Below are 144179 nucleotides of genomic sequence, written 5' to 3' on the forward strand. Positions count from 1 at the left end.
TGACTTGACCGCGCAAAACACAGTTCGAAAGAGGTTATGGTAGCACACAGACCGCCATCTGTTGCTACGACGTTCAAGTTATACTGTACATGTTCTCAAGTTCAGATTGAACGCCTTGATTAATAGGCAACTTCACTGACAAAAGCTGAAACTCGCTTCAAATCGCTGACTCATCAACAATGACGTCATGACACACTTTGAAATGAACACCCAGTATATCATAGAAGTCTACTTCATTAGTGACTTTTCTTTATGTTCTCTGAAAATAGTGCACAGTTGATTCTCATCTCCTTTATATGAGGGGCTCACAACCAGAGTGGATCAAGTCCACCAGTGATCAGTTTGTGGATTAATACAATCTCGGATGAAGAAGACTTATTCATTGACATAACAATCAAAGTCCAGAACTCATTTGTTACTCCATAGAGGACAGCATTTCCCATGGAAGGTGAAGGTTGCTAAGCATAAGCCAGAAACTTTAAGACTCAATATCTCAGAACTATTGCAGATGGACTTGGTCCACTCTGGTTGTGAACCGCTCATATAACGAACATCATTGTGAATATTCTTTCATAGTTACGTAACTGATGCAGCTTGAGTCCCATAACTCTTTAATTGTTCACCCCAGAATCATAAAAAAAAAAAAGATATTTTAATACTTGCATTTTTGTGTATGGTTAAACATTTATTAATACTGTAATTGATCTTAATGCCATATGTAACTAATTTATATTCTTTGTTTTACTTCCTCATACAAATTTTATGAGAAGCATTGTGGTTTATAAAAGTAATTTTATTGCTTTTGTGAATTAATTTCTCTTAATAATTGGTGTATAAGAACATAGATGATCGTTGACGTTATTTGTACAGTTCTATTAAGTCTTTTATTTAAATGCTATGGCTACTTTCGTCATCAGTGTTGCATGTGTAATGATACTATAGATGACACTCCACATTTAAACGAGTGACGTCTGTGATTGATTTTCAGTGGATACTCTCTTAAAATAATTTTATTTTGGAAATTTGTCAACTGTTCTGTTATTTACGTTTGTATTTTTGATCCAGTTACGAAAATAAATGAAACAAAAATTTTTAAGGATTTGATTTCTTTTTTGTGTGCATAGCAAAAACATATCTTCATAATGCAGAACGAATGATGATATGAATGCTGTAATTGTGTTCTATACAGTATTAATACCAGTACACAAATATTTTAATATATTATAGTGTGATCACAATGTGTAAAAATCCCACTTCATATTAATTACAGTTACGTTACGAGTTGAATATATATCGGATTTATAAAATAAAACCATCTGCCCTTCAATAAGGGTGACCACAAGGATGCAGAAAACAAATACATATATAAAAGTTTACAATGAAAATACACAGTGGTGGCTGATTGACTGAGGCAAGTGAGGCCGGGCCTCAGTCACTTGGCTTAACTGAAATCAAATTTTGTGTTTTTATATAATGTATTAGTTATTTGAATGACGCATATATCGCTGTAGAAGCATTTGAAAACTTTGTGATGTATACAGACCTGTTTTGTAGTAAAATTTGTTTCTGAGGCCAGGATCGTTCGTGCCGGCCTAGCTTGTGATGTATATAGACCTGTTTTGCAGTAAAATTTGTTCTTGAGGCCAGAATCGCTCGTGCTGGGTCTGGCTTATTCATTTCATGTCCTTTCGCGGGCTTTGAGTTTGAGCTTAAAACGTTGTAGCTGAGGCACAATTCGTCTGGCCTGGTCAGGTTTCACTTCTCCCATCCATGGGCCAGCCTCAAGGGTAGAGTGGAGTGGGAATAGCAGTGGTGACTTGTCTTCCTAAATAGGCCATAAATAACAAAATTCCAGCTCTTTGGCTGGCAGAGACCCATTCTACTCTCTCCCCTTATTTCTTAGTTTATGACATAAGCGAGGGTGTTCTACTATTGTACTTCGTAGTACAGTAGTGAATCTGGGCCAATGTTATATATTTCCGGAAAATATAAACAAACAAATGAGAGAAATAATGCTGGTGCAGTTAATTCATTGTTAAAGGAAGTTTTAAATAAAGAGAGAGACTACTGAGATACCTACGACATTGCTGACAATTTTTCTGACAGATAATCTTAAAACGCGAGTTTCTATTGCATCCTGGTATGGGCCACATAAATGGTTAAGTGGTAATGTGATGCAAAATAAACTTCTCTCGGCCTTGTTTGTTGCTGTCAAAGGAAAAAAATAAAAAGAAAAGAAAGAAAGGGGAATTTCAACACATATGGGTTGCTTCATCACACTGAAACAATCACTGAAACTCAGAGCATAACAGCTTATTTGGTGAGTGAAATTATTATTTTTCATTAATAGTAATAATAATACAGTAATAATGATATTAATAATATAATAATAATAATAAATATCATAAACAAAGATTTCCTATCGGAGGCACTTAAACTAGTTGCATCTGGCCTCACCGAGGATTTCGATCACCGGCCGCTGCTGAAAATACATACAATAAATTTCAAAAGAAAATTAAAATGAAACATATTACTTGAAATAAAGATTAAATTTGCAAAATTTGAATAGTCATTTAGAATTTCTCTAAGGATTTTCTATATATCTGCTCTTACATAATAATTTTATTATATTAATATCGGATTTCAATCACAGAAAGTAACTAATTACATGAAATATGCTTTGTGTGTATTTTCTAATGTATAAATAATAGCTGGAGAGAATATATTTTATAATTAGCAAGGTTCTGAATACATCAGATAGGCCTAATTTGCTGGGTTACCGAACTCGTTAAAAGCTGAAAGTTGCTCTCTTGAAATTCAAAAATTATTTGGGAGTCTCATGCTGGGATACAGAACCTCAAAATTAGTATTAGGCCTACAATAAAACAAAGGGAAATATTTTTATTATTTTTTTTTTACACAAAATACAAAAATGGTGCACACGATGCCAAAGATACCAACGCAACAAAAATATGAAAATCGCCAAAATGGCAGTTATACGGTAGGCCTAGTGTTTCTTCAACGACGATAAATTATATCGGGAAGCACAATATGGCCCTTAAAACGTAACATATTTCTTATTTCTCCTTATTTATTCAGAACTAATAACCATAGCGGAATTTTGGAAACTCTTAGCGGATTTCGTATTTCTGGAGTTGGGCACTCTGCTTTGCGGGAAATACAAAACATTTGCCACGGCGAAAGAAAGACAGAAGAGATGGGATGGACAAAATTCCAATATATTATTGTAATTACGTTCGTCGCCACAGGATCTATAAATATTTTAGATGCAAAGTGAGTTTGTTATGTAGGTCTAATGTTAGTTTAGATTAACATCTCGGAAGCTTGTCTGGACTGTAACTTGAGCTCATTTAGTATGGAAGAGAGAGGCTACGTGGTGGTTTGTATTTATATTTCTTATTACCCATTTCATAAATTAATTCTGATTGAATCGATATTTTATACCATAATTTGAATATTACTTCTGATTGAGGTTCTGGATGATATGTAGGCCTACATCTATTACCAGGCAGTACATCTCACTCACTTGACGATATGTGTCAGAGGAAGAACAATTATTGTTTGTATGCATCTGAAGTCTGATTAGTGGAATATGTAGCTAATCGGCGATGTATGCATTGGAGGGGAAAGGAACTGGCCACCCTTTCCTAGATGATGTATATAAGTCAAAATCAGAATACCCTCCTAATACGCAGTCCCTGTAAATACGCGGTTTACATGCGGTTCTTTGAAGGGTGTCTTGTCATAATAATAATAATAATAATAATAATAATAATAATAATAATAATAATAATAATAATAATAATATATTCAACTTTTCGCAGAGTGCGCTGGTACTATTTTATTTACTACTACACCCCTGTGAATAAGCATTCATATCTCGGCAAATATCCATTTTAAGACCTATAGGTAGACTTTTTTTTGGAACAGATGCATTATAGGGGCCACCCATCACACATTATATGCAAAAAAAGGTCAGCGGAAGTAATGGTTCGATTAGCGTTTTTAGCATTCGATATTCGATAAGCATTAAATGCTACCAAATTAAAAAATTAAATTAAAAAAATTAAACAGTTTGTTACTACTGATGTGATTTTAGTCAGTTTGTATTATATTTTTGGTCCAGGGAAAATATATTTTACTATTACTGCCGTTATTTCCATTTTGAAGTAGGCTACAAGACAGAAGTCAACAATATAAAACTGATTGTTAGTTTAGAAGTTGGCAACATATTTTATAATAGGTTTGGAATGAATGGGGCCGTCTATTGCTTATCTTACACTGTATTATTAATATTTTACATTTTATTGATGAACGTTTTCGGCATATTTGTGCCATCTTCGCATGTATAAAGACAACTTTTAAGATCTGAAGATGGCATAAATATGCCGAAAACGTTCATCAATAAAATGTAACATATTAATAATACAGTGTAAGATAAACAATAGACAGCCCCATTCATTCCAAACCTATTGTATTTCTGCTTATTGGTTAAAACTACCAACAAAATGAAGAAAACATATTTTATGTCGATTATAACAACAATATTTATCGATAGTAGCATTCATACCATTCAACCAATAAGGAGATTGGCCCTTATTTTGTTGTTCTGTGGATTGGTCCCTATAATGCATCTGAGCCCTTTTTTTTCCCCTTGTTTTGATGAATACTACCACCTCTCAAAATTTTGAATACTTTTTTTTTAACACCCTGCATAAGTGAATTATCTGAAGGCATACCTAGTAAATAGTTGTAAAATATTAAAAATATGTTTCAAAATTACTGAAACACCTACTACGACAACATGCGTAACTCTGTTCTTTAAATTTTATTTGCAGATGGAGTAATCATATGGAAGCAAAGGATGCAGATGGAAAGATACGAAAATTTAATCATCCATTCCTTCAGGCTCTTTGCATGTTTATTGGAGAATTTATGTGTTTGGGTGTAGTTAAATGTGTTAAGTATTATTACAAGAGAAAAGGTGTAAGTTCGTGTAATGTGCTTTTTATCACTGAAAACTTGCTTGGAAAATATGTATTAAAAATTGATCACTTAGTAACTTTCGACATTGAATTTCGGACTCATTTCGCCAAAATTAATTCACATGTCAGTATCATCATTATCATAGCCCAGGCTAAGTTCACAGTGCAGTTTTCTGTATATTTACAAGAGCATGACCATTCGACGACAAATATTCACAGAATAGGAGCAGTAAAGCACAATAAGCCTCAAGCTATGGTGCTAGCCTTCGTGCCTCTCTTGTGTATAAAGTTTAAAAAAATCAGAACACTCGTAATTTTAATATGACACAAATCAGTTCTCCATCTACCCTTTGTTAGTCCCACTGTTATAAAAATGGTTCATTATTCATGTATTACAGTCTTCAATGCACTACCCTAATTTTCTTAAAGATTTGAAAGGCCAAGAGGAAAAATTGAGAACAGAATTAACAAAATTTTCCCATACTCATACCTTCTACTCAACTGATGAATTTTTTATACCTGTAAATTGAATTTTATTCATCTGCTTACTATGTTTTGTAGGTATATATTTTACATAACTTCTGACTTGTTTCACGTTTCATAGCTACAATGCTAATGTAAGAGCTATGGCCAGAGGGGGAAGCGGGAATCGAACCTATGCCCGAGCGCAACTCTGGAACACTAGGCAAACACACTACTCCCTGAGTTACACTAGGAGCTTATATTCCAGTTGTATCTTCTACGATATTTTTGTTTTTTGTTTCTACTTCAAGGTGTAAATGTTCATGTTTAGGATTTTGAGAATTAGAAATACTATGCACATTTTCTCTTTCTTCACTATCCTTTATTGTTAAAGTTGAGGCTGAAAAGTAATAATAATAATAATAATAATAATAATAATAATAATAATAATAATAATAATGGCGTTATTTAACCTGGCAGAGTTAAGGTCATAAGGCCTTCTCTTACACTCAACCAGGATTGAAACTTGCTTACCTAGTTGAACATAAAACTGGATCGTATTAAGTAATTACATACTGATACAATTTAGGTACATAATGAGATCAAAAGAAATAGTTAAATAAAAATTTACCTCATAAAATAAAAAGAAACATAGTGGAATACATATTAATGTTGTTAGAATCAAATACGAATCACATAAAAACAGAAGCCGATAATTCAATTAAAAAATTTACACAGTAAAAATAAAAATAAACACATTAGTATATATATATATATATATATATATATATATATATATATTAAATTACAATTAACTAGGATTTACATAATTAAACCAGAAACCGACTTACTTACTTACTTACTTACAAATGGCTTTTAAGGAACCCAAAGGTTCATTGCCGCCCTCACATAAGCCCGCCAGCAGTCCCTATCCTGTGCAAGATTAATCCAGTCTCTATCATCATACCCCACCTCCCTCAAATCCATTTTAATATTATCCTCCCACCTACGTCTCGGCCTCCCTAAAGGTCTTTTTCCCTCCGGTCTTCCAACTAACACTCTATATGCATTTCTGGATTCGCCCATATGTGCTACATGCCCTGCCCATCTCAAACGTCTGGATTTAATGTTCCTAATTATGTCAGGTGAAGAATACAATACGTGCAGTTCTGTGTTATGTAACTTTCTCCATTCTCCTGTAACTTCATCCCTCTTAGCCCCAAATATTTTCCTCAGCACCTTATTCTCAAACATCCTGAACCTATGTTCCTCTCTCAGAGTGAGAGTCCAAGTTTCACAACCATACAGAAGAACCGGTAATATAACTGTTTTATAAATTCTAACTTTCAGAATTTTGGACAGCAGACTGGATGATAAGAGCTTCTCAACCGAATAATAACACGCATTTCCCATATTTATTCTGCGTTTAATTCCCTCCCGAGTGTCATTTATATTTGTTACTGTTGCTCCAAGATATTTGAATTTTTCCACCTCTTCGAAGGATAAATCTCCAATTTTTATATTTCCATTTCGTACAATATTCTGGTCACGAGACATAATCATATACTTTGTCTTTTTGGGATTTACTTCCAAACCGATCGCTCTACTTGTTTTTCCATAACCAGAAACCGACAATTGAATAAAATGTACACAAAAAAATAGATTGAGAAAAAAAACAACAGTGGGATACATATTGGTGTTAAGTGATAAATAAACACGATTTAGATAATAAATAAGAAACAAAAAAAAATAAAAATAAATACAGTGGAACACATTCCAATAAATATTTGCCACGTGTTAGGTCTGGCATCTCATCATAAGATATTTTTCTAATTTACATTTAAAGGAAATTAAAGTTCAGCAGCCCTTGACTTCAGGTGGCAGAGAATTCCAGTGACGAGAAGTAGCAACAGTGAAAGATGAAGAATAAAGAGATGATGTGTGGAGTGGTATTTCTAGCGTGTTATCATATTGTGACCGATTATTTAAGTTATGATACCGAGAAAGACTGTGGAATCGGACAGATAAGTAAGAGGGAGTAGAGGTGTGCAAAATTCGGTATAAGAGAGAAAGGGAATATAACTTTCTCCTCTCATTTAACCTGAGCCACAATAATTTATCGAAAGAAGGCAAAATGTGATCGTAGTAGCTTTTAAGTTTCTTTTCATTGCACAATACTTAGGGTGTACAACTGAAAGTGTGTGCTTTTAACACAACTGACTATCTACTGGTACCTGTAGTTTTTGTGTCTGGAGAGCTTTAAGAAGCTGTCTGGGAGATTTAAATTCGATGTCTGCATTACTGGAAGGTGAAAGTGGTTGTCAAAATTATTTCTCATGAATCAGCTAACATGCAGTTTTTGCATATGGATAATTTAATAGAAATTTAAGACTTGTTAAACACATATCTCTGTTTGGGCCTTGTGGGGGTATTTATCAAACATTTAGGGAGGTGTGGATTATAATTTGGAGGATAACACTATCTCAGTAGGGAATGTAGCAGAATCTCTGTTTCCAATGGGATCCATAAATCTTAAGAATCTGCTAACTGACAGGTGCCACCATTTTAGTTTTTTGTCTTTCATAACAGTGCTTTATATGACATCTTAAAAGTTTTACATTTTGAATACTATAAAAAGAAAAAGCTCGCATCGAATAGTAAAAAAAAGATATGTAAACCTATACTTTTTTCATCGATACAGAGATTATTAAACATTCCAAACATAAAAGAAAGATAATAACTTTTAGTTTTTCCTTGTGAATATTGTTATAAATCCCCTGGATGACTGGGAACCACTGTTCTGATGTTTTTAAACATATCTATAGAGTTAATATTTGTTTTCAGTCTTGTTACATATCTGCATGGTACTATATCAAGGAATTACGGGAAAATGTAGAGAGATATTGTCTGACCAAGTGGTTATGTCGCAGGATCGACGAAACAAGGGAAGTCACGTGACAGTTACTTACTTTACAGGTTCGTTTCTTTAAATTATTTTAAACAGTTGTATAATATTACGTACCGGTAGATTTCCAATTCCGAACAACAAATGTTTTCAGGAAAGAGGGAAAGACCCAATACCCCAGCCACTATCTTTACAGAGAGGTCAGCAGAAACGGATAGGGGAAATCAAGATGCGACATAACCACAGAAGGTTGTTGTAGTCACCTATGTATGTTTATTTTGGTAATGACCGTAATACATTGGAAATCACTCAGAGAAATGAAACGGGACAAAATAGGCCTAAAATGCCAGAAATGTTTTTAGTATAACTGTAACATTTACGTTTTAGTATCACTTCTGGAAGATGTTTTAACACAAAGAGGTGTGTGTGTGTGTGTGTGTGTGTGTGTGTGTGTGTGTGTGTGTGTGTGTGTGTGTGTGTGTGTGCGTGCGTGCGTGCGTGCGTGCATACTCTTTGGTAAGCAAAGAGGCGGAGCCACGCCAGAAATAACAGCGACGTGACTATAGCAATTCAGTGTCAAGACTGGAGGAGGATGTACATGGTATGAAATAACTTTCTTGATATTTTGGAATACGAAATACCCTGCTCCTGATGTCCCATTATTAGGATTTAGAGTTGCATGCTAAATATGAATTCTCGAAATGTCTGGGTATGAATACCTATATCGTTTGTTGTAAACCATTTTAGGATGATACTGCTGCAGAACAAAATATGTTACTCAAAGGAAACAAAAGATACAATCGCTTTCTGTTGTTACCGCCTGCTGCATGTGACATGGTGGCTGCTTCTATTATGTACGTTGGGCTCAATCTTACTCATACCTCATCGTACCAGATGTTTAAAGGTACGTGATGAAATAAATTTAACATGTCGAATGGCATGCATATTCAGAAAATGATAATTTTAATACATCTTGATTACACAACTTTTAACACTGTATCACTTCGTAATATGTATGATAAGAACTTTCTTGTGTTAAATATTGACGTACCTTGTTAACATGTTTCGATCTATTTTCGGTCATCTTCGGAACTGGTCGTTGTTGGTCTTGGCGCTTCTTGTTTCCTGTGTGGGTGCGTTCGTAGTGTAGAGTCAAAGAGTGTATGTTTTTTGAAATTGAGTTGTGTGTTGAGAATATCGTTGGGGTGTGTTTTCGTGTGTCTGTATATTTCATATTGTTCTAGTGTGTTAAGTTTCTGGCTTTTTGATTGGATGTGCAGTATTTCCATGTCTGTGTTGATGTCTCTGTAGGTGTGGTTGGCATTTGTGATGTGTTCTGCATATTTGGAGGTGTTTTGTAATTTTGTTATGGCTGTGATGTGTTCTTTGTAAGGTGTTTGAAATGATCTGCCTGTCTGTCCTATGTAGAAGTTGTTGTACAGGGTAGGTGTTACATTTGAGTTTGTCTACGTCTGTGTGGTTGTATTTGTTTGTTTGTGTGTTGAGATGTTTTTGTAGAGTGTTATTTGTTCTGTATGCGAATACAGACAAATACAACCACACAGGCGTATACAAACTCAAATGTAACACCTGCAACAACTTCTACATAGGACAGACAGGCAGATCATTTCAAACACGTTACAAAGAACACATCACAGCAATAACAAAATTACAAAACACTTCCACATATGCAGAACACTACACAAATTCCAACCACACCTACAGAGACATCAACACAGACATGGAAATACTGCACATCCAACCAAAAAGCCAGAAACTCAACACATTAGAACAATATGAAATATACAGACACACGAAAACACACCCCAACGATAGTCTCAACACACAACTCAATTTCAAAACATATACACTCTTTGACTCTACACTACGAATGCACCCTCACAGGAAACAAGAGGCGCCAAGACCAACAACGACCAGTTCCGAAAATGACCGAAAATAGGTCGAAACATGTTAACAAGGTACGTTAATATTTAACTCAAGAAAGTTATTATCATACATATTCCGAAGATAATTTTAAGTGCTGCTCTTTTATATTCGATATTTTGGGCAAGTAACGAACAGTCAAATACCTGAGCCACTAGTAAAAAAGAATATTATTTTATAGTAAGGAACAGTTACTATATGCTACTCTGAACTCTTGCTGTCTACATCACAAATTCTTGTAAAAATATTTATTTTAATAAATTTTGAATGGAAAATGCGAGTATACATAGATGTTCCTTTTTTACAGGAGCAGTAATCATATTTGTAGTTATATTGTCTCTGATATTCTTACAACGCAAACTAACACTTGTAGAATGTGTGGGCATACTTGCATTAATTGCCGGACTTGTTCTAATTGGTATGTCTGAACATTTATTGACTTCATCGAATAATAGTACAGAGAATGAGGCTGAACATTCATCCCGTGCTGTCCGAGATGTCATTATAGGTATGTATTTTATTAAGTATAGTTGCACTCTAAAGTATTACGTATAACATAAAATTACATGAATCTTTAAAAATACAAACTGTTCTCGGCTACTATAACCTTGTGGGTACCATACTCGGTTTTGGGAACCACTGGATTAATGATCCAAAACCCTAATTCCAAACAATTGCGTTAAGGGGACAGGATGGTATTTTTTTAAACTTTTTTCCTATTTGGTGTAAAATATTAATTTTTTGTTTATAGAGAGCTCATAGCTGTAGCAACTCAACCAAAAATAAATATTTTGGAAAAAAAAATTATTTGGGGGCCCAAATTTGAAAAAAAAAATATATATACCCAATGCAGGATTTTACTAAAAGCGATATATCTAAACCATTTTTAAAGGTAGTTTCATCCAATTTTTGCAAGGTGCTTGCAAAAGCATGCTCTACAAACTGTTTGTAACAGAATTTTTATATTAGTCTCTACGTTTGTAAAATAAAGAATTAAAATTTAATAACACTTTTCTGATTTCCTTTCTTGCAAACGAACGGACATAGTTTTAAAATGAAATCAACTAACAAAATTCTGTTATGGAGAAAAGTTTCCTAATAGTCTAAAGAATGTGTGTTCTAAATTTCATGCATGTATCTTTAATAGTTCAGAAGTTATATCCATTTTTGTCTGGCAATGTAGCAAAAATATGAAGTTACCGTAAACCGATAAAAGGGGGTGAGTGATTTAAAAATTCATAGCACAGGAAGTTTAAAAATGGCGTCTCAACATCCGATAAGGGCACAAATACCCACGAAATGTTATGCAATGCATTCCACACATATCAAAGAGTATTTTAAAGAAAAAAATTTTTTCTTTTTTGGAAAATTCAATTTACCGGAAACAACAATAAAAGGGAGCGAGTGATTTAATAATCCATAACGCAGGAACTTTAAAAATGGCGTCTCAGCATCTCATAAGGTCACAAATACCCACAAAATATTATGCTATGCATTCCACACGTATCACAGGGTATTTTAAAGATTTTTTTTTTTATTTAGTCATTTTTCACCAAAAAATACCATCCTCTCCCCTTAACGGTATTTAAAGGAAACATTTGTTGGTAAAACATGATTAATACTGATACGTTGGTTTCTAGTGTCTAGCAATAGGCAACTAAGGCATTGATCTTTCTTTGATCTCTGCTTATTAGTACCAATTTTCCATTTCTACTTCTTGTAGAATTAACAGTAAATTGGAGGCTTCAGTAAGCCTATTCATGTCATGGACAGGCGAGATTATCAATCAATGTTTTCCCCTCCATTAGAGGTCTCTACAACAAATATCAGGATGACATTGCTACTTACTTACTGGTTTTAAGGAACCCGGAGGTTCATTGCCGCCCTCACATAAGCCCGCCATTGGTCCCTATCCTGAGCAAGATTAATCCATTCTCTATCATATCCCACCTCCCTCAAATCCATTTTAATATTATCTTCCCATCTACGTCTCGGCCTCCCTAAAGGTCTTTTTCCCTCTGGTCTCCTAACTAACACTTTATATGCATTTCTGGATTCGCCCATACGTGCTACATGCCCTGCCCATCTCAAACGTCTGGATTTAATGTTCCTAATTATATCAGGTGAAGAATACAATGCATGCAGTTCTGTGTTATGTAACTTTCTCCATTCTCCTGTAACTTCATCCCTCTTAGCCCCAAATATTTTCCTAAGCACCTTATTTTCAAACACCCTTAGCCTATGTTCCTCTCTCAAAGTGAGAGTCCAAGTTTCACAACCATAAAGAACAACCGGTAATATAACTGTTTTATAAATTCTAACTTTCAGATTTTTTGACAGCAGACTGGATGATAAAAGCTTCTCAACCGAATAATAACAGGCATTTCCCATATTTGTTCTGTGTTTAATTTCCTCCCGAATATCATTTATATTTGTTACTGTTGCTCCAAGATGTTTGAACTTCTCCACCTCTTCAAAAGATAAATTTCCAATTTTTATATTTCCATTTCGTACAATATTCTGGTCACGAGACATAATCATATACTTTGTCTTTTCGAGATTTACTTCCAAACCTATCTCTACTTGCTTCCAGTAAAATTCCCGCGTTTTCCCTAATTGTTTGTGGATTTTCACCTAACATATTGACGTCATCTGCATAGACAAGCAGCTGACATTGCTACTAAGAGTTGAAATTGGAATAATGATAGGCACGGACATTTGCTTTTATTCATCTTTATTTGTGAATAAATAGTTAGGTATTTTACTGTGCTCCAATCAGAACATGTCTGAACATCACTAAAGGCGAGGTGTGACATCACACTATGCTCTACTTACTAAGAAAGCAACTATTGGGTACTAAATCGTAATGCAGTGTACTATTAAACAAGACAAGGGCTATGTTTTGAAGTCTAATGTGGTTGAGAGGCTCGTCTTATCGCCAGCCAGTTACAAATCTAGAATCCACCTGCAAGCGATAGATCCCCCTGTACACCTCTCCTCTGTCGCACGCATTCTCCTGATTGGAGCCCTGTACCTGCAGTAAATCTACTACATGAGAACAAGAGCTATCTTCATTTAAGCTATCTTCATGTGCATCCTTGTCAGCAATAATTTTTTGAAGCTTTGAAGTGGTACCAGTAGTCAGATTTTTTTTTGTTTTTGTGTCATGGCTATGTATTAAGTTATTAGTTAATTTATGAGGCTTGTTATGAGATTTGAAAGCAAGTAAAAATAAAATATGCCCAGTGAATTGCTAGCCCAGACAAGTAGAGATGCGGGATTCCAACTAATGTGGAATTTCCTCTACATCATAAAGTAATGGTTATATACCAGTACTATCAAATACAACAGTAACAAATATAAATGACACTCGGGAGGAAATTAAACGCAGAATAAATATGGAAATGCGTGTTATTATTCGGTTGAGAAGTTCTTATCATCCAGTCTGCTGTCCAAAAATCTGAAAGTTAGAATTTATAAAACAGTTATATTACCAGTTCTTCTGTATGGTTGTGAAACTTGGACTCTCACTCTGAGAGAGGAACATAGGTTAAGGGTGTTTGAGAATAAGGTGCTTAGGAAAATATTTGGGGCTAAGTGGGATGAAGTTACAGGAGAATGGAGAAAGTTACATAACACAGAACTGCACGCATTGTATTCTTCACCTGACATAATTAGGAACATTAAATCCAGACGTTTGAGATGGGCAGGGCAAGTAGCACATATGGGCGAATCCAGAAATGCATATAGAGTGTTAGTTGGGAGACCGGAGGGAAAAAGACCTTTAGGGAGGCCGAGACGTAGATGGGAGGATAATATTAAAATGGATTTCAGGGAGGTGGGGTATGATGATAGAGACTGGATTAATCTTGCACAGGATAGGGACCGCTGGCGGGCTTATGTGAGGGCGGCAATGAACCTTCGGGTTCCTTAAAAGCCATTTGTAAGTAAGTAAGTACCAAATACATAACATGGAAATAAATATAGAGAAAACAAGAGTTATGGCCTTCTGAGGAAAATACCCTGTTCCTATTAAAATACGTTTAGAAGATAACATTTTAAAGAGTAAATGAATATGCCATTAGGAGAGTTCAGGATAACAGAGAGGGTTTGGAATTGAACGGGTTACATCAGCTTCTTGTCTATGCGGATGACGTGAATATGTTAGGAGATAATCCACAAACGATTAGGGAAAATACGGGAATTTTACTTGAAGCAAGTAAAGAGATAGGTTTGGAACTAAATCCCGAAAAGACAAAGTATATGGTTATGTCTCATGACCAGAATATTCTACGAAATGGAAACATAAAAATTGGAGATTTATCTTTCGAAGAGGTGGAAAAATTCAAATATCTTGGAGCAACAGTAACAAATATGAATGACACTCGGGAGGAAATTAAACACAGAATAAATATGGGAAATGCGTGTTATTATTCGGTTGAGAAGCTTTTGTCATCTAGTCTGCTGTCAAAAAATCTGAAAGTTAGAATTTATAAAACAGTTACAGTATATTACCAGTTGTTCTGTATGGTTATGAAACTTGGACTCTCACTTTGAGAGAGGAACAGAGATTAAGGGTGTTTGAGAATAAGGTTCTTAGGAAAATATTTGGGGCTAAGAGAGATGAAGTTACAGGAGAATGGAGAAAGTTACACAACCCAGACCTGCACGCATTGTATTCTTCACCTGACATAATTAGGAACATTAAATCCAGACGTTTGTGATGGGCAGGGCATGTAGCACGTATGGGCGAACCCAGGAATGCATAAAGAGTATTAGTTGGGAGACCAGCGGGAAAAAGACCTTTGGGGAGGCCGAGACGTAGATGGGAGGATAATATTAAAATGGATTTGAGGGAGGTGGGATGTGATGATAGAGACTGGATTAATCTTGCACAGGATAGGAACCGATGGCGGACTTATGTGAGGGCGGCAATGAACCTTGCGGGTTCCTTAAAAGGCATTTGTAAGTAAGTAAATGATTTTACATATCTTGGCTACAAATTAACATTTGATGATGATTTGGATATAATGAGCAAAATTCTAAAATATTCCAAAACTATGGGAATAATCAATAGGGTAATGAAAATCTTTCTTGGTACAGAAAAGCACTAGAATACCACTCTACCAAACATTGACAAGACTTTTACTCTGTTATGGTAGTGAGGCATGGGCCTAAGGTGGATGGATGAAAGCAGAATAACAACTAATGAAATGAGATTGATCCGAAGAACAGTGGGATATACAAAATGGGACCATAAACGCAACAAAGAAGTACCAGTAATGGAAGAACTCGGTCTGGAACCAGTACTCCATTTCATACAGAAATATCAGAACAACTGGATGAGCCATTTGTGATGTATGAGATTCCATAGAATCCCAAAAACTATGCTTCACTAACAACCCTATAGAAAAAGATCCAGATCTTGATTATGAGATCGTAATAGGCCATATGGCCTAAAACTTGTATGGTTGATGTTGATTAATTTATGTTTGTCCGTATTATATCTAATGGATGTAATAACAAAAGAGTATGCTTAGTGTGTATTTGATCATAAATCAAAAGAAAATTCATTACAGTTGAGTTTGCATGTTACATTTACAGATTTCCTTCAGTTTTGAGTAAATGATACGACTTCAAATTTCGGTTTGCAGGTGATTGTCTGATTTTTGCTGCACAAACTGTTGCTGCAGCTCAGTTCGTGCTCGAAGATAAATATGTTGGAGGATTAGACATTCCTGCTCTTGAAGCTGTAGGTTATGAAGGTGAATTAGTCTCTTTCTATTCCCATTACTTATTACTTCTTGTCTTCTTACTAGCAGGAATTGATTTGAAAGAATTTGTCATTTACTGGTAGATAACTTTTCTTGTGTTGATTGGGACACTAAAGAAAAGCAATTGAAACCTTGACCTTTCTGCTTTAACTTCTCGTACTTACTGGATATTAGGAAAGTGTTTAGCTTATGAAGTAATAAATAGAAAGGTGTCTTTATTATGAGTGTTTCAGAATGGGATACTTACTAAAGGGGGGAGGTACACCTTCAGCCTGCAAAAATTTAATGAAATTAATTTTTTTATAGTTAGGCTACGGTACTATAAAAGCTAAATGAACAAAACTTTTCATAAGATGAAAGAGTAGTGGAACAGAGAAAAATCCTCTCCAGCACCGGAATTTGAACCTGGGTTTTCAGCTCTACATGCTAATGGTTTATCCACTAAGCCACACCGGATTCCCATTCTGGTGTCGGATCGAATCGTCCCAGTTTAAGTTCCACCTCTTGGATTCCCTCTAGTGGCCTGCCCTCTGCACTACGTCATAGATGTCTATGAACGTAGGACAATGTCCACATATCTGCGGAGGTATGCTCATATGAGTGACTGATTGGCCGGGATCCGATCCACTACTCTTTCATCATACGATGACGCAGAATACCTGCATGGAAACTTCATATGTACTTCGGTACATTAAAATAATAAAACTTGTCATGCTTAATATACATTACACTTTGTAAAACACTATTCAGAATATTAAAATAGCTAATAATTACCTGTAAAAATAATATCAAATTTGCATATTTTTTTACAAGTGTAAAGCATTTGCAAAGTAAAATCTACAGTTAATTAGATATCAGAATGATTCTTTTACTGAAACGTTTTAAAGACCTCAATCAACAACATAGTCTAGGATCTTTTACTTATTCCTTCAGGAAATATATTTTTCTTAATTTTTACCTTCAATATTAAATTTTTTAAAAATTCTTCATACCTAATTATTTTTCAAAAACTGAATTACTTGTAACAAAGATAATAGAGTATGTTGTTCATATGGATAAAATACACTAGCATAAAAAAATTCATGGAAATATCTGTAATAGTTTCTGAGTTAGGATGAAAACCATATGAAAAAATTGTTGTTGTTGTTTTCTAATGCCAGGCGCTTGACAATAAAGTCATTTGACCTCTTGCACTCCAATATTTTTCAAAGATATTATCATGGTCAGCCACTGAAGCACAGATTTTGAGGTGTTCCAAATCCATTTCTTGGTTTGAGTTGCACAATGGGCAGTTAGGGGACTGATAATATCTGAAAAAATTTAAAGTTACGGAAAACAAGCGATAAAGATGAGAGACTTGGACTTACATCGAAATTAACGCATGGACATTTAAAGATGTATCTTTTGAAGTAATGGGGATAATTAAAAAATTCTTTCACCACATTGAAGAGAAATTACATTCTATAAAAAGAAAAAATAAACTGAAAAATGAAATTTTTTAATCCAAAAAGGTATACCAGCCCCTTAAAACAATAAGAATCGAGTTATTATATCAGCTACCTATTTTAAAATGTTAAGTCTATTTTGGCACTGAAGTGTTCTGTGAGATACTGGTACAGAAATTGATCCAATTTACTTCTCAAAGCAGCATACAGTTTCAAAATAACACATGTATTGTAAGTGATGGTGATAAATACTGTGCAGTTTATTTTCAAGTTCAGTCTTATTTAAGATTGTGAATGGTGATTAACAGTTACACAGAGTGAATGTACGAAGAGCAGTTCCTTAAAATATTTCTGCTTTAGATTTGTGTTCATATTATAAGATAATCAGTTAATATTATACTTTGATATTATTACATAATTTTTTAGGATTTATGTGTACATTTTATTTTCAGGTATGTTTGGAGTCATTATGTTGGGCTTGCTTTTGATACCATTCAATTTCATCAAAGTACCAAAACCGTTTAGTGACAACTCTCGAGGCACTATGGAGGATGTTGTTGGTGCATGTGTGCAAATCAAGAATAATCTTTTGCTCATCGTTCCTCTTATAGGTATTTTGAGAGAAATTTAATAGGAAATATTCTTCATATAAATGAAGCCAGTTTTGTGGAGGGTACCTAATATTAATTATCTCTAAAGACAATTGTTTCAGTATTTCAGTGTTTACTTCTGATTTCAGTATTTCTTCTGTTAAATTTAGATTATATTCTATATTTAATAGAGTTAAAAGGTTTGGTTTAATTTGTAAGTTTTCTTTTAAATTCGGGATAATGATTTTCTGTTTTAATTCTTGAACAATGGATATGAAACTTTTTTGAGTTTTCAATCTACAGAGAGGACTGTATGAATGCCAATTGTTTCCTGGTAATCTGATAAGTTTTTCATATTGAATCAGTGCTTTTTCTTCTATTGTCATTTTGATGCTGTTAATATTAGTGAGGAATCTCATAGAATCTATTGGAGCTGTTTTGATTCCACCAGTAATGAGTTATATTGTCAGACTCCAAAGCAGCTATTCTATCAATCGTCTCTAAATACACACCTTCATCTCAAACAGCAGAAATAACTAAAATGCTCTCTCAATTAATATCACTCAATAAAAGAATTGTATTCTAATGGATACCATCCCATTGTGGAATCCTGGGAAACGAGAATGCGGATGCTTTAGCAAAGAAGGGCAGCACTGCTACTTACAGACCTGTTACTAAATCTACGTATTACTCTGTGAAGAGATTTATTAAATCTACATACTTAGACTTCAACAAACAAAATTTGATAACTCAATCCCAAGGGAAAAAATGGAACTCCCTGCATCAAAATCCACAGTTAATTCCCGATTTACCACGAAAATCGTCTGTAGCTACATTTAGATTGGCAACAGACCATGATTGTTTGGCCAAACACCTGCATCGAATTGGAATATATCAGTCCCCTAACTGCCCATTGTGCAACTCAAACCAAGAAATGGATTCGGAACACCTCAAAATCTGTGCTTCAGTGGCTGGTCATGATAATATCTTTGAAAAATATTGGAGTGCAAGAGGTCAAATGACTTTATTGTCAAACGCCTGGCATTAGAAAACAACAACAACATATTCTTCATATTTTCCCCAGTCTCATCTTATACATTAAATAAATCAATATAATGAAAACATTTAATAAAAATGACACTCGAGAGGAAATTAAACTCAGAAGAAATATGGGAAATGTCTGTTATTATTCGGTTGAGACGTTTTTATCATCCAGTCTGCTATCGAAAAAGCTGAAAGTTGGAATTTATAAAACAGTTATATTATCGGTTGTTCTGTATGGTTGTGAAGCTTGGACTCTCACTTTGAGAGGGGAACATAGGTTAAGGGTGTTCGAAAATAAGGTACTTAGGAAAATATTTGGGGCTAAGAGGGATGAAGTTACAGGAGAATGGAGAAAGTTACACAACGCAGAACTGCACGCATTGTATTCTTCACCTGACATAATTAGGAACATTTAATCCAGACGTTTGAGATGGGCAGGGCATGTAGCATGTATGGGTGAATTCAGAAATGTGTATTGAGTGTTATACCTGAGGGAAAAAGACCTTTGGGGAGGCCGAGACGTAGATGGGAGGATAATATTAAAATGGATTTGAGGGAGGTGGGATATGATGGTAGGGACTGGATTAATCTTGCTCAGGATAGGGACCGATGGCAGGCTTATGTGAGGGTGGCAATGAACCTCCTCCAGTTTCCTTAGAAGACATTTGTAAGTAAGTAAGGGAAAACGTTTTCCTGTTGTGCAGTAAAATCTCGTTAATTCAGACCATTTGATTAAAAAACTGTACATTTTCTTTTGTTGTTTGTCACACTTCTCCTTCACTGTATCTTCATGCAAATACCATGTAGGCCTACCCTTTTGATATGAGAATATTGAGAAGAATTCGTGACTCCCACCAGTGACAATGGCAAATGGAGGATAAGATATAATTCAGAATTAAATAAGTTATATAAAGAAAGTTACAGTACCATTATTCACTTTAAAAGACTACAGTGCATTAATTGTTGCAATGCAGGATCAGAAGGAAGAGACCTGTGGAAGAACCAAAGAAATGCTGAATTGATAAGATGAAAGAGAATGCTACAACTTTACTCTGTCTATTGTACTATATTTCTCAGAGACTAAATCATTCAAAGAACTAGTTTTTTTTTTTAATTTATTTGACAATTTTTGTACATTGGTACTATCAATTGTGCTCAAATAATTAACATTTTAACAATATGAGACTTGTGGAGAGGGTGACGTCCATTAACGTTCCTCAAAGCATCAACAAATCAGTGTGTCTTTTTCTCTTGAGGCGATGATCAATCCGTGCAGGGGGCAGGTTCCGAGGAATCTGATTGATTAAGCTGTTAGAATGTGTTGACAATGTTGCATATAATCGTGTATAGGAAGAATGAAGTACAGTCTCTATTTTGGCTAGGTCTAGATCTGAATGAAGTGTTTCATTTCTGATGTACCATGGTGCTCCAGTGATTATCCTTAGTGCCCGATTTTGGAATGTTTGAATACGCTTAATTTGACTTAGAGAAGCCAATCCCCATAATGAACATCCATAGAGCCAAATATGTTTGAGAAGCATTCAAAGAACTAGTATTTTTTTAAATCTGTCAGCTAAATATCTTGTAAATTTCTGCCTTGTTTTGCTACATAATTTCTTATTTTTTACGTATTGTATACAGAGTCTTTAAAAAATACGGGGCATAATTTCAGGTATGTATTTCCCACATGTAGACAATCAAAATAGTTCATTACAACATGTGTCTGGAAATGCTTTATTTCCGAGTTATGGCCTTCACAGCATTGAAATTCACCAGAACGTTTTTCTTTCCGCAGGTCATTGCCGTCAAAGGAGACATTAAGAGGGCACTCTGACAGTTCATTCCGAGGCGAAGGTTACGTTCAGTGTTGTGTAGGCGTTAGACTATGCGACATGTATTCAAATCAAGAGCTGGCAGAGATACACTTCATGTACGGTAAGGCGGACGGCAATGCTGTGCTGGCTCGTCGTTTGTACCAGGAGAGGTACCCACAGCGACAATGTCCAGATCGGAAGACATTTGTACGTCTCCATTACCGTCTGTGCGAGTATGGAAAATTTAACTCTCCTGTTTTGGGAAGGGGACGACCAAGATCTACAATTCCAGAAGTACAGGAGGAGATTCTGGAGGCTGTGAACATGACTCCTATTAGCACATGAAGGGTAGTGTTGCAAGTCAATGTTCCTCATACAACTGTCTGGAGACTGTTGAAAGAGTATCAATTGTATCCTTATCATTTGCAACGTGTACAGGCCCTGTCACCAGCAGATTACCCTGCACGATTTAGGTTCTGTCAGTGGTTCTTGCAGCAGTGTGGTGTAAATCCGAACTTTCCTGCCTTAGTATTATTTACAGATGAAGCACAGTTCACACGAGATGGCATAACAAATTTCCACAATCAGCATGTATGGGTATATGAAAACCCACGTGCAACTGTTCCATCTCATCACCAGGTGCGGTTCTCCCTCAACATGTGGGCCGGTATCATTGGTGATCGATTAGTTGGACCCCATGTACTTGTAAACAGACTTACGGGGCAGGCATACACAAACTTCGTGGAAAACACCATACCTCATATTTTAGAAGACACTCCACTGATCAATCGTCAACACATTCACTTCTTGCATGATGGCGCTCCTGCACACTTCAGTCATACGGCTCGCCGCTACTTGGATCGAAGGTTTCCTGATCGATGGATAGGTAGAGGTGGCCCAATTGCTTGGCCTCCACGCTCACCTGATCTGAATCCTCTCGATTTCTACTTGTGGGGCCATTTAAAATCATTGGTTTATTCGTCTCCAGTGCCTGATTTGGAATCCCTTCAGAATCGAATTGTGGCATGTTCTAAGGACATACGCAATACTCCTGGAGTTTGGGATCGTGTTCGCAGGTCAATGATACATCGATGTGAGGTCTGTATTCAAGCAGGAGGTGAACATTTTGAACATCTTGTGTAATGACAACGACCTGCGGAAAGAAAAACGTTCCGGTGAATTTCAATGTTGAGAAGGCCATAACTCGGAAATGAAGCATTTCCGGACATACGTTGTAATGAACTATTTTGATTGTCTACATGTGGGAAATGCATATCTGAAATTATGCCCCGTATTTTTTAAACACCCTGTATAATAAAATTATATTTCCTGAATGAATATTTGTTGACTACTGCCACATAAGAAATGAGAGAAATAAACTATATTCAATTAACTACAATCAAACTAGAACTGAGGTGTGTACTATAGCTACTCTGTTCAAGCGGTGCTCATTGAAGGGGTGAGTTGAAGAAATGACTTGCTAGCGCAGAGTAGGTGTGGTATCGTTGTGGTGGAGGAGAAGGAATGAGATGCTCTAGTTAACTGTTCAGAATCCTTCAATGTGGGCGTTCTTTTCATATGTCATGGGAAAGCTGTTATTGTTTTGTAGCAGCTGGAGAACATTCTCAGTGTCTTATATGTCAAAAATTATAAAAGGAAGACGAAAATATAATATAATGCGCCACTACGACACTATACATAAAGCTGTGTATGATGATTTTGTTGGCGAAGATTGCAAGAGAAACGTTGATGAGTTGAAACTATCTCTATTCCCTGGGGTAGGTTGTAAATGTTTGTATAGTCACATGTTCAGCAGGCATCGAGTATGTTTCGTTGAGATCAGTACTTTTTCCTTTCAGCTGCAAATAACATAAAACTGCGTATTGATATGCTGGTAAATAACCATCTATATATATATATATATATATATATATATATATATATATATAATTTGAATTGGTGATGGAAATTACGGGAAAACGGCTGGACGGATTTTAATAAATGACCCCCCCATTTTGAAGCTTGGAACCCAACGTTTTTTCAGAAAAATAGTAGTTTTCAGTAAAATATCAATTTTCCTACATTATTTTCCTATTTTCAAAAATCCATCTTTCTTCAGTTTTGAGAACTAATTGCATTGCTGCTCGGCCGTGATTTCAGAATAAAACAAAACACACACTACAATAAACAATAGGTATTACACGAAGGCCATGACCTGCAGGATTGCTGACATATTTAGAGTTAAAATTCAATTGGTTATTAAAAACTTGAAGACTCGCTAATTTACAGGTCTGATTCTGTAATTTTCTGAGTACAGCTGTATATTGGATATTGAAATCTACAAAACTTCAAGTGGTTTGATTACATTATTACCATTAGCAATGAAATTTCATTATAGTTAATGCCATGATGTGATTATTTTTCGTTAATTATACATATTAATGCTATACTGATGATATGAAAGTGAAACGTTTTGGGGTTACGTAAGTAGATATAGAGTATGTGTTAAATTAGATCTTCATTTTTATAATTTACTGAGTGGCGGATATTATATATATAAAACTTACGTAAGATAATAATATTGTTATTAAAAATCAAATATTTTTATAGTTATTAATCAAGTGGGGTTGGGTTTTTTTCATATACTTAATGGCGGTGTGGTGTAGATATTTATATGCGTCATTCTCTTCAGTATTGGCTCGAGAGAGCGCAAAAATTACAGTTCCTAAGGAAAGACGGTATTACTTACTGATAAAATAAGAGATCTACAAAATTTTGTAGCCTCCCGATCATTTCAGCAAGATCTCTCAGCAGGATAAAATGATTTTATCCTCTACATTTCAATCTCTACATGCAGCAGCTATACCAAAATGCTGTGTCTATTGTTCGAAAGCATAGCAAACCTGACTTTTACAATCCACCATGACCTGAAATAGCTATTGCTTTATTCCCACATGAAAAACCCACTGATCGCCCTTTCATTGTTACCGGCACCAAAATGCTGTGTCTATTGTTCGAAAGCATAGCAAACCTGACTTTTACAATCCACCATGACCTGAAATAGCTATTGCTTTATTCCCACATGAAAAACCCACTGATCGCCCTTTCATTGTTACTTGCATTTTCGCGTTGAAACTCAAGAGACATAGGATACGTAGGTTCAAGAAAAAGTATTGGACATGAAAACCATTCAGAGGGAGTATGTTTCATTATTATGGAAGCAAATAACTTTCAAAATGTCTGGTATTTTTCATTGAAAATAAATCTGAAAAATTTTTATTTGAACGACTAATGAACTTAGTTTGCAGCATTTACTGCACATGCCACTGGTTTATATTATTACTGAAGTTTCGATTATAGTATGATAAAATTGGTCTTGGACCAATACTTCATACTTATTTTTTTTAATACAGGCTATGTTTCGTAACTTTTCAACAAACATATTTTCATGTTCATAAGTCCCATTTTCAAAGGAAAGACACGAACCATAGTGTAAGATTCTCTTGGTTTTTACAGTGTTTGCTCATGTTCATTTGCTACAAATAACTTTTCTCTAATGAGTGTAGTAAATTTTTCTTTAATTTCATGTATTAAAAAAAAGAATGTAGGGATTAATGTACTCTCAAAATAGATATAAAGAAAATCAATCAATCTAACTCCATATGAAAAAGATATTTTCTTTCTGGGTATGTATATACATTATCAGTCTCCTGTAAACTCCTAATCCCTTTTACCTCTCTCTCCTTTTCCATACAGCAGCCGAGCGTTCTAAGCAATCTGTTCCATTCGCGAGTCTGCTCAGTGAGTACAAATCGTGTACAGTCCTGTACTACGGGTATTGTTGTGTATTTACCAAAATGCAACTGAACACTCGTTCTCACCTGCTGAAAGATTATGACAGCGCTGATTGGGAAACTAAAGGGAGAAGCAGTCAACGCAACTACTTGAGAAATATGTGCAATATAATATATGTTATATGTGGTAACTTCATTCTGTCTCTTGCCTTTCTTGTATAATTATGTAGTGGAAAAACAGCAAGACTTTATACTGGTAATGTATGGCTTAATGTTTCAGTTTGTTGTTGTTTTCTAATGCCAGACATTTGACAATAAAGTCATTTGACCTCTTGCACTCCAATATTTTTCAAAGATATTATCATGGCCAGCCACTGAAGCACAGATTTTGAGGTGTTCCGAATCCATTTCTTGCACAATGGGCAGTTAGGGGACTGATATATTCCAATTCTATGCAGGTGTTTGGCCAAACAGTCATGGCCTGTTGCCAATCTAAATGCAGCTACAGACGATTTTCGTGGTAAATCGGGAATTAACTGTGGATTTTGATGCAGAGAGTTCCATTTTTTCCCTTGAGATTGTGTTATCAAATTTTGTTTGTTGAAGTCTAAGTATGTAGATTTAATAAATCTTTTCACAGAGTAATACAAATAAATAGCATAAAACCACATATTGATATGCTGGTAAATAACAGAAATTACACTATATTTATCATTGAAGTTTCAGTTACAATACGATAAAATTGATCTTGGACCAATATTTCATACTTATTTTTTTTAATACAGGCTAAGTTTCGTAAGTTTTCAACATCAGTACTTTTCCTTTCAGCTGCAAATAACATAAAACCACGTATTAATATGCAGGTAATTAACCATAATTGACATTATAGTTTATCACTAAAGTTTCAATTACTCTACAGTATGGTAAAATTGATCTTGGACCAATACTTCATAGGTACTTATTTTTTTAAATACGTGCAAAGTTTCGTAACTTTTCAACAAACATATTTTCATGTTCATATGTAACTCCCATTTTCAAAGGAAAGTTCTGTTGGTTTTAACAGTATTTTCTCATGTTCATTTGCTACAAATAACTTTTCTCTATAAATTGTAGTAAATTTCATGTATTTAAAAAATAATGTAGGGATTAATATACTCTCAAAATAAATATAAAAAAAATCAATTAATTCTAACTCCATATGAAAAAGCTATTTTTTCTGTGTATGTGTATACATTTTCATGGGAGGCTGGGAAAAAGACCTTTAGGTAGGCCGAGACGTAGATGAGAAGATAATATTAGAATGGATTTGAGGGAGGTGGGATATGATGATAGAGAATGGATCAATCTTGCTTGGGATAGGAACCGATGGCGGGCTTATGTGAGGGCGGCAATGAACCTCCGGGTTTCTTAAAAGCCACTAAGTAAGTAAGTAAGTATGTATATACATTTTCAGTCGCCTCTAAACTCCCAACCCCTCTTTTATCTCTTAATCTCTCTCTCTCTCCTTTTCTGTACAGCAGCCGAGCGTTCTAAGCAATCTGTTCCATTCGCGAGTCTGCTCAGTGAGTACAAATCGTGTACAGTCCTGTACTACGGGTATTGTTGTGTATTTACCAAAATTCAACTGAACATTCGTTCCCACCTGCCGAAAGATTATGACAGCACTGATTGGGAAACTAAAGGGAGAAGCAATCAACGCAACTACTTGAGAAATATGTGCAGTATAATATATGTTATATGTGGTAACTTCATTCTGTCTCTTGCCTTTCTTGTATAATTATGTAGTGGAAAAACAGCAAGACTTTATACTGGTAATGTATGGCTTAACGTTTCAGTTTGTTGTTATTTTCTAATGCCAGACATTTGACAATGAAGTCATTTGACCTCTTGCACTCCAATATTTTTCAAAGATATTATCATGGCCAGCCACTGAAGCACAGATTTTGAGGTGTTCCGAATCCATTTCTTGGTTTGAGTTGCACAATGGGCAGTTAGGGGACTGATATATTCCAACTCTATGCAGGTGTTTGGCCAAACAATTACGGCTTGTTGCCAATCTAAATGCAGCTACAGACGATTTTAATGGTAAATCGGGAATTAACTGTTTAATGTTTCAGTTTGATGGTTAGTTTACAGCTTATCCTGGAAAGCAATGGTTTTAATTCAAGTTTATTATTCTGTGTTTGCAGGTCTTATAATAAGCGTGGCATTTTTCAACTTTACAGGCATCACTGTTACTAAAGAGTTTTCAGCAACAACGAGAATGGTCCTTGACAGTCTGAGAACGTTGATTATTTATCTCTTTTCTCTAGCAGTGACATGGCAAAAATTCTATTGGCTACAGGTAATATTATTGAAATGTATTGAAATTCCACGAATGTTTAATACTGTCATTGCAAGTTATCTTGAACTTTCTGAGCAGGGACAGAGGGGCAGAGGGAAGGAAGCGCGTAACATGGGTGGAGCCAACTGAGTTGTTTGCGCATGCTCTGCATCATAATCTCTTGTCAAGAAACATAGAGTTATTTACTTCACTGCGTACCAGTATGGAGCAGCAACCACAGGGTAGTAATTATGGTGAAATCACACCAACACGGAGAAAAGTAACGCTGTTATCCACAGCGGAGAAAGAGAAATTATCGCAAATATAATTAAGTGTTGCGAGGAGGAAAAATTAAACAAAATAAATGTTTGCTCGAACCTCTTGATAAGGAATATGAGAGAGGGGCTAAATACTCTGGCAAAAGTATTAGTTTCGTGAAGAGAATTAATAATAATGCTGAATTACAACCGAATGAACCTCACATTACTCCGGGAAAGAATAGGTATGTAATGTTTAGAAATTATTGCTATAAAAGTTATGTATAATAGTGTGTGTTTACTGTGAGCGACATAATGAATTACTGTTGTAAGTTATTATTTTGTTATAGTCTGCAAAACATATTATTTCATTTCAGAATTAGGACTTGTGTAAAGTTTAAGTGGACGACTTGATCAACATGTCATTCGGGATACAATCTAAGAATTCTATCTTGTTCAGAAAGTAGTACCTACGACTAAGAAGATAATTCCGAATGGATGATGCCATTGACGAAATAATAATTAATTTTGGACCAAGCAATGATGGCAGTATTGATAGGAATATGAATTGTGTATAATTGTAAATTCAAATAATAAGCCTGTAAAATATTGTTATAAGAATATGTACATATCAGCTGTAGGTGTAGTCATGTAGGCCTATATAATGTATAAAAATAGCTGTAGTAACTCTGCCATTGCCGCTCCCCAGCCCGGATGATAGAGGAGGAGTGTACAAACGATTATATTTAAATACTTACTCATTAACAGGTTAACTTAACAGGTTAATTAAAACCTGCTACGAAACCATGTTCTCCTCTCAAAACCGGAGTGTCGTGAGATGATGTCTGTATTGAACCAAGTTCTTTTACAGTAGAGAGCCGTGAAGTGAAAGAACCAACGTTTTCTGAAAAGATCACATTACCCGAGGGAGGGGCATCCTTGCCGTGCCGTTACGTTGATGAGTATACGCCGTACCGAGCAGTACGAAAGACAGACTTCAAGATAATTTGCAATAACAGTTCACAATATGTTTTGTAGAGCTTTTCATCACTAGCTAAAGTATTATTTATCAACTTTAGATTCTGATGATCGGTACAATGATAATGTTGTACAGATCGTTTATTAAATCCCTGCCTATGTGCACTATCAAAGTTTGCAGTAAGGGGGAAGAGAGATAGCAAAAGTTGTAATGCTTTCTAATACTCTGACAAGCCACTTGAAATTTAACAGTCATTTACTGGCAGAGATATAATGAAAGATTTTGTAGGTTTCCTCGGTATATTTCTGTTTTTTTTTTCTGCTGTCATTTCTGAATTTTTCCTTCATCAATTTATTTCATGCTTGAAGAGGAAATGCTAAACAAAGAAAGTGCATGTTCTCTGGAACATAATGGGAGTTAGAGCATTTTGAATGTTACAAAATGTTGAAAATTGGAAAACAGAGAAAATGAATATCAAAGTACAGCATGTATATGATATTATATACTATCGATATCCTTCCTTCTTATACAGGTCTACCACACATATTTTTCTCATACATAACAGCGCGAAATGTGAACTGAATGAAGAACAAAGTATCAGAATGAAGAGTTAAAATCAAAATTTCCATTTTTTTTATGTTTTTTTTTTTTTTTTTCGTTATTTTAACCGATTCATAGCCTTAAGTGCAGATTCAGTAATTTGTCACTTTCGCTAGTTTTCTAGAGGAGGACGATATATAGGCCTATTATGCAAATCAAGCTTTCAGGAATAACTCCCTGTAAAGTTAATTTGAATAATTTCGAGGGAAAAATTGTTCCGCGGCTGGGTATCGAACCCGGGACCTTTGGTTAAACAAACCAACGCTCTCCCAACTGAGCTAGCCGGGAACTCTACCCGACACCGATCCAATTTTTCCTTCTATACCCACAGACCTCAAAGTGGGCTGACAACCGTCAAGCAACCAACATTGAGTGCACACTAACTCTGTGTGACTTAAATTGTGGTTTTCTGTTGCGTACAGTGACGTGTATTATGCAAATCAAGCTTTCAGGTATAACTCCCTGTAAAGTTAATTTGAATAATTTCGAGGGAAAAATTGTTCCGGGGCCGTGTATCGAACCCAGGACCTTTGGTTAAACATACCAATGCTCTCCCAACTGAGCTACCCGGGAACTCTACCCGACACCGATCCAATTTTTCCTTCTATACCCACAGACCTCAAAGTGGGCTGACAACCGTCAAGCAACCAACATTGAGTGCACACTAACTCTGTGTGACTTAAATTGTGGTTTTCTGTTGCGTACAGTGACGTGTATTATGCAAATCAAGCTTTCAGGTATAACTCCCTGTAAAGTTAATTTGAATAATTTCGAGGGAAAAATTGTTCCGGGGCCGGGTATCGAACCCAGGACCTTTGGTTAAACATACCAATGCTCTCCCAACTGAGCTACCCGGGAACTCTACCCGACACCGATCCAATTTTTCCTTCTATACCCACAGACCTCAAAGTGGGCTGACAACCGTCAAGCAACCAACATTGAGTGCACACTAACTCTGTGTGACTTAAATTGTGGTTTTCTGTTGCGTACAGTGACGTGTATTATGCAAATCAAGCTTTCAGGTATAACTCCCTGTAAAGTTAATTTGAATAATTTCGAGGGAAAAATTGCTCCGGGGCCGGGTATCGAACCCGGGACCTTTGATTAAACGTACCAATGCTCTCCCAACTGAGCTACCCGGGAACTCTACCCGACACCGATCCAGTTTTTCCTTCGGTGTCGGGTAGAGTTCCCGGGTAGCTCAGTTGGGAGAGCGTTGGTATGTTTAACCAAAGGTCCCGGGTTCGATACCCGGCCCCAGAACAATTTTTCCCTCGAAATTATTCGATATATATTATGATTAAATATCGCGAAAATTTCGAACCTACGTACCGGTTTCACTCCATAAGGGCTTATTGCTCAAGACATGAAAGAATAGTTTACTCTGTTGAGTCTCTTTTGCTTGGATGGCCTATAAGCTGTATTATTTATTTGTAAGTTAATGCAAAACCGTTTGTGTGGCGTTAGTACTATTTACTAGTCTTTCACATGCATGTTTCAGATTCCTGGATTTATACTTTTGGTCTTTGGTACATTAATGTACAATAATGCATTTTTGCCATTGTTCAATTGTTGCAAAGCAAAAAGAGCTGCCAGAAGAGAATCTGCCGCAAAGCCACAGGAAAATGCCTCTTCCACTGAAGAATGAGAATAAAATAATATGTCTGAAATAAATGTAGTCTATGATTTACTAACAATAAAGGCTCTTTCTTAAATTTGGTAACTCTTTCAGTCATAACATCGTAAAGTAGAGAAACATTTATAGTAATTAAATCAAACTCTAGTATTTAGAAATTTGAATACAAATTACTTTCACTAAAATATTGTTGTTTGTTGTTGTTTTCTAATGCCAGGCGTTTGACAACAAAGTCATTTGACCTCTTGCACTCCAATATTTTTCAAAGATATTATCATGGTCGGCCACTGAAGCACAGATTTTGAGGTGTTCCGAATCCATTTCTTGGTTTGAGTTGCACAATGGGCAGTTAGGGGACTGATATATTCCAATTCTATGCAGGTGTTTGGCCAAACAGTCATGGCCTGTTGCCAATCTAAATGCAGCTACAGACGATTTTCGTGGTAAATCGGGAATTAACTGTGGATTATGATGCAGAGAGTACCATTTTTTCCCTTGAGATTGTGTTATCAAATTTTGTTTTTCATTAAAATGTGAGATATACACTTTACAATCTTTCATTAAAAAATACGTTCTTAGTCACTTCTACATTACGGATTTTATGTTAAAATAGATACATACCCCGCCCTCCGCACCCTCCCCTGTCCTTAACTTCACTGCTAGAAAAAAACCGTTTGCTGTAAGATATTTGGATGGTTCCTCGGAAAGTATTCCTAAGGTCTGAGATGTGCAGTGGCTACAACAAACGACAGAAAGTGGAAGTTTTAAGAAAATTATTATGTCGGGACACATTTAAAATCAAAATCTGTAATTAAAATGTTTTCTGTCTTCAGAGGCACGAAATTAAACTATAGGATCATCCTCATATCCTTGATGGTGGAATCACCACCGATGAGAAGAGATTGCTTTTTGCTCTGACTCATGTTGGTAAAGAACGACATTGGTTTGCAATGATGTCATATTTTCCAATGAATCAAAATGTGGTTCAGAGGACAGAGAAATTATTTGAGATATGCAAGAACACAGAACTGTATAGTAAAAAGGAAGGATTAAAAAAGGGCGTGATTAATTAGTGAAATAATTGCCATAAATAGAAAATTATAATTTCATGACTTAAGAAATAATTATTGTGAAAGTATGTGAATTTGCAATCACAAAACAACATAAAAAATTTTGTTCATTTTACACAAGGGTAAATGGAAATACTTTTTATTTTGCAGTATTTTATGTTTATTTATGATGTAGTTTTCCAAACGTCTATTGTCACCGAGATATTAGAGCTCCAAGTTAACTTTCTTTGTGAGATTATAAGAATTGTCGACATATTGTGATTAGGTTTAGTTTCTCGTCAATTCAATTTTTTTTAATTAGAAATACGTCATTGCCTGAATGTCGGTGAGGGAATACATAATGAAGATTTGAAAGTCCCAAAACCTGCAAAATTTGAAATGCTTACAGCACAGAAACTGTAAGAGCTATGCTAATAATTTACTTACAGTTGGGTAGAGAACAGATGTCGGTTCTTAACAATACGTAAACCTGTTGAACCAGATGTGAGAGGGGACGCGGAAAAAATGGCTGTCTTTATGATCTTGGCACTGTCCTATGGTATGAGTTAGGACCGATTGCTTCAGTGCGACTTGAGATACGGAAGCGAGCAGTATCTCGTTCTGTAGCTTAAAGACAATGCTAACAGTGAATAAAAATACCATTTATCTGCTAGTAAAATTACGAAAGTTACGAGACGTAGTTTGTGAGAGTAGTAGTGAAAACATCAAATGTACCGGTACCCAAGAAATTCAGAGTAAAATACCATCGCGACCAGCGAAATGCACTAAGATGGGTGGCTAAGGGTATAGGAATTCAGAAAAGTTCTCGTCCGAAGCTGGACGATGACCCGGCTGAAGGCAGCACATGAAAGTGGTAAAAATGTGCTTCGGTGTGTAATGAAAGCAGAGCTACTGGTTTTAAGGGGAGAGGATGGTATTTTTTAGTGAAAAATGAGTATATTAAAAAAAAATCTTTAAAATACTCCCTGATATGTGTGGAATGCATAGCATAACATTTTGTGGGTATTTGTGCCCTTATCGGATGTTGAGTCCCCATTTTTAAACTTCCTGCGTTATGGATTTTTTAAATCACTCGCCCACTTTTATTGTTGTTTCCGGTAAATTAAATTTAAAAAAAATATATTTTTATATGTGTGGAATGCATTGCATAACATTTTGTGGGTGTTTGTGCCCTTATCAGATGTTGAGACGTCATTTTTAAACTTCCTGCGCTATGGATTTTTAAATCACATGCCCACTTTTATCGGTTTCCATTAACTTCATTTTTTTTTTCGATACATTGCCATAAAAAATGGATATAATTTCTGAAGTATTAAAGATACATGCATGAAATTTAGAACACACATTCTTTAGACTATTAGGAAACGTTTGTCTGTAACAGAATTTTGTTAATTGATTTTATTTAAAAAATGCGTCCGTTTGTTTGCAAGAAAGGAAATCAGAAAATTGTTATTAAATTTTAATTGTTTATTTTACAAACGTAGGGACTAATATCAAAATTTTGTTACAGACAGTTTGTAGAACATGCTTTTGCAAATACATTGCAAAAAACTGTTTGAATCTATCTTTAGAAACGGTTTAGATATATCAGTTTTAGTACAATCCTGCATTGGATATTTTTTTTTTCAAATTTGGGCCCCCAAATAATATATATATTTTTTTCAAAATATTTTTATTTGGTTGAATTGCCACAGCTATGAGCTCTCTACATACAAAAAATTAATATTTTACACCAAATAGGAAAATAGTTTTAAAAAAATACCATCCTCTCCCCTTAATGATTATTCTTTATGAATTGATTAGTAGGCCGATCTATTCGAACCCTTATTTAGGGCGGCTTTTTTTTTGTTAAAAAAAATGGACTAGGTGGCTTTGACATGTAGTGATATCCAGATGTTTCTATGATTGAGATTTTTGTAGTTATTGTTTTGTTTTTATTAGCGACAGAGAAATTAAATGGAGAGCACAATCTATTTCTTTACTTTTACACATATAGTTCTGAGTCTAAAAGTTTGCAGTACAGTAAATCTTATGCTTCGGAATATTTTTTTTTAACATCAACCTTTCAGTTTATTCTCCGGATTGCTTTGTACAGTTATGTACATTTGATGTAATCAATTATGAAGTATGTTTCTTATCCTGTGGTAAAAGAAATGCTACAATAAAAATTTCCTCCACTTACGAGATATTGAGGTTGTTTATAAAATAGCCCAGAAAAAATATTCATGATATTTGCATAATACTTTTTTTGAGTTAATTTTTGTTTTGTATTCTGGATCTTAGTGGTCAGTCATAGATGTCGGCTAGATGCATAGAACAACAAGCTAAATGTCCCAATTGTGGAATAAAATAAATACAAGGGTTAGAAACAACAGACTGTAGTGCACTGCATATTGGATTGTGAACTACTGAATAGCCTTACTTCTGATGAAGTTATTTAAAAATAATCTCATTGATTAACATGAACTATTTTAACTTTAATTTGTGATATAAAAGATGAAATGGTCAACATACCAAATTCTAATAGCATGTGTGTTGGTTTTCACAGGCTCGATAAATACTTTGAGTCTGAAGTAAGTGCAAGTTGAATTATCAAATGTACTTTCATTATTAATTCTCTAGCAGTGATAGACATTATTTTGAACTTTTTATGTAAGTAGATAGGCTATGGTAATTACGTAGCTCATTGCCAAAGTGAGTTTTCTTCGTTTATTAAGTTTATTTCAAATTTAGTAAATGTTTGTGTTATTTACTTGGAATACTAAGATGGACCTTGAGGGATTGTAGATTTTTCTGTTACGTTGTCAGTGACGAATGGTGACCCAAAATATAGGTGAAGCAATTTCCTAGATTATTATCATTATCATCATCATCATCATCATCATCATTATTATTATTATTATTATTATTATTATTATTATTATTACTGAAGACAATGGTATGAAAATTAACGTATCCAAAACTATTGTAATAACCTTTTCTAGAAAAACTTCTTCACTGAAATTTAATTATTACCTAAATAATGTTCTAATTAACAGAACGGTTAGCGTAAAAGATTTGGGAATATTCATTGACAGTAAATTGTATTTTCATAGTCACGTTGATTACATTTACAATCACGCAATCAGAATGTTAGGAATAATACGGCCAATAACTTATTCTTTTTCCACGCCCGATTCTCTGTACATTGGTGCGATCGAAACTCGAATATGCATCTGTAGCTTGGAACTCGATTACAACTGCAGACTCGGCTAAATTAGAAAATATACAAAGAAAATTTATATCTTTATGTTCATTCAGATTTCTGGCCATTAATTCCGGGTACACTTATGAGAGAAAATGTGAATATTTTAATTGTCAAAATCTATATGCTAGACGCCATGATCTAGATTATCTGTTCTTTTGTAAAGTCCTCAAAGGTGAATATCCTGTGACTCTTTCTTAAACAATATTACCTTACGTATTCCAACAAAAGATATGAGAGCCCACAAACTTTTCTATATTAGAAATTCCAAATTTCTTTCACCAGTCTCCAGATGCATTAAAAATGCCAACATGCATGGCTGCAAATTCGATCCCTTCAATGTATAGACTAAGTTTGCTCTTGGCAACGATTTATCATTTATGTATTCTTTTAGGCATTATACTCAATTATCATTGTCTCATAATATCCATTCATCGTCATTATTGTAATTAATTGTAATTATATTTACGTGTAATAATTATTTTTGTTTTATGTTTTTGTTATATTCTTTGTGCTGAACTGTAATTGGCCACTGGCTGTTGTACAGCACATTAAATATAAATAGATAAATAAAATAAATTTAAATGATTGATTAAATGGCGATCTTACTCATGTTAATTATGTATATATATATATATATATATATATATATATATAAATTTACTACTACTACTATTATTATTACTACTGTATTATCATCATCATCATCATCATCATCACCACTAAGTTTATCCTTGATATACAGTATCATAGGCTATTGTTCCTATTACTATTATTACTACTACCACTACTACTTTATTTGATGTTAATAGCAGTTGTTTGTTTCATTTACAAAAAATTGACTCATCTGTATTGCAGTATCAGTTTTATCACAAGTTCAACTCCATCGTTCTTTGGCTATTGCGCGCGTATATGTATATTCTTTTCAGCACCGGAAGACTTTTCTACAATCAATGTGCCGACGAGAATCGTACTCACTAATCAATAACATTAGTTGTGGAAAACTAATGATAATTTACTATTACCGGTACATATTTTTAACGCTTTGACTTCTGTGGGTTCATCAATACTTCCCATTGTTTACACCAGACATATATTTTATCACAAAAAACATTAAACAAGACTGCATTTCCAAATTGTTTCTCCTTTTTATTATTTATTTATTTATTTATTTATTTATTTATTTATTTATTTATTTTGCTAATAATTATAACATAACATATAATATATACAGAAAAAACTTTAGCTCGCCCCTGAAAGAGTAGAACTCGTGCTCAGGGGCGGATTCCTGAATTGAAATTAATAAGTATACAATGCAATTTGTCTTATGTCTACTATGCAATTATAGTATATAAATTTAAATTTACAATTTTTCAATTTTTATAAAATCCATACCTAACTTTTTTAATTTAATACTAGAACTATTAGAATTGACAAGATTAGGATATTTAAATATAAATTTGTTATATATTCTTGGACCTAAATTACTACTATGATTAAATACTGTAACAGTGTTGCATTTTGGTTCAAACAATCTTAAAGAATTCTTACGTTTTGTTTCATAACTATGAGAATACAATTCAAAATTATTTCGATTTTTATGTATGAATTTATTTAATACAATATAATAAATTTGTCTTACGTTAAGTACATTAAAGTCTAAAAACAAATTTTGAGATGGAAAATCAATAGGTTTATGAAGACATGTTTTAATTATTTTCTTCTGTAATAAATAAAGTGGATTAAAATTGGATTTAAATGAGCTACCGCATCCTATAATTCCATACATAATTACCGATTGAAGTGAAAACTTTATTCAGCCTTCATCACTCATTACGTCTACTCCTTCATTATCTTCACTCTCTGCATCACTTTGAGGCAAATGCCGCTCTATATAAACCTTATTTATTCATCGAGATTGAAGAGTACAGGGGGAAAACCTGATAAGTCACGTTTTACTGTTTTTACAGGAGAACAAGTTAAAAGTTTCAAGACCCATTACAGTCTATTGTCTTCAGGTTATCATTCTTCAAATTTCTCTGAACTAATGAGGTTATTCTGTACGGTTAAACTACACAAGCTATTACATGACATCTAAAAAAGAAAATCGATAATTTTGGACTTATCACGCTTTTCCCTTGTGCTCTTCATATGAAAACAGAGATCTGTTATCAACTTTACCCTAATCTGTTCATATCAGTCACCCAAGGCGTACTGAAATTAATGACGTCACTGTATTAACAGAAAGTATGACCAGATTTCTCGCAAGTCACAGGAACTTTTCACGTTGCAATAGGAAGAGCTTTGCTAAGGAAGGATAGAAACATTCAAAGGCAAACAAGTAACCCACTTCCTTAGGGTGATTTCATGCTTAAATTTTTTTTGCTGTTACATAGCATTGTTAGTATCCTTGACAATGGAACAAATGGGTAAGCGAGTACCATTATCAGCTACTATAATATTGCATGTTTATTTCAGTGACTCCCTTAATAATATGTTATGGTCTTATGTTAAAGGTGGGTTAATCGTTTTGATGTCAGAGATGCAGACGGAAAAATAAGGAAATTTAATCATCCATTTCTTCAAGCCAGTTGCATGTTTGTTGGAGAAATACTATGCCTGGCAGCATACAAATGTATTGAAATGTATTATAATAGAAAAGGTGTAAGTCGATATATGTATTGTATTTTTATAAATCAGGAATTCATTTAAGAGGGAGATAAACATCGGTGGCGTAGCGTCAGTGTAAGCTAAAAAGCTCAGCTTCCCCAGTTAATAATAATTTCATAATAAACCTGCAGTTTATGAACAAAATTATTGATTAATTTTAATAGAATTTATATTTACGCGTTAAATATTGTGATGCGGCAGCTCAGGATGATTTGTGATGCAGCAGTAAACAAGAAGCCTGCACACACCAGCTTCCAAGCAGACTGGTTTCTTTCACTCATTCTTCTGTGTAACCCACCCCGCAGATTTTCCATCCCTTTCTAACTAAACTACCCTGGTCCCAAGGCTCGCAAGAAGCTAACTTTTACAGTGAAAACAATTTAGTTTACGAGTTATCTCTTTCGTGAGTTGTGTTCAGTTGAAGTGTTAGTGTGCACTGTGGCTGATATAATAAGTAATGAGTGAAATAACAGTTCCTGACACCAATTTACTTGAATTTTTTAGGACAGTTCTATTATCAAGACTGACTTACGAAAAAAAGTGTGATTTAGAAAACAAATGACCGACTCCCTTACTGTCACTGAAGGACACAACCAAAACACAGACGCATACTTAAGTAATGACCGTTAATATTGTGATTTCTTCAAGTATGACAGGGAGTGAGCTAATGTTATACTATACGTGTCTATTTGTTAGAGATATGTGTAAACCTTGAAATCATATTTTACTACTGTACGTACTATTTGAAGTCATGCCTCATTGATGTTACTTACGAGGTTCTAACCAATCTTCGGACTGCTGACTTGACATTGACTATTATTTATTTTAACTCGTAAGTAGTGAGGTATTTTTCTAGTCACGTAACTGGTGACGTGGGGATTGCACTTACCCCAACTTAGAAACTTGTATCGTACCACTCAGATAATCAAACTGAATTTTTAATTTATATAATCAAATACTTTTATTAGTTTTAACTAGGTTTTCTTCAAAATTAGGAAAGCAGGCAGCATAATAAGCAATGAAAAAAAAATATATCTCCGCACATCCACCTGGCGCAGGCTTCTTTTCTTACAATGGCTGGGGTACTCACAGCCACCACCTCATCAATTATTGGTTAAGAATATATTTTTGTAATACGTTTTCTCATATGTACATGAAAGACAACTTGAGTTAGCTTCCCCTGTTCAAAATTTCATGCTACGCCACTGATAAACATTAGCAATAATATGTTTACATTTTGTCTCAAGTAAGGAAGGACATTTCACATCGAGAATATTGTAGGACTCACATCCTATGTAATCAATATTAACAGTCCCCACACCCCCATTAGACAAAATGTAAATTGTTATGACCAGGGAACGGATTTATATGGACTAAAAATATATGAAATATGTAAATATATATGTAGTTATTTTTACCAAAATATGGAATTAAATATGGATTTTTACCAAAATATGGAATTAAATATGGACTTAAAATTATAAAAAAATGACTATGTACGTTAAATATTGGTACATTTTAATCAAACTAAACAAAAAATATAATGGACGTACCTTATCTTCCAATGTAGTTTCAACAAAACACAATTTTTATTGTCTGTTACCATAACAATAGGTTACAAACATTTCTTTCAAGTGCTGAAAAGTGAATCTTCTTCTATTGTCTCTGAGGATAGATTTATACTGACTAAAAGAGCGTTCGACGTCACAAGAAGTAACTGGTACATAATTCAATTTCACAATGTCTGCTGGGGATAAGTCCAAGTTAATCTTCACTGTTGATTCACCACTCATCACAGCAACAACCTTTTGTAGTTCTTCATATCCAGGGTTTTTTGAAAGTACAGTGTCCACCTTAGCTCTTACTGCATCTGCAACTTTACCTCTACCACGATTCAGTTGTTCCACAGTACTATTTATAATTTCAAAACTTTCAGATAGTGAAAGGTGCCTATTTTGGAGACTTTTGAGCGTTTTTATGATGCATGAAAATGTATGCTGAATGTGAGCTAAGTCATTCTTCACACTTATGTCACAGGTAACTGTTTTCGCAGTATCAATTGAGACTGCATCTTCAGAGTCCAATGCAAGGAGAACATTGTTAATAGAGTCTATATGTTCGGCATAATATTCAACTGCTTCTAGCCATGTACCCCATCTAGTTAAAATTGGCTTTGGTGGCAATGGAATTTCAGGGTACATTTCTTTCAACACGTTAACTCTACTGGGAGCTTTGAGAAATACTTTTTTCACTGATGAAATCAACAAATCTACTTTAGGGAAATTGTCTCTGACCACTTCTGCCACACGATGAAATGCATGCGCCACACAAGTAAAATGAGTCAATTTAGGATATACAACAGATAATGCTTGTCCAGCTTTGACCATATAAGGGGCAGCATCGCTAATAAAGAATAACACATTATCGTACATAATACCCTTTGGCCACAGGATACCCATAGCTTCGTTGAACAGTTTAACTATAGTTTTGTTATTGCACTTTTCTAGAACATCACAATGTAAAAGAATTCGTTCAGAATATTGTTCACTTAACAAACCGATAACTACATTACCAACAAGTCTACCTTCTTTGTCGGGAGTCTCATCAATGGAAACCCAAATTGAACTATCTTTAATTTCATCTCTTATCTTCTGTATTGTCTCATCGTAGATGGATGGAGCATACGTCTTCCTAAGTGTTGACTCATCCGGGATTGTATGTTGAGTATATTTTTCAAGGAATTCCCTGAAGACCTTATTCTTTAGTTTGTAGAGAGGAATATCAGCAGAGATGAGAGAACGGCACAGGTCGATGTTAAACTCAGATCTTACATTCGATGTTGTTGGTTGTGTTAAAAACAATTGTCTCTGCTTGGAATTTAGTTGTTTGTTGGCCTGATGTTTACTAGTTGTAATGTGTTGTTGCACCAGGAACTTTTGTGTAGATGATACTGCACACTGACACAAATTACAAAATAATATTTTATTGTCAGTTGATAAACCATCTTCTTTAAATTCTGAAATGTAACTTGTTAGTTTTGATTTTAAATTGACTGAATGACGTACTTTTGGCATATTTACCGTCTTTATAGTATGATTTACAAAACTGAACCTATGTGTACTCTGACTGGCATTTAACTGTTGAGCTGCACAACTGAAGTCTGTTAAAAATTTTAAATTAAATTAATACAGTTTTGTAACTTACTTTCCCATTGTTGATAGGACTGCTAATTTTCAAATAACTCTGATGTTAAAGGGATTACTGAACATGTGTTTAAATCTCTATTGTTGAAATGTATTTTTAAAAGTTAATGGAATTTTGTTTTGTTTTATTGTTAAACCTAATATAATATGGACTGTTTTATATGAAATATGGAAAATATATGGAAATTAACGAAAATATGTACTAAACTCTAAAATATGGAAAAATATGGAAAATAAAAGTAGGATTTTTCAACCCTACACATTGTGAAACATAAAGATAATGCAAAATATAAATTATATTAGCTTTATAAGTAAATATGTATTTACATATAAATCCTTTCCCTGGTTATGACACTGTAAAAGATCTTCAAGATTTTCGTGGAATAAATGTTTTCAGGATCCTTGGTAAGGTGGGTGCTCCTGTTATGACCATGTTCCTGATATGGCCACCCCCCTATTGTGAGTTAGTTAACCAAAAAATCCGTTAAATTGCAGCAGCATCCAGTGAAAGGACATCCTGTTATGTCACTTGATCGTTTTCCATCCAGTCAGGTTGAGCAATATGGCGTCAGTTGCCTGTTTTGCGGTTTTCATGCGACCTCTTCTTATTTTTCTCTGGTAAGTCTCCTTTGTTTTATGCGTGTTTTTCAAATACTTGTTTCATGAAAACCATTACTCCATTCAGTTTTTAATGTTCTGTTGATTGGTGTTGTCGTTGATGGCGCATCTTTTACGAGTTGTTCATAACCAAACGATTTTCGTGAAAGCTTACCTGCTCCTGATATGGCCATATCAAATGCACCACGGCCATATCAAGTTCATTTCACTTTTATTTTTTCACCTGACAAATTTACATGCCTTATAGCTGGGATTACGCAAAAGTTTTGTATTTTAAGAAAAACAACTTAATTTTTTATGAAAATACCTGTTTTGACTACACTTTTGCATTATGAAAAAGATTAGGCCTATTAAGTGTCATATTTATTCATTTTACACCAAAATTATTTAATTTTAGCACAACTGCACTATCAAATTGAAAACAATAATTGTTTGTAGAACATGGAACGAGGGTGGCCATATCATGTGCTCATGTGCACATGTTCCTGATATGGCCACTAGGTAGACTTTTAGAATTTGGGACTTTTTGGACAATAAAACTACTTTTATGGGGAAAGGAAATTGTTTTAAGAAAGTCCATTAGACTGAGAACGAATGAGAAAAAAGTGGTTTACATTTTTTTTCAAAATGGCGGCTAGAAAAATTCTCAAACCTTAACATGGCCATATCAGAGACACCTACCTTACATAAGTGAATATTGACTTATCTAACGTCTGCATCCCTACAAAGCCTGTAGTGAAAATGTATATTTTCGATAAATACAGTGACTAAGACGAGCAATTTTAATGTTACGTGGAAGTTACTTTTAGTGGGGAATGATTTTCGTCCAATGTCAGTATCACGCCCTGTGTCCAGAGTTGTGTTGAATCCACATCACGAATATCCGAATAAAACTGTGTGTTAAGTCCTGTAGATATTCCACCATTTACAATTTATTTTCTTTAGCTGTTATTTAAAAACACATCTAAATGAAATGCTGTAATTTATGGGGTTACATACACCTTCGAGAGTCAAAAGTATTGGTGATGATGATGGTGATAATATGCACAAAAATCACGTATATTTCTTTTAAAATTTCGAAATCTATTTTTGCAGGATTACATTCAGAACTTTTAGTTTAAATGAATTTGCATTAACCTTAACGAAATAAAGCTTTTGAATGTATTGATGTGTCTTTGTATCTTATATCTTACACCTAGTTGTTACTTCCAGGCTGAGTTTGCAGAGAGCAGTATGCTACTGAAAGGGAATAGAAAATTCAATCGGTTTGTGTTACTACCTCCTGCTGCATGTGACATGATTGCTACATGTATTATGTATATCGGTCTGACTCTTACTCATGCTTCATCATTTCAGATGTTTAGAGGTTAGGTAACAGTATTTGTAATGTAATGTAATCTGTAACGTTAGTAAGTTAACAGTGCTAAAATTGCGACGCTGTTATTCCCGGCGTGACTCCTCCTCTTTGCTTACGTCTTAGGAAGTGAAGGCTCTATAAAGTCTAGGTAGATAGTATCGTTCGGCATTTTTGTTCTTTCGTTGCCGAGCTACCATACGAGGAATCTATTTGGCACACCGTTAAACATTATCATGTCGTAGCTCCTATGATAATACCGGTAAGTCAAATGCACTGTAATTCAGCAAATAATTGAGCGGCAAAAAAGTCTTCGTGTGCTTTCTGCGAACGCCAACGAAAGAGCCAAAATGGCGGGCGATTATATTAAGTATTTATCGAGCCTTAAGAAATGAATAACGTCTTCACCAGCGAATCACAAGACGCACACGTTTAAATGTAGCCGACCTGCAACGCGATTGGCTGCCGGAAATTAGAGCGACGAGATTATAGACAGGAATCTGTTACTGAGAAATAGACAGTGGGGGATCTTAAAATGTTGCCTCTCTCTTTCACCCAAAAATCTGTGCATATCAATATTAATTTTATGCGCTTTCCATTAAAATCATTATGAATTTTCTTTATCATTACTTTAAAAATACCGATTAAAAAAGGAATATGAAGAGTTCGCGGGAAAAACGATGAATGATCTAATTGAGTCTATAACTGCAAGATGTAGTGCTGTTTCTATAGAAACTAAAGGAAAGGATTACTGTATTCGTGGTGATAATTCTCCTTTTTTTACCATTTTTCATAAGAACAACATTAAATTTCGCAGTGATCCATTGAATTAGATAATGACATCAACCTTAAGAAAACTGTGACATTCATCGCTTTTGTTATGTTATGTTTTATTTAACGACGCTCGCAACTGCAGAGGTTGTATCAGCGTCGCCGGATGTGCCGGAATTTTGTCCCGCAGGATTTTTTTTACATGCCAGTAAATCTACTGACATGAGCCTGTCGCATTTAAGCACACTTAAATGCCATCGACCTGGCCCGGGATCGAACCCGCAACCTTGGGCATAGAAGGCCAGCGCTATACCAATTCGCCAACCAGGTCGACTTCATCGTTTTTCCCGCGAACTCTTCATATGATATGATTTACTATCCACAACTCTCTTGATCCTGCTGGCCCTTCACATTCCTGTATACGGCCCAACATTCCTCTTCTCTACATTACTTTAAGATTTTTACACGTTATGTGACTCATTTCGTCCTTCACTATTATTACTCTTTACCCTTATCACTCTCTCTTTCGTACGGTACTACTCCCCTCTCATCATCAACTCTTCTATTTCCTTTGAACCAAATACCTCACTACTAATAATCTACTCCCTTTAGATTTACTACATCTACTCCTATCTTCATCTCCTATCTATTTCTTTTTACATTTAATTCTTTCTATTTTTTCTTTTTCACTCATATACAGGCATAACCAAACCACACAACAATTCAACCTACGCAGAACACATCACAAATTCCAATCACAACTACAGCAACATAGAAACTGACATGAAAATACTACACATCCAGCCAAAAAAACACGAACTTGACAGTCTAGATACATACTTGGGCATCGTGCCTCACTTGAGAATTTGTGCCTCACTGACCTTCACAGAGCTTATCGCTCTGAGTGACATCAACTTCACAGTCCCCTCTTTGGCGTGGGCAGGTTCTAAATCAGTTTCATAAGCAATATCTGTGGTGGCATAATGGCATTATCAAAGCAGTGTAGAAAACGATTATTTCATGAGAAATGGGAGCAAGAGTTTTTTTTGCTGTTTAGAAGGGGAGAACATACGATGCATGTTATGCTCGAAAATCCTATTAGGCATTAATAAATTTAATATACAACGACATTACTCCTTATGTCATAAAGAATATGCTGAATTAGAAGGTAAGACAAATTAAATGTTATTTTTTCGTACTATTCCGAAGAAAATTTACGATCTTAACATTTGCATAATATACTAAATACGACATTATACCTTAAACACGCTGCATTAAAAGGTACGAGGAATTAAATGTTGTTTGTACGTATTATTTCCAAAAGAAATTTATTTAAAAAATATAAAATGTGCGTAGAAAACGAAATATGATTTTCTGAAATCATTTTAGGTCGAGAACGTTCAAATCTATTAAGTAATCTTGATAAACGCCAGAATATTCAAGAAAATAAACGTAGACAACGTGATGGAATATTATTGGCTAGTTACGCAACTTCTCGCCTGTGATTTAAATCAATGCAGCGACGGAGAAACAGTAAAGAGGTTTATGATCAGGGGCGGCTTTCGAAGGGGGGCTCTTGTCTCGTTTTATGTTATGAAATATATTTATTATACAGTTTCTATTTAGCGGCTCGAATTTTTTTAAATTTTGCTCTCATTGACATGCACGCAATCGTTAGTGAAGTCGCTTCCTCCCCTGGTGCTGCCAGAGCGAAGCCAGAAACAAGGACTATGAGTGAAGCCACTTCCTCCCCCGGAGCTGCCAGTCTCGTTTCGGATGCTTTGCGCGTTAGTTTTACCCCTCCCCCTGCTGCCACTGGCCATGAATCCAGAGTTTCCAGGCGCTGCAAAATTTACAGCAGCTCGTCAGTAGCGCTCAGTTTTAAATGCATTTTCTTTAATGTTGTGAGTATAACAAGTGTAACAATGCTTAATTCTGTACAATATTTACAGTCTATTCAGTTCAGTACCTTAACAATTCAGGAGAAATGTGAAATTAAGTGCCCATCAGTTGAATCTCATAATGAAAAAAGCCGCTAAACAAAATACAAAGGCTCGCATATTTTTTGCTAATTTATCCAGTATCCCTGCTTTCTTCTCTCGATCTCCACACAGTCTGTATTAGATTAATGTGTTTCAAAGACAATTCCATCAGCTGGGGCAGCAAGATGGATTTAAAATAAGAACAGTAAATGTTGTTCATGAGAAGAAGAAGCCATTGCTAGAATGTTTTCAAACCATAATGGAATCTAAAACATCTAACATCACAGTAAATGAGGCAAGCGCCCTGGTGCGTACTCTTGAATATTCTGAATTCAATTTCTGGCTCAGTTTTTTTCATTTATTGATGTATCATGTAGATATATTATACAACCAACTACAACATCGCCAGTTAGATATTTCTAAGGTTCAAATCTGCATATAAAAAATTAAATTATGGTTTATTTAACGACACTCGCAACAGCAGGGGTTATATCAGCGTCGCCCGGAATTTTGTCCGCAGGATTCTTTTAAATGCCAGTAAATCTACTGACATGAGCCTGTCTCATTTAAACACAATTTACAAGATAAGGCGCATGGAACTAATCTTTAAATAAAGTAAGTTGCTTGGTTTATTTTTGTATGCAGCCGCCCTTAATTCAATACCCACGAGCCGCCACTGTTTATGATTAAAGCTGCCGAATTAATTTGCCAAATTGAATAAAAGTTTTCGAGAGTCTCACGTTAACCAAGCGCTTTCCTAAAGTCTGTGTGATGTATCTTGTCTCACTGTGAAAAGAGAGAGAAAGGAGATATGTCTTACTTCGTCTGTATTGTTATGGCAATGGGGCAGTGGAACGATGCCGTCCATCCATCCAGTGGCGGAAGGGACCAGTTGATACATTCTGTAGCGCAAAATAAAATAACAAAATATCTCTCTTCGTACTGTGTAGTTCCGTCACTGAGTTCCGGCAGCCTGTACAATAACAAGGTTTTGAAAGGAATCCTGAAAATTTACAACCCTCCTATAATCTCCACCCTCATTTGAAGGGACTTGGTTTTATTGCTACTGAGACAAGATAAACCTTACCAGGTATAATAATTCGACACTGACCGCCTTAGCGAGTACGATAAGGTGACGCAGGTCACAGCAGTTTATATTTCCCATCCTACTCTGCAGTCTCCTCTCCTAGTAAACAAACTATTTCAAATCGAGTGCCTCACGTAACCGAAAATTGTGCCCATGTATGGTCTAGAATAATATGAAATTTACAAACATAAAAAAACACACCCACAACACATCCTGAACACTCAACTGAATTTCAAAACACACACCCTTTTTGACACAATCATGAACACACCCCAGCACAACAGGAAACCAGAAGATAGCGCGGGATCTCAGTAGACTTCAAACAATGACGGATACCACGTTGAAACTAGTCAGCCAGGTGATTTTTATAATATTAACACAGTAAAGAAGTTATAACGTTAATCAGTGTTATAATATCTCTTAAAATCATTCAATTTCAATATTCTTTTGCAGGAGCAGTCATTGTGTTCGTGGGTCTTTTCTCAGTGATATTTTTAAAGCGTAAGTGAAGGTACGAGAATGGATAGGTATATGTGTAGTGATTGTTGGTCTTGTTATTGTTGGCTTATCTGATCAATTTGCACCGGACGAAACTGAGGAACACATTAAATCCAATTCTACCAGAAATAAATCAAAATCTAATAAATTGGAGGAGAAGACTGCAAAACAGAATAAAATGCGAGCTATTTTAGGTATGTAACACTTGCAAGTATTAAAAGAAATACGATGTCTTGATACCCAACAAATAATAACATTAATGTTTACTTCACAGTAAATTAAAATGTAAGTAGGCCTACAGAGGTGAAATAGGTTCAGTGACGAAGTCAGAGTGCTGTCTGAGCTGGAAACATTCCATTTTTATCATATACTTACTGTATCGTATTTCTTGTTTTATAATAGTACATTATGCAACGAGCCTATAATGGTAGTAATTAAGACGCGAGTATTTTTATGAAACGAGCGCAAGCGAGTTTCATAATTTCCATACGAGCGTCTTAATTACCATTATAGGCAAGTTTCTTACGACTTTTTATGCTCGACTATATTTCTAACTTGAAATTATTCATAAGTATTCATGTTATTCTTATCTGACTGAGGAGCGGAACTGACCTTGTGCAATATCTCGTAAATTGTGAGATGTGCGCAGACGCGAAAGCATTGATTTTTTCCGAGAAACAAATGTCGACATTGACCTTGATATAATCTAGAGAGTAAAATAAACATTAATCTTGATATAACCTTGAAATTGAATTAGACATTGAAAAACGAGATGACAAATTGAATTTATTTGAATATTATTTACAATTAACGCTAATTATTATAGTAACAGAACTGACTTTATTTCAAATATAGGTGATTTATTGATTTATTGTTGTATTTCGATTGCATATCCGAGAATAATCGATACTTGCGCTTTCATATTGCTACAATGGTATTTTCTGATTGGTGGAACACCTGAACTTTAATGAATAGGTGTACTTTAATGAGGTCCATTAAAGGGCTGCTACCAGGTGTATAATTACTACATTTCGGCATGGTCGAGCATAAAAGCTGTTAAAATATAGGTATAAAAAGAAATATATGCCACTATTTCATTATAAATCACTAGTAGTGATATCAGTCATTCTCAACCTAAGCAACATGGAATAGACTATAAGTCTGTTGCAAGAAATTGTGTGCCAGTGATGATTTATCTGTTTCCACACTACTCTCACTTCCCACTCCACACAAATGTTGAAGCTTTGAAATTGCGGCTAAATTGTTTTGAGAATACTTCCAATATATTTTGTCCCAGAAGTTCGCAGACTGAATATTTTACTATGTGATTATATTATTAATTCTTGATCCAACATAATTCTCTGTTGTAGTTACAATTTATTAATAACAGAGAAAAATTCGCTCTGACGCCGGTAATCGAACCCAGGACCCCCAGTTCTACGCACTGGGTGCTCTAGCACTGAGTTATGCCGAGACTCAATCCACTGCACCGGATCGAACTATTCTCCTTTAGTTCTTTTCCCTTTTGAACTATTCCATTTTCGACATACACAGTGGGGTTAGTTGGGGACGCTCGGGTTTTCGTTCGAAGCCGGCCCGGCTATCAATGCGTTGGTTACCGCGACGAACACGCGCGCGTCTCCGGCGCTTTTAGGCCTACAATCCTATTGTTACAATGCTTAAAAGTTACAGTATTTACCAGTGGGGGCTGATTGACTGAGGCAAGTGAGGCCGGGCCTCAGTCACTTGGCTTAACTGAAATCAAATTTTGTGTTTTTATATAACGTATTAGTTATTGTAATGAAGCATCGCTGTAGAAGCATTTTAAAACTTTGTGGTGTATATAGACCTGTTTTGCAATAAAATTTACTCCTGAGGCCAGAATCGCTCGTGCCGGGTCTGGTTGTGATGTATATAGACCTGTTTTGCAGTAAAATTTGTTCCTGAGGCCAGAATCGCTCGTGCCGGGTCTGTCTTCTGAATTTCCTGTATTTTCGCGGGGTTTGAGCTTGCGCTTAAAACGTTGTAGCCGAGGCACAATTCGTCTGGCCTCGTGGCCTGGTCAGGTTTCACTCCTCCCATCCATGGGCCGGCCTCAAGGGTAGAGTGGGGTGGGAATAGCAATGGTGACTTGTCTTCCTAAATAGGTCATAAATAACACAAATTCCCGCTCTTTGGCAGGCAGAGACCCACACTATTCCCTCCCCTTATGTCTCAGTTTATGACTTAAGCGAGGGTGTTGTACTATTGTAATTCGTAGTACAGTAGTGAATCTGGGCCAATGTTGTTATGTATTTCGGGAAAATATAAACAGAAACAAATGCGAGAAATAATGCTGGTGTAGTTAATTCATTGTTAAAGTGTCCTTTTTTGAAGAAGAAATAATATTGAAAGAAAGGAAGTTTTAAATAAAGAGAGAGTCTACCGAGATACCTGCGACATCGCTGACAATTTTTCTGACAGATAATCTTAAAACGCGAGTTTCTATTGCATCCTGGTATGGGCAACATAAATGGTTAAGTGGTAATGTGGTGTAAAATAAACTTCTCTGTTGGCCTTGTTCGTTGCTGTCAAGGGAAAAAATAAAAAGAACAGAAAGGAGGGGATTTTCAACACATAATGTGGGTTGCTTCATCACACTGAAACAATCACTGAAACTCACAGTATAACAGCTTATTTGGTGAGTGACATTATTTTTCATCAATAGTAGGCTAATAATAATAGACTAATAATAATAATAATACTAATAATAACAGAGTAATCATGATATTAATAATATAACAATAATTAATATCATAAATAAACATTTCCTATCGGAGGCACTTAAACTAGTTGCATCTGGCCTCACCGAGGATTTCGATCACCGGCCGCTACTGGTATTTACTAAGCTCAAATTCGTTGCTCAAAATATTCTCCATTTACTGCAACACACATTTGAAATTTTTTTTATGAAATTTGCAGTCACTCTCGCAAGTCCTTCAGCACTGATAGAATTCATCGCATCTCTTACGTTCGGTTTAAGTTCGTTTAAGGACTGTTGGTTTCTTGCATTCTGTACAGTGGCGGCCGCTCTTTATGTGCTGCAGTGCTGCACTATAGCACATAGGTGGCGCTATGGTATGATACCTTGTCAGTTAGTCTCTCGACCCAGTTAAGTGCATGCACTGTAAGCAGAACTACGGTCTTTGTTGTGACGGTGATTTGAATGCGCACGTCGGAACTCGAGATGTCACAGTTTGAGCAACGGGCAAACATCAAGTTCTGCCAGAAATTAGGCAAAACTGCTGCCGAAACGTTTCAAATGTTGCAACATTCAGAACTTAATGACTGTACCACGTATTTTCTTTCTTTCATTCGTGTTACGCGTTCCAATGCACGCAGAATCGGGAACTGCTATTGTCTATAGCTTGTGCGACGTCTGCAAGTCCCAGTCGGTAATGTGTGCTGACTTCCTTATCGCAGTGAACTGCAGAGAAATGCAGCGAACCTTGCACATGCGCAGAGAGCTTACATTCGCTTTTTATATGACGTAATCTATGGTTTCCCATTATACGAGCTTAAACAGTGTGAGCTACAAGCAAACGCAGCGAATTGAAATGACTCGTTCTAATTGGCGTTTTATAAAATCTACAACCAATCATGAGTGAGTGACTTTTTGTATAGATGGTTTGCAGTCTACAAAGAACGCGGACGTCACGACATCTCTGAGAAGCAGTCGTGTACTATTTGTGAGTTCGTGTCTATTTTACAAGTCTTGATCACAGAATGTAGGGACGACTATTTTATTCTTATGCTAATTATTAAACTTTCCTGTAAAACTGAAACGTATTGTTTATAACATTTAATATTAGCTTATTTATATGTACTATATTTAATACAATTTACTCCTATTCTACTCCTTCAACCTTCCGACAGATGGCTTGAATGAACCGGAATGCTATTCGAATTTAAAATTTTGATTGCTGGTTGCTGACATGGAGGGGTTGAACTCCAAAGTAACTGGCAGCAGTGCTTCCAACTGGACGGACATTTCGTCAGTTCCGTCAAAACTGACGAAATTTCAATGTAGCGGACGGGAAAAGAATGGCTTTGACGGGTGACGGATTTTCTGGCGGAAATTACGATTTACATCGCCTTTTGACTTTTTTAACTGTTGTCATTTTTAATTGTTTAATTTTTTTAGAGAACGTAGACCAACCCAGCACATCAACTGTAGAACTAGAGGCAGGTGATGTGGATGAATTATTATTATTATTATTATTATTATTATTATTATTATTATTATTATTATTATTATTATTATTTTAATCAAGATTGGTAAGAAAGTGGCGCTAATATTTGTTTTCATTTTTATATAGATATATTAAGTAGGTCTTATTTCTTTTTAATTTTAACGGATTCTGACGAATTTCCAGATGTTAGACTGACAGGAATACAATTTATACTGACATATTCTGCAGCATGAGCTTCATACTGCTCCACAAGTGAGTAGATAAACCAAATTTTAACGAATTTTTTAAGTAAATTTCCCATATTGTAGCACACTCTCATGTTCAGCCACGAGCCGCCACTGATTCTGTAGGGTCTTAATTTAAGTAATTTTGTCGCTATATGAGTAAAATTTTTACTTATTCCAATTTCCTGCGCCGCATCTGAGAGATTTTTGAGGAATGTGTTCTAATCTTTCACCAATCTCGTCTAATTTCTCTTCCGACAGAACACGGTGTTCTCTTTTTCGATTTTTCTTCGTTTACCGAACCTGTCCGCATGAACTTCTTACAAAGTCTTCTTATTGTACTGGCAGCTGAAACAGGTCTCTTTGGAAGCTTTTCCCGAAATTTGCGTCTTGTCGCCGCACAAGATTTTCGTTTCCGTATGTAGGAGTATGTATTGTATAGATAAGTACGTTCACGTAATGAATAAGTCATTACAACAATTGCCTACACGGAACACTTTAAACTTAAGGGAAGAGGGTGGTATTTTTTGGTGAAAAATTAGTAAATTTTCGGAAAATAAGATTTTTTCCTTAAAATACTCTGTGATATGTGTGGAATATATTGTATGATATTTTGTGGGTATTTGTGCCCTTATCGGATGTTGAAACGCCATTTTTAAACTTCTTGCTCTCTGGATTTTTAAATCACACCGCCCTTTGTTTGTTGTTTCCGGAACTTCATTTTTTTTCAAAACCAAATTTTTCTTTAAAATACTCTGTGATGCATGTGGAATACGTACATTGTATAACATTTTGTGGAGATCTGTGCTGTTATTGGATGTTGAGACGCCATTTTTAAAGTTCCTGCGCTCTGGATTGTTAAATCACACTCCCTTTGATTGCTGTTTCTGGAACTTTATTTTTTTGCTACATTGCCAGACAAAAAATCGATATAATTTTTGAAGTATTAAATATATATGTATGAAATTTAGAATACACATTCTCTAGACTACTAGGAAACTTTTCTCTGTAACAGAATTTCCCTAATTGATTTAATTTTAAAAATAAGTCTGTCTGTTTGCAAGAAAGAAAATAAAATAAAATGTTATTAAATTTTAATTGTTTATTTTACAAATGTAGGGATTAATATCAAAATTCTATTATAGACAGTTTGTAGAACATGCTTTTACAAATAAATTGTAACAAAGTGTTTGAATTTATCTTTAAAAATTGCTTAGATATATCGAGTTTAGTAAAATCCTGCACTGGGTACATTTTTGTTTTCAAATCTGGCTCCCAAAAATTTTTTTCAAAATATTTATATTTGGTTGAGTTGCTATAGCCATGAGCTCTCTACATACAAAAAATTAATATTTTACACCAAATAGGAAAAAAGTTTTAAAAAATACCATCCTCTCCCCTTAACTTAAACTTTTAAGATTACAACTTTAACGGCCAACTTACTCCTCTCAACACAACTAAAGCGAAACTGCAGTATCACTCATTGCTTGGGCGCCGAGAATCCAGACTCACTATTCCCGGTGAGCATGCCATCTCTTGGCGGGGAGTGGCTCCTGCAAATCCGAGCGTCCCCAACTAATCTCACTGTATTATCACAGTCTAGTATATACAGTCACGAAGCTCAATACGTAGTAAATATGCATCCATAGATAGTTGCTCACCACTAGGATCGCTAATATCGCCTCATTATAGACAATGCGAAATAGTATCGGCACAGTCTATTGTTTCTAGCACCCTCACAACTCAAGCTTCGTGACTGTATATAGTAGAGCGACTTGGGTGTCAGGCAACCAACATTTATGTACTGTTAGAAAATATAATTTATATATTAATTTTATATTTCCATTTCCTGCAATGTTCTGCTCACGAGACATAATCATATACTTTGTTCGAGATCGTGCGTATTTGCTTGGTTTCCACACAAAACCAATCCGCGGAAAGACTAAAATTTCACATTCAGTATTCCCAACCTAACACACATAACAATTTCCCTCTTCTTACCGCTTAAGTGACATATTGATTTTACTGCTTTAGGCTTTTAACATATTAATTTTAGAGACGTTCAATATAGTAATAATTATAAATTGGAAACTTACCACTGCAATTTCACCTAAATTGCACTGTTAATTATTGATTTTAAATATTTGCAAAAATTAAGTAAACTCTACAACTCCACTAAAGTTACTGCATTCGTGATGCAAGTAACATTAAGGAAGCCGTGAAAAAATCAACAAGATTCCAGACTCCATCATAGACTGGGGGGAAAAAAAAAGACAGACGTATATCACGGCCTGCTGGAGTATAATAAACACAGAAAACATTTTAAAGCAACAATGTTGAAGATAGATATTTTTGTTTTGCAAATTTGCCGTCATTGAACAGAAACCAAGATGGAGATTTCATTGCAATTCATTAGAAATTTCTCTTTCAGGTATGTAATAAACGATCTTCGCACAAAATAATGTACGATACACGAGCGGTATGTTTTCTTTCAATTCTCGGAAATTAAAAAAGCTCAACTACGTTTCGCTTTTTCAAACTTTTCCTCGAACATGAAAACTTCAACATACCGCTCTTGTAACGCATATTTCGGGATTTACTTCCAAACCTATCTCTTTACTTGCTTCAAGTAAAATTCCCGTGTTTTCCCTAATATGTTGTGGATTTTCTCCTAACATATTCACGTCATCCGCATAGACAAGTAGCTGACGTAACCCGTTCAATTCCAAACCCTCTCTGTTATCCTGAACTTTCCTAATGGCATATTCTACATCGTTCATTATTAAATCCTTCACCAAGTCACGTCCTTCTTATAGAGCTCTGCTTCAGAGACTGGGACATACCCAAAACTGTTCGTGCCGTGGTTCACTATGCATTTCACTTTCAACTGTTATTACAGCTGCTGCGGAAACAAGCAAATCATCGTTGGTGTACAATTTGGGACTGAATGCCATTTCCGTGGACGGTTTGAATTTTTGACAGAAATAACTGGCTTGTCTTGGCAACTGGCATAAAGCGGCATAATGTGGATGTGGCTATAGAAAATAATACAATTCTTTACATTTAGGTGATGGTTTAATTGTTGGGGCCCAGATCATTGTTGCAACACAGATGGTTCTGGAAGAGAAATATGTTTCTAAACTAGACATACCAGCTCTGCAAGCTGTAGGTTATGAAGGTGAGAACTGTGAATTTAAATTCTGAGATAACCACATCATTTTCTTTTACACGTGTGTGTGCGTGTGTTTGTGTGTGTGTGTGTGCGTGCGTGCGCGCGAGATTCGGTGTCCGCAAAATTACCCAGCCAGCTATTTCTCATCCCACCAAATTTCTGAATAGATGTCTGTACAGGCCGTCTCTCGATTGAAATTGGAAATTTGTCTAGAATTAAATGTTTCGTGAAAACGCAGAGAATTCTAACGAACAAAACAGAAATTTCAAATAATAATAATAATAATAATAATAATAATAATAATAATAATAATAATAATAATCATCATCCTTAACTCGACAACCCATCATGGGTCCTGGCTGTCCATAGGAGTTTCCGCCATTCATCCCTATTTCTAGCAACACTTATCCAGTTTTTAACTCCAATAGTTCCGACATCGTCCCTGATGCCATCCTCCCATCTGACCTTTGGTCTTCCTCTTCGTCTACTTCCCCCTGGTTCATATCGGAGGACTCTGATGGCTGGTCTAATCTCATTATATGACCAGCCCATCTCAGGCGTCCCATTTTTATAAAAGATTTTATATTGGGTTCACTGAATAGTTCATATAATTCATGATTATACCGGGCTCTCCATTCGTTATCTACATTGACTGGCCCAAAGATCGACCTTAAAACCTTCCGTTCAAAAATGTTTAATCTATGTATACCGGTATCCTCTTTTGTCATTGTCCAGACTTCTGAGGAATAATAATAATAATAATAATAATAATAATAATAATAATGGTAGTCCTTTGAAGATCTTAGCTTTAACGGGAGCTAAAAGGAAAACAATATTTCAGTTTAGATGTAGATTTTTAGGGATTTATTTCATGATCTTAAGTATGTGTGTGTGTGTGTGTTTATGTGTATGTGCTGTAAATCTGCCGATTTTACGTGACTCTATTAAAATGTAAACATTTCATTTTAACTGGTTTGAAGTAGCCTACCTGAAATACATACTTGATCATGGCCATGGTGTGAATATGACGTGTTTAAATTGATTTGTGTATTGCATGAGATTTTATAGACTTTTGAGTCCACACCTGTGGAGTAACGGTTAGCGCGTCTGGCCGCGAAACCAGGTGGCCCGGGTTCGAATCCCAGTCGGGGCAAGTTACCTGGTTGAGGGTTTTTCCAGGGTTTTCCCTCAACCCAATGCTGGGTAACTTTCGGTGCTGGACCCTGGACTCATTTCACCGGCATTATCACTTTCATCTCATTCAGACGCTAAATGATCTAAGATGTTGATACAGCGTCGTAAAATAACCTACTTAAAGAAATAGACTAATGAAGTTCAATTTGCAACACAATACTGACACGTGTTTATCGAATTTACGCCTTCCTCCAAAGCTGTAATGCAATTATGTCGAAATATCCTACGAGAAGGGACTTACCAAGGTTTACATACTAAAATAGTTACATTTACATTAATTTATTACTTAAAACAGTACAGACTTAAGGCACAGAGATCAATCCCAGCCTCCAATCAGTTTGAGTCTTAATACACTCTTGCATATACTGTCACTAAAGGGTGATTTAAATGGTGCTGATTTTATTAGCTTTGAACAAGCATCTTTAGTTGCTAGTCAATTGTCTTTTTTGCTTCCTTCCCAGCTTTTGTAATCTGTACTGCCTACATCCTCCTCTACATTTCAGAAATGCTAGCACATAAACAAAGCGTTTCTGCACATGGGTTTATTAGCAAAGTATGATCACATTGTACACATCTATCTACATCGAGCCTTGTAACATATATTTTTTACATCCTGTATATACTTCTGCTTTGCAAGATCTCCTACTCGAGGACAAAATTAACTTTCCAATTTTGTAAGCTTAAACATAATAATGTAGTTAAACTAAATCACCATTTTTGTAGATTCGAGATATCATTTCTTAGCCATTGAAATTATTGCTTTACTTAGTACATGAATGCAGTCTTCGTAAAATACATTTAATATTGAAGTTTCATGAAATTATCTGTAGTAATGTCACGAGAGGTCTGAGATTTATTAGGACTATTTCGTGAATAAAATAAAAATATAAATAATATATTCCTAAAATTCGATGACAAAATGTTAATAATTGTATATTTACGAATACTTAACCTATTCAGACATTGTGAAGTTGAAATAGATGAATATCGATTATTGAAATAAAGAAATTCGATGTTGTTATTCAGTAATGCCAATTGTTTTATTTCATTCACAAAATATAAATTTTATAAGCCACAATTATAGGTTAAGTTACCTGTGTGAGCAGGACCAATGTCAGCTGTGCCTTATTTCGACCATTACTCGTGCTACAGGAAAGCATTTTTTATAGCTCGACAAACGCATTCTCGCTGTAGTGTGTAATGTAACTAAAGCTTCATCTACGCAGTTCAATATTCCAGTCGCGTATGCGTGCAATCTGGGAAGAATATTGAAAGAGCCAAGTTTAAAAGGTACGTTCAATTAAGATCATGAAGATTTTGTGTCTACATGGTGCTCAGTTTTGAACGTCGTCTTCACTGCGTAAATATATTAATTAATATTAAATATCAATCTTGCATTCATTGCTTTAAAGTTGAAAGAAAAGTTTAACCGTGTATTTGCATCTTAATGTATTCATGATCATCAATTTACGGGGAAACAGTTGGCGACAACGACTAAACAAAAGAACGACCATGCGATAAATTGATAGCGATAAATCTAGGTGCAAAAATTATCGCGATGTCTGACTGTGATTGGTTGGAATTCAAAATTTCATTACACTTCATTGGTCGAAAATGGAATGACGTCATATAAACGAAATTATAGTCAATAATATTAAATTTAAGTCAGATTTTAAAAATGATTCACCATTCTTGTTGCTGTTCTAAATTTGTTTGAAAATATTGTTATACAGTAAATAAAAATATATTTATTAAAATTCTGTAACTAGGTATTTAATAGAAACAACCTACGCTTGTTTATTTTCAGGTGTGTTTGGATTCATTCTTTTGGGCTTATTCCTTATACCAGCCAATTTTATCAAAGTGCCAGAACCTTTTAGTCACAATTCTCGAGACACTTTGGAGGATCTGGGAGGTGCATTTACACAGATGGGAAACAATTTCTGGATAATTGTCTCTTTTATAGGTATTTATAGAGATTATTTTGCGTGAGATGTTCTTTCATTTATAAATACAATCATATTTTACGAACCATCCCATTCAGCTCCCGACCAGGAACACGCGCACGAGCCATGCATGTATGGCCTGCGTAGAGCCCATTTTTTGAAGATACAGTAAATTCACGGAAGTACAGATGCCTCAAACTAGCAAGCTGTCTCGTTCGCGCAGGCGCATAGAGCACTTCTCCCCTACCACTGCCCGCCTACTGCTGTGCACTGTGGACTAGAACGGTACAGCTCAGTTCTAACAACAGTTGAGAAGGCTGCATAGGGAGGGAACATCTTGAATACATTGTCAAGAGGTCAACTTTTCAGATAATATGACTATACCTGGGTATCGGAGCCTAGGTGGGCCCCCTCCGTTAGCTCTACTACTTCCCCTCTCCAGGCAGCTTCCTAGTTTGAGGCCTCTGTACCATGCACAAATACTTTCACTATTTTTTAATGATTTTCAGATACTGGTAATGAGAAACAAAATGTATATTTTCAACAAAATTCTGTCATAGCACAGACCACATAAATACTGGGCTAATGTAATTTTTATCTAGAAATCTTATCAAAGACAGATAGCGTCACTGAATGTAGGTAGATCAGAATTATGTAATGATTGTTATTTTCGTAATTCCAAATTATAATTTATTGCTTCCTAGAATAGACCACATAAATACTGAATTAATGTAATTTTTATCTAGAAATATTATTAAAGACATAGAGCATCACTGAATGTAGGTACATCGGAATTATGTAATGATTGTTATCTTCGTAATTCCAAATTAGAATTTATTGCTTCCTGGAATAGACTACATAAATACTGGGCTAATGTAATTTGTATCTAGAAAACTTATAAAAGACAGAGAGCATCACTGAATGTAGGTAGATCGGAATTATGTCATAATTGCTATCTTCGTAATTCCAAATTAGTAATGTTGGTTTTTGATGATAGGATAATTTTTAGAGGGCTATAGCCCACACATTTCCCAGACCTTACCGTGCAGTGGCGATTCCTTCATGAAGGATATAAGGATGATACTACAGTTTAATTTCGTGCCTCTGAGGATAGAAAACATTTTAATTACAGATTTTGATTTTCAATGCGTCCCAACGTAATAATTTCCTTTAAGCTTCCTCTTTCTGTCGCGACTTGTTACAACTGCACAGCTCAGAAATAATTTCCGAGGAACCATCCAAATATCTTACAGCAAACGGTTTTTTCTAGCAGTGAAGTTAGGGAACAGAGGAGAGTGCGGAGGGCGGGCTATGGCTTGAGTTTAACAGCGTTTGAGGATATGACCGCGTATCCTAAAACTACGACCCTTCTTTCTGGATGATGGAGACCCTCTCAGAGACTACAATAAGAATTTTCAAGTACCCTTGTAGCCTTCTTAAATGCAGTTCATTGGTAATTTTAAAAGAATAGAATAAACAAAATAATAACTAATTTAAAATGATATAATATAAAAAATAAAATGAATAAAAAACAAAATTACACGAAAAAAATTAAATAAGCTATAATAAATACAAGAATAAACAGGACTTTCAGATGACAGGACAGCCGAAAGAATATCTGAAGTTGTATTTGATCATTTATAAGAATTTAACTGTAGCAAGAAATTAATTGCGCAAACGTACGACGGAGCATCGGTAAATATCGGACAGTACAATGGCTTAGGAGCCATCTTCGCAACTAAAAAGGGACGGAGAATCGAACTTCACTACAAATAAATTGCCAGGTCCAGAATGGTGAGTCAAAGACTAACATAGGCCTACTTGAATTGATTTTGCATGGTCTATTATTATTACTATTATTATTATTATTATTATTATTGTTATTGTTATTGTTATTATTATTAATACTATTATTACTACTAATATTATATTATTATTATTATTATTATTATTATTATTATTATTATTAATTTCTGTCTTGGTCATCAGTCGTTAATCTCATATCCTGCATACAAAAATATCTAGAATCAATGAAAAAATATCACGAGTCGCCACTGTTACCGTGTGCGTGGGGTACTTAAAAAATAGGATCTACAGAAATAACTTCCACATTATAGACGAATTTGAAGACAAAATAGGAAGACAGACAGAATAATTACGGAAGAAGAACTTTTATGTGTGTATGAAAGTTTCCAGGAATGTGTGAAAGCAAATGGACATGACATACTTAGTGCTTATACAGGGACATCATTTTATTTTTACTAACATTTGTAATATTAACCTGGCTATACCTTCGTATCAATGGTTGAGAATCGGAAACACCGTTTGCTACTCCCTTCCACGACTTGAATTCGATGATACTGGCGTAATATACAAACAAATCACTTTACTAGGTATAGGAGGGAAGAAAAGTAGTTCATCCATTTACGTAAACTAGGAAATATCACGCTTTTGAGTTTAATAATTTTCATCAGGTTTTTGTTTACTCAAAATACAGTACAGTATTAACAATGAGTGTTCTTACCCACGAACTGAACTGTCCATGCGGACGTATTCATTATGAAGTGTATACTACACTGTCTACAGCAGATTAGCGTACAATATATAAAACGAAGTTAAATTGAAAAATAATCATATTATGGATATTTAAACACATTTTTGAAAATGGTGGCCGTTCATTTCGATACAGGCTTCAGTTCTACTGTGCTTATTATCGCACTATAGACTATTGTACCTAACTATCAGTAACTCATGCTGAATTAATTCTGTACCTACTGTATAAAAGAGTACCTTACGTACTGTAAATGCAATCTTCACTTCTGCCCGATCAGTGGTTATGTCGCAGGGTCGTAGAAAGGGAGGAAATCACGTGACAGTTAATTACTTAACGAGGCCCTTTTATTTAAGTTATTCTAAACAGTTGTATGAATATAATATTACGTAGACGTCCAATTCCTAACAGAAATTAATGTTCTCAGAAAAGAGCTAAGACAGCCCAGCCACTACCCTTTACAGAGACGCGAATAGAAGCAGGTGGGGGAAACCGGGATGCGACGTAGGCAAATGGACAGTACTTGTGCGAAAATGATTCAATATTGAAAGCTCTTTCGTCACTGGAAAACGCGAACATATTTTTGGAACGTACTGTTTACTATGACCGTAAGGCTATTATGACTGTAGGCCCCTATATGCGGTTTTGGATCTGAAGGACGGTTGAACTTCATTAATAGAAGGGGTGGGAGTGAAGTATATTCAAAAACTCAGGTACAATAAAAATTGAAGTAAAAATAAAATGATGTCCCTGTACAAATAAGTCGTGGGAAATGGCTTGAAATGAATCAAGGCTCTCTCTGAGAGTTATGTTTCTTATGAACTTTCAGCCAAAAATTAAAAAAGCTGACATTCACTCTAAATGTTTTTTCCAAGCAGAGTCATGCGATATCTCGACAAGCTGATCTTCATCCTTTCCAGTGAGATTGTGAGTCACCATGCCAATAAAGGGAATTTGAATTCACATATAAATTGTTAGAATTAGGAATCGGAAAATAATCTCTGCGTTCATCTTTATTCGTATTATGATGGTGATTATGACAACTATCCATTATAGACAAAACTTAAGAAATGTTTGAGGTTATTATGTTCAAACTTAGAGTCTTACACCACAGTCTAGTATATACAGTCACGAAACTTGAGTTGATGAGTGTACTAGGAACAATAGACTGTGCAGGTACTATTTCGTATTGTCTGTAATGAGGCGATAGTAGCGATCCTAGTGGTTAGCAACTATCTATGGATGCATATTTACTACGTATTGAGCTTCATGACTGTATATACTAGACTGTGCTTACACTATTTATTAATCTTAATAACACACAAAGACTGTTGACAACAATAGGACGAATATATGCGCTTCCGACATTATTGACACATAAAAAATTAAATAGGTTATTATGTTCAAACTTAAAGTCCTACACCACAGTCTAGTACGGTATATACAGTCACGAAGCTTGAGTTGATGAGTGTACTAGGAACAATGGACTGTGCAGGTACTATTTCGTATTGTCTGTAATGAGACGATAGTAACGATCCTTGTGGTTAGCAACTATCTATGGATGCATATTTACTATGTATTGAGCTTCGTGACTATATATACTAGATTGTACTTATACTATTTATTAATCTTAATAACACACGAAGACTGTTGACAACAATAGGACGAATATATGCGCTTCCGACATTATTGACACACAAAAAATTAAATAGAAATCCTTCTGAAGGAAGAAAACATTCCCCTATTTAGAATAATTGCGGAATTCAGAATGAGGTTTGGGGACCCTTTGGGGGTCCGCGGACCCCACTTTGAGAACCACTGATTTAATATACTGTGAACACCGCTTATTTTAATAACGAATAATGGTATCAATCGGTTTATGTTATAATTTCTACGAATTCCCATACAGACTAATAAGAAAACATTAAAATAATTTCGTTTACTGTGATTATAGATTCGGTTAATGTTATCACAATTATCCTTCAAAGATGGAAGACCAGTCAGCATAGGTAGTACTCCTCCCACACTTTCTCTTTTAGACGACGAAAGATGTTTCATCTCTAATGTTAGTGCAGTAATTTAGTTTCTGCCTTTGCATGAGAAGTTCTCAACCGCCAACGAATCCAGAAATGCGGCAAGTATTAGATGTTGTTGTTGTTGTTGCTGTTGTTATTGTTGTTGTTTTATAATGCCAGGCGTTTGACAATAAAGTCATTTGACCTCTTGCACACCAATATTTTTCAAAGATATTGTCATGGTCAGCCACTGAAGCACAGATTGAGGTGTTCCGAATCCATTTCTTGATTTGAGTTGCACAATGGGTGTTAGGGGACTGATATATTCCAATTCTATGCAGGTGTTTGGCCAAACAGTCATGGCCTGTTGCCAATCTAAATGTAACTACAGACGATTTTCGTGGTAAATTAGGAATTAACTGTGGATTATGATGCAGAGAGTTCCATTTTTTCCCTTGAGTTTGTGTTATCAAATTTTGTTTGTTGAAGTCTAAATAGGTAGATGTAATAAATATTTTCACAGAGTAATAGGTAGATTTAGTAACAGGTCTGTAAGTAGCAGTGCTGCCCTTTTTTGCTAAAGCATCCGCATTCTCGTTTCCCAGGATTCCACAATGGGATGGTATCCATTGGAATACAATTCTTTTATTGAGTGATATTAATTGAGAGAGCATTTTAGTTATTTCTGCTGTTTGAGATGAAGGTGTGTGTTTAGAGACTATTGATAGAATAGCTGCTTTTATGAACAAAGCTAAACGCAAGATAAAACAAAACTTTTTTGTATATTAAGTATTTAAATTGTAGCAATTGTATTTAAATAATAGTATATCTATGTGTAAAATTATAAAGTGTTTAATGTAAGGGTTTAAATGATTACATGTATGTACTTTGTCTGTGAACTATAATATAATACATATCATATAACATACCGACCTAAAGAAGAAAAATCGGTGCATTTAAATTCTTTAAAATCAGAAAATGAAAAATAAATAATGAAATATAATTCAAATTACCAAATCAGAGTAGTTTGCTTTATATAGAAATTTAAACAAAACATATAACTACAATTTATTGCATTATACAAAGTCATTACTAGAGCATTATTTGCTATACTATTCTTAAGCAGTAAAAGATCATTAATAATGACAGCTGAGGTGGTTCAATTTAACAGGATATCAAGTACGTGATAATCTAATAAGGAAACTGATAGTGAGCTCATGTCGAAACCTCCCGTCAATTTGTGAAAATTATTAAATCTACACAACAGACATACAAATATATAAAAATATACATCTTGATTACACAAGTTTAACACTTTTATCACTAAAGATTTGGTAAATTTGTTACAGGATTCTTTATTCATAAAAGAATAAAATCAGCAGTAAAAAAAGGTCGAATTTATCAGTGATAGGTTATCGTATTTAGTACTTAAGGGTAATTTAGTTTCTGCTTTCTTTGCATTGAGAAGTTCTCAACCGCCAACGAATGTAGAAATGCAGCAAGCATTACATGTTTTGGGACGTGATATTCAGTACAGGTCAGAGGGCTTTCAAAAGCATGAGTATGAAAGATTCATTAATAAACTCCTGCGGGAAAATAAAAAAAAAAAGCAAACAACAATTAATGATTATTTTAAGTGATTGAAAGAATTGACTATCCGTAATACTGTGTTATAACTTAGTTTACTGCATAAATTAGTTATATTTATGATTGTAGTGTAATTACAGGCTATGTAGTAAATACAGTAACTTTCAATTTGAATTCTTCGGATACTATTATCAATCGGTTAATGTTATCAGATTATCTGTATTCCAGAGTGATCATAATAAGCAGTGTTCACTGTATTCTAAAATTAGTCTTTTTTGTTTAATGGTTTTTACGTAGTCATTGTTGATTTGTTTCAGGTGCTATTATAAGCATAGCGTTTTTCAACTTTGCAGGCATTACTATTACCAAAGAGCTATCAGCTACAACCAGAATGATTCTTGACTCTGCACGAACATTAGTTATTTATCTGACTACACTTGCGCTAAGATGGCAAGCTTTCTTCTGGTTGCAGGTAAATATATTCCCACCGAATTCTTACTGTATTTTCGTAACACAACACTTAGAGAAAACAGATAAAGGTTGAGAGAGAGAATGGCAGAAGTAATATGTTGATGATTTTAAGTTTTGCGCTTTATAATCTCCCCCCCCCCCACCCCAAAATTATGAATCTTATTAGACAACACAAATGAGAGGAATTTGCATGTTGTCAGCAGTGGCGTAGCATGAAATTTTGAACAGGGGAAGCTAACTCAAGTTGTCTTTCATGTACATATGAGAAAACGTATTACAAAAATATAGTCTTAACCCATAATTGATCAGGTGGTGACTGTGAGTACCCCAGCCATTGTAAGAAAAGAAGCCTGCGCCAGAAGGATGTGCGGATATATACAGGGACATCATTTTATTTTTACTTCAATTTTTATTGTACTTGAGTTTTTTAATGTACTTCACTCCCACCCCTTCTACTAATAAAGTTCAACCGTCCTGCACATAGAACCAAGGCCGCATATACAGTCATAGTAGCCTTACGGTCACAGTAAACAGTACGTTCCAAAAATATGTTCACGTTTTCCATTGACGAAAGAGCTTTCAATATTGAATCATTTTCGCACAGGTACTGTCGTCCATTTGCCTACGTCGTATCCCGGTTTCCCCCACCAGCTTTTATTCGCCAGCTAGTGGTTGGGCTGTCTTAGCTCTTTTGTGAGAACACTAATTTCTGTTAGAAATTGGACGTCCACGTAATATTATACAACTATTTAAAATAACTTAAATAAAAGGGCCTCGTTAAGTAATTAACTGTCACGTGATTTCCTCCCTTTCTACGACCCTACGACATAACCACTTGGACGGACAGTAGATAGTATGTCTGAGTAATTTTATCTTTTCGGATATGGCAGAAGTGAAGATTTAATTTACAGTACGTAAGGTACTCTTTTATAGAGTAAGTACAGAATAATTTCAACATGAGTTACTAGTTACGAAGGACGAAACTGGTAATTGGGATTAGGTACAATAGTCTATAGTGCGATAAAATGCACATTAGAACTGAAGCCTGTATCGAAATGAACGGCCACCATTTTCAAAAATGTGTTTAAATATCCATATTACGATTATTTTTCAATTTAACTTCATTCTCTACATTGTACGCTAATGTGCTGTAGACAGTATAATATACACTGCATAATGAATACGTCTGAATGGATAGCTCAGTTCGTGAGTAAAAACAGTCATTGTATTTTGATTAAACAAAAACCTAATGAAAATGATCAAACTCAAAAGCGTGATATTTCCTAGTTTACGTAAATGGATGAACTACTTTTCTTCCCTCCTATAAGTTACCTAGTAAAGTGATTTGTTTGTATTTTACGCCAGTATCATCGAACTCCAGTCGTGGAAGGGGGTAGACAACGCCGTTGATCCAAAGGTATAGCCAGGTTAATATTAAAAATGTTGGTAAAAATAAAATGATATCCCTGTATATAATTTTTTCATAGCTTATTATGCTGCCTGCGTCCCTAATTTTGAAGAAAACCTAGTTAAAGCAAATAAAAGTACTTGATTATATAAATTAAAAATTCAGTTTGATTATCTGAGTGCTACGATACAAGTTTCTAAGCTGGGGTAAGTGCAATCCCCAACTCACCAGTTACGTGACTAGAAAAATATCTCACCACTTACGGGTTAAAATAAATAATAGTCAATGTCAAGTCAGCAGTCCGAAGATTGGTTAGAACCTCGTAAGTAACATCAATAAGGCATGACTTCAAATAGTACGTACAGTAGTAACATATGATTCCACGGTTTACACATATCTCTTAACAAATAGACACGTATAGTATAACATTAGCTCACTCCCTGTCATACTTAGAGGAATCACAATATTAACGGTCATTACGTAAGTATGCGTCTGTGTTTTGGTTGTGTCCTTCAGTGACAGTCAGTGGCGTAGCATGACATTTTGAGCAGGGGACCTTCAATGCTACATCTCTTCCCGCTTAGACCGAGTAAATGACGCTATAGATAAATTGAACGAAGACATTGACTCGATTGTGACATGGACAAAGAAACTCCGTCTTAAAATCAATCCTGGAAAGACACAAGCAATTATATTAGGACACAAACGGCAAACCGACGCTGTAAAACACCTCGACATTTCCCCTGTTAAAGTAAGTACAGTGCATATCCCTTTCAGTTCTTCAGTAAAAAATCTTGGCATTCACATGGATAATAATCTCAACTGGGACATGCAAATCACAGAAACCTGCAGAAAAGTATATTCTATTATCCATGTGCTAAAAAGGATAAATGTTCATCTTCCCTCTTGCTTAAAAAAGTCACTTGTGCAGACACTTGCATTTCCCTATTTCGACTATGCGGACATTTTACTGACTGACCTCTCCAGCGACAACAAAATGAAACTTCAACGTGCTTATAATTTGTGTGTACGTTTTGTAAGCAATGTTCGTAAATATGATCATATTACCCCATCCCTGGAAGCAATAGGTTGGCTTAAACTAGATAAGAAAAGAAATTTACATTCACTTCTCTTTCTCTTCGAAATCTTGAACTCTTCTATTCCTTCGTACCTATCGTCTCGCTTCACTTACCTTTCTTCCCACCATAATCTGAACACACGCTCTCGTCATGAAACAATACTAACAATACCATCCCATCGCACCTCCTCATACTCATCTTCTTTCACAATAGCCCTGCCAAGACTCTGGAATTCGCTACCTGCTAGCATCAGGGACTGTCGAAATAAAATTGAATTCAAACGAAAACTTACTAGGCGCTTGGTCAGTAATTGATTACTTGTAAATAGTTTCTTTAATCTATCACAAAATATTTCAGTATTCAGTAATTTCATCACTATACAATTTTGTTCTTCTAGATTTAATTTGTAATTCAGTAAATATAAAATATTCTTTGTTTCTCTATGATAAATTATCTAGCTTTAATTATTCAGGTAATCTTTTCGTACTTTGATTTTATTGTAATTGTAAATTTAATACTAACTGTAATATTATTTGTAATTGTAATTGTAAATTTAATACTAATTACAATTTTATTGTTGATATTGTAGTTGGAATCTCCTGGTAGAGGGGCAGAGAAGGCCTGACGGCCTTATCTCTACCAGGTTAAATAAATAAATACTACTAATACTACTACTAACTCAAGTTGTCTTTCATGTACGAGGAAACGTATTGCAAAAATACAGTCTTAAAATAAATAGTAGTCGATGTCAAGTCAGCAGTCCGAAGAATGGCTGGAACCTCATAAGCAACACCAATGAGGCATCACCTCAAATGGTAGTAAAATATGATTTCATGGTTTACACATATCTCTAAGAAATAGACACATACAGTACGTATAATTTAACATTAGCTCACTCCCTGTCATATTTAGAAAAACCACACTATTAACGGTCAATAGTTAGAGTGTTAGTAAAATTACATCAATCAACTTTAAAAGCCACCGGCGTAGCTCTGTCGGCTAAGGTGCTTTCCTGCCGATCCGCAGCTGCGTTCGGGTGCGGGTTCGATTCCCGCTTGGTCTGATTATCTGGTTGGGTTTCTTCCGAAGTTTTTCCCAAACGTAAGGCAAATGTCAGGTAATCTATGGCGAATCCTCGGCCTCATCTCGCCAAATACCATCTTGCTATCACCAATCCCATCGACGCTAAATAAGCTCGTAATTGATACAGCGTCGTTAAATAACCAAGTAAAAAAATCAACGTTAAAATCTTTATTAGTAGATTATTTTAGACTACATAAATTGATGTCAGGAACTGTTATTTCAGTCATTATTTATTATATCAGCTACAGTGCACACTAACACTTCAATTGAACACAACTCACGAAAGGGATAACTCGGAAGCTAATTCTTTCCAATGCTGAAGCTAGCTTCTTGAGAGCCTTGCGACCAGTGTACTTTAGTTAGAAAGGGATGGAAAATCTGCGGGGTGAGTTAAACAGAAGAGTGTGTGAAAGAAACCAGTCTGTGGAGTAGATTGGAAGCTGGTGTGTGCAGGCTTCATGTTTACTGCTTCATCACAAATCATTCTGAGCTGTCGCATCACAATATTTAAGGCGTACATATAAATTGTATTAAAATTAATAAATAATTTTGTTCATAAACTGCAGTTTAATATGGAGTTATTAACTGGGGAAGCTGAGCATTTTAGCTTACATTGACGCTACGCCACTGGCGACAGTAAGGGAGTCGGTCATTTGTTTTCTAAATCACACTTTTTTTCGTAAGGCAGTCTTGATAATAGAACTGTCCTAAAAAATTCAAGTAAATCGGTGTCAGGAACTGTTATTTCACTCATTATTTATTATATCAGCCACAATGCACACTAACACTTCAACTGAACACATCTCACGAAAGGGATAACTCGGAAACTAAATTGTTTTCAATATAAAAGCTAGCTTCTTGAGAGCCTTGCGACCAGGGTAGTTTAGTTAGAAAGGGATGGAAAATCTGCGGGATGGGTTACACAGAAGAATGAGTGAAAGAAACCAGTCTGCTTGGAAGCTGGTGTGTGCAGGCTTCTTGTTTACTGCTGCATCACAAATAATCCTGAGCTGCCGCATCACAATATTTAACGCGTAAATATAAATTCTATTAAAATCAATAAATAATTTTGTTCATAAACTGCAGGTTTATTATGAAATTATTATTAACTGGGGAAGCTGAGCTTTTTAGCTTACATTAACGCTACGTCATTGGTTGTCAGATTGAAATACCGTCAAATGAGCAAACTTGGAACAGTGTTTTAACTTGTGTGTATGTATTTATTCACACTGCAATGGGTATATACCCGGTGGCAGTGGTAACTAATTACACTCAATAATGACAATAATAAACTTATTAATTAAAAATACAATTAATGATAATACTAATAATTAATACTAATAATAATAATAATAATAATAATAATAATAATAATAATAATAACAACAACAACAAGGAATATACTAAATTAAATGAAACGATCACTTAAAATAACATTTGAAATATTCTAATTTGTATCTTAAAACTAAGATCGAACTAAAACCCACGAGTATATGTTCATATCTGCACAAGTACCTTTCAACATTACACTCATTTCGCTGTCAACTCACTCACTGCACTGGAACTACGACACATTTCACTGATTCTATCCTGATTTCACTAACACTTCAAAAACATTTCACTGTTCAAATACTTTGCACTGCCACTATAACCTATACAGCTTCACTGACAGGAACACGTTTCACTTACACAGCACACTTCACTGACACGACATACTTCTTCACTGATACAACACACTTCACTGACACAACATAATTCTTCACTGATACAACACTTCAATAACAACATATCATTTACACCCTTTAAGTACTGTGTATAATTACCGTCTATTAGTAAGGTCCTTAAGCCTATTTTTAAATACATTTTTGGTTGTTGGTAAAGCCTTTAGTAAGTCTGCAGGTAAAGCATTCCAGTCCCTGATAGTACGATTGAGAAAAGAAAACTTTCCAGTGTCCGTCCTCTGCCTTCTTTCCCTCAATTTATATGAGTGGTCGTTCCTTGAAGAGTAATTTGGCGGCTGCAACCTATTTTTTATTTCTTTCCAGGCAGGCTCACCTCTGTATGTTTTGAACAGTGCGCATAATCGAATTCGCGTTCTCCTGTCCGTGAGTGTGTCCCATTTTAATGGTGAATTTTTCCGACAACACTTAAGAGCCCGTTTTTGAATCTTTGGAAGATTATCATAGGGTATTTTCGTTTCGTCACATTGGCAGCATAATCTTCACTTGTTAATTTGTTGTGCAGCACATTGGTTCTATTACAGTTTGCTGTTACTGTGACAAAACGAAAATATGCTATGATAATGTCCCAAGTTAAAACATTGTTCCAAGTTTGCCCATTTGACGGTAAATAAAACACAACTACTGTAATGTGATTCAATGTCTGTGTTTTTTCTATGTTGATTTTTGCGATTTTTCGTATCCTTAATCTTTGCTTAAGCAGCAGATAAATAAAGAATAACAAAATATGCGTTTATATGCGCTAAAAAGCTTAAATATGCATTAACCCCTCAAATATACATATATGCATAAAATATTGACGTTTGTTTACAAATAACTTGAAATCATTTATGCAATGGTAGCATATAATTTGCAACTAAGGAATAAAATATGCAAATATGCTAAAATCCGCCCCCTAGTTATAATATAATTAAAGTCGTAATACAGGGACATCATTTTATTTTTACTAACATTTCTAACATTAACCTGGCTATACCTTTGGATCAGCGGTTGAGAAGCGTAAACACCGTTTGCTACTCCCTTCCACGACCAGAGTTCGATGATACTGGCGTAATATACAAAAAAATCACTTTACTAGGTATAGGAGGGAAGAAAAGTAGTTCATCCATTTACGTAAACTAGGAAATATTGCGCTTTTGAGTTTGATCATTTTCATTAGGTTTTTGTTTAATCAAAATACAGTACAGTATTAACAATGGGTGTTTTTACTCACGAACTGAGCTGTCCATTTGGACGTATTCATTATGCAGTGTATATTATACTGTCTACAGCACATTAGCGTACAATGTAGAGAATGAAGTTAAATTGAAAATTAACGAAATATGGATATTTAAACACATTTCTGAAAATGATCGCCGTTCATTTCGATACAGGCTTCATTTCTAATTTATCGCACTATAGACTATTGCACCTACTTCCAATTACCAGTTTCGTCCTTCGTACCAGTAACTCATGTTGAAATAATTCTGTACCTACTCTATAAAAGAGTACCTTACGTACTGTAAATTCAATCTTCACTTCTGCCCGATCCGAAAAGATAAAATTACTCAGACATGCTATCTACTGTCCGTCCAAGTGGTTATGTCGCAGGGTCGTAGAAAGGTGAATAATCACGTGACAATTACTTAACGAGACACTTTTATTTAAGTTATTTTAAACAGTTGTATAATATTACGTAGGCGTCCAATTCCTAACAGAAATTAATGTTCTCAGAAAAGAGCTAAAACAGCCCAGCCTTTACAGAGAGGCGATTAGAAGCGAATGGATGAAACCGGGATGCGACGTAGGCAAACGGACGATAGTACCTGTGCGAAAATATGATTCAATATTGAAAGCTCTTTCGTCACTGGAAAACGCGAACATATTTTTTGAACGTACTGTTTACTATGACTATATGGAGCCTTGGTTCTGTGTGGAGGACGGTTGAACTTTATTAGTAGAAGGGGTGGGAGTGAAGTGCATTAAAAAATTCAGATACATTAAAAATTGAAGTAAAAATAAAATGATGTCCCTGTATATCCACGGGGTAGGACGCTTTGTGCTATATAGATGATTGTCTGCAAAGATCAATATATATATATATATATTGCTTTCATGTCCAACACCGAATTTACAACGAAATCTCTTTATAATTTTATTGTATATTATTTTCGTAATTTTTTGGCACAACATCGTACACTAATAAGACGTATCAGTGTGCAAAATTTGAAGGTCCTACGTAACCTTCAAGTGTTGAACGTTCCCTTGTGAGTTCCAGAACTCCAAATAAATCCAATTTCAATGCTGGTAATGTCCGTTTTCCTTTTCATCACTATATCTCTAGGAAGGAACGTATAAGCAGGATGCTTCCATTAACATTATCTTCTGTTTCTGAATTGTATGTTTACATGTATGCTGCAGGTGCCTGGGTTTATCATCTTACTTATTGGAATGGCGTTATACAATAATTTGTTTGGAAGGCATATTTTTTGTTGGAAAGCAAACGAAAATTCTGATTCTGAAGAAAGAAGACAAGCTACTGTAAACTCGGCTCTTAAAGAATCATCATCCTCTATTAATAAGTCTCAAGAAGGAAGATCTAGCTCATAGAAAAGTACATGAGATCCGATCTGTGACATAATATTTAGAAATAAATAATCATATACCTGTACTGTATATTATTATGTCTCCTACACCAGGGACGGGTGAATGAAGCAGAATAGTTTGCTCTCTCTCTGTCTATGCATTCTGTCTATGTCAAAGCAAGCGCATTTTTCTGACCTTGACGTCGTGCGCGGGCAGCAAGCGCTATGTATGGGAAGAGGAAGGGTTGTGTATATGAATAAGCAACCTGTTGGATTAAGAAAACAGTGGTGCACAAACTTCAAACGGAGCGTGAAATTTTATGTCGTTATTTTTATATGGCTTCTTTCTGTTTAATATTATCTATATTGTCTGTAATGTAAAACAAAAGTACTAACACTGATTTCTTAATATTGCACTTGTGTTTTAAATCTTAATAACATAATAGAGAGTTAAGAAGGAATATTCACTTAAATTCCATAGTAGTAATATTATACTGTATTAAGTGGATGAAACACATCATTCATAAAGAAAGTGATATTCCAAAGAAAGAGACTGAGTATGACATGATAAGTTGGAATTTATATTGATGGTGTCTTTAGCCTTACAAAAGTATATATTATTTCTCCGTTCCATTACTCTTTAATCTTATGATGACGCAGAATATCTGCATGGAAATATCATATGTACTTCGATACAGTAAAATAATATGTATGATATGCGTAAATCACTTCGTGATTTAAGACGGCGCTTATTCCGTCGGATCCCGGCCAACTAGTCACTCATAACGAGTGCACCTCAGCACATGTGTGGACTTCGGTCCTACGTTCATAGACATCTGTGACGTAGTGCAGAGGGCGGCCACTAGAGGGAACCCAAGAGTTGGAGCTTAATCTGAGACGATTCTGTCCGACGCCGGGGTGGTATCCGGTGTGGCTTAGTGGATAAGGCATCAGCACGTAAAGCTGAAAACTCGGGTTCAAATCCCGGCGCCGGAGAGAATTTTTCTCCGTTCCATTACTCTTTCATCTCATTCTTTCATCTTACAAAAGTAATCAATAAACTAATCAAAACAATATTACAGTACAAAGCAAAGTTACCTAGGAACTGTATCTGTTTTAAGTGTAACTAATATTACATATTGAAGATATACCGATAAGCTGTCACAATTTGACTATAATTATATGTATATTTACCGCCTTTGCTTATCATACGTTAATGAGGAAAATATGACTAATTAACTCATTCATTTTGTATGATAAGCAAAGGCGGTAAATATACATATAATTATAGTTAATATTACATAACAAAACTCTTATCGCATTATGCTTTTAAGGTGATATTTGTTAGCAACTTCCTATCATCAGGATATTAAATTATTTTCTCAAAATCTGTTGAAGCTATAGAGCTAACATTTTTACAACACATGGGCATGTATCTTTTGCTTATGATGTAACAGTAGTTGCTTTGTGAATTCATTTCCTTACAAACAATTTCCATGCGAATATTTTCAAAATTTTCAATACACTATCTTCAGTAATACATATACGGTATATTAGATTTACGAAAACATTCTGTAAGGCTACTAAATATATAGGCCTATACCTGAAAATTTCACTTTTCTTTGCGAAAAGTTGAGAAAATATTTATTTTGAATAAAAAATCAAATGTGTAAAAAATGAGCATTAAAATTAAAACTTACATTCTTATAATGCACTTATACTTCTCAGGCAAATCTAAAAATTAACATGGATACAGTTTTAATACGTTCTCTTCCCTTTATCTATTGAATCAGTGCTGGCCATCCCTGAATATAGCTCGACCAAGCGGCATATACCACCTCTTTCGTCTGTCTCTTTCCTTTCCGCTGTAAAGCGCTCAGGCTCGCCTGGGCTCTAAAGCGCGCGCTTGCTCCTGTGGGCATCAATTGACATGCCTGCAGCCTTTTGCTTTGCCAATCACCGATGACATATATACCGGACGTTTCAGATCACCCGTATCAGCATTTTTTCTCGAAAACTATATGATACTGCTTGTTCATAAAATAATTTTGATAACCAAAACCTATATAAAGAATCGATTGGTGGTAGTACCATTTCCCGTAACAAACCAGAAGTAGGGGTACCTGCGGTCAACTTCGAAATTTCAAATGAGAACATGGGTCATTGAAGGTGCCATTGCAAACTACTTTTAAAAAGAATAGTAATATGCGTTACAAGAGCGGTATGTTGAAGTTTTCATGTTCGAGGAAAAGTTTGAAAAAGCGAAACGTAGTTGAGCTGTTTTAATTTCCGAGAATTGAAAGAAAACATACCGCTCGTGTATCGTGCATTATTTTGTGCGAAGATCGTTTATTACATACCTGAAAGAGGAATTTCTAATTAGTTGCAATGAAATCTCCATCTTGGTTTCTGTTCAATGACGGCAAATTTGCAAAACAAAAATATCTATCTTCAACATTGTTGCTTTAAAATGTTTTCTGTGTTTACTATACTCCAGCAGGCCGTGATATACGTCTGTCTTTCCCCCCCCCCCCAGTCTATGATGAGTCTGGAATCTTGTTGATTTTTTCACGGCTTCCTTAATGTTACTTGCATCACGAATGCAGCAAATTTAATGGAGTTTTAGAGTTTACTTAATTTTTGCAAATATTTAAAAACAGTGCAATTCAGGTGAAATTGCAGTGGTAAGTTTCCAATTTATAATTATTACTATATTGAACGTCTCTAAAAAGAATATGTTAAATGCCTAAAGCAGTAAAATCAATATGTCACTTAAGCGGTAAGAAGAGGGAAATTGTTATGTGTGTTAGGTTGGGAATACTGAATGTGGAATTTTAGACTTTCCGCGGATTGGTTTTGTGCGGAAACCAAGCAAATACGCACGATCTCGCACAAACAACTTTTACTTGTTTATTTCGTTCTTTCTTCTGTCCCTTCTTCGTTAATTTTTATTCTTCTGTATATTCTCTTTCATTATCTATTTTTAAATTTTCTTTCCTCTCATTGACTTCCCCGTTTCGTTGCCCACTTATGTCTCTTTCTCTCACTCCATACCCGCCTCTCACCCTCTTTCACTTTACTTCCCCCTCCCTCCACATTTTCTAGTTTATTTACCTGCGCCAGAAAGAGACTTCGTTCCATTTCTCACCTGACGCATGCGACCTTTGTTTTCAACTTACATGTTACGTTCCAGAGAGTAATTACGGATACTTCACAACTACAACAGTTATATGTAATTAGCTAACAAGGGAATAATGTATGTGCGAGGTGGCTTATCTCGTTCGGAAACGAAACTTCTTGGAAAATTCGGCAATTACGTAGCAGTGCGATAAAGTGAAATTGACGTCCAGTGACGTAACAGCCTCTTTTGTAAATGCGTATGAGGCTTGAGGTCAGACGTATCGTGAGTTTGACTTGACCGTATCATCGTTGTCGAATTGGAGCGCCTCTCAGAACTTGAACCTTTACAGGGTGTCCATAAAGTCTTGAATCATAGGAGAATGACTTTTTTTCTGTTGTTCATGGGTTCATAATATCACTGTCGAAAGAGCACCGAGTGGAGATCATTCTTCGTTGTGGACGAGAGGGGTGATCACAGAGGGACGTGCAAGGCTCTCTAAAAGTGATGGCATGGTGTGGTTTATGAGATGATAAGATTGTTGGTCCATTCTTCTTTGACACAACTGTCACTAGAGAACATTATCTCAGAATGTTGGTATCGGCTATCCAGCGTGGTTTATGCAAGATGGGGCCCCACCTCATTATTCAGGTTTCGTTCGGCACTGGCTGGATGAAATGTTTTCCGGACACTGGATTGGAAGAAGGGGTCCTGTGGAATGGGCACTAAGGTCACCAGACCTAAGCCATATGGATTTTGCCATTTGGGGGATTGTGAAAGCTGAGGTGTATGCAGAAAAAATTCGGGATGTGGAACATCTCCGTCAAAGAATTATTGCTGCATGTGCTGCTCTTAACCCAAGTATATTGAAGATAATTCAAAGAAATTGTGTAAAACGTATGAGAACGTGTGTTGAAAGTGGTGGCAGACATGTGGAACACATTCCTTAATGTTAATATGTATGTATGTGTATTATGCCCTATGATTCCAGACTTTATGGACATACTCTATGTATTTGAAATAAACTCACAACATTATTTTGAGAAAAGAATAGGCTACTTGAATAAATCATATGAAATTAAAAAGAAATTACGAACAGGTATAGCGACTTAATTTACGCCTTTGACACTCGTTAGAAGGTTAGGGTTAGGCATATATTATCAGGTTGTTCAAAAGTAAGTTACATTTTGACGTCGTAATAATTTTTTTAAGTATTAACATATAAACAAAACAAGAACACACACTCATAAAGATACGGAATTTATTGGATTGAGTTTAAATGTTGAATACATCCCCCATTTTGTTCAACAAGCAACACTCTTTCTTCTATGTTGTGAATAGGATTTACTCATATATCTGTGGTGTTCGGGTAAAGGGGTATAAGTCATTTTTTGTCCAGGTGGAATTTTGTTCCCCAGATGAACACATAAGTTAAATTATACAAGTGAGTGTGCAAAAATCAAAGAATACAAGCAGTTGATGTGTTTTATTTGTATAGAAAATTATTTGTAATAAGAGTTCCAAGTTTAATTTTCATTTATCTCCGAACTCATTTTTATGACTTATCACCCTTTACCCAAACACCACAGATATATGGTGGAATATCTTCAATTTGTTGTGAAATTACATATTTTAGTTCGTCGGTAGTCGTAGGCTTAGTTAAAAAAACTCGGTCTTTTAAATAACCTCACAACAAAAAATCTGCTGATTGATAGCAGGGAATCGCGCTGGCCAGGTGTTAGGAAAATGTCTGCTTATGCGATCACCAAACGATGTTACTTAATAATCACTTAACTGTGTATAAATATGGGGAGGTAAAGTCAAAACCATTTTAAAACACAGTCAATGATAGTGATTTAAAAATTCAATAAGTAGTAAATTTACTTTTGACACATTATAAACAAAACCTGTTACCATGTCAACCAAAACAAATGAGTGTGATAAATGAACAATTCCCATTGTTCGATACATACAAATGTGTTACCATTTTGTGTATAAGGTAAAGGTTGGTAATATTGTGAAACTAATAATATTATGATTAGGTTTTGTGCAGAAATTTGTCCACGAACAAGGGGTTAGGTACAGCTTACAGCAGTAAAATGTTAGAAATATTCAACATTTTTTTCCTTCATTACTGTACCTTGTACAATCTACTATATAAAAAATATTTTTACGATTCAAAAGGATTATTTACATTTTTTTTTTTTTCAAAATTCAGTTCACTGTGCAATGATGAAGCGTTTTCCACATCATAACTAAAAAACTACCCAACATTCTGTGATGAAATTTTTTGTGTGTATTTATGCATGTCATATCTACAATATGATGCAAGCTCACTTCTCTACCTTTGATATAATGTCTGATAAAAAATAAAATAATTAAAAATGGTCAAATATCAGTATTTTTTATTACACAAAATAAAAAATATTATTTATTAAGGAATGTAGTGAAAGAGCATGATATTGTAAACATGAGTTTCAGCAATAAAATGAAAGAGAGAGAACATGAAAAAGTTAACAAGTTTATGAGTTCTGAGGGAAACACTTCATCACTGCACAGTGAACTGCCACCATTATGATTTAAAAAAAAAAATATATATATATATATAATTTTTTTAATCGTAAATTTTTTTTTTCATATAGCAAAAGGACAGTGTTTTACACATACCAATTTTCATTATTGTACAAGATACAGTAATGGAGGAAAAAAAAATGTTGAATGTTTCCAAAAATTTTACTGCTGTAAGCTGTACCTAACTCCTTAATACGTTGACGCAAAGAACAGATCTTCCTCTCGCCCAGTAAAATTGTAAAAAATTCTCAAAAAGAACTATCATAATATTATTAGTATCACAATTTACCAACCTTTACCCTACGTTGATTTTTTAAAATGTTATATCCATTTCAAAATGTAACTTACTTTTGAATAACCCTGTATATCTTTAGAAAGGCGCTTCAAACATTTGTAACTATAGAAACCCGTATATGATGGCATGACTAATATGAATCCCCCAGGTCCCAGGCTATAATCTTTATCTTGATGTGGTGTTCATTAAATCATTAAGCTTATTTAATTAGCTCTTATGCAGAGTACCCTGCTGTTGTGTTTAGTCAACTGTTCGAAGACAGGTTTGAACCGCACAAGTGACACCAATAAGGCATCACTCATGAGGCAACTAAGCCAGGAGATAATGAGGTAGGTTGACCAGTTACTTTCCCCCGAGTAGCCTGCATTGGAAAAAAATATTTTTTACTTGGTTATTTAGTGACGCTGTATCAACTACTAAGTTATAGGCCTATTTAGCGTCGATACGATTGGTGATAGCGAGATGAGGCCGAGGATTCGCATAGATTATCTGACATTCGCCTTACGGTTGAGGAAAAACTCGGAAAAACCCCAACCAGGTAATCAGCCCAAGCGGGAATCGAACCGTCGCCCGAGAGCAACTCCTGATCGAGAGGGAAGCGCCTTGGCCGACTGAGCTACGTCGGTGGCTCCAAGACCAGAAGAAATAAAATTTATTTTAGTTGTGCTTAAAATAACCTTGTAATCGTAAATGTCCGAAAATTTAATTGCATTCGTGCGCTAAGCGAAGAGTTCCGGGATCGATACCTGGCCTCGGAGCAATTTTTCCCTTGAAATTATTCAAGCCTGCTTCACAGGGAGCTTCTACCTGAAAACCAGATTTGCATAAAATGCAGCATTGTAAAATTCCTTTTCTGAACTAAAAGTTACATTTGTTCTGTTAAAATTTCTGCACATTTAGAGGACAAAACGAAAATTTTTTGAAGCATTTATTATCATAATACACTGCTCTCTTAAACTGACTGAGCATATTAGAAATTAAATCAATGACTTTCCCAGTACACGCTATGAAATTTTTCATATAGCCTAAAACAATTTTTTGTTTTTTAAGGAAGCAAAAACAAGTAAAATTGTATTAAGCTGTTTAGATTGAAATATCTCAAAGAATAACCCTCTGAAATTATATTTATTTTATTTTATTTATTTAATAATACTATATACATAAAAACGTTACATTAAAATACCCCGAAAGGGCAAAGCTCGTGTTCGGGGACAGTTCCGTTACATAGATATACATACTTTGTAGACAAAATACTTAAGAAAAAAGGTCACATAAAGATGATAATGAAATTAGTAAATAATAATACTAGTAATAACTGAGTGAAAAAAGAGACGATGTTGAGATTGGTGGATTAATATTAAATTATTATTAGTAGTATAATTAGTACAGGTCATGTTGATATAGTAACCAAGATAAGATAGAAAAAATATACTTAGGATAGAAATAAACTTGTTTTACAATACATGGTACATACTATAATATAACTACAGGGAAGTCTGTCATATAAATTTTTTAATTCTGGATCTGAAAATTTCATTGCTTAAAGTAGTCAATTCTGGATGAAATTTTATTATCGAATTATCTAGACGTGGACCATAATTTGAAGATCTCCCTCAAAGAAGATTGTATATCATATACTTTTTCATATGATATACAACCTTCTTTGACGGAGGTCTTTATTTGTACTGTGTAATAAAGCAGCAGATGTGAAACACGTAGGTTCAACTAATTTAAGAATTTCATTTCGTCTTGTATTATGATCATGTGGCTGAGCTATAAAATTCATTCTATTTTTATGATAGAATTTCATTAAAGAGTATTTATAAATTTGGTCAATTCTAAAAACATTCAATTCGGAATGGATCAAATTTGTTGGATAATCCAGTCGCCTTTTCAAACAAATTTTGATTATACGTTTTTGCAACATATGGCATTAACTTACGGTTCACTCATATATAGGGGAGAATCGGGTAGTATCGGACATCGGGTAATATCGGACAGTGAGTTTCTTTCATCTACCACACGATAATAGTACCTGATTGACATGGTTACGTTTCTGTGATGTCGCATAGAGAAACGTAACCATGTTATTCAGGTACTACCATATGGTGGTAGATGAAAGAAACGCACTGTCCGATATTACCCGATGTCCGATACTACCCGACTCTCCCCTATATATAAATATATTCGGTTGGGGTATTCGACGTTACGCATATTTTAATTCATAGATAGTAAATATTTACGACTCTTCGCCTATGAATTTAGGGCAAAAGGTTGTGTACAGATGATAAGTCAAAAAAATAACTTGACCGTCATCACAGTAACTGCGTGTGTGTACCTATTTCCTCAAAATCTTTAAATGTACAGGGACATCATTTTATTTTTACTTCAATTTTTATTGTACCTGAGTTTTGGAATGTACTTCACTCCCACCCCTTGTACTAGTAAACTTCCAACCGTTCACGACACAGAGCCGAGGGCGCGTAAGCAGTACTGAGTTAGTGAGTATAGTAGGGTCCAGAAATATGTTCGCTTTTTCCAGTGACGAAAGAGCTTTCAATATTGAATCATATTTTCGTACAGGTACTGTCGTCCGTTTGCCTACGTCGCATCCCTGTTTCCCCCGCCCCCTCTGTTAAGTCTAGTAGCTGGGCTGTCTTAGCTCTTTTCTGAAAACATTAATTTCTGTTAGGAATTGGACGTCTACGTAATATTACACAACTGTTTGAAATAACTTAAATAAAAGGGCCTCGTTAAGTAATTAACTGTCACGTGATCCCCCCCCTTTCTATGGCCCTGCGACAAAACCACTTGAACGGACAGTAGATAGCATTTCTGAGTAATTTTATTTTTTCGGATAAGTGAAGATTGAATTTATAGTACGTAAGGTACTCTTTTATAGAGCAGGTATAGAATTATTTCAACATAAGTTACTCGTACGAAGGACGAAACTGGTAATTGGAATTAGGTACAATAGTCTATAGTGCGATAATATGCACAAAAGAACTGAAGCTTGTATCGAAATGAACGGCCACCATTTTCAAAAATGTGTTTAAATATTCATATTATGATTATTTTTAAATTTAACTTCATTCTCTATATTGTACGCTAATGTGCTGTAACAGTACAATATACACTGCATAATTAATACGTCCGAATGGATAGCTCAATTCGTCTGTAAAAACACTAAGTGATAATACTGTACTGTATTTTGATTAAACAAAAACCTAATGAAAATGATCAAACTCAAAAGCGTGATATTTCCTAGTTTACGTAAATGGATGAACTACTTTTCTTCCCTCCTATAAGTTACCTAGTAAAGTGATTTGTTTGTATTTTACGCCAGTATCATCGAACTCCAGTTGTGGAAGAGGTAGCAAACGGTGTTTTCTGTTTCAATCGTTAATAGAAAGGTATAGCCAGGTTAATATTAAAAATATTAGTAAAAATAAATTGATGTTCCTGTATTTTCCAGCATCACATCGCTTTGCACTTAATAATGAAAACAAACGACCTTGTAGCCAGTTGTGTTGGAATATGTAGCACATAACACGAAATATTTCAAGTTATGATTATGATTGATCATTAGGCGTGCATCTTGAATTGCTGCTCCAGGCGAACGCCAATTATTATTTTAGCGCTTTAAGTTGATCGATGCTTACCGGGACCTTGTTAATAATTATCTTTTCGTTCCACACCGTGTTCGATCTCGTATTGATGATGATGGATGAACTGTGTGACCTGGGAAATAATTCCATAACATTTGTTCCCACAGCATCTATAAATAAATAAACAAGTACATAAATCATTGTTGAGATCGTTTCTAGAAAATTGATGAAATATTTTTGTTTTCGCCATCTCGCGCTAGGCCTGATGGAAAATTGAAGTTACCTTTTTTTATCGTACCGCTATGTTACAGACAGTTCAGGACTACTTGAATCTAAAAATAATTCATGAGATTGCGGTCGGACAAGAGTTTCCTCTTCCTCTAATTGGTATTTATTTTATTTAGACCCTAATGCTTTCGTGGCAGAAGTCTGAATGCCCCACCCAATAGCTTACTGAGTTTTTAAAACTTCAACAATTCCCCTCCCCCTTTTTAAGATGAAACCACTGAATAATTCTTCTATCTTACTTATGGCTTTTAGGGAACCCGGAGGTTCATTGCCGCCCTCACATAAGCCCTCCATCGGTCCCTATCCTGTGCAAGATTAATCTAGTCTCTATCATCATATCCCATCTCCCTCAAATTAATTTTAATATTATCCTCCCATCTACGTCTCGGCCTCCTCAAAGGTCTTTCCCCTCTGGCCTCCCAACTAACACTCTATATGCATTTCTGGATTCGCCCATACGTGCTACATGCCCTGACCATTTCAAACGTCTGGATGTAATATTCCTAATACAAGGCATGCAGTTCTGCGTTGTGTAACTTTCTCCAGTCTCCTGTAACTTCATCCCTCTTAGCCCCAAATATTTTCCTAAGTACCTTATTCTCAAACACCCTTAAATTTTGTTCCTCTCCCAAAGTGAGAATTGAAGTTTCACAACCATACAGAACAACCCGTAGTATAATTGCTTTTTAAATTCTAACTTTCAGATTTTTTGACAGCATACTAGATGACAATAGCTTCTCAATCGAATAATAATAGGCATTTCCCATGTTTATTCTGGGTTTAGTTTCCGCCCGAATGCCATTTATATTTGTTACTGTTGCTCCAAGATATTTGAATTATTTCACCTCTTCGAAGGATAAATTTCCAATTTTTATATTTTCATTTCGTACAATATTCTCGTCATGAGACTTTGTCTTTTCGGGATTTATTTCCAAACCTATCGCTTTACTTGCTTCAAGTAAAATTCCTTGTTTTCCCTAAGAGTTAGTGGATTTTCTCCTAACATATTCATGTCATCCGCATGGACAAGAAGCTGATGTAACCCGTTCAATTCCAAACCCTCTCTGTTATCCTGGACTTTCCTAATGGTATATTCTAGAACAAAGTTAAAAAGTAAAAGTCATAGTGCATCTCCTTGCTTTAGCTCGCAGTGAATTGGAAAAGCATCTGACAGAAATTGGCCTATACGGACTCTGCTGTACGTTTCGCTGAGACACATTTTAATCACTCGAACTAGTTTCTTTGGAATATCAACTTCTATAAGAATATTATATAAAACTTCCCTCTTAACAAAGTCATATGCCTTTATGAAATCTATGAATAACTGATGTACTATGTCCTTATACTCCCATTTTTGTACGACGTTAACGAAAGTAACTCTTGTAACATCTTTGCTAAAATTATTTTAGTATCCCTTTCACTGAAATCGGTGCCACTAAGATGACACATTTGTTTTTAAGTTTCATTCATTTTGTAACAATTCAGTTCTTTATCGCGTTACCAAAAATATTTCTGTTTGTGGCTTATTTTCTTGAGCTGCCATCTGCAAAGTCTCGAGTTTCAGTTGCGTGGTCAAAGACGTCATGCCTTGGAACAACTTTATGGAACTGGCGCTGGTTCTAGTTCTCATAGGAAAAGAAATTCTCTCATGAAATTTCGGCCACTGTATGGGATCGGTGTTCACGCAATATTGTGAAAGATTTGGTCAACTACAGAAAGTACGATAGCGAAATCCTGTTTCGCGAGCCAGAATAACGGCTGAGGTGGAGGAATCATCGTGCTAACCACAAGTTACCCCCGTACTGGTTGGATGATCGCTCACCTCTGCTGAAGCATGTGGTCATGAGGTCTTGACTGTCGTGCAACAGGATTATTATTATTATTATTATTATTATTATTATTATTATTATTATTATTATTATTATTATTATTATTAAGAAATGTTGGTGTTACCAAGCTTTTGACAAATTGAGCGAAACAAAAGTCACAAACATATTTTTCTAGCAATATTGAATAACATGTTGGTGAATATTTCGTAGTTTTTGTGATGGAGGGGGTATAATTATTGACTTAAGATGCGTTTAATTGATATCGAGAGGCAAGAGATTGAGCTCCAATGTTCAGAAAAATCCTCACTACATTTACAATCAGATCTAATGCTTAATTGGGGGAGGTGTGACTACTTAAATTCTTCTAACAAAGACAGGAGAGCAGGTTTAGCGTGGCTAAGATTGGAAGCATGGAAGGGTAATACACTTAATATTGTCAACGAAGAAGGAGAGCGCCTTTGTCCAATGTGCCGGAAAAAGGACTCTTGGAGACACATTTTATTACAGTGTACCGAAACGGAACATATCCGGAGAAAATATCTACCACCCTCGATGCTAAGTCAGAATAGGAGTGCTTGCATGTCTTGACCTCATGGGGAATGGAGAATGCGAACAAAAGACTGGATTGTTCCTCTTGAAGGCGAGATAGATCAGAACTGCTGTTGTTGAAGTTTATGATGCGAACTGACAAAGGGATAATGGTAACTACTGAATTACAAACTTTTATGCCTGTTTGTACAGGGACGTCATTTTAGTTTTACTTCAATTTTTATTGTACCTGAGTTTTTGAATGTACTTCACTTCCACCCGTTCTACTAATGAAGTTCAACCGTCCTCCACACAGATCCAAGACCGCATATACAGTCATAGTAGCCTTACGGTCATAGTAAACAGTACGTTCCAAAAATATGTTCGCGTTTTCCAGTGATGAAAGAGCTTTCAATATTGAATCATTTTCGCACAGGTACTGTCGTCCATTTGCCTACGTCGTTTCCCCCACCAGCTTTTATTCGCCAGCTAGTGGCTGGGCTGTCTTAGCTCTTTTCTGAAAACATTAATTTCTGTTAGGAATTGGACGTCCACGTAATATTATACAACTGTTTAAAATAACTTAAATAAAAGGGCCTCGTTAAGTAATTGACTGTCACGTGATTTCCTCCCTTTCTACGACCCTACGACATAACCACTTGGACGGACAGTAGATAACATGTCTGAGTAATTTTATCTTTTCGGAACGGGCAGAAGTGAAGATTGAATTTACAGTACGTAAGGTACTCTTTTATAGAGCAGGTACAGAATTATTTCAACATGAGTTACTAGTACGAAGAACGAAACTGGTAATTGGAATTAGGTGCAATAGTCTATAGTGCAATAATATGCACATTAGAACTGAAGCCTGTATAGAAATGAACGGCCATCATTTTAAGAAATGTGTTTAAATATCCATATTATGATTATTTTTCAATTTAACTTCATTCTCTATATTGTACGCTAATGTGCTGTAGACAGTATAATATACATTGCATAATGAATACGCCCACATGGATAGCTCAGTTTGTGAGTAAAAACACTCATTGTTAATACTGTACTGTATTTTGATTAAACAATAACCTAATGAAAATGATCAAACTCAAAAGCGCAATATTTCCTAGTTTACTTAAATGGATGAACTACTTTTCTTCCCTCCTATACCTAGTAAAGTGATTTGTTTGTATATTACGCCAGTATCATCGAACTCCAATCGTGGAAGGGTGTAGCAAACGGCGTTGATCCAGAGGTATAGGCAAGTTAATATTAAAAATGTTAGTAAAAATAAAATGATGTCCCTGTATGTTAGATTAAGATAAATTATATAATGTGTTTTGTTTGTGCCATTTTCATATTAATCTGTGTGTTCTTTTGGAGAGTGGTTGCATCTAATCATAAGCGAGTGGGTGAAACCTACAAAGTAGGACTTGTTTTACACAACACGTACGGTTGGATTTAAGAGAAAATTATGATAATATAGTACATCTGTATGTACCGGGACATCACTTTATTTTTACTTGCATTTTTATTGTACCTGCATTTCTGAATGTACTTCACTCTCATCCCTTCACTAATGTCCTTGCTCCCGTCAGCCACACAAACTTACGGCCGCTGTTGCATTCGAAGTCTGCTAGCAGTGAAGTAAACAGTATAGAGTATAGTGTGTTTCAGAAATTTGGTTGCGTTTTCTATAGAAGAAAGAGCCTATATTATTGAAGCTTATTTCCAGGGGCAGGTATTTATGGAGATTAATTTTATCATTTGTGTTTTTTAATATTGGTGTCGGCGGAGATTGATTTGTACTCTTGGCGAATATTAATGGAAATTTTGAAAAATACAATTATTGGGAAATTGGAGTATTAACTCAGTATGAATATTACTTTCCAAATATTTAACATTAAAGGTTCGATGGATTCTGGTAAAAGTGCGGTATGGATAATATTTGTTCATTAAAACGAAAAAAAAAACTGCAGCCCTCAAATTAACACTTTCAAATTATTAGTGAAATGTTGAATTCTTCCTCTTTTGAGTTCACTAATGTAATCAGAACACCTGGAATACCATGTAATGTATAACAAATTCAAATGAAAAAAAATGTCCGAAAAAAGAACTCAGAATGTGAAATTCGCTATAAAACGACACAATAGTAATAATTCGCGAATGTGTTCATATTTCGCTGTTAGAACTCTATTTCGAAATTTGTTGTGATTGTTTTATCGCATATTATTAATCAGAATCACTTGATTCGTAAAGATCAGTAAAATTCTATTGTATGTCTATTATGTCGTGATTTTCGCGATCTCCATAAACACCCGGCCCTGCTTATTTCGCACAGGTACGGTGTGCAGCATGACTGGATAACTTTACCTATGTGGACTGAGCAGAAGTGAAGATTAGAGTTACCGAAAGTACGGTAATATGCTGAATAAAGTAGCTATTATGTAATGAATACAACCGCCTGAAGAGTTGAGTTTGTGAAAAAAAAAACTGTTACTAGATCTACTCTACTGTATTTTGATAAAATACCGCAAAAGTAATAAACAAACTGAAAATCGTAATATCGTATTTCCCTGTAACATAAATGGATACACTACTTTTCTCTCCTCCTATAGCTAGTAAAATGATTTGTTTGCATATTGCACTAGTAACACCAAACTCCTGTAATGGAAGGGGATAACAGTGTTTCCGAGTATAGCCAGGTTAATGTTAAAAATGTTGGTAAAAATAAAGTGATGTCCCTGTATAATATTGCTCAATAAATTCATGTATCCATTTCGCACAATGATTCAAATAGCGTGAGTTTGTTTTGCTTCTATAGGAATAAATTTAACAAAGAAAGTAATTGTGGAAAATTTCACGCTTGCATCAGCATATAGGCCTAAAATGAGACCTGTATACTGAGTGAGCCATAAATAATGTCATTAATATCATAGAGTTATTCTTTGAGATATTTCAAACAAAAAGTTTAATAGAAATTTGCTCGTTTTTGCTTCATTTTCGAGATAAAAATTGTTTTATATGAAACATTTCATAGCGTGTTTTGGGAAAGTCATTGATTTAATTCCCAATATGCTCAGTCAATTTAAGAGAGCAGTGTTTATGATAATAAATTATTTAAAGGATTTTAGTTTTGTCCTTTAAATGTGTAGAAATTTGATCCGAACAAATATAACATTTTAAAATTAATTTTTAGTACGAAATAGTAATATGCGTTACAAGAGCGGTAAGTTGAAGTTTTCATGTTCGAGGAAAAGTTTGAAAAAGCGAAACGTAGTTGAGCTTTTTTAATTTCCGAGAATTGAAAGAAAACATACCGCTCGTGTATCGTACATTATTTTGTGCGAAGATCGTTTATTACATACCTGAAAGAGGAATTTCTAATTAGTTGCAATGAAATCTCCATCTTGGTTTCTGTTCAATGACGGCAAATTTGCAAAACAAAAATATCTATCTTCAACATTGTTGCTTTAAAATGTTTTGTGTGTTTACTATACTCCAGCAGCCGTGATATACGTCTGTCTTTTTTTTTCCCCCAGTCTATAAATGCGAACTTAAAATAAACGGTAAAGTTATGTAATGATTTATTTTTCATTTTAATATTTTAACAATATTACTTATATAACATATTGCAGTAATAACATCGGCATCTGGAATCTTGTTGATCTTTCCACGGCTTCCTTCATGTTACTTGCATCACGAATGCAGTAACTTTAGTGGAGTTGTAGAGTTTACTTAATTTTTGGAAATATTTAAAAACAATAATTAACCGTGCAATTTAGGTGAAATTGCAGTGGTAAGTTTCCAATTTATAATTATTACTATATTGAACGTCTCTAAAAATAATATATTAAAAGTCTAAAGCAGTAAAATCAATATGTCACTTAAGCGGTAAGAAGAGGGAAATTGTTAAGTTTGTTAGGTTGGGAATACTGAATGTGGAATTTTACACTTTCCGCGGATTGGTTTTGTGCGGAAACCAAGCAAATACGCACGATCTCGCACAAAGTTACATTTGTCAGGCCTATATAAAGGATTTCATTTATGTATCGTACATCCTTGGAAAAAATTTCAAGAAAATATAGTATAAACAGCAATATAATTCACAACACGGAAAGCGAACTGAATACGTAATTGTGAAACGTGTAAAACAATTACAAAGTTTACGTAGACTTCGTGACACTCAATTTTTACACAATTGTTTAACACCGGGTATTTGCTATAATGATGTATGTTCGCTAAGACGTACGCCACCTGGCGAGTGAATGCGTAACCAATCGAAGTACGAATATGCGTGCTGTTAGTAGTGTTTGTAACTTCGGAGGCAGTAGAAGCGTTTTTCAATTTGTTGACCAGTGAGAATAGCGCAGCTAAGGTAAATATAGGCCTTTTTTCTAGAGGAATAGGTAGTACAATCTCGTTGATGGATATGTCTGCTTCATTTACGTCACGTTAGCTGTAGCCGATGCTTTGATTTATTGCTGGAAACGATGCTGAATTGATGCGATTGTAAATATGTTAGACGCAGCGTTTCTCAAACTTTTTTGAAGTGGGGACCACTTTTTTAAGTCAGAACAGTTCCGCTGACCACCTTACTCTTGTTCCCTTCGAAAGAAAATTAATTTTTTGTAGCATATTTTAATACCAGTATACTTATATTTTAAAACAGAATTAATGAATTAAAATTAATTTAATTCATATAACTTTATATTAGTACTAGCCGTACCCGTGCGCTCCCCTGCACCTGTTAGAAATAAATATAAAGTAATTACATAATTAAAATAGGACATTTGATCCAGGGAACATTCGTGTTTGATATAAGGATAAATCGTTTATTATGTTACTTAATTTAAATTGTATTTGCATAATTAAAATGCGATCATTTTGATCCAGAGACCACTCATTTGGTCATAAAAATTATTTTAGGAAATACAGGACACGAATGTACAGAATAGCCTATCAAGTTTTCTGTGCATAAGAATCTATTTTAATCTTACCTGTCCTCGATTCACTCAGAAGTTACTGTAATAACATTATAGCATTATGTTCATCTAGAGAAACTACACTTTCCAATGGTGAATTAATAATTAATTATACAAATCGGTTAATTTAGCTTCTGATATTACTTCATACAAACACAGAAAAATTATCTGTAGGCTATCTTTCATAGCTTTCGATTGTTGCTGTCCAAGGCCCCTTATAGACGAAGTCATTTTTTTTTAATTCATTACACGGCCTTAGATGGCAGTTATTTTAATTTTAAAACTCATTTATCTCATTAAATATCTGTCCTATCAAACATTTTTAAGTAATAAAACTTATCGGAAATTATTTTCAAAGAAACTTTTGTTATGTAACATTTTTCACAAAAATCAATAATAAGCGAGATATTTCGATTTATTTAATTCAGGTACCCTTATAACCCCCCTTTTAAATAATGTATTTTGAATTCCATATAGCCTAAAATCTAAGTTACAACGAACTTAATTTATATTCCAATTTTCATCGAAATCCGTTCAGCCATTATCGCGTGAATAGGTAACAAACATACAGACAGACAGACAGACATACAAACAAAAATTTCAAAAAAGCGATTTTCGGTTTCAGGGAGATTAATTATATATGTTAGGACCAATTATTTTTGGAAAATCGAAAATTACCAGAAAAATTTCGGCTTCAGATTTATTATTAGTATAGATTAACTAATTAAGTTAACTTTAATACAAAAAAATTATTTTAGTTTTTTAATAAATCAAGGCTATTAGAGATTGGATAAAATCTTTAACTCATTAACTCAACAAACCAAATAAATGTCGGTGATCACATTAATGAGATGAATAAGCCTACCGATTCTTGCACAGTTGTTCTATATTTGGATGTATGCTGGTAAGCTTAAGTCGGACATCGTTACATACATCAAGTCGATTTCGGTACTTTGTTTTTATTAGAGTTAGTGACGAAAACCCTTTCTCACATAGATACGTAGAAGCAAACTGAATTATAATGTGTAAAGCATCATTGTACAGGACATCACTTTATTTTTACCAACATTTTTAACATTAACCTGGCTATACTCGGAAACACTGTTACCCCCTTCCATTACAGGAGTTTGGTGTTACTAGTGCAATATGTAAACAAATCATTTAATTAGCTATAGGAGGAGAGAAAAGTAGTGTATCCATTTATGTTACAAGGAAATACAGTAACCTATTACGATTTTCAGTTGATTATTACTTTTACGGTATTTTATAAAAAACAGTAGAGTAGTAACAATTTTTTTTTCACAAACTCAACTCTTGAGGCGGTTATATTCATTATGTAACGTTTACTTTATTCAGCATATTACTAACTTAATTTATTCCTGGCAATTTTGTGAGCACTTCCGTTAAAAAAAATTTCTACAGCTAACTTCTTGACCGACTTCGTTGCATCCTTTCTTTAGCATCTTCTACAGCATCTTCTGTCATCTTTGTTGGCCATCTTACACTTTTCTTCCTTTCTGTACACTCTGTTGCTCTAAATTTATCTACCAGATTAATGACATTTCTACGAAAGTATTCCGTAATGATATAATCAGGAAAAAAACTGTTGTTCACTTTCGGTTATATTGTAATTCAAGTTTCCATCATCGTTCTTCACACCTACAAACAATAAAACAAAACTCTTGTTTAAATAATGTTGTTAAGTGCCGTACCATATTATAGGGTACCATACTTTCGGTAACTCTAATCTTCACTTGTGCTCAGTCCACACAGATAAATTCAGTTATGCTACACACTGTACCTGTGTGAAAATAAATTCAATAATGTAAGCTCTTTCTTCTATAGAAAATGCAACATATTTCTGAAACGCACTGTACTCTGTACTGTTTACTTCACTGCTAGCAACAGCGGCGGTAAGTTTGTGTGGCTGACGTTAGCAAGGACATTAGTGAAAGGGGTGGGAGTGAAGTACAGTCAGAAAAGCAGGTACAATAAAAATTAAAGTAAAAATAAAGTGATGTCCCTGTACAATTCACTATATTCTCTTTTCACTTATGATGAGGTCCAGAAATTAACCATATCTTCCGCTTGGAATTTCACTTCCGGTGTCATCGAGAATTCAATTAACTTTTCTCTTTCACTCAATGAAAGTTTTTTATTTTCAATATCGCAATGAAATGGATCACGAACACATGAAAATTCGTCATATTTACTTGGAAAATAAGTTTGAAATTGTGACGTCGTAGTTTCGAGATGCGAGCATATGTCATTGCATAATTCTTTTCCGATAACGAAATCATTTTCGACCAAAAAAACTCTAAGGTTTGAAATAGTGAAAAAATCGTCTGTTTTACGGAACTGACCCACAAACCAAGTTTATTTTCTCATGCACATTGAGAACAGTCAAAGAATTACCTTCTAGAGAGAGATTTAGTTCGTTTAGTTTTGAGAATACATCTGGAAGATATGCCAATGTACTTAGCCACATGTCATCAACTGATGTGCAGGGAAAAGCTGGCGAGAAACACCACGTTCATAGTGCTTTAAATCCCTCTTTTGTTGCTGAGAGTAGAGTGGGAAGTCGATAGACAGGTAGGGTAATAAATTTCGTAAAATGTCAGTACTGGAAGAAAAAGTGAAAGGTGATTGCCATGTGTTATTTCCAAACTCTGAGATTTTCAGCTATAGTTTGATACGCAATTCGTTTGAATTTCATTTTTTCTTCTTTCCTTTTTGAAGGACCACGAGGGCACATCTCGAGGACCACAGGTGGTCCGCGGATCATAGTTTGAGAAACGCTGTTAGAGTATTTTTTAAATATGACTTATAAGAACGTAGCTCTTCGTGTACTACACAATTTAACATTTTGAATAGTTGGGGTATTATTTTAGAATTCTGGCTAACGAATGATTTAGTAATTGGAATTGATATTATTTAGTTCTGGTACTCATTCATTACTGCATTAGTGCAATCGTGAACTAAAATTAGTGACTCTTCTCTTCGTCTACATAATCGTCATCATCATAATCTCATTACCATCATCATCATCATCATCATCATCATCATCATCACCACCATTACCACACCACGACCATCATCATCATCATCACATCATCATCATTTGTAGCAACAGCGGCATCTTTCAAGTAAAGACTTCATGCAGTACGTTCCATCTCCATTAGTCTTTCGGAGATTGTCAATAGAAACATTTCCCTAAATAGGGTTATAAGTAGACGGTAGATGACTTATCGTTGAATGTAGGTGCACATTTACTATATGTTACAGTTTTTTCATTCAGACCATTGGATCAACAGGTTTTAAACGTAAACAGACGACATCAACATGCTACTGTATCTCCGTACAGTCAGAAGGAAAAGAAAAATAACGTACTGTAGTACATACCTTGTAAGTTCAGTCCTCGTCATCATTGATGCAATTACCAGCGTTGCAGTAAACGACGATATATTCTCGTAAGCTGTCGAAGCTGAATCTTCTTCCCCTATCGCTTAAACAGTTTTTGTATCGAGAGAATTTCTGAAGAAAAACTCTAAAATGGGGATCACTCAATTTCTTTAGAGGAATATTTGCACTGAGCATCATGTTGCACGTGTCGTTAGACCCGCACAACTAAATAATGATGATGATGATGATGGTTCCTCATATTTCATTTCAATGCATTTTCTGTGCGATGTACTGTTCCAATGTTTCTCTATAGCCTGAGTTGTCCTGGTTTTATTTCAATTTTACATACATTACACACGATATTGTCTTCGTTAATACATAAAATGTCACTCTCATACTTCTTAATTGCATTTCGTATCTCTAAGCGAATTTAACGACTTCGGCATTATGAATGGATCAGCACAACATATTCAACGCGTACTAAATACTTGAGCAGGATAACACAACTGCACACATTGCGTTGCAATGTTACTATGAACGGACCGGGGTTCATTCGTTTTGTACGCTGCTGTACTCGCCAGGTACACAAAAGACGGACGGCGCGGCACGTGCCATATACTCTGATACGAAACAACTTCACTTTTCCTTCAGTCATCCCGCATCCACTGTCTGGTTATAAGTCCTACGCTAGGAAAGCAATGTTGTCGGTCTGCAACGTTACAGCTTTATTTATCAGGTTTTTAAGTTTGAAACAATTCTTAAATCTGTATGTTTCTTGTTTTTTTCTTTTTGTAAAATTTAGTTTTTTTTTCCCCGCCAATGAGTAATTTATTATATTCTTTCCTTGCGAAATAGCGTTATACAGGGTGACCAGTAAGTAATGTCATTAATTTCAGGGGTTATTCTTTGAGATATTTCACACAAAAAAAGTTTAATACAATTTTGTTCGTTTTTTCTTCATTTTCAAGGTAAACATTGTTTTATGAAACATTTCATAGCGTGTTTTGGGCAAGCCATGGATTTAATTCCCGATATGCAGGGTTGCCATACGTGCCGGTTTTCCGGGATTGTCACCGCTTTTTTGTCCACTGTCTCGGTGTCCCGACAAATTCATTCGGGACGATCAGATGTCCCGATTTTGAATTAGTTTACAGCTTCTTTGTATTTTAAGGTTACTACAATATATCTCTTGTGTGATTTAGTCGAACTTGTTGAATATTTTAAATAGTGATATAGAAGAGACATTGACTTATCTAAAAAAAAAAGTGCAGCTTTCAAAATCTGAAATGTTTGATCGGTTTGTTTGCTCGAAAAACTTCGTATCTACAAACTTCGGTGTTCATGAATGACAAAGCGGAAAAGTTCAAAATAAGTGGCTTAAATTTTTTGAAGTGTAAACCAGTGATGTCAACTGATGTCCACAGGAGCAAGCACTCGCTTTAGCCTGAGCGCTTTACAGCGGAAAGGAAAGAGATAGACGAAAGAGGTAGTATATGCCGCTTGGTGGTGCTATATTCAGGGATGGCCAGCACTGATTCAATAGATAAAGGGACGAGAACTTATTAAAACTGTATCCATGTTAATTTTTAGATTTGTCTGAGAAGTATAAGTGCATTATAAGAATATAAGTTTTAATTTTAATTTTCATTTTTCATGAGTTTGCGTTTTTATTCAAAAGGAATATTTTCTCAACTTTTTTACAAAAAATTGAAATTTTCAGATATGTTTGTTCAGTACTAAAACAATGCTTTCGTATATCTAATATATCGTAAATACGTATTACTGAAGATAGTGTATTAAAATGTTTGAAAATATTCGCATGAAAAATACTTGTAAGGAAATGAATTAACAAAGCAAATACTGTTACATCACAAACAAAAGATATGTGCCTATGTGTTGGTAAAACTTCAGCTCTATAGCTTCAGCAGATTTCGAGATAATTTAATATTCTTATAACAGAAAGTTGCGCACCAATATCACCTAAAAGCATAATGCGATAAGAGTTTTATTATGTAATATTAGTTACAATTAAAACATATACCTAGACAACTTTGCTTTGTACTATAATATTGTTTTTACTACTTTTATAAGGGTAAAGATACCATCAATATCAACTTCAACTTATCATGTCATATTCAATGTCTTTGGGATAACACTTTCTTTAGGAATGATCTGTTTAATTCACTTAATACAGCATAGTTGTAGTTATTATGGAATTTGTGTGAATATTCCTTCTTTACTCTTTATTATGTTATTAACGTTTAAACCACAACTGCAATATTAGGCTAAGAAATCAGTGTTAGTACTTTTGTTCTACAGACAATATAGGTAATAACAAACAGAAAGAAGCCATATAAAAATAACGACATAAAATTTCACGTTCCGTTTGAAGTTTGTGCACCACTGTTTTCTTAATCTAACAAGCTGCTTACCTAGCGCTTAATGCCCACGCACGACGTCAAGGTCAGAAAAATGCGCTTGCTTTGACATCATTGCTGTAAACCATACAGAACAGTATTCAGAATTATTGGAGATCTGTCAGTATATTTTTGCTGTGCCTGCTCACAATGCAAAACTTGAACGCAAATATTCTCTGATGGCAGCACAATGGACTGATGGCAGAAATCGGTTAAGCATAGATATTATAGAAAGCATATTACAGTGCCACTACAATTTGAACATAACATGTTCTGAATTTTACATGTATGTACGAAGATATCAATCCATTATGCAGGCTTTAAGTAAATCTGAGAAGTATGAATGGTATGATTATGAAAAAAGAAGCAAGTAATATTATGCTAATTTCTTTGCAAAATTATTTTAATTCCAATAAAAATCCATTTTTGCACAATGAGCGAGTGTTTTAATTATTTGTCCCGGTTTTAGTTCCAAAGTTTATGGTAACCCTGCCAATATGCCCAGTCAATTTAAGAGAGCATAATATTATCACAGTCTAGTACAGGCATGTCCTAGAATATGCCATTAGGAAAGTTCAGGATAACAGGCAGGGTTTGGAATTGAACGGGCTACATCAGCTTCTTGTCTATGCGGACGACGTGAATATGTTAGGAGAAAATACACAAACGATTAGGGAAAACACAGAAATTTTACTTGAAGCAAGTAAAGCGATCGGTTTGGAAGTAAATCCCGAAAAGACAAAGTATATGATTATGTCTCGTGACCAGAATGTTGTACGAAATGGAAATATAAAAATTGGAGATTTATCCTTCGAAGAGGTGGAAAAATTCAAATATCTTGGAGCAAGAGTAACAAATATAAATGACACTCGGGAGGAAATTAAACGCAGAATAAATATGGGAAATGCCTGTTATTATTCGGTTGAGAAGCTCTTATCATCCAGTCTGCTGTCCAAAAATCTGAAAGTTAGAATTTATAAAACAGTTATATTACCGGTTGTTCTGTATGGTTGTGAAACTTGGACTCTCACTCTGAGAGAGGAACATAGGTTTAGGGTGTTTGAGAATAAGGTGCTTAGGAAAATATTTGGGGCTAAGCGGGATGAAGTTACAGGAGAATGGAGAAAGTTACACAACACAGAACTGCACGCATTGTATTCTTCACCTGACATAATTAGGAACATTAAATCCAGACGTTTGAGATGGGTAGGGCATGTAGCACGTATGGGCGAATCCAGAAATGCATATAGAGTGTTAGTTGGGAGACCGGAGGGAAAAAGACCTTTAGGGAGGCCGAGACGTAGATGGGAGGATAATATTAAAATGGATTTGAGGGAGGTGGGGTATGATGATAGAGACTGGATTAATCTTGCACAGGATAGGGACCGCTGGCGGGCTTATGTGAGGGCGGCAATGAACCTTCGGGTTCCTTAAAAGCCACTTGTAAGTAAGTAAGTACAGGCATGTCAATTGATACCCACAGGAGCAAGCGCGCGCTTTAGAGCCCAGGAAAGCCTGAGCGCTTTACAGCGGAAAGGAAAGAGGCAGACGAAAGAGATGGTATATGCCGCTTGGTCGAGCTATATTCAGGGATGGCCAGCACTGATTCAATAGATAAAGGGAAAAGAACTTATTAAAACTGTATCCATGTTCATTTTTAGATTTGCCTGAGAAGTATAAGTGGATTATAAGAATGTAAGTTTTAATTTTAATGCTCATTTTTCACAAGTTTGATTTTTTTATTCAAAAGAAATATTTTCTCAACTTTTCGTATAGAAAAGTCAAATTTTTAGGTATCGGCCTATTTATTTAGTGGCCTTACAGAATGTTTTCGTAAATCTAATATACCGTATATACGTATTACTGAAGATAGTGTATTGAAATTTTTGAAAATATTCGCATGGAAATTGTTTGTAAGGAAATGAATTAACAAAGCAACTACTGTTCCATCATAAGGAAAAGATACGTGCCCATGTGTTGTAAAAATGTCAGCTCTATAGCTTCAGCAGATTTCGAGAAAATAATTTAATATCCTGATGATAGGAAGTTGCTCACAAATATCACCTTAAAAGCATAATGCGATAAGAGTTTTGTTATGTAATGTTAGTTACACTTAAAACAGATACAGTACCTAGGTAACTTTGCTTTGTACTGTAATATTGTTTTGATTAGTTTATTGATTACTTTTGTAAGGCTAAAGATACCATCAATATAAATTCCAAATTATCATGTCATACTCAATCTCTTTCTTTGGAATATCACTTTCTTTATGAATGATGTGTTTCATCCACTTAATACAGTATAATATTATACTACTATGGAATTTAAGTGAATATTCCTTCTTAACTCTCTATTATGTTATTAAGATTGAAAACACAAGTGCAATATTAAGAAATCAGTGTTAGTACTTTTGTTCTGCAGACAATATAGATAATATTAATCAGAAAGAAGCCATATAAAAATAATGACATAAAATTTCACGTTCCGTTTGAAGTTTATGCACCACTGTTTTCTTAATCCAACAGGTTGCTTATTCATATACACAACCCTTCCTCTTTCCATACTTAGCGCTTGCTGCTCGCGCACGACGTCACGGTCAGAAAAATGCGCTTGCTTTGACATCACTGGTCTAGTATATACAGTCACGAAGCTTAAGTTGATGAGGTTGCTAGGAACAATAGACTGTGCAGATACTATTCAGCATTGTCTGTAATGAGGCGATAGTAGCGACCTAGTGGTTAGCAACTATCTATGGTTGCATATTTATTACATATTGAGCTTCGTGACTGTATATATTAGACTGTGGTATTATGACAGTGAATTATTGAAAGAATTTTAGTTTTGTCCTTTAAATGTGCAGAAATTTGTTTTGAACAAATGTAACTTTTCAATCTCAAAAGTAATTTAAAATGTTACATTTTTCGGATCAAATTTATGCACATTTAGAGAACAGAACTGAAATTCTTTCAATCATTTATTATCATAATATGGTTGGGTCACTGGCTGAGAAGAAACTGCCTACTGAAGAATGTACTGGAAGGAATGGTGAATGGGAGAAGAGTTCGGGGCGGAAGAAGATATCAGATGATAGACGACATTAAGATATGTGGATCATATGAGGAGACAAAGAGGAAGGCAGAAAATAGGAAAGATTGGAGAATGCTGGGTTTGCAGAGACTGAGGCAGGATGGCCCACCTGTCAGTATCGGATTCACGAGACCTAACCTAAAAATGTATTTTGTTTCACCACATGAAATTATTAGTACTAATTCCGAAAAGCGAATACCACCATGAAATGTATGCTTAAGAATACTTACTCCTAATAATTTTGTTATTCTAGTTTATAATTGCTGTCTCCGTGAGCATAATTCCTTCTTCATTATCTTCTTTCAGTTAAATCTGAAAGAACATCCCCACTCTCGCAGCACGCTTGACGCTTTCTTGGTGGAGTCGCTGCCATGCTTTTTCCTCTTTTTGACACCTTTGTAATAACGATCTAAACACGAAAGAAGTTCATTAAAATGTGAAATGGTATTTCTATCGATCAGCCACCTACATTATCACACCCAAGTAGGCTCTGTTATATTTATGTAACCACAATGCAAGACATAAAATAACTATTATATATTAATATTAATACTGATATTAATTAATTATTATTATGTTCAAATGTTACTAGCTTCCAATAACCGGCTCAGAAATCTATTACAATTTTAATTCCATGGAACTCTAGTATCGACAACGTCTGTCTCAGCTGCCAACATAAAGCTACAAATCACTATCATTTGTAGTATTTGTCAGTATCGAAATTCGAAACGAAGTTTGCAAAAAAAAAAAAAAATTCAACCTGCAAATAAGAAAATCACCACAAACCACTAGCATATTGTAACTTTAATACAAAACAATAATGTAACTTTTATTCAAAACAACAATAATCACTTTCTATCATTGAATGTAAACACTCCCGTCAACAATGGGATTTCCACTCCACACAGCAACACAGTATTCGTTATTGCACTCCATAGACAATGACAATTTACTTTGATTATTGAGAACAACAATGTACTGCTAATCTTAACTAATGTTCACAAAGCACTATTTACAAATCAGAACTGTCAGTTCTCATTTCATAGTTCGTTTGCCTTGGCTAGTTCTTTTAGCTCAGTCACTCGAGTTCACAGTATCTCGAACCCCAGACCTTCAGAGACAATCCACTGAACTTCAAACTCAGGTCCCCCAACTGCGGTCCACTGCACTCAAACTCAGGACTTCCGGCTCCCACAGTTACGGACACAACTCAAGTCGAACTCCGGTCTCGAAGCTGGCTTCACTGCTACACAAGACTGCCTTGCTGTCCAAAACTAGCAATGACTGCAACTAACTAACCGAAGTTCACTCGCGTGTCATATTTATAACTAGACCATAGTTTCGGGAAAGTACGATGCTGGAAATTTCTACGGATGTCCAGAAGATGGCACCTCTCGAATTCTCTGGATTTCTCCCCTCAGTCGCAGGCGCATTACTTCCCCCTCTCTGCCGCGGTCGCCGTCTCTCCTCTCCTCTCTACGCCACTGCACATGCCCCAGGAAGCAGATGCGCGCGCAACTTCATTTGCCGCGTCGCCCGATCCTTCCACGCGCGCCCCTGCCCTCTGCGGGACGCGTGATCGAGTCTCGACGGAGCTGTCACAATATGTAGAAATGGGGGGTTAGGTTTCACCCTTAAGGTATGAAGTAAGTTGACTCGGACTATAAGTTTTCTCGTGTTTTATCCCAGACAAATTCTGAGAGATCTGTAATGGACAGAGCGGTTGATAGATCTTACATTTTTAAATACGCTCCTCATGTCATTGCCAAAGCTCGGAACTTGGGACTTGTGTGTCGTGTGCATGAGTAAGGTTACAGGTACAACGTACACAAAACTCAACCTGCAAGTGTTCAGGGACAGTCGTGTGTACTGAGAAAGTGGTCACATGGAATGACAGGAAGACGGACGAGGAAACTGTGTCGTGTCGAAGCCAATGACATTCAGATAATTAATTAGAGGTAAACGGTCTGTTTGAAAATAAGAAAATACGTATTATTCGAATGGGTATTGTATACGTTTGAAAATATATTTCTTAAAATTTAGGTACAGAATTTCGTGGAGGAATTCTGAGGAGATACATTATTATCTTCGAATGGAGAGTTCATATTTTGTAACTTGTGTCAAACACAAACTAGAGATTGGAAACGGGCATTCATTGAAATACATTGCAGTCCCTTAAATCGGTGGAAAATTTGTCCATAGCCATGGATCAAGTCATAGTGGAACCTTCCCTAGGAGTGACATAGAAATTGAAAACTATTTTCGAGACAAATTTAGGATACTTATCTTTCTCAGATACGAGATCAGCTAGCAACTACTGAAAATCGAACAGGAAACAGTGACAGTGAAAACATTCAATACTTTATTTCGACCTAAGACTTTATAATACAATAAAAACCATTTTCCAAATTTGAAATTTTTTTAAATTGAAGCTTTTAAAAAATAAATTTGTAAAATTATCCACGATATAATATAATATTAACAAATGTATTTTTTTTTTTACCTTTTATTTCTGTCTACTATATTCTTGTTTTTATTGAATATCACTGGCTTCTGTCGAATTGTCAATTTATATTAAATGTGTATCTTTCTCTCTTTTTCTCTTTCTTCTTTATTCTTGCTCTTGTGTTGTATTTATTGGTTTGAATTAAGTTACTTACTGTATTTAGTAAAGTGTCCTTGTAAATTTTATGTTATATTATTGACTAAGACCACACCGTACACGAGCCTGGCTCTTACGGTAGTGGCTAGAAACATTTTTGTTTTACAAATGTAATTTGTATTCAGTAGGTAGCTAGTTAAAATAAATAGAATAAAAAAATTAATTTTGCTGCCGTTACTTCATGTGACGTGGAAATAAGTTTCTTTCGTTTCAAATCATGTTTAACTAACAGATGAAGAAGGTATGGGTTCGAAAAATATTCGAATGCATGTAGTCATACACTGTAATAAAATGTACAGAGCAGAACTGTAAATTTTATATATTTTGCATGTTTATTCATATATATGCTATAAAATTACTTGTTTCAACCTACCATAATATTATCATTATGTTGTTCCAGCCAGGAACCACTTTTATAGCAGACCTTACAGTACCTCTGTGCTGGAAGCGGGAGTTTGTTGACATTGAAGTCCGGTCGCTTAGCCACGTTCAAAGACACAAGTCCCCAAGTTCCGAGCTTTGGTCAATGCTATTCTATTTTGATCCACTATCATGATATCACTATCTCTGAAAGGCTTTGGACGTTAAAATTGATTCTTAGATAATGAACAACTATATGTTCCAGTACTAATTTACGTTCCTTAATCGCCTTCATTTCATATTTTTATCCACATCTCTGCTGCATGACATGCATACTGTAGGTTTTCAAATTACTGATGGTTATCAAACACGAAAGTGTTGATTTCGTTAAAACAAATGGCAAAGAAATTTCGCATATATGCCAATGATGCAACGCTTGCTTAAAAATTTTTTGCGTTTATTACTTTTACATTTCTGTATCTAGAGCGCTGAACTTACAATCCTGTGAGGCCGGGTTCGATCCCCGGCGAACCTCCGATTTATATAACTTACTAGTGGCTTGTGCAGCAAATGCTGCAAACTAAGTTCATTAAACGTTCAAATAAACATTTTCCAGATTTATTTTCAATGAATAATGCCAGACATTCTGAAAGTTACTTGCTTCCATAATAATGAAACGTACTCCCTCTGAATGGTTTTTTATGCCAAATACTTTTTGTTGAACCTATACACCTTCAGTTTTTGAGTTTGAACGCGAAAACGCAAGTAACAGTGTCAGGAGGACGATCAGTGGGTTTTTCATGTGAGAGTAAAGCAATAGCTATTTCAGGTCAGTGCGGATTGTAGGTGAAAGTTAAAAAAAAAATGTCAGGTTTGCTATATTTTCGAGCAATAGACATAGCATCTTGGTATAGCTGCTACATGTTTCATGAACTACCTTGAAATGTAGAGGGTAAAATCATTTTATCCTGCTAAGTGATCTTGCTGAAATGATCGGGAGACTACAAAATCTTGTAGGCCTCTACCTTTTGGTCTTTCCTTAGAAACTACTTTTTGCGCTCTCTCGACCAATACTGAAGAGAATCACGCATATAAATAACTACACCACACCGCCATTGAATATATGAAAAAGATCCAACCCCACTTGATTAATAAACTGTAAAATATTTGATTTTTAATAACAATATTATTATCTTACATAAGTTTTATTGTTTTCAGTAATATATTCTATATAGCCGCCACTCAGTAAATTATAGAAATCGAGATCTAATTTAAGATATTCTCTACATCTACTTACATAACCCCAAAACGTTTCACTTTCATATCAATATAGCATTAATATGTATAATTAATGAAAAATAGTCACATCATGGGATTAACTATAATATTTCATTGCTAATGGTAGTAATGTCATCAAACCACCTCAAGTTTTGTAGATTTTAATATCCAATACACAGCTGTACTCAGAAAATTACACACCACAGAATCAGACATGTAAATTATTTTAGTAAGTTTTGAAGTTTTTAATAACCAATTGAATTTGAGCTCTAAATATGTCAGCATTCTTGCAGATAATGGCCTTCGTGTAATATTGTTTATTGTAGTGTGTTTTGTTTTAGGCTTACTGTTAGGTTTCCTAACAAGCTGTTTTTTACGGTGATGGGTTGTTAGCCCTTCGCCCAACCCCCAAGCTGGAGGACCACCCCTTATCGGCTGTCCACGACTGCTTATTCAATATATTTGCAGCTACCCTCCATATCTGGAAAAGACTAAGTATATGATTATGTCTCGTGACCAGAATATTGTAAGAAATGGAAATATAAAAATTGGAGAATTATTTTTGAAGAGGTGGAGAAGTTCAAATATCTTGGAGCAACAGTAACAAACATAAATGACACTCGGGAGGAAATTAAACCCAGAATAAATATGGGAAATGCCTGTTATTATTCGGTTGAGAAGCTTTTGTCATCTAGTCCTCTGTCAAAAAAATCTGAAAGTTCGAATTTATAAAACAGTTATATTACCGGTTGTTCTTTATGGTTGTGAAACTTGGACTCTCACTTTGAGAGAGGAACATAGGTTAAGGGTGTTTGAGAATAAGGTGCTTAGGAAAATATTTGGGGCTAAGAGGGATGAAGTTACAGGAGAATGGAGAAAGTTACACAACACAGAGCTGCACGCATTGTATACTTCACCTGACATAATTAGGACCATAAAATCCAGACGTTTGAGATGGGCAGGACATGTAGCACGTATGGGCGAATCCAGAAATGCATATAGAGTGTTAGTTGGGAGGCCGGAGGGCAAAAGACCTTTGGGGAGGCCGAGACGTAGATGGGAAGATAATATTAAAATGGATTTGAGGGAGGTAGCATATGATGGTAGAGACTGGATTAATCTTGCTCAGGATAGGGACCAATGGCGGGCTTATGTGAGGGCGGCAATGAACCTGCAGGTTCCTTAAAAGCCAGTAAGTAAGTAAGTAAACATGATAGTAGAAATTTTTGGTCCTGTCCTTCGAAACCGACATCAAGCACTTCTTTCTATCCCTCATCATACATAGAACGTCTTTATACTAATCCTCCTATACTGTAGAAATACCTCGCCTCTGGAATTCGTTACCTAATGACGTCAGGGACTGCCGGACTTTATTACAATTCAAAATTAAATTGGAAAATGTTGTCTTATTTATTGCTTTTTAGGTATTGCTAGAAGTGTTGATTTGTGTGTGTGTGTTTTTTTTACTCTAGATTGAAATTGCAAGTTTCTTGTTTAGGCCTATGTTAGTTAATTAGTTAGGATACAATTAATTATGATACTTAATCCCTCATTTAAAGTTTGTGTGACTGCAACCTGTGTATATTTTTGTGTGGCTTTACTTTGTTTACTTTCTTTCCTTTTTATTTCTATTATTGCATTTGTATTTCTGGTGGTGTGGAAGAGAAGGCCTGATGGTCTTAACTACACCAGAATAAATAAATAAATAAATAAATAAATAAATAAATAAATAAATAAATAAATAAAAATATAAATAAATAAATAAATAAGACCACCTCTGTGGTGTAGGGGTCAGCATGCTGGTCTCTTACGCAGAGGGCCCGGGTTCGATTCCCGGTCGGATTGAATTTCCTGGTTGAGGTTTTTCAGGGTTTTTCCTCAACCTTAAGGCAAATGCCAGGAAATTCGGGCCACAACATCCCTGAAAATCACCGGCCTCATTCATCACCGAAATCATATTCATAACAAATCAGTCATACATTTGCAGTCGCCATCTAGTTCACAACAATAGAACCAGTCTAAACAATAGTACACAGGCCTTCGGATTTCAACCAAAGATTAACTCGCGATATGACCAAAGATGTTACAGCGAGTATAAATAACAGCGAGGCAAAAAAAAAGTAAACAAATAAATAAGTAAATCATTAAATAATAAATAAATATATAAGTAAATAAATAAATATTTAAATAAATAAATAAATAAGAATATCCCCATCTGTAGCCCGTTTCTCCAGGAGAAAGCAAGAGAGATTTCTAACACATAATTACCGATTAGTGATACATTTACCGCTAACAAAAAACGGTTAGAATGTTTCCGAAAGCAGAATAACACATGTATAGTCCCGACTCTGTTATTCCCGGCGTGACTCCTCCTCTTTGCTTACGTCTTAGGCAGTGAAGGCTCTATAAAGTCTAGGTAGGTAGTATCGTTCGCCATTTTTGTTCTTTCGTTGCCTAGCTACCATACGAGGGATCTATTTGCCACACCGTTAAACATTATCATGTCGTAGCTCCTATGATAATAAATCAAACGCACTGTAATTCAGCAAATAATTGAGCGGCAAATAACGTCCTCGTGTGCTTTCTACGAACGCTAACGAAAGAGCTAAAATGGCGGGCGATTATATTAAGTATTTATCGAGCCTTAAGAAATGAATATCGTCTTCATAAGCGAATCACAAGACGCACACGTTTAAATGTAGCCGACCTGCAACGCGATTGGCTGCCGGAAATTAGAGCGACGGGACTATAACATTCAATGTTGTGTGTGGCGAATCGAATGGTGTTGATCTTCAAGAAGTTGGAGTATACTTACTCTCTTTGCAATTCTTTCGATTCATGGAAAAAAAAAATGGCAAACTATTCGCATTGTTGTACTTATCAGTAGCATTAATAATTAAGTGATCGCATTAATCGTTTTCTATACGAAAGTTTAACAGACTGTTTGATTCTTTTGTTTAGCGGCTGTAGAATTCACCTCACTGCTTTGGTTGGATGGGCAATAAGTAGGCAATAAAATAGAAAAGCATGGATGACAGCTGAAATTTTTTGTGAGTGGCTGGAGGAAATGTACATGCAAAGGGCTGGACGAAAAATGCTGTTGTTAGTTGATAATGCAAGGAATCATGTTGATTTTAATCTGTCGAATGTCACTGATGAAAACATTTTCATTGCGGACAAAACTGAAGCTAGAATTACGATCGAAGACTTTATCATTTATTTCACCAGTCACATACCCGACGGTGTTAGCTTTAAATGCGGAAAGTATGCGAACTACTGTGTGTTGAGGGTGGGAAGAGCTATGACCAGTCCTCGTTTGGAATGCAATACTGGCTGTGTGGCTATGGAGTTCGGTACAATCAAATGTATGTAAGTACTGTACTTCGTATTTTTCTGAAAAAAACAAGAGAAAGATGGTCGGATAATCCACCAATCGGTTAATAGGGTGACGGATAATCGAGGTTCTATTGGAATTTGTTTCAAGTTCTTATTATATAAATTTGTCATTATTATTATTATTATTATTATTATTATTATTATTATTATTATTATTATTAATCTCATCATCGTCCTTGCAGGTATTAGGCCTAGTGGCCTATTACGGTCTCTGTCCATCTTTTCAGGGGGCGTCCCAAAGATCGTCTTCCATGTGGTATATAGCGGAGGATTTGTCTTGGGAGTCTGGAACGGTCCATTCTATTGACATGGTTAAGCCATTTTTGTCTATAGTGGTTGAGATGTTCATAAATAGGTGTAATTTTCAATTCTTTTGTAATTAGTTCATTCCTTTTGTGATCAAGCAAGCTGTAGCCGGCAGTCCTCCTTAGAAATCTCATTTCCGCAGTTGTTAGGCGTTGAACATCTGAGTTTCGGACAGTCCAGGCCTCACTACCATACATGAGGACAGGTCTTGCTAGAACTTTATGTGCTTTTATCCTGGTATGTTTTTGGGTTTTCGTGGTTGTGAAAACCTGATTATTATTATTATTATTATTATTATTATTATTATTATTATTATTATTATTATTATTATTATTATTATTATTATTATTTAATGTACTGAAATGTAACAACCATAAAGAATTTACCAGGAAATATGGACAGTATTTAAGTTCCTTTGCTTTACAACGTTATTCTTCTGGACTCACAAACAACGTTTTTCTACTGTAAATGTTTGAAAAATTGTGTTATTTCGAAGATGAAAGCAAATGGTGTGAATACTTACTGAAGTATTATTTTGAATAAATTTTATTCAGCTTCCTCCAAGTGAAGGCTGCCTAGAAAACAAAGCTTACCATAAAAGCGTTGTTTTTTTTTTTTTTTTAGTAAATGGTAGGTAAACAATTATAATGAAGAAAAAGAAAACAATGGAGAAGGAAAACAAAAAGAAATAACACAATTATAAATAATTGAAAACGACTAAGCAAAACATCATTAATTCCAGAATAAACATAAAATTTCATAGTATCTATTTGCTATCAGGTGAACACAGTCGTCTATTTAGCACTAGTTGCTAGACTCAACTTAAGTGAGCAGATCGCCATAGGAAAGAGATCAGTCTATTTAAGTGTGGAGATGGTTTCTTAGGATTTTTATAGATCCCTCCACTGCAGACATAGATACTTCAGTGACAAGAGTTTGTCCTAGACCAAACTGCTTGCAAAAATGCGCGAATCTTTTTGTGATGGTCCCTCTAGCCCCAATCAGTAATCCAGTAACTTCGATCGACGCTAAATGATATGTTTTCTTATAATATGGTATATTATAACACTGTCATATTTTGTAATATTTAACAATGTTAGTATGGAATAAACATAGTTTTAATTTCCTGACAAACTGTAAAAACTAACTTACAATGTTATTCTAGGCAGCCATTCAATTTTCAAGTTCTCGGTATTTCTTGCTTTTGTTTTGATAGAAATCATACTTACTTACTTACTTACTTGCTTACTTACTTACTTACAAGGAACCCGGAGGTTCATTACCGCCCTCACATAAGAACGCCATTGGTCCCTATCCTGAGCAAGATTAATCCAGTCTCTATCATCATATCCCACCTCCCTCAAATCCATTTTAATATTATTTTCCCATCTACGTCTCGGCCTCCCCAAAGGTCTTTTTCCCTCCGGCCTCCCAACTAACACTCTATGTCCATTTTGAATTCGCCCATACGTGCTACATGCCCTGCCCATCTCAAACGTCTGGATTTAATGTTCCTAATTATGTCAGGTGAAGAATACAATGCGTGCAGTTCTGTGTTGTGTAACTTTCTCCATTCTCCTGTAACTTCATCCCTCTTAGCCCCAAATATTTTCCTAAGCACCTTATTCTCAAACACCCTTAACCTATGTTCCTCTCTCAAAGTGAGAGTCCAAGTTTCACAACCATAAAGAACAATCGGTAATATAACTGTTTTATAAATTCTAACTTCCAGATTTTTTGACAGTAGACTGGATGATAAAAGCTTCTCAACCGAATAATAACACGCATTTCCCAGGTATTTGAATTTTTCCACCTCTTCAAAAGATAAATTTCCAATTTTTATATTTCCATTTCCTACAATATTCTCGTCACTAGACATAATCATATACTTTGTCTTTTCGGGATTTACTTCCAAACCTCTCTCTTTACTTGCTTCAAGTAAAATTCCCGTATTTTCTCTAATCGTTTGTGGTTTTTCTCCTAATCATATACGAGAAATAGAAATCATGTATGACAAATTTATTTTGTACGAATACGAGTTTTCAAATTCTATAAAAAAAATTAAAAGCTTTTTGATGCAAAACTGGCCAACGCTCTGCGAAAAAATGGTAATTCCATCAGCAGATACTATTTCGATGAGTTTTTGCTTAATATATTTTTTGGAAATTCAGCCATTTGAACGCAATTGATTCAGCATCCATCTGCGTTTTGTTTTGAGTTTCTTCCGGAAAATACCGAAATGCTGTTTTTACATTCGTATTTCGGGCAATATCCGTTGACTTTATTTAAAACTATAGTTATTTGCGGTTTTCCAGGGATTTGTATTTTTCGAATGGAGTCGAGAATTGATACGGTAGTTGAAGATGGGTCGTAAACTGAATTCTGCGCCTTTAAAAAATTTTGAGAACCATAGAATAAAAACATTTATTCAGTACAAATATTCTCGGAATATAATGTCTAAATTATGTACAAAATTATCCAGAAAATAACACTTTTCAATATAACTTAATCAAATAAAATAATTGCAATATTTTACTTTGTTAACGACCAACTTCTCTCAAAAGTGGATGCATTGTCGTCTAATCTGCTACATATAAAACTTCCATGTTGTTTAAAAAAGGTTAAAGTTGTATGACGTGCCCCTGGTAGCGGTTTTACCCAGAATACATTCATTATACGTATGTTATCATCAATCTAAGGCATATGTTAAATTCTTAATTTCGGAGTACCTCAAGGTTCAAATCTTGGCCCACTATTATTCTTGATTTATATTAATGATTTACCTAAAGTAATTAAATATTCAAAATGTTTACTTTCTTGCTGATGATCTAAAGATATTTAAATCAATACAGAATGTGTCCGATTTAGAATTTCTACAAATTGATATTAGCAATGATTTTAAATAATGGGTTAAATTTTAATATTAAAAATGTTGTTACATGACTTATACATGGACTACATCTTATTTAAGAGGTACAGTAATTATACAATGAATGATGAACCATTACAACGAATATATTATTGTGTGAAAGATCCCGGTGTAACTATTAATCATAATTTAACTTTTTCATAGTCACATATTTAATATAACAAAATAATGCTTTCAAAAATCTGAGATTTATTATTAGAAATTCAAAAAATTTACAAAACACTTCGACTTTGACGCTTCTTTTTAATTGTCATGTTCGCGCTAAATTGGAATATGCCTCTGTAATTTGGTCACCCACTTGCAAATCACATCGTAATCAAATTGAAAAAATTCAAAAACGATTCTCTAGATATCTGTATTTTAGAAGATATCATTGTTCAGCCCTCCATAACAAAATTTCGTACAACAATCTACTTGCTGAATTTAATTTAATGTCTCTTGCCAGTCGTAGATTACTTGCTGAGCAACTTTTATTGTATAAAATATTCAACGGTGTACTGGATAACAGCGAAATATTATCACAAATCCAGATTAACGCTAGAACATCACATTTAAGAAATCGTCAATTGTTATATTATAAAAAACCAAACACTTCAGCACATAAAAATTCATCAGTGTTAAAAATGTGTTCAAATTTTGATGAAATATGTAAAACATGGGATCTAGATTTCTGCATTTCTTACATGGAATACAAACATTTTCTTATTAATATACTGAAGGTTGTTGATTTTATATAATATTGCTATTTGTTACTCTGTAATTTACCAATTATAACTACATTTTACATTTTTGGCTATGATATCTATATTTAACTATTTTTCATGTATTTTATTTTGTATTTTTCATTTTGTATCTATATCTGTATCTCTTATTTAGGTAGTATCTATTTGTCTGTTCTTTTTTTTTTCTTTCCTTTCCTCATTTTCCATTTTAATTTTTATTTACACTTGTATCTGTTTCATCTCTTTTTTTTCCATGTTATCTATGTTTTTTTTTATTTTTTGTAAACTAATATCTGTACTGTCTATTATAATTGGGGCTTGCCCTGTTATAGGCATAAATAAATAAATAAATAAATAAATAGATAAATAAATAAATAAATTTCAACATTTTACATTTCAATTTCCTTTCTGTATTGCTGAGGCTTATTTTCCAGTTCAAGTCTCGCAACCTTATATACGTTCGTGTTCGAGCAAAGCAGAGTACAACCTCTTGTGCAATATTAATATGAGGCAACTTTTCCATTGTCTTGCTGGCTAGTTTACTGAATATAAACTTCTCGTATGATAGTGAATTGCCATGAAATTTATTAAATTCAGCTTCTATTGTTCTTGCTACTTCCATGAGTTCATCACTGGGATACAAAAGTTTACCCCTTGAAATGAACGGGAGCCAATCTGGCTCATCCTTATTAAATGTAAGCTCCTTTGTTAATGTTCCTAAGTTTGTATATTTGTCTCTGAACCTATGAGCTACATATCCTGCTATGTATTTTAAACCATCTTGGTTTATTCGCTCTTTGAAATGTGAAAAATCAAATTCATCTAACAAATCTTTGTGTTGATCTGTCATTTCAAAGCAACTCATGTCCATTTCAACAATTTCGTAATTTGACTCAACAAATGAACCAGCAAATAGTTTTTCTTCATCTGTAGCACTCATGACATTAGGAATATGTTTGGCTACATTTACTAATGCACTCTGGGAAAAACAGGTGTCGGTTTCTGTTTTCATTGGTTTAATCAAACATTTTTCATTGATGCCCTCCTCGGTATTCCTATTTATAGTAAAAACTGAAGCAGAGTGCTTGCCCAGAATGTACCATTTCAGTCTATGTTTAATGTCCAAAGGAGTTGGGTGATCATTTGAGCCTCCTGCTCCTCTAATACATGAAAAAAAAAGTTCTCTAAAAGGTCTTGATTTAGACGATAAGTTATGATGTAATCAACTTTGTACATTGACTTCAAATATTCAAAAAAGTTAACTAGGGAACTGTTGCTTAGTAGAATTCCTGTTTGAAATGGCAGTAAACTTTCACGTCGACCAACTCTCATGGACATTATCAACTTATTGACATCATTTAGTAAAGTGATTTGCTTTTCTATGTCAGTACCAAATGCATTTTTTCCTGAATCAATTCCAAATTTGCTTCTGGCATTAAATAAATCAAACCAGTCATTTACTAATTTTATCAATCTACCAGCTTCTTCCCAATCTATGTTTTTCATGAAACGTTTCATTCCACATCATTCAATAGCCTTCGATATCTGATTTGAAAGTACCTGGGCTGCAGGCCGAACTTTTTGTCTTTCTGATCCCTTTATATCTAAATGATATCTGTTAATTTTATGTGCAACAGTGAGTTCAGAAGAAGACATAGAAATCAGTAGTTCTAAACATTCCCTGTTCACCTCTTTTCCATTTGGCAACTTAAATCCCTGGTCTAACAAATGATTTCTAACAAGTTTCAATAAATGAGGAATATCTGCAAATACAAACACCTTTAAGGAATCGTTGTTCGGATGACTGAAAAAACATTATTATGTGCAATGTTAAGCTCAGTCCACAAGCCCCTATTCCCAAACCCCATGTCACTTGTTATGGCTACAACAATGAAACCCACAGAATATAGATTTGATATTATTTCAAAAATAATATTTTTTTTAATGTTTTGGTCAAATGCGTAATATATAGGTTGCTTCCATTGACCTATCAAACCTCGTGCCATGACAGTTTGACAAGTTTTGTGTGGGCCAAGTTTCTGTTCAGTACTTGTGACAATACATATACGATTTGAAATATGTATTTCATCAAATGTTAGTACAGTCAGGCGTTCAAACTCTGCCAGCCCTACTGATTTGTGTTTCATTAATTTTAATACATCATGCAATACACCATTCTCTAAATTTAAACATTTAGCCCAATCTCGCAATGTTGTGAGTCCTGGTAGGGGATAGTTATTACCTCTTAAAAATCGGTAGGCTTTAGGACTTACACTTCTTAATGATATTGCTGCTGCTATTTCGTCAGAACACCAATTGATTTTCTTCCCTTCCTTTGGACTTAATAAATGTTTTATTTATGTTAACTAAATTACACCCAGAACTTCTAACATGTAACCCACTAACATATAACAAGAAAATTAGAAACGTGTTAATATCTTCAATTTGATTAAATAAATTTATAGTCTATGTGTATGAATTAATCAACCTATATTATATTTGTATTCTATAATTTTGACATATATTAGTCCTACTTTTCACGTGCGATATTATTCTTCTCTAGTGTTAATATTATATTATATAATTCCATTGCCGCTGTAATTATATTGTAGTTCCTATTTTATTTTACTTATTTATTTATATTATTATTATTATTATTATTTTATTATTTTAATATTATATCTGAACTGCAACCGAGCACGAGCGCTGCTCATTCGGTCTCAAATTTTGTTAATACTACTGTATCTTCCTTTTATATTGCTTGTATTATTTTATTTGTATTTCTCTTTGTTTGTTTTGTAATTATATTTCTTTATTCTGTATATTTGAATTTAAATAAATAAATAAAATTTGACCAGGAGTGAAGATTTTCCCCAGCATTGCCTCAGTTTCTTGGTAACGGTTGTTCTTCAGATCCGCAATTTCTTTCTTCAGTGCCAAATTTTCTGCATACAAATCATTGTATTTCTGTTTCAAAATTTCGGTCTCTTCACGTATAATATTAATATTTTCAAAGCGTGGACTTCGTCTTCATGAGTACGAGTGCTGAAAAAATAAATACATTTGTAGACTTTCCAGTTTGTTTAAGCTTATAAGGAACTACAGTATACTCTTTTCACAAGACAATGTTTACTTAAGGGAATCGGCTACTGCTGCATGAGAGCGAAAATTGAAAAAATACCCAAGGATGTAACAGAATATGAACTTATGACATCACTCTTACAGTGATCTGACAGACACAGTGCTTTCGTTTCTTCGGCTACTGCTCTTCCAAGTACTACATTATCTTTTTCGATTGGATATTGGGTTAGGCGAGAGCGGGTACAATCCCATAAACACCCCGGCAGTTTCCCGGCCTATTGTGCCAACTCTAAAATGTGAAGAGGAGAAGAACTCCGAAGGTGTCATGGTTTTCCAACAAGCAATCCACAGACTCCACATCTCCCCCTCCCAAATGGTCCGTATCTCTATTTGTAAACGACACAGGTCATCTTCCGAATCTGATGAGTTCTGGACAATGACCCCGAGGTACAGGATCGGGCAGATCTTCCCAGTGGTTTAGGAATCTATGGAGAAGATCGGTGGGAGATCCGCCAGGTATATAAATCCACCTATAGTTGCAACCTATGCATAGGCAGATGAAATGATATGAAAGGAAGGAAGTGAAGGGTTGGAGGAACGAAGCAGGATAAATAGAAGAACCCTGAAAATCCCAAGTTTGTCCACTACAAACATCACTCCACCCTCACCGAGGTTCGAACTTGGCTAAGCGATCATGATCACCTAGTATTCCAGTAAACTGAGCTACTGGGAAGGCATCACATTATCTTAGTTTTATTTTATGTGTAATATAATTATACGCACATACTGTATTATTTAAATTAAACTAAAATGTTTACGAACAAAAACAAACCTTACCTTACTAAATCATTCTCATTCACAAATGTACCCTCAGATTGCATTGCTTCTGCAAGTGTTACATTATTTGTGGTTATTTCATTTGCAATCATTTTACGACGCCTCTTCTCCAACCTGATCGATCTACTTTCGGCTTCTTCCAGTGATCTTTTCCTTTTTGTAGTTTCCGAGGATTTCGGAATGTTTTCGTTAGGAATGGCATCTGGTTTTAAATTTCTACTGTTCGCTGGAATATAGTTCAACAATAGCTCTCTTAAGGGTATTTCAAAACTATCTGCAGTGAAATGACGAGAGCATACATGAGCTGAAAATAATAATAATAATAATAATAATAATAATAATAATAATAATAATAATAATACTTACTTACAAATGGCTTTTAAGGAACCCGAAGGTTCATTGCCGCCCTCACATAAGCCCGCCATCGGTCCCTATCCTGTGCAAGATTAAGCCAGTCTCTATCATCATACCCCACCTCCCTCAAATCCATTTTAATATTATCCTCCCATCTACGTCTCGGCCTCCCTAAAGGTCTTTTTCCCTCCGGTCTCCCAACTAACACTCTATATGCATTTCTGGATTCGCCCATACGTGCTACATGCCCTGCCCATCTCAAACGTCTGGATTTCAAGTTCCTAATTATGTCAGGTGAAGAATACAATGCGTGCAGTTCTGTGTTGTGTAACTTTCTCCATTCTCCTGTAACTTCATCCCGCTTAGCCCCAAATATTTTCCTAAGCACCTTATTCTCAAAAACCCTTAACCTATGTTCCTCTCTCAGAGTGAGAGTCCAAGTTTCACAGCCATATAGAAGAACCGGTAATATAACTGTTTTATAAATTCTAACTTTCAGATTTTTGGACAGCAGACTGGATGATAAGAGCTTCTCAACCGAATAATAACACGCATTTCCCATATTTATTCTGCGTTTAATTTCCTCCCGAGTGTCATTTATATTTGTTACTGTTGCTCCAAGATATTTGAATTTTTCCACCTCTTCGAAGGATAAATCTCCAATATTTATATTTCCATTTCGTACAATATTCCCGTCACGAGACATAATCATATACTTTGTCTTTTCGGGATTTACTAATAATAATAATAATATTAATAATAATAATAATAATAATAATAATAATAATAACAATTTTATTGTAATGGTACTACTACTAATAATAATAATAATAATAATAATAATAATCAATTTATTGTAATGGTAATAATAACAATAATAATAATAATAATAATAATAATAATAATAATAATAATTGTATTGTAATGGTACTAATAATAATAATAATAATAATAATAATAATAATAATAATAATAATAATAATAATAAATGTATTGTAATGGTAATAATAATAATAATAATAATTTTATTGTAATGGTACTACTACTACTACTACTAATAATAATAATAATAATAATAATAATAATAATAATAATAAATTTATTGTAATGGTAATAATAATAATAATAGTTTTATTGTAATGGTACTAATATTAATAATAATAATAATAATAATAATAATAATAATAATAATAATGATAATAATAATAATAAATGTATTGTAATGGTAATAATAATAATAATAATTTTATTGTAATGGTACTACTACTACTACTACTACTACTAATAATAATAATAATAATAATAATAATAATAATTTTATTGTAATGGTAATAATAATAATAATAGTTTTATTGTAATGGTACTAATATTAATAATAATAATAATAATAATAATAATGATAATAATCAATTTATTGTAATGGTAATAATAACAATAATAATAATAATAATAATAATAATTGTATTGGAATGGTACTAATAATAATAATAATAATAATAATAATAAATGTATTGTAATGGTAATAATAGTAATAACAATTTTATTGTAATGGTACTACTACTACTACTACTACTACTAATAATAATAATAATAATAATAATAATAATAATAAATGTATTGTAATGGTAATAATAATAATAACAATTTTATTGTAATGGTACTACTACTACTACTACTACTAATAATAATAATAATAATAATAATAATAAATGTATTGTAATGGTAATAATAATAATAACAATTTTATTGTAATGGTACTACTACTACTACTACTACTACTAATAATAATAATAATAATAATAATAATAATAATAAATTTATTGTAATGGTAATAATAATAATAATAATAATAGTTTTATTGTAATGGTACTAATATTAATAATAATAATAATAATAATAATAATAATAATAATAATAATAATTGTGGTGGTAATAATAATATTAATAGTCTCCACATCAATCATGTTTAATACATATATCAATGTGTGCATTCAAATGTTTCTATTGTCAAGCGAAACACTTTATCAAGTATTTTACTGTTATGTACGTTATGAAGTTTAAATCGTAAGTCAGAATAAACATTCTTGTTTCAGAAATTCTAACTTACCGTGTTTTAAATTGAACTTGTCTGCACTTCGACAAGCAGTGATCACGTGCTCGCTAAGTCTTTGTTCTTCGGAAATCCCTAATATTTTATGTCGCTTCCTTTTGTTTTCTTCGAGTGGCTGTTACAGCCATACATAGCACAGCCCGGCATTCTAGTGCATATTTCTCTCGCATAGGTAAAAAAAAAAAATCACACAATATTAGGACACACCTGTCACCATAACTATGTTTAAAGCTACTGTTGTGCTCGATTCCCAGCTCTGACCTCCCAGTGTGACGTCACATGCGCAGACCGGACGCATTTGTGTCAACGATCCGTCACACCAGTATTCTTCCACCACGAGACGATACAAGTCATATATGCAGCAGGGCATATTTAAATGACTGCTCAGTTGGAAAGAGCGCTCAGCGCGCAGAGCTGAGAGGTACTGAGTTCGATTCCCGGTGCCGGTACGAATTTTTCTCGTATTAAATAGTAATAATACATATTGGCTACTTCATAGTAGCCGTGTAGTATTCAGTGAGATAGGCGAGATCTCATACAAAATGAATATGTGATGCAAAACCTAACGTCTTACAGCCTCAGTCTTTCGAAACTAAGAAAACTGAAAAGACAATTGCTTTAATCAAACCTATACACAGCAATTCACAGGGTAGGAGAAGAGACAACAGAAGAATTGAAACAGGGACAGCAGTACGACAAGGATGCCCTTTATCACCTACACTATTCTACATCTACTTGTAGGATTTAGTGAAGAATTGTTTTCAGAACATGTGAGGAGTGATAGTAGGAGGATGAAGAATGATGTCTATAAGATTTGCTGATGATATGGCGTTGTTATCAGAAGAGAAGATGATACTAAGGGATATGCTGCTAGAACTAATTGATGGCTGTCGGCAGTATGGAAAATTTTATGTTACGGTTTATTTAAGGACGCTCGCAACTGCCGAGGTTTCATCAGCTAGTCGGTGTGCCGCAATTTTGTCCCGGAGGAGTTCTTTTACATGCCTGTAAATCTACTGACATGATCCTGTCGCATTTAAGCACAGATTGGGCCGGGATCGAAACCTTAACCTCGAGTACAGAAGGTCAGCGCTATACCAACTGCGCTACCGAGGCCGACGGCGGTATGGAATAAAGATAAATGCCAACAAGACGAAGACCATGGCCATAGGAAAAAAAGTAAGGAAGGTAAACTTCCGAATTCTAAATGAGGCAGTACAGCAAGTTGACAGCTTCAAATACTTGGGGTGCAGTATAAGCAGTACATTAGGTGCTGCCAAGAACTCAAAAGCAGTACAGCAATGGCAAAGGAAGTTTTTAATAGAAAAAAGAGATCTTCTGCGGATCTCTGGAGAAAGAAGTAAGAATGAGGAGTGCTTTGTGTGGATTGTAGCATTGTATAGAACAAAAACATGGACATTGCGACGGAGTGAAGAGAAGCGACTAGAAGCATTTGAAATGTGAGTTTGGAAAAGGATGGAGCATATCAAATTTACAGTCACAATAAGAAACCAAGCTGTGTTGGAAAGAGTGGATGAAGAACGAATGATGCTGAAACTGAGCAGAAAGAGGAAAAGGAATTGGTTGAGAAGAAACTGCCTTCTGAAGTATGCACTGGAAGGATTGGTGAACGGGAGAAGAGTTCGGGGCAGAAGAAAATACAAGATGGTAAACGACGTTAAGATATATGGATCAAATGAGGAGACAAAGAGGATGGCAGAAAATAGGAAAACTGGAGAATGCTGGGTTTGCAGTGAAATACAGACCTGCCCATGTGCAGAACACTATGAATGAACGAATAATTTTTCTTAATTATTAGGTTTAAAGAGATAGACGAATGAGTTACAATTCGTACAGTGCTCACATTTAAATACAGGTACAACAGTGGTCCGCATTACTTTACTCGCGTGTCAGTCCCACATTACGCCAGCAGAGTGGAAGGGTAAGACATGATCTCCGACCCATTACTAATCACTTGTTCATTCAATGTTACGCAGTCTGGGTATACTCTCCCTCCTATCTTCACCTTTGCTGTGTATTGCGGGCTGTACTTTATATGACGTAATCCTCGCTGACCACAGGTTTACAGTAACCATCGAAATCATAAAATTTCACACACAACAGTTATCTGAATGTATTCAGTTAAAATAATGTTAATCTTCAGGTTCTATACATGTTTTGACGCTATTTCCGCCTAATTTTCGGGAACACATACTGTACTTGTACCCTACATTCTAATAAAATTGTCTCGTATTTCTAAATTTTAAATAAATATATGGGGATACTGTTACATGGAAAATATGTTTCATAGTCAGGTCCATACTTCACTTTTCATCCAATAAAATTAAAAATTTCACGATATTCTATCATATATTACTCTTTTATTTAACATAAAATTAATTATTTTTTTTATTACTTGCCACAACATAAACAATTTTATGGGAATTTATTAGTAGACTAATAAAATTGTGAATTAAAGTGATTCATGAATTTATACCAATCAATTGTTTGTAACGAATGAATATTCCATAATTAAGCTATCAGTCATATTTGTCAGTTTATTCTACACGACACAACAAATTCACGAAGAAAATCCTCCGAAATTAAAGTCTATAATTAGTTGTGATGACACTTAAAGTAAATTTACAAGTTCCTAACAAAGCAATGCTGATATAAGAACTAGATATTTTTCACTTTGTCAAAACTGTCACTTCGAACTGTAACAAACTAAAATTAAGTCAAGATTTGTGTGTGTCGAGTGTGTAAAGAATGACAAATGTTTCCATATCAATCATTCGTAATAATAAATATCTCACAATGCCGGCAGTTTCTATGGAAACTTCAAGACAAACGTAAGCTGAGGCGTGATGTTCATGGAAGACAATCAAGCAAGATCGCTAATTTCGTATTATTGAAGGTGAGTTGAACGTCATCCCACTCAACTCTCTCCACGGGCTACACTCGAGTTCCTCACATTATTAAATTCTAGTTACGATCGGGTATCCGTAAAACACCGCCGCCATCATGACTTAAACAAAGCGGCCTACTCCGGTCCAACATTCTTGACCTTTCTAAACTAATTATAGGCAGATACTTCCAGTACGCAAAAAACATGCTAGTTCACTAATGTTACATTTTACAGGGTAGTATTTCTTAACATTAACACACTGATAGGACATCATTAGTTGTACTTAGGGATGTATTTCAGACTTGGCTGGCCCAGGCAGCGTTAAGGTATATTTTTCGAGGAGAGTTGGTGTCACGACACATTTTTTTTATTTACTTATTTTATTTATTTTTTTTTTTTTTGCCAAAAGTTATATTTCATTCGTATTTAAATATTTGACAGTGAAATGTACTCCGCAGTGGTGTCTCGACGGTCGTCCAATATCAATACAATAAACGTTTCCAAATTAAAAAATGCCGCAGTGGTGGCAAGAAATTGATAAAAAATAAAAAAGCCTTCCCAATATATTTATATAGTTACGATATTTTTGGACTATAGTCAATCACGTGTTCACCTCTCGGCACTCGAATTCAAACCTATACAAGTATTTCTTCTAAATCAACATATGACCATTACCTCCCTAATGGAACAAACACAACTCTTCTTGATACATCTATATTACAGTACAGAATGAAAGATCGGTTAAATAACCAGCTGTCCTAATATAATTCGAGAGTTATTTTAAGCCCGTAAAACTTACAGCCCATATAATAGTACATTATGCAACGAGCCTAAAACGATAGTAATTAAGAAGTGAGACTGGATGTTTATGAAACGAGCGAAAGCGAGTTTCATAATTTTCATAAGAGCTTCTTAATTACCATTATAGGCGAGTATCATACGACTTTTTATGCTCGACCATATTTCTAACTTGAAATTATTCAGATGTATACATTTTATTTGCATCTGACAAGTGACCTTGTTCTAGGTCGTGAAATGTGAGATGTGCGCAGACGCGAAAGAATTTATTTTTTCCGAGGAACAATAATGTCATTGACCTTGATGTAATCCCGTTAAACTTGATATAACCTTAATTATTGAATTCGACATTGAAAAACGAGATGACAAATTGAATTTATTTGAATATTACTTACAATTAACGCTAATTATTATAGTAACAGAACATAACATTCTGCGACAGTATTGGATTTCCAGCCTCCGTGACTTTTCGCTAATTCTCTTTCGATTGCATATCCGAGAAAAATCGATACTTGCGGTTTTATAACGGTACAAAGCTGAGTTGTCATTGGCTGAACACCTGTAAGCTGAGTTGTCATTGGCTGAACATCTGTACTTTAATGAGTAGGTGTACTTTAATGACATGCATTGAAGGACTGCTACCAGGTGTATAATTACTACATTTCGGCATGGTCGAGCATAAAGTAGCATGTTTAGTACAAACTGTACAACTTTCAGGTGTCTTTATTTCTAGTGGCTAATTTCACTATTCCTGGTAGGTCTAATTTCTTTGTTCGAACTTCTGCAAAAGCAGAGAGACAGATGTCGAAACAGCAACAACAGAGATCTTGTGTTTCGAGTCACCAACGAACATATGTTCCAATTCGAGTCAGTAAAGACAGATATTTCAATTCAAATCACCATCGACAAAGTTGTTTCAATAAAGTTCAAATGTACAATGACACACGTTTCAATTCGAGATAGTGACGACACATGTTTCAATATTCTATTCCAGTCAGCGGCGAAAACTTTGCGCCAAACAGCGGTTCTCCAATTGCCAGAGATAGCGGTGTCACATTTGCCAGCGGCAGCAGTGTCAGAGTTGGCAGAGGCAGCGGTGTCGGTGTTCCCGCAGGCAGTGTCATCGGTGTCGTCAGACGCAGCTGTTTCCGTATTGCTACATGCAGCTGTCCGGTATTTCTAGCTGCAGCTGTCCGGTATTTCTTGCTGCAGCTGTCCGGTATTTCTAGCTGCAGCTGTCCGGTATTTCTAGCTGCAGCTGTCCGGTATTTCTAGCTGCAGCTGTCCGGTATTTCTATCTGCAGCTGTCCGGTATTTCTAGCTGCAGCTGTCCGGTATTTCTAGCTGCAGCTGTCCGGTATTTCTAGCTGCAGCTGTCCGGTATTTCTAGCTGCAGCTGTCCGGTATTTCTAGCTGCAGCTGTCCGGTATTTCTAGCTGCAGCTGTCCGGTATTTCTAGCTGCAGCTGTCCGGTATTTCTAGCTGCAGCTGTCCGGTATTTCTAGCTGCAGCTGTCCGGTATTTCTAGCTGCAGCTGTCCGGTATTTCTAGCTGCAGCTGTCCGGTATTTCTAGCTGCAGCTGTCCGGTATTTCTAGCTGCAGCTGTCCGGTATTTCTAGCTGCAGATGTCCGGTATTTCTAGCTGCAGCTGTCCGGTATTTCTAGCTGCAGCTGTCCGGTATTTCTAGCTGCAGCTGTCCGGTATTTCTAGCTGCAGCTGTCCGGTATTTCTAGCTGCAGCTGTCCGGTATATCTAGCTGCAGCTGTCCGGTATTTCTAGCTGCAGCTGTTCGGTATTGCTACCTGCAGCTGTTTCATTATTGCCAGAGTCGGCGGCTTCTGTGTTGCCAGAGGCAACGGAATCTGCGTTACCAGATGCTACGGTGCAGCGGTTGCCTGAAGCGGCAGTGTCAAATTTGACAGATGCGCCGAAGTAGCACTTGAGAGAAGAGAACCAGTAACACTTCAGAGATGCTGCGGAGTAAATCTTGAGAGAATGGGCGGAGTAACAGTTAAGAGATGCGGCGAACTAATATTTGAGAGAAGGGGCCGAGTAACAGTTCAGAAATGCTGCTGAGTAACAGTTAAGAGATGTGGTGGAGTATCACTTCAGCCTAAGGGGCTCAGTAAGACTTCATAGATGCGGCGGAGTAACTCTTCAGAGAACGGGCTTTGTAATAGTTCAGAGATACGCGGGAAAAACAGTTCAGAGAAGCGGCGGGGTAAAATCTGCGAAACGCGGCGGAGTAACAGTTCAGAGATGCGGCGAAGTTAAAGCTGTGAGAAGCGGCGGAGTAACAGTTGAGACATGCGGAAGTGTAAAAGCTGTGAGAAGCGGCGGAGTAACAGTTGAGACATAAGGCGGAATAAAAGCTGTGAGAAGCGGAGAAGTAACAGTTGAGACAAGTGGCGGTGTAAAAGCTATGAAAAGCGGCGGAGTAACAGTTGACACATGAGCGGTGTAAAAGCTGTGAGAAGCGGCGGACTAACAGTTGAGACATGCGGCGGTGTAAAAGCTGTGAGAAGCGGCAGAGTAACAGTTGGCACATAAGGCTGTGTAAAAGCTGTGAGAAACGGCAGATTACAGTTGAGACATGCGGCGAAGTAAAAGTGTGAGAAGGGGCGGAGTAACAGTTGATACATAGGGCGGAGTAAAAGCTGTGAGAAGCAGCGGAGTAACAGTTGACACATAAGGCTGTGTAAAAGCTGTGAGAAACGGCAGATTACAGTTGAGACATGCGGCGAAGTAAAAGTGTGAGAAGGGGAGGAGTAACAGTTGATACATAAGGCGGTGTAAAAGCTGTGATAACAGGCGGAGTAACAGTTGAGACATGCGGCGGAGTAAAATCTGTGAGAAGCGGCAGAGTAACATTTGATACATAGGGCTGTGTAAAACCTGTCACAAGTGGCGGAGTAACAGTTGAGACATGCGGCGGAGTGAAACCTGTGAGAAGCGGCAGAGTAACATTTGATACATAGGGCTGTGTAAAACCTGTGACAAGTGGCGGAGTAACAGTTGATACATAGGGCTGTGTAAAACCTGTGACAAGTGGCGGAGTAACAGTTGATACATAGGGCGGTGTAAAAGCTGTGACAAGTGGCGGAGTAACATTTGATACATAGGGCTGTGTAAAACCTGTGACAAGTGGCGGAGTAACAGTTGATACATAGGGCTGTGTAAAACCTGTGACAAGTGGCGGAGTAACAGTTGATACATAGGGCGGTGTAAAAGCTGTGAGAAGCGGCGGAGTAACAGTTGAGACATGCGGCGGAGTAAAACCTGTGAGAAGCGGCGGAGTAACAGTTGAGACATGCGGCGGAGTAAAACCTGTGAGAAGCGGCGGAGTAACAGTTGAGACATGCAGCGGAATAAAACCTGTGAGAAGCGGCAGAGTAACAGTTGATACATAGGGCGGTGTAAAAGCTGTGAAAAGCGGCAGAGTAACAGTTGAGACATGCGGCGGAGTAAAACCTGTGAGAAGCGGCGGAGTAACAGTTGAGACATGCAGCGGAATAAAACCTGTGAGAAGCGGCAGAGTAACAGTTGATACATAGGGCGGTGTAAAAGCTGTGAAAAGCGGCAGAGTAACAGTTGAGACATGCGGCGGAGTAAAAGCTGTGAGAAGCGGCGGAGTAACAGTTGATACATAGGATGGTGTAAAAGCTGTGAGAAGCGGCAGAGTAACAGTTGAGACATGCGACGGAGTAAAACCTGTGAGAAGCGGCGGAGTAACAGTTCAGACATGCGGCGGAGTAAAACCTGTGAGAAGCGGTGTGAGTAACAGTTGATACATAGGGCGGTGTAAAAGCTCTGAGAAACGGCAAAGTAACAGTTGAGACATTCGGCGGAGTAAAACCTGTGAGAAGCGGCGAAGTAACAGTTGATACATAGGGCGGTGTAAAAGCTGTGAAAAGCGGCAGAGTAACAGTTGAGATATGCGGCGGAGTAAAACCTGTGAGAAGCGGCGGATTAACAGTTGATGCTTATATCGGTGTAAAAGCTGTGAGAAGCGGCAGAGTAACAGTTGAGACATGTGGCGGAGTGAAACCTGTGAGAAGCGGCGGATTAAGAGTTGATACATAGGGCGGTGTAAAAGCTGTGAGAAGTGGCGGAGTAACAGTTGAGACATGCGGCGGAGTAAAGCCTGTGAGAAGCGGCGGATTAACAGTTGAGACTTGCGGCGGAGTTAAACCTGTGAGAAGTGGCGGATTAACAGTTGAGACATGCGGCGGAATAAAACCTGTGAGAAGCGGCAGAGTAACAGTTGAGACATGCGGCGGAGTTAAACCTGTGAGAAGTGGCGGATTAACAGTTGAGACATGCGGCGGAATAAAACCTGTGAGAAGCGGCGGAGTAACAGTTGAGAGATTGGGCGGAATAAAACCTGTGAGAAGCGGCGGAGTAACAGTTCAGAGATGCGGCGGAATAAAACCTGTTAGAAGCGGCGGAGTAACAGTTGAGACATGCGGCGGAGTAAACCCTGTGTGCAGTGGCGGAGTAACAGTTGAGAGATGCGGCGGTGTAAAACCTGTGAGAAGCGGCGGAGTAACAGTTCAGAGATGCGGCGGTGTGACAGATTCAATTAACGAGTAACTGGCAAAACTAAAGTTCGCTATGAATTAATGAAATATTGATTGTTAAATTAAATTTTGCAGTGACTGTATTAAAATACTTATCAAACTAATTTAGATGTTTATTAAACAATTTTTGTGTTGGAAACTTATTCCTCAAATCGAGGTCCACTTAGAATTACACAGATGGCGGATTTCGTCTTGGACACTTGACACATTCTTCAATATATGAATAAAATTTCACGAATTATCAATATTATAAAACAGTTTCAAGCTCAGATCATGATTGCTTTATATGCATGCTTTAAATTCTTAAAACATTTATTAGTCCAAAGCCAATTTCAGGATGAGTCCCTGCAATTTCCGCAAATGTCTTATGAGCTGTGTGATTTTAATTAAAGTTAGGCTTAAACATCAATATTTACTGTCTGTTAATGTAATATCATTCATTCTTAATAACGGGTTTCTGATATTACATAACCCTTGCGGAACTTGGAGCGACAAAGATTTACAGAGAATGACATTTTGAGTAGGGAAACAAAATGGAAAAACATGTATTCAAAAGCTGTTTTTCTGTGTATGATTTGGGTTACACCTAAGAGACCAAACTCATGAATATCTCTTATGAACGAACCCAGCCTGCAGAACTCAACGAGTTTCCCCATTGTGAGCATTTTTTGTAATTCCTGCTACTAATTTCGAACGTAACGGATACCAAACACTCCTTGGATACCCTGAGAATAGTTTAATTCTGCCTACAGTACTGAGGATTGTCAATATTGGAACCGAAAGTATTCAAGTGTCTCCAGCAATGGGACATAAGGATAGAAAAGTGCATTGTGTAATGGGATGCAATTGATAGCAAATATTTGTTGAAAATTTTATATGTTGCATAGTAACCAAAGATCTAACTTCTTCGAATGGTTGTACAAGTACGTTTAGGTCAAACTATTTCTTTTTTCACGAAGGTGAAATGTTTTACTCTTTTCCCAACATTCCATTTTATTATGCAGCGAATTATACATATTCCTTTTTAGAGTTTATTTTCCATTAAAATTTAACAGTCTTATCTATACTAATAATAAATCTGTAGCCGAAATTTTTCTGGTAATTTTCGATTTTCCAAAAATAATTGGTCCTAACATATAATTAACCACCCTGAAACCGAAAATCGCTTTTTTGAAATTTTTGTTTGTATGTCTGTCTATGTTTGTTACCTTTTCACGCGATAATGGCTGAACCGATTTCGATTAAAATTGGAATATAAATTAAGTTCGTTGTAACTTAGATTATAGGCTATATGGCATTCAAAATACATTATTTAAAAGGGGGATTATAAGGGGGCCTGAATTAAATAAATCGAAATATCTCGCTTATTATTGATTTTTCTGAAATATGTTACATAACAAAAGTTTCTTTAAAAATGATTTCAGATAAGTTTTATTCTCTGAAACATTTTGATAGGACTGATATTTAATGAGATAAATGAGTTTTAAAATTAAAATAACTGCCATCTAAGGCGGTGTATTGAAATAAAAAACAAATGACTTCGTCTATAAGGGGCCTTGGACATAACAATCGAAAGCTATGAAACATAGCCTACAGACAATGTTTCTGTGTTTGTATGAAGCTAAATTAACCGATTTGTATAAATAATTATTATTTGATCATTGGAAAGTGTAGTTTCTCTGGATGGACATAATGCTATAATGTTATTACAGTAACTTGTGAGTGAATCGAGGACAGGTGAGATTAAAATAGCTTCTTATGCACAGAAAACTTGATAGGTTATTCTGTATATTCATTTCCTGTATTTCTTATAATACTGTTGATGAACATATTCATTTTTATCTCAGAGAATTAACGAACAACGAGAGTGTATTGATTTAGTATGCAGTAATAGTACGTTAGCTTAGCCATCCATTATTTTATAATTCAAATTTTAACTATGCTCAATTGAATCGTGTTAAAATACATAAAATACATATGCAATAAATGCAATGCAAAAAAATTGGGTAATGAGCCAAGCAGATTATGTTGCGCTGTTGTAAAAGTTGTTCCTCCTGAGATTCAAGAGCTCCCACAACAAATTAAAAACTTTCTAATTCGAGTACATCCGTTATCAACACACTTTTTCATAATATAATATAATATAATATAAACATAATAATAAATCTGTAGCCAAATTTTTTCTATTAATTTTCGCTTTTCCAAAAATAGTTGGTAATAAGAATTAAGAAAAATGTTAAAGGAATTCTCATTGCACCAAATGAGTGGTCTCTGGATCAAAATGATGGCATTTTAATATTTTAAATACAATTTAAATTAAATAACATATTAAACGATTTATCCTTCTATCAAACACGAATGTTCTCTGGATCAAATGTCCTATTTTAATTATGTAATTACTTTATATTTATTTCTAACGGGTGCAGCGGAGCGCACGGGTACGGCTAGTTTCAAATAAACCTTCACAACCGAATAATAAGATATGTTTTCTTTGTTGAATTACATACAAAACAAATATATATGACGCTTCTTTTTAATTGTCATGTTCGCGCTAAATTGGAATATGCCTCTGTAATTTGGTCGCCCACTTGTAAATCACATAGCAATCAAACTGAAAACATTCAAAAATGATTCTCAAGATATCTATATTTAAAAAAATATCATTATTCGGCCTTCCATAACAAAATTTCGTACAACAATCTACTTGCTGAGCAACTTTTATTGTATAAAATATGCAATGGTCTACTGGATAATAGCGAAATATTATCACAAATCCAGTTAACGCTAGAACATCACATTTAAGAAATTGTCAATTGTTATATTACAAAAAATCAGCACATACAGTAAAAATTCACCAGTGTTAAAATGTGTTCAAAATTCAATGGAATATGTAAAACATAGGATCTAGATTTCAGCTATTCTTACATGAAATATATAAACACTAGTGGCTTGTGCAGCAAATGCTGCAAACTAAGTTCATTAGACGTTCAAATAAACATTTTTAAGATTTATTTTCAATGAAGAATACCATACATTCGGAAAGTTATTTTCTTCCATAACAATGAAAGATACTCTCTCTTGAGCCAATACTGAATAGAACCACGCATATAAATATCTACACCACACCGCCATTAAATATATGAAAAAGACCCAACCCCACTTGATTAATAACTATAAAAATATTTGATTATTAATAATATTATTATCTTACGTAAGTTTTATAGCTTTCAGTAACATATACTATATATACTATATAGCCGCCACTCAGTAAACTATAGAAATCAAAATCTAATTTAAGTTATTCTCTACATCTACTTATATAACCCCTAAACGTTTCACTTTCATATCATCAATATTGCATTAGTATGTATAATTTATGAAAAATAGTCACATCATGGCATTAACTACAATAATATTTCATTTCTAATGGTAATAATGTCATCAAACCACCTCAAGTTTTGTAGTTTTTAATATCCAATACACAGCTGTACCCATAAAATTACACACCACAGAATCGAACCTGTAAATTATTTTTAGTAAGTTAAGTTTTTAATAACCAATTTAATTTGAGCTCTAAATACGTCAGCATTCTTGCAGATCATGGCCTTCGTGTAATATTGTTTAGTGTAGTATGTGTTTTGTTTTATTCTGAAATGCAACACGGCCGACTTGATGCTCGCTTCGCCTCTGCTTTACAAAAAAGCGAAGGGAATATCAAGTCGGCAGTTAATGCTATTAGCTAGTTCTCAAAACTGACGACAGATGGATTTTGGAAAATAGGAAAATTATGTTTAAAAATTGACATTTCACTGAAAACTACTATTTTTCAGAAAAACTTTGAGTTCCAAGCGTCAAAATGAGGGGTCATTTCTTAAAATCCGTCCAGCCGTTTTCCCGTAATTTCCATTACCAGTTCAAATTATATATATAGATTTTCTTATTAATATACGTTATCTAATTATTACTCTGTAGTTTGTCATTTATAACCACATTTTACACCTTTTGGTTATATCTATATTTATCTATTATTCATTATTTTTTATTTTGTATTTTTCTGTGTCTTTTATTTATGTAGTATGTATTTGTCAAACAAATAGTAAAAATAAAAACATTAGAGATTTATATAAGGGCATAAATGAATTCAAGAATGGATATCAGGCTAGGGTAAACGTGATCAAGGATGAGAATGGTGACTTGCTTGCACACGCTCATTCAATCCTGAACAGATGGAAAAACTATTTTGGACAACTACTAAATATACATAGGCCAAATAGAAATGATCGGGACGAAATTGAAATACAAATTGCTGAGCCATTTATACCCTAACCCACATTTTCACACTTTCTGAAGTCGAAATTGCGATAGAAAATCTGAAAAATTATAAGTCACCAGGTATCGATCAAATTCCGGCAGAATTAAAACAAGAGGGTGGAAGCGCATTATCTAACGAAATTTATAAGCTTGTACTTGCTATTTTGGAAAAGGAAATTGTACCAGATCAATGGAAGGAGTCCATAATCGTACCTATCTTTAAGAAGGGGGACAAGACTAACTGTGGTAACTTTCGAGGAATATCACTTTTGTTGACATCGTACACAATTTTGTCTAATATTCTTTTGAGAAGGTTAACTCCATATGTAGATGAAACTATCGGGGATCATCAGTGTGGTTTTAGGCGTAATAGATCAACTATTGACCAGATATTTTGTATTCGACAGATAATGGAGAAAAAATGGGAGTATAAGGGTACAGTGCATCAGTTATTCATAGATTTCAAAAAGGCATATGACTCGGTTAAGAGAGAAGTTTTATATGATATTCTTATTGAATTTGGTATTCCCAAGAAACTAGTTCGATTAATTAAAATGTGTCTCAGTGAAACGTACAGCAGAGTTCGTATAGGTCAGTTTCTGTCAGATGCGTTTCCAATTCACTATAGGCTGAAGCAAGGAGATGCACTATCACCTTTACTTTTTAACTTTGCTCTAGAGTATGCCATTAGGAAAGTCCAGGATAGCAGAGACGGTTTGGAATTGAACGGGTTACATCAGCTGCTTGTCTATGCGGATGACGTGAATATGTTAGGAGGAAAGCCACAACGATTAGGGAAAACACGGAAATTTGACTGGAAGCAAGTAAAGAGATAGGTTTGGAAGTAAATCCCGAAAAGACAAAGTATATGATTATGTCTCGTGACCAGAATATTGTACGAAATGGAAATATAAAAATTGTAAATTTATCTTTTGAAGAGGTGGAGAAATTCAAATATCTGGGAGCAACAGTAACAAATATAAATGATACTTGGGGGGGGGGGGAAATTAAACACAGAATAAATATGGGAAATGCCTGTTATTATTCTATTGAGAAACTTTTATCATCCAGTCTGCTGTCAAAAAATCTGAAAGTTGGAATTTATAAAACAGTTATATTACCGGTTGTTCTTTATGGCTGTGAAACTTGGACTCTCACTTTGAGAGAGGAACATAGGTTAAGGGTGTTTGAAAATAAGGTGCTTAGGAAAATATTTGAGGCTAAGAGGGATGAAGTTACAGGAGAATGGAGAAAGTTACACAACACAGAACTGCACGCATTGTATTCTTCACCTGACATAATTAGGAATATTAAATCCAGACGTTTGAGATGGGCAGGGCATGTAGCACGTATGGGCGAATCCAGAAATGCATATAGAGTGTTAGTTGGGAGGCCGGAGGGAAAAATACCTTTAGGGAGGCCGAGACGTAGGTGGGAGGATAATATTAAAATGGATTTGAGGGCGGTGAGATATGATGATAGAGACTGGATTAATCTTGCTCAGGATAGGGACCAATGGCATGCTTATGTGAGGGCTGCAATGAACCTCCGGGTTCCTTAAAAACCAGTAAGTAAGTATGTATTTGTCTGTTTTTTTTTTTTTTTTTTTTTTTTCGTTTTTCATTTGTATTTTTCTTTTATTTTTACACTTGTACTTTGCATTTGTATCTGTTTTGATCTCTTTTTTGATGTTATCACCCAATTTTATGTTCTAAGCAAATATTTGTGCTGTCTTAATTTGGGCTTTGCCCTGTTATAGACATAAATAAATAAATGGAAATTATTCAGGGATATTCGAAGTGATAATATTAATGAGTACTTCAGAGAAACGTCGCGTCGCTTCCTTACTTTCTGATTGTGCTAAGATCCTTGAAACATACGCTGGAGGAAACAATTTGCAGAACTCGAGAGAGAGAAATGATTAGCGTGTGAGCAACTTTGAAAGTCACCCCATGTCACGAGAAGCACTAAAAATAGTTAGACCTTTATTTTGATCGTGACCACTTAACATTACCACTTTTGTAATTGGTATTCGCTAATTACGCCAATTACTGTGCTTTACACAAGAAGTAATCTCAAAACCTTCATTATTAGTACCCAACGAAAGGTTGGAGAGTGCTGGGTTTGCAGTAAAAGACCTGCCCTTGGGCAGAAAACTACGACTGAATAGCCCTGCTTTAACTGACAATTTTTGAGCGAATTATTTCTCGTTTTTATTGCAATTGTACTGCAGTTCATAGCAGTGTTGCCAACCTGTTTAGACTAAAAATCCATAAAATACCTCTTACTTTTTCCCTAGATTCCAATAAAAATCCCCTTTTTTTACATTTATTTATTTTATTCCATAAATCTTACATGAGCAATGAAGCTTTAAGATGTGGAACAAGTCAAAATTTTACAATGTTACAATTACAATTTTTACAAATTTTTATAGTTTTACAATTTAGTAATTTTCTACAATTTTTTTAATTTGGTGCAACTTTTTACAATATTTTGGCGAGATGTAGTGAGATGAGGTGAGGTCCGAGGATTCGCCAAAATATTACCCGGCATTTGCCTTTTGGTTGGGGAAAACCTCGGAAAACCCCAATCAGGTAATCAAATCAAAGGGGGGTAATCAAATCAAAGGGGTTGATGCCAAGGACTCGCCATAGACCATCCAGCTTCAGTCCCACTGCTGTGGAAAACCTCGGAAGAAACCAAAGACCAAAGGGGGATCCAACCCAAGCCCGAACGCAGCTCTGGATCAGCAGCCCAGCGAGTCTGCCGACTGAGCTACATCGATGGCTCTACTAAAAGTATACAATACATAGCCAATCAGATTATTAAATTTACAAACGCAAACGATCTTTCATCAATTGAGCTATATATATATATATTTATTGGGTTATTTTACGACGCTGTATCAACATCTAGGTTATTTAGCGTCTGAATGAAATGAAGGTGATAATGCCGGTGAAATGAGTCCGGGGTCCAGCACCGAAAGTTACCCAGCATTTGCTCGTATTGGGTTGAGGGAAAACCCCTGAAAAACCCTCAACCAGGTAACTTGCCTCGACCGGGATTCGAACCCGAGCCACCTGATTTTGCAGCCAGACGCGCTCAACTTACTCACAGGTGTGGACAGTTGAGCTATGTGTATAATACAAAACAAGTAAGTTAATTAAATTTAAGGCATAAACAATTCAACCAGTTGTGATATAATTTCAAAATAGGCCTATAGGCCTAATTTCAGCTAAGATTGAACATCTTTAGTTTCAGTATATACTTAAACTCTCTTTTTATTAAGGTGTCTCGGTTGAATATTCTTTGTCTCTCATTTCTCGCTTGACGTCACAGTTTACTTTGTAATGCTTTTAATTGTCTATCCTACTGATATCAAACATGTCGTTTATCTGTAGATCGATCTGTTAACTCTGTCAGCAAGAAAGTCCGCCTGTCAGTTGGTTAGTCCGTAAGTCGGTCTGTCAGTAACTCGGTCATTCAGGCAATTGGTTGCTCGGTCAGAGATTAATTGCATCGTTTTTTTAGCAACCCCGTAAGTCATGAAATACAAAATTTTGGGGAAACACAAAAAACTGTTTAAAAGAAACGCGTAAATTAAGAACTGGAATATTTGAAATGGGAAATGTTGGAAAAAACATAACAAATATTTCTGTACGCAGAATAATATATTTTTGAATGGAATATGACTCAATATTCATGTTTGAAAATGTTTGACTTATGGAGTTTCTCAAAATCTGGTAAAGATTTAACAGAACAATCTTTTTGCTTCTGTGCGTCCCTTGACATCATATACGAAGGACTCTATACTTATTTTAAACATACATGACTGATGCATGAAAAGTAGAGATGAACAACGATCGAGAAAGCAAGATTAGTAGCGCCTGCAAAACCGAAAAACTGCACTACAATGTTCTACTGAGTGTTCATTTCAAAGTGTGTCATGACGTCACTGTTGATGAGTCAGCGATTTGAAGCGAGTTTCAGCTTTTATGTCAGAGAAGTTGCCTATTAATCAAGGCGTTCAATCTGAACTTGAGAACGTGTACGGTATAACTCGAACAGATGGCGGTCTGTACGGTCTGTGTGCTACCATAACCTCTTTCGAACTGTGTTTTGCGCCGGCAAGTCGTACGCAGGGTATTTGTTATCATCGTTTGCGTACGGCAACATTCCACAACACAAATCAAATGCTCCGTGTCCATGTTGACCGTCGAAGTTAATGTCAACAAATACGTAAGTAATCGTCTTAACCCTCTCCCCATATCTCGACAGTAAGGAAAAAGTCACCTCAGTACATGTTTCGAAACAGTTCACATTCCTGCCACTACCGGCGTTGCCGTACGTATCGGTAAGTACTCTTCAGAATGAACGCCGTACTTGCTAGGCAACTTCTCTGGCATATAGGTAATACGCCTCTGCGGAAGTGTAGGAAGATTGAATTCTCTAGGCTCATCGGCTAGCCACATGACGGTATACAGCGAGCCATGACACATTTTGAACTGAACACCCAGTATACGTCGCTTCCTTGACGTAAAGACTGCTTGTGAGTGTTCCGAGACTCGATATTGATGACTCCCGAAGTCAAGCAGCCTTGAATCGCCACAGTTGTTTATACCTGACTGAACTTTTATCTACTTTGGCAACTGTTATATATGTGTATATACAGTATATATATATATATATATATATATATATATATATATATATATATATAAACAATCAAGTAGGCCTATTTGAAACATCATCTCTACCTTTCAGTGTATAATAATCCGTTCCCCAGTCTTTATTTAATTATTAGCCCCTAATTAAAAGACTAGAAATTTTCTTTTCGTATGTTTAAGATTAAGTGTGCAATCTCAAGTGAAAATATATTAATGTTATGTTTTATGTTTCTTAGAAATACAAATTTATTTGAGAATTGTTTTTTTTTTTTCCTGTTTATATAACCATAGGTAATATAATATAATAGAACCAGAACATTTTGATAACTAAAATACTGTTTTATTTTGTCATTTTGTCTCATTTAAACATTTCTAATGTTGTTTATTTCAATAATGTATGTTATTCAAAATTACGAAATCTTTCCACGCCGACCAAATGCTATTTCGAGAATGATGAGCGAGACTCGAAGCGCACGAGAATGACGAGACGAGACTCGAAAGACAAATGCAACGAACACAGCGAGCGAGAGCGGCAGTTAGTTTTGTTCATCTCTAATGAAAAGACTTCATTATACAACAGAATAAATCATTAATAAAATCAAAGGATTAAATGAAAGACTTTTTAAATTTACATGTATGTGAGAACATTGTTTTTATTTTCAATATATTTGATTTTATTGTGGATCACAGATACACTGTATTAGGTGTAAGATTTCTCTGTATGGTTTACTATGCGGAAAAAAAATAGTTAATTTTGAATACGACATTTACAATATGGAAATTATATTCATTATACTGTAATATACAATTCCTTGCACAGAGTACAAAGAATAATTACTTACATTTGTTATTAATGGAAATTTGATTAAATATATTTCAGGTCGATTGTCAGAGATGTCTGGAAATTTTGAAAGCCAAATGCCGACACATCCCGACAATATGAATAACAATGGTTCCGCGATTAACTTTCTACATTTCAATCATGCCTTCAAGAAAGTCAACAGCTTCTTTGGAAACGTGGATCCTAAAACACCTGTACAATTTTATAAATATCACCTATATGATCTGCTGAAACCTCTGTGGCTTGAATTGCGTGTTCTAGGAGTGTTACCCCTGGAAAAGACAACAGGTAATTAATTTCACTCAATGTTTGCATCTGAAGTGAAGTTTTGTACAATTCACAGTTATTTTGTTCTCCAACATATTGTGTTCTGTGATAGGTAATTTGAATTATCTGTGCACGTGTGTAAATACGTGTATAAGGTGAAATGGGTGAAGTTTAACCCAAAAAAGACGTAGTTAAAATTTAACGGATTAATTAATTACACTGGTTAACAGTGAAAATGTTTGACACTAATTTAGTCCCCAATTGTTAAACTGAGTTTAACAAATATGAAATAAACAACAAAAAGATACAGTTAGCTCTTGTTTCCGAGAAACAGCCAATGCTATAGTGATTGAGCATATACATAGTTTCACTAATTTTTGTGGACTATCACAAATTCCCACATTACTCCTATTGTAATTGTTGTAGAAGAATGGAATATGAGGAATTCTACTAAGAATAGAATAGGCTTTCCTAAGAAATATGTGAGATCTTACTGTCTTCCTCCGACGAGTTTAATGCTGGGATCTGAGGTATTCTTGCCATCGGTGCGGGGGGTTGCAGGTAGATTCTTTTGTTGCTACAGCTAAGCCGAGCCGAGCGGAGTGGGAAGTATTAATCGTCCAAACATATGCAGTCTTCAGTTTGTAGTAGTGTGTGAATATGTCATAAACATATTATTTACCTAGGCCTATATGGGTTTGTTATTAATATATTAAATATATTGTTGCCAGTTTTGATCAAACATCTCCCTGATGTCAGCTATGTTAATATCATATGAATTACTCATATTAAATATTTCACCGTTACAAGTCATTTTTAAGGAAACATTCTGTAAAAAAAGTTTTTGGTTTTATTCTCTTGGAATTTTAGAATATGTGTGATTGGTATCGTGAAAAACAGATTCCTATAATGTCATGCTAAAATCATTTGTTGGTGATATCTTAAAATACAAATCAATTAGTGTTACTTCTCAAGTGAGTTCAGCAGTAGCCTACAGTATATTTAAATTGATTACCGGTACTTTACAAATTTAATTCAATTCTACTAATCACTAAATGTTATAGTATGAGCCTTCTTTTCATTTATATTACTGTAGTTGTGTTATGATTTTTCTTTTTACTTATTTTATTGTCTTTGTATTTGTGGTGGTGTGATGGCCTTAATTTCACCAGAATAAATATATATATATATATAAACTAAGTAAATAAGTAAATAAATTAACTAAATAAGTAAATAAATAAATAAACTAAATAAGTAAAAAAGTAAACAAATAAATAAATAAACTAAATAAGTAAATAAATAAATACAATTTTCTACAACACTTTCCTTCCCTGAACACGTAAGTAGGAATGGTTGTATCTCTATCTCGCCAAAAATACGTTAGAAAACTAATAGGCATAATGCTCTCGTAAATTGGGCTAATGTTTTCAGTATGATTGTACTTCCTTCCAGACTGCCGCTGTCACTGTTCCCTCCCACTCCAGTACCGCGCTAGACTAGTCGGAACCGCATTCCTCTCATCACTAAACTCCTCAGAGGATGACAGTAATTGCAATGTTATGAGGTGTAATAAGGGTCGTCAAATTAAAAAAAAAAAACAACAAATTTTATCTATCTCTATTCTTCAATGTACTCGCCAGATATGTAAATGCTGGTTTTCTTACTTATTTACATGTCCATAATATGGTTTGCAGTAATTAACTATATCAGCATGCCTCGTCAATGTGTTAACAGCGCAAACAATTTCTGCTATATTTATGGTGACGTCACATTTGCTAAACAGAAACGTCCACCGACTCCGCTTGTAAAGATAGCATATTTTCCAACATAAATACAGTTATAATTTCAAATCTTGATAGAACACATTTATAATATTTTTTAAATAGCGTAAAATTGTTACTGTCATTTCTTGATATACGTACGAGATATAATAATATTTGAAACACTATTTTTATGTTACACCTTCCCAGACATTTGGGTATTTGTAACTTATGACATAAATACACACATTCGTTGTGCTAATGAACTTCTAGAGTAAGTAAATGGTGACCAATTCCAGTTAGTATATTTGTCTTTCTTTGGAATTAAGTTATCTACAGCCAATTTGAGAACAATGATTTCCCAAATAGAGCTGCAACAGCTGGAAAATACACTCCCTTTTAACTTTTTGTCATTTACAAAAAAAAAAAAAAGAGTTAATTAATAATGAGATATTACGTAAAAGACAGTTATTATTTGAAGACTATCAAATTTATGTTCTTTCATTCGCTAGAAACCACATAAGCCAATTAGACAGACTAGTAAGGGACTGCAAGTTTCTCGTCAAATAGTTCACGGCGTTCTTCATAAGCGTCTCCGTTTGCGTGACTACAAACTTCAACCACATCATCTTAAACAAAACGATTGTCACAAAATAATTGATTTCGGTGCTGAGGTGATTCGTCATATCGATGAAAATCAGCACGCACTGCACTTTATGCCGTGGCATCAACAACCCGACTGACAAGGAAATGTCAGATGCATAGCCTGTCCTCATTCCATTTCTACAGTGCGTGTCAGGTGACAGGACAATCACCTTGCAAGTGTGACAGAACATATCTTGGAAAGATTTTCTATCGATTTCGCTTTACGTTACAAAATTACAATGTAAGAAAATTGTAATTTTGTAGTAAAATACACGTGGCTGGGATTCTACTTAATTTTCTCAACTTTTTTATCTGTCTAGAACATGGATCAACTGTGTTTAGAAGAACATGTGCAGCTATGCTATATTCTGTTACGTTCTATGTGGTGGTGGGAATATACATTGTGTACATTGGCATGGTCAAGGTGAAGGAATTACAAGCTCTGAAACCAAATCAGTTTGATGAGGTGGTAAATGCTTATTTGTTTCTGGTCTATCTACTGCCACATATTGTGATACCTCTCTGCCACTGGAAGATGGCAGGTCAAATATGTTGCTTCATGAATGATTGGACAACATTTCAGGTACTAACTTTTAACATATTATTGTGTTTATTATTATTTATTATACTAGACCCAGCAAAGGAAACATATGTTTTTCAAATAACAATGACTCGGTTTTTTTTCAAGTTTAAAAAAATTAATTCACAAAAAGAAAGAATATACAATTCAGTTTTTGTTGATCAAGTTGAATTTTTAAAATTAAAAAAATGTTAATTAGGCCTACACAAAAAGAAAAGTTTTACAATGCAGTTTTTGTTTATCATTCTTAGTTACTTCCGAAAAATAACGTCTGTAAAGTGGCTCCCTTCCTTCTGTACCCTCTTTTGCAGCATCTCCTCGAAGTTTTGTATTCTCTTCCCAACGTTTCTTCCCCGCTGTAACAATTTCCTGGCGAATGAAATCTTTCAGTTTCTGGATGCAGCGTGGTTTGTTTCGGTAGACCTTTGATTTTACGTAACCCCACTAGACAAGTACTAACAAGTCGGGAAACCGAGGGGACCAACTATAGGTATACCACTTTGTAAATGTAGTTGTAATGCGCATGCGCTAATCTCCCCTCTCACAGTTCTTGTTCATAGCGAACGCTGAGTTCGTAGAGAGTACAGTTGCGTCAAAATGAAGCGATGTGTAGTACAAAATAAATAAATGAATACTAATAATAGTGCTGTGTGTTTAAGTTATAACCAGAGTATTGGTATGTCTTTACGTGAGAAATATTGTTTGATCATAAACTCATGGACGAATATTCCCCCGAAAAATGGAGGAAATTATGTGAGCATGTGCGGAAAATAGAGGACAAATATTTTGACTAGCAGCGTACGGTTGAAGCGGAAGTAAACAACGTAATCCAATGAGAGTCACGATAATAACGGCCTAGTCCCCTAACTTCGGTTAAGACACAGATTTTCATTGGTGATCGACGTCGGGGAATGCACAGAGGGGAACACGCAGCGAATGTAAGAGAAGGAAATGATTTAGGTTTCCGCCATAGCTGTCTTTTCTAAGTGGTCTAGATACAATATCACCGAAATGGGAGATGTCGTGTTGGGGAAACGTGTCACAAACCACCGGCATTGACGCTCCGCCATGTGTGTTGCGGCACTATCCTTCTGAACCACATTTGCCGCATATTGATCTTCGTCTACTCGGTCCTGAAAGAAGGAAATAGTTAAACATTTCGGTATAGAATTTTAATTTTGTTCTGTAAATATATGCAGCAATTTGATCTGAAAAAATATAACTTTCCATTCTGAAAAGTAATTTTGAAATATTACATTTGTTCGGATCAAATTTCTTCACATTTAAAGGACAGAACTAAAATTCTTTCAATCATTTACTATCATAATCTCCTGCTCTCTTAAACTGACTTAGCATATTGCGAATTAAGTTAATGGCTTTTCCAAAACACGTCATGAAATGTTTCGTATAAAACAATTTTTATCTCGGAAAGGAAGCAAAAAATGAGTAAATTGTATTAAACTCTTTTGTTTGAAATATCTCGAAGAGTAACCTCCTGAAATTAATGACATTACTTACGGTTAAAAAAAAATTAAATTAAGTTTTATTTAACGACTCCCGTAATTGTCAAGGTTATTTCAGCGTCGCCGGTGTGCCGGAATTTTGTCCCACAGGAGTTATTTTACATGCCAGTAAATCTACTGACATAAGCCTATTGCATTTAAGCACAATTAAATGCCATCGATCTGGGCCGGGATCGAACCCGCAACTTCGGGCACAGAAGGACAGCACTATACCGTCTGCACCATCCAGGACAACCTTACGGTTCTTCCTGTTTATCTAGATCAGGGCTGGGCACCAAGAGCAAATTCTACTCTCTCACGGGGAGCCATATGACTTCTCTTCAACCCCTTTCTTCCCCGCGCAGCGTTGATACCGTAACGGATGAATATTAAGCGTCCCCGTTTAGAGTTTGGAATCGTTCCCGGTGTCCAGCCCTGATCTAGACTTTCGCGAATGACTATATTGTGGACATGAGCTCTTAAGGCAGAGGTCATCAGCACAGTGCACCCTCGGGCTAGCGTATCTTACCCGCGGATAAGAGACTGCACTATGGTGCATCCGTGGCTGCTAGCGGTATGCTCTCTCCCTCTCTGCCTGTTGCACGACGGGGCAACTATAAAGACGTAGTTCTACATCAAAATAATTATACCAGCCGTCCCATCGGGATCGGTATGATCTAAAGCCCTATTTTGGTTGCTAATAGAGCAATGGATTTTTAAGGATGGTTAAACTAACTTAGTAGGTGTAGTTTCGTCGGAATTAAAGCTGATAGATCAATCACGTAAAAGAACACAGGTCCTGAATGACACATCTGCAGGCGAAATTTACCCACAATTCCTCTAGACCAGCGGTGACCAAACTGGGTATCATGATTACATCGTGTAATCAAAGACATTCATACTGGTAAGGGGAGTTTCCTGTGCATTGCTCTCTGTCTCGCTCACGTACTGAAGGTAAGCAGTGTCGGTACCATGTTGCTCTACAAACCCTCTGTCTATACGAGCAGGAATAGAAGGTTTCGTACAGAATGGGAAGAGGAATTTATTCGCTGTTCTGTCGGAGAATGTGTAGTATGTTGCTTTGCTCAACGGTTCAATTAGTAGCAGGGGAGAGTCGGGTAGTATCGGACATCGGGTAATATCGGACAGTGAGTTTCTTTCATCTACCACACCATGATAGTACCTGATTGACATGGTTACGTTTCTGTGATGTCGCATAGAGAAACGTAACCATGTCATTCATGTACTACCATATGGTGGTAGATGAAAGAAACGCACTGTCCGATATTACCCGATGTCCGATACTACCCGACTCTCCCCTAGTATATAGAAGCGACATTACAGGGCATTATACAGGCATAACAGTTTATTATTATTATTATTATTATTATTATTATTATTATTATTATTATTATTATTTATCAGCAAGTGTTACCATAATTCTTATATGCGTGCCTGAATATAACTTATAGGCCTCCATCTTCCCTTGAAGGATAAAATAACTACTAGACTACGTTATATCTCCATTTTAATTTTTTTTTTTTAATATTTTGATGACTATTATCAATTATTTGCTAGTTATTGATTTAATAATAATAATAATAATAATAATAATAATAATAATAATAATAATAATAATAATAATAATACAGAGAAACTAATTGAATATTACGTGCTAGTGTAGTTATTAAACTCCAAGAACTGAAATCAGCTTTAAATAATCGTCATGAAGAGAAAGATGACATAAAATGTAAGGAAGCCAGCTATCTAGTGGCGAACGAAATAGCTCGTTCTCTTAAGCCAGTGGTCGTCAGCACTCGCTGAAGTGTGCAAAGGGTAAGCGATGCCGTCCCGTGTGCCCCGTCGTGCAGCAGGAAGAGATAGAGAGCATACCTGCTAGCAGCTACGAGTGCACCATGGTGCACTGTGTTTTCCGCGGGTAAAAGACGCTAGCCCCAGGGTGCTCTGCGCTGACGACCGCTGTCTTAAGCCTTCCAACGGAGGAGAGTTTTTTAAAAGCGTAGTGATCAAGGTGGCTGAAATAATTTGTCCAATGAAAGTTGTTAATTAATTTGGAAAAACTGCGCTTTCTCGACTAAATATCCAGAGGAGAATTGGGAGATATCTGATTGTGTTCATGAGGAATATTTAAAATAAAGCAAGAAAATTTATGACAGTAGTGACATTACTGATACAGTAAAGCTTGCGATTTTATTAGCGGGTTGATGAAGAACTCAATGTTAGTGCACGAACCACCACTGGTTGTAGTTTTCATGCCAAGTACCTCTCCCCCGTCTCTTTACTTCATAGACTGTCTCTCGCGTGTAATCATTGCCGTTCGAGTTTTGATCACCGCTGCTCTAGAACTTGAAAACTCAACTCTAGTTACCATCCTTGGCTACTTTATCATCACGTGGAGCAGTGGCGGCGCTAGGATTTGCGAGGCCGTAGGCTAACTTGTATTCAAGGCTTCATAGCAATATAATTACAATAATAATGATGATAATAATAGTAATTATAATAATAATAATAATAATAATAATAATAATAATTTTATTACAATAACAGAAGTAGTACTATTTATCTACTTTTTACTGAACTGAAATCTTGCATTAGCCTGCATCATTACAACGAAAACATAACACAGTAAAAAAAAAAAAAAAAAATTATCTCTCTCTCTTGAGAAAGTGTAACTGAATAAAAACACAGGAACTTTGCCGTAACAAGAACGAATCTTTCTTGTCGGTCAGATGTTATAGTCCTGTGGCTCTTATTTCCGGCAGTCAATCGCGTTGCAGGTTGGCTACATTTAAACATGTAGGCCTACGTTTTGTCATTCGCTGCTGATGATGTTATGCACTTTCCAAGGCTCGATAAGTACTTAATATAATCGCCCGCCATTTTTGTTCTTTCGTTGGCGTTCGCAGAGAGCACAAGAGGACATTGTATTTACCGCTCAATTACAGTGCGTTTGATTTATTATCATAGGAGTTACGACATGATAATGTTTAACGGTGCGGCAAATAGATTCCTCGTCTGGTAGCTCGGCAACGAAGAAACAAAAATGGCGAACGATACTACCTACCTAGACTTTATACAGCCTTCACTTCCTAAGGCGTAAGCAAAGAGGAGTCACGCCGGAAATAACAGCGACGTGACTATAATTTGTGACACTGTGTGTATAGCCCGATCGCAAACTCGTGGCACCTGCGTGAAAGACGAATTATTGGTATCCACTTACATGGATTCGCCCAAGAGTCTTGCTGGAGGGGGGGGGGGTTTGAACAGTACGCTCTATGAGTAAGAAGTCGCCCGCATATACAGAACTCCCCACTCCGAAGCCTTAGAAAGAAGCTCGCGCTTGTTGGTGCCACGAGTTTGCGATCCGTCTCTAGCATAAATATAGCTCATTAGAATTTATGTTGAGTGACATTGTGAGGTAATTTTATATTCATTATTAGGTAATGGAATATTTATGAACTTCAAGAAAATATAGGCTACATTTATTGGCGTTGTATAACGTGTTTTGATCATTTCAAATTTAATTTAACAATTTGTGATAATTATTTCAGCTGTATTATTATTTATAACATTTCCTCATCGTTGATCGAACGTGCGCGTGGAGCGGGAGGAACGGAAATAAGACTTCCAAGAAAGCCGATCGAGTAGAGGGAAGGAATGATTGAATGCATTGTTGACTGCGCTTTGAAAGCTAGACTCTGGTGTCAATTATTATTATATTTCATTAAGGTTGAAAATAAATGTGTGTGTTTCCAATGCCTATACCGGGGATAGAATATCTAGAAGCTTGGAGGCCGTTACTTTTAAACGGTCCGACCACCCCCTCCTCCCGCATTAGCAGGTACGGTACCATTCAGCTGCAAAACATTTTCTGAACGGAAGTTATTGTATTGTGAGAGAGCAGCTGGATCAGTGAAAGTAAGTGGTCAACGTTTTCAGTTTGTAGTGCAACGAACAATTCTGCTGTGTGTGGGTTCTTCTGTAGTGACGTCACTGAAGCCTCTAGTTGTTCTGTCCCTGGTGTACCCACTTTCACTTGCGTGATTCGGGTTCCGCATACTGCGGATAGTTGGCAGAACTGTGACCCATTTTCAAATTGCACACCACTTCGGCGGGCCACGTTGTGCATGATGTGTATCTATCAGTGACGGCTGGTGGTTTGAAAATATGGTGGTGCATAATGGATATCGAAGAGGAGTTAAACATACTTTACTTTAAAGTTTAAAACCGTGTATACCTGAGGGGGTATACATATGCAATTAGTAAATAAAATGACTAAATACAAGCATACCTATTTATACAGAAAGTCCAAAAGTGGAAGGGGTCGTGGGCGGAGCTCTCTACATTGCGATTTACCGTCATGAAAAACATTTGAGCACAGAATCGTCATCAGAATGCTACCAAGTACCAAGTGCAACATTTTCGTTCATAAAATTCAAATGCAGCTTTCGTAGGCTGTCGGGAGATAGCAGCACTTATTGTCAGAACGACAACTCTTACAACTTTAAAGCAAAATACAAGCTCCTTTATGTATTGTGACGTTTGTGTGCAGTGACGTCGCCAGGATCAGAGCAAGGGGGGTGCGGATGGGGTGCGAGATTTAAAAATGGGATGCGAGCTGTAAAAATGTGGTACATAAAAAATCCAAAATGTTCTTTCATGCACTTCCGCGCATACTATACATCTGTTTATTATTATTATTATTATTATTATTATTATTATTATTATTATTATTATTATTATTATTGCTCATCACATCCATTACGATACACTATGGGACATACTGTTCGCGCAACTTATCTGGG

The 144179-nt window shown here is 35.3% G+C and overlaps 1 protein-coding gene and 1 pseudogene across 1 annotated transcript; both read left to right on the forward strand.

The window, feature by feature from the left end:
* The first annotated feature begins 10592 nt into the window (after window positions 1-10592).
* On the forward strand, window positions 10593-30635 carry LOC138712967 (solute carrier family 35 member F6-like). Its single transcript, XM_069844652.1, has 5 exons — window positions 10593-10825; window positions 15972-16082; window positions 17989-18147; window positions 26968-27122; window positions 30439-30635. Exons 1-5 carry the CDS (start codon window positions 10738-10740, stop codon window positions 30583-30585), a joined length of 660 nt encoding a protein of 219 aa, XP_069700753.1. The 5' UTR covers window positions 10593-10737; the 3' UTR covers window positions 30586-30635.
* Window positions 30636-32465: 1830 nt separating this feature from the next.
* Window positions 32466-72360, forward strand: LOC138713024 (solute carrier family 35 member F6-like; annotated as a pseudogene).
* Window positions 72361-144179: the final 71819 nt, after the last annotated feature.

The sequence above is a fragment of the Periplaneta americana genome, chromosome 14, assembly GCF_040183065.1.
Source record: "Periplaneta americana isolate PAMFEO1 chromosome 14, P.americana_PAMFEO1_priV1, whole genome shotgun sequence".
NCBI classification, from domain to species: Eukaryota; Metazoa; Arthropoda; class Insecta; order Blattodea; family Blattidae; genus Periplaneta; species Periplaneta americana.

Excerpts from the sequence above, each read along its gene's own strand:
- LOC138712967 (XM_069844652.1), top strand. The coding sequence starts at position 10,738 with ATGTCTGAACATTTATTGACTTCATCGAATAATAGTACAGAGAATGAG. Across the intron at positions 16,083-17,988 it reads TGAAGCTGTAGGTTATGAAG|GTATGTTTGGAGTCATTATG; the intron begins GTGAATTAGTCT and ends TTTTATTTTCAG. Across the intron at positions 18,148-26,967 it reads GCTCATCGTTCCTCTTATAG|GTCTTATAATAAGCGTGGCA; the intron begins GTATTTTGAGAG and ends CTGTGTTTGCAG.